The sequence below is a fragment of the Vigna unguiculata genome, chromosome 10 (genome assembly GCF_004118075.2).
Source record: "Vigna unguiculata cultivar IT97K-499-35 chromosome 10, ASM411807v1, whole genome shotgun sequence".
Lineage (NCBI taxonomy): Eukaryota > Viridiplantae > Streptophyta > Magnoliopsida > Fabales > Fabaceae > Vigna > Vigna unguiculata.
In genome coordinates, this window is record NC_040288.1 from 31,696,591 (window position 1) to 31,811,531 (window position 114,941).

The following is a 114,941-nucleotide window of genomic DNA, read 5'->3' on the forward strand; positions in this document are numbered from 1 at the left end:
TTGTTTTTATATACATATAAATTATTATTAAAGTCATATTTAATGAAATAAAATATTATTTTAACTTTTAATTGATTAGTTAATGTTTTTAATTAGATAAGTTAAAATAATTATTAAATTTACATATTAAATTATTCAATTATAACTAATAATTCAAACTTAATTTGTAGGTGTTAATAATTTAAATTATAATACTATTATATATTTATACATTTAAAATATATAATCTAAAAAATTAATCTTTTTAATTATTTTTATTTTATTTTATTTTTTTAAAACAGGCCAACGGGCCAGGACGGGTTGGCCCGTACTTTGGCCCGTCAAGTTGACAGGCTGGACGGGACGGACCAGAACGGGCTGACGGGTTGAAATCTTCAACCCATCCTGTTTCTTTTAGCACGGCCTGACGAGCTGGCCCGTTGAGCCCAGTCCGTTTTGCCACCCCTAGTACAAGCCATAAGAGAAGGCTGATAATTTTTCCAATACACATTTTTTATTTGACTCAATTTGAGTGATATAAAGATATTCAATATCTCTTTCATTATTTGTCTCAATATGATATCCATTTAGACGAATATCCTTGAAACTTAATAAGTTTCTATTGGATTTGAGAGAATAAAATGCATTTATAATATGCAATCTTGTATCTCTTTGTAGAAGTATAATAGCTCTTCCAGAGCCTTCAATTATATTTGTAGTATCAGAAATAGTACTAACATTGACTTCTTGCATTACCAAACAAGAGAAAAATTTATTACTCTTGAGAATTGTATGAGTTGTTGCACTATCAATAAGGCACAGATCCTCATCATTGGTGTTAACACCAATATTCATTCTTCATCTAAACATAAATATCAATATTAGATATTACTTTGTAAGAGGAGAAGAAAAATAAAATAAATAAAAATAGATGATTTTATTCATTAATAGTTTTAAACTTTAAGCTACTAAAATTGGGATTTACAACTTTAGTAACTAATAATTTTTAAATTTTTAAATTGGTATTTAAATTGGTCATTATAGTAACTAACTATTTTTTGTTTCTAAAATTAGTTTCTAGTCGAAGATTTTCTTGTAGTAATTTGTCTTGTATATAACAATGTTTACAGTGTATTTAATAAGGTTAGCAAACTAGTTTCTAATTTATTTGATTAACTTATAAACTAATTTAATTAAAATTTAGGTTATCTATTGAGTTTTTGTGTGTTATTCTTTTACTGTATTTTTAAAATACATCGATGAATATTAATTTTGATGTTTTAAAATATATTAGAAATATTTATATACTATCAACGACATAGGACAACACAGTAAAAAACAGTAAAAAAATATGGGCTCGATAAATTAACACCAAAAATATTTGATAAGAACCTTAAAATAACTATTTTAAGAATTTTAGTTTATAAGTTATACATTGCTTCAACTAACTTATAGTTTATAATTTCTTTGATAATTTCATTACCATCCCTTATTTTTTAGTAAATTTTTGTATTATCTTTAATTCTATTTTACAGATTATTATTTCAATTTTATAAACATATTTTTTTATGCAGTTTAGTTAAAAATAATTTAAAATTATAAATTGAAGTAACAAATATTTCCTGCATAATATTATGTAAAAATTACACATGATAAAAATTGTAAGAAACAAATTCAACCTAAAGTTAGTTTAAACTAAGAAGTGAAAAAAAGAGTTAAAAAGTAAATAAAAGTAAATTTGACTAATACTCATTGGATCAATTCGATAAAATAATATGACCTTTTTAAATAATATATATATATATATATTAAAAAAACTAAAAGTAATATAAATTTTATTAAGAATTTTATTATTTTAAAAAATCTAAAATTATAATTATATATTAATATCTTTTTTATTTAAAAACACAAATTTCATTTATATATATGATAAAATATATGTAGTTACATTTTTTATGTAATTTTATATTTACTAAGTACTTTATGATCTAAATTACTTATTACTATGATCTAATAAATTAATTTATTTACTCGTAATATGTAAATTATATTATTTGTTTCAAATAAAATTATATTAAGTATCACTCTGAATTTTGAGATCTTAATTATGTTGACACTAGGGCGACTCAACAATTTGGGAGGCCTAAAATAAATATAAAAAATGTGGCCTTTTATTTAAAATTTATTTGTTGAGCTTTTTTTGATGTAAAATTATTTATTAAATTATCATAATTAATTTAATTTAACATTTGTTTCTCGATAGATGATATGGCTAATCCGTTTAATCTTTCCTGAAACAATGTTGATCTTAAATAAGTTTTTATTATCTTTAGTTTTGAGAAATTCCTAAAGCAACTAATAATGGAATTGTTAACATTATTCTATAAGTTATATATATATTTGGAAAATAATTTATTTATTTTTATATAATTAATAATAACAATTGGTTTATCATTTTTCAAACCTATAATTTCCCTTAAGATATTTAATCCTGAAAACAAATCAAATTCATCAATATTCAACAAATTATCATGTTCTAAAGATTTTTTAAGGTTTAAGCATTTTTCTTTCAAAAATGTATAATCTAGTGACTTTACTTTTTTAACAATAAATTAAAAACCAAAAATATCTTCATATATTTTAAATTGTCCAAATCTACCTTGAAGTGTGGTAATTGCTTTATCTAAAATATGAAAAAAGTGATCAATTTTAAATGATTCTTGAAGAAATTTTATAATTTCATTATGAACATTTTCATCAATTGTTTTTATTTTTCTTATTTTTTTAATTCATTTTTCCTATCTTTTTTTATAAACTTATTCATTGCTCCTTCTTGTGATGCGATTAAAGCATCAATTCTTCTCTTCTTTCGAATTTTATAATAGCCTGATCCAAATTTTCTAGTAGACATATCTATATATTTTTATATGCAATAAAAAATTATAATATATAAAACACTACTAAAGATAAATATATAAAATGAATGAATCAAAACAATAAAACATGGTTATGGCTGCAGTATCTTGAAGTCTCAAGTCTCTTCTTCGTTCTCAACTCTCAACTTTTTCACAAACATACAAAATTGTTTATTTTAAGATTAATCATTAATAAAAATAATTAAAAAAATATTGTTCTTCTCAACTCGATAGTAAGTCTTATTTTTTCCTAAACTTCAATTATCTTTCTACATAAAACCCAATTTTAAATTATGCTACAATTAATCTATTATCCAACAGAAAACTAAACCATAATCTAATTAATAGTTTTGTAGAAAATTTTCGTTTCTCGTCAAAATATATGCAAAAATAAATAAATAAATAACTTTCGAAAATCGTAAATTGAAAAGTACCGAAAAATAAAACTGGGCAAAATAAACGCATTTCTAGTATAATACAAATCCAAAACAGAATAAAAATAACAACAACACAAATAGAAAAAAAAAACATACTAACTAAAAATGAAAATGAAAAAACGTGTACACATGAAGTAAGTAGAGGCAAGAGAAGTCACATAGAGATAAAAGAAGAAAATAAAATTCAAATTGATCATAAGAAAATAAAGATAACTAATCATTCTCCTTTTTGTAAACAAAATTATAATTTACTAAAAAAAAGTTTTAACTCATTAATATTTATTTTTACTACCAATAAAAATTAAAATACACTAATAATAATTTAATTAAAATTTATTCCCAAACATAAACCTATAATTAATTTAATAGAGCTATATTAGTAATAAAATATTTTTTGAGGCATTTTTTTATCTTAAACATAATTTTATAATTAGTTTAATAGAGATATATTAATTAGTAATAAAAAAAATTGAGGCATTTTTTTCTTAAACATAATTTTATAGTTAAATTAATAGAGAAATATTAGTAGTAATTTTTTTAGGCCTTCTTTTTTGAAAACCTAAAATGAGTGTTTTACTTACTTTACCCTTATGTCAATCCAATTTATCCTTTATTAATCTAACAATAGATATAAATGCTAAAAGTTGACTTATCATACAAAAACGGACTTATCACCTAAAAACTAACTTATTAACTACAAGCTAATTTTATTAAACATATACTAACTATTAATAGAGTTGTTTGTCTTATATGTGAGTAGAGGTTACAAAACAAGGCAGTCTGTTCAATTTTGGTCTGGGACAATCCAGCCCATTTACATAGTATGGGCCAAAAAATGAAACCCGTCCCGTCCTGTGACAGGTTGACGAATTAACGAGCCAGCTCATTTAGCCCGTCCTTTTGTTTAAAGAATTTTTTTTTAACTTGATTACTTACTAAATTGTTGATTAGAAGTGAAAAGATAAAGAGGATAACACTATAATAATGTATGGAGATAAAAATCACATATTTATTCAATTAAATAAACTCTTAAGAACTTGTATTTCATTATTCATGTTAACTATTAATAAAAGTGAAGAAGAAAAAACAAAAATATTGATATGGGCCACAAGCCAACCCGTTTTACTTGATATTGACGGGTCATGGATCAGCTAGTGACCAATCTTTCCTGTAATCTAACGAATTGACGGACGAAACAAATTAAATTAATACGAGCTAATAGACCAAGATCCAACCCATTTTTTTTCTATGGACTCATGACCTAGTCATTTGGGTCGACGACCTGACCATTTGGGCCCAACCCATTTTGCCAACATTATATGTGATGTGAGTGTATTCGGTACGCATACACATTTCAATGCATCTCCTATGAATAATTTTCAGTATCTGTAATTATGATAAAACATATGTTAGAAAAAAGTTATTATTTCATTTTATAAAATATTTTATAATTTTTATACAATTTTATATTTTTGTGTTTTTACACTTATTAGATAGTGTAAATATTCCTGGTTTTTTTATTATTAATAAGTCTTATTTAGAAAACATTACAGATAAACATTAATTATATATATATATATATATATATATATATAATATTTTTTCAAAATTCAACTGAAACAATTGTTTTTATTGATATTTGTGGTTATATTAATAATATCTTACGTGAAATATAATATGAAGAATAATTATAAATTTGATTAAAGAATTATAAATGAGTAGACATTCTAAAAGAACTATTTATCATATGTTTATTGTTTATACAATGACGGTAAAAGTTATAGAAAAATCAATAAATAACTCATAAAAATCAAATTGGCGAAGTTATTACAAACACAAATTAGAGTGTAAAATGAGGTCTACTTATCTATGTGTGTAAATACAGAGAAAATCATTGTTAATTAATGAATTAGTTTAGTTTTATTATACATAATTTAAAGTTGAGGTAATTTGATTCTCGGAAATTAAATAATTTAACCAATAAACAAGGAAGCTTAAACCATAAAACATGGAAGCTTAAACAAAAACATATAGGAATATTTGGAAGATTAAATTAATAATTAATGAAGAAACCTTTTACTATACAAAACTAAACTTGAAAAAAATCTATACATTAATCATGGGTTTTCTTCTAAAGCTTTAGATAGTTGATTCACTTCTTAGAGGAACCTTTCAAGGTTTTCATTAGGAAACTACGGCGTTAAATATCTATTAATGCACTCTCTCTTTCCACATTTTTTTTCCTCTCTCCTTTTTTTTCACTTTTTAAGTCCCACATCATATAAAACTATAAAAGTTTACCAGGTTATAAAGTAAAAGTTCAAATCATGTTATTGTCTCAAGACAATTTCTTGGAGAGAACAATAACTCTTCAGTGACATTGGCTTGAGCTTTTAGTGTGTGATATTAGTTTATGGTCTTGTAGAGGATACTTACCTTTGAACGAACTAAGAACTCTTTAGGTTGTTTGGAAGAAATTGAAAAAGAAAAAGTGTTCATTATACATTTTATTTACTTCAACGCTAAGTATTTTTCATCACCTAACCCTAATAACATTATTCCTCTCATCTTCTTTCTGTTTTTGGTAAGTGAATGTTTATTTGTTTATCTTCGTCTACATGTACAGCTGTTTCATAGAGTATTTTGCAGAGCGATCAATCACCTTTTATAATTATTTCGATGAATTTTTTTAAAAAACTTAATAGATAGGTGATAGAATTTCAATCTATCACCTATTTACCAAAATTTAATGGATGAATTGAATAGGAACACAAGTTTCAATAAATTGTGTTAAGCATTTATACAACAACATTATTTCTAATCACCTATTTACCAAAATTTAATGGATGAATTAAATAGGAACACAAGTTTCAATAAATTGTGTGTTAAGCATTTATACAAATAATATTACTAAATTGTGGGTACAATTTTCAAAATATTATACATTGAACATTTATATATGAATTGTCTTGTATTAGGAGGATTAAATATAAACACATTTTAATGTGTTCCTACACTAATCAAGAAGACTCACTCTCCAACTCCTCGTAACATGTTGATTCCTGCATTCCTTGATGTGAAAAAAAATTCTCCAACACTAACATATGTATTTATTTGCCATAGCAGGACAAAAAAAAACGGACATAAGAAAGATTTAATTCAATCCAGGATCATGTGCTTAGAACAATAAGTGATGCCTTGGTCACCTATATATCGGTAACCTCTATTGATTATGCGTGTTAAAGGATAATGGATTAAGTATTGAAAACGCTGCTAGATCAGAATAGTTACTATGCGTCTAAACGCTTAACCAGGATAGTAACTAAACTAAATGTTGGGTTATTGATATTTGCTTGTATTTATTAAATATATATGTTATTTGGTGTCAAACTCCCTTTGTTTTATTGGTATAATGCTGTAGTTTGAGTTCTATTTTCAAAATTTATGTACATATTTTTGTATAAGGTTTGGAGCACCGCTTTACTCTTTAATCATACACATCCTCACTAGAAAATACTCCATACTTGTCAAAATTGCAAATAAAACTCCTAATTTGTTATAGTTTTAACAAATACAAACACATACTTGTCTGATATTATAATTGGTCCATAGACAATATATCTATTTCTAAACTTTGTGCACCCATATATATGATACAAGACACATACTATTTCTCTTATAATTGTATTATTTCTCTTATAATTGTATTTAGACCAATAAAAAGTCCACCGCAAGCTTATTGAAATCAAGGTAAAACCGTCTAAGCCTAGCAAGAAGAAAATGGGTTCCTTGGACTATTTTGCTATTAAATATTTAATAATGTTATGTTTCTTTTTTATAATTTTTTATTAATTTATAAAAATTAATTAATTGATATTAAAATGGTAAGAAAACAGGTACAAATATGAGTATATACCCGTTACGGAACGGAGAAGATGAGACACAAATTTAATATTTGTAAGTTTGGGTATGGAATCATAATTGTGGGCACCCTTCTTGATATGTATTTGAATCTTGATTTGTCACATTTCAAAGACTAGCCCTCCTCTGCCATTGAAATTAGGAAAACAATCTTTTGACAATGAAAAAAGTGACAAAATTAACAAAGTGACGTGACATCCATTAATATTTAATTTTTTTTATGGAAAATACCAAGCAGAGTTGAGTTCCTAAAATTTTGAAGCTCGGGAGTTTCTTACTTTTTCACTCCACTCATCTTCTTTTCTTCGAAAGCAAGAGTAGCGAAGGAGGTTTGTAACATCCCGATCAAATATTACTAATTTAAATAATTAAAATAGGAAAAAAAATTTAATCACATTTATGATAATTCCTTTTCCCAAAACGCGAGAAAAGTTATAACATTTATTATAATGCAACAATAAGAAATTCACAAATTATACTTGTCGATTACAAATTCTGAGACTGTTAAGGTAAATGTATACAAAATGTTAAAATCCATAAAACAAGAAAACATCATAAAGGCTCTTCCCCAAGCTAGCCCCTCTCCGGATCTATGTTTCACCAGCACCACCTACAACATCATCTGCTCTCGTGTAACGAGTTACACAATCATCACCAAATACAAGCAAATAAGGTGAGCTAACAATATAAATCTATATATACAAGACACATATATGCACACACTCACCAAAGAACACTATCCTCTAATTCCATACCACATGGCCACATCATGTTATCCCTGTTCTACATCTTTAGATGATAACCTTAAGATACACTTTGCTACCTCCACCTACAAGCCACAACTTGTACAACACGTGCGGTAAACCTGCTACGGACCACACTCTGTAACGCCAGGTGGAGTTCCTAATATGAACCATAGTTCATAATGTCCCAAGAGTATCAAACTCGTCGACCAACGTCGAAGATGGCAATCTTTCTGGACCCTTCCGTACTAGCCACAACTCGCACACTCACATCGACAACACTCGTCAATTCGAGCCACAACTCACATAATGCTCATGTCCATCTATTATCTCGAGCCACAACTCAAGGGATACCATTCTGAGCCACAACTTAAGGAATGCCACAACAAAGTCTATCCTTAAGATATCACCCAAAGCCTCGTAGACCACGCACATCCAAAGAAACAAGCCACGAGTCATGTGAAACTCTAAGTCTCATTATGCACCTGGAACTACTATTCCAAGCACACCATACCAATACTTGACCATGGACCCAAGATATACATGCTCCTACGAACCTGCCCGCTCGTGGTCCTGCCTCTACGTACTTTCTCGCCCGTAGTTTAACTCTACGTATCTCTCCGCCCGTAGTTCAACACACGTGATCCAACATCTACGAATCTCCTGGCTCAAAGCAGCCCTCAAGTGAGAGCTCAGAATATACAAACCTCCCCGCTCGTATCCTCACATCAGAGCATCATAATATGAACCTCCCAGCACATATTATCATGTGTTCACCACTAGCCATGAACCCACCCGCTCATGACATATTCAAGCGTCTCCTGGTCCAAGCCCAACATCACAAACATGCGAAACACAGGCCAACAGAACCCACTACTCTCTGTGCTATTGCTTGGAGCTTCCTCGCATCGCTAGGCGAAATCTGGTCCCAGACCACTTGGCGATCACCTCACGCCGCCAGGCGCCACACGCCTCCAAATTTCTCTGCATAACCATTTTTTTCATGGTGGAACCATCCCTACCGCCAGGCTCTTTGTGATTCTAGTGACATTTGCCATTGTTTTGGGTCCATATCGCCTGGCGGCTAGTCTCGCATCGCTAAGCGCCCTACTAGTGTTTTGGCATTTTTGGGCAGGTTCTAATGAACATCAAGCACTCATCACCTAATTAATAGCATAATTACGATTATCCAGTCATAATCATATGACTGGATCACAATTCAACATATTCATGGTTTCACAATTGAGGTCATGCCTCTATTCAATTATGAAACAATCCACTATACACTCATTTTACCAAATAAACATACCACATTTAACTTAAACCAATATCATAATTTGCACATAATGATAGTCTCCAAACATGCACCAAACAATATCACAATCAAGGTAAAACCTTACTCTTACACGCATTTAATCCCAACCATCACATAATTATTCAATTATCTTACCTATTTTACTTTACCAAATAAGCATGCCAATTTGCATTCATATCAATCAACATGACTCAAAATTGTATCACCACATATCATATGCATTAATCCCTACATATTCATACATATACTCCACCATTTAAATCCATACTAGCATTCAGTTCCAACTTATGAATAATGTATGCTCAAATCAAATATAAAGCAACAACACTATAACTTAAGCACATGATTTTATGCACCAATGCGAATTAATATAGCACTTCACACTCTTATGCAACAATTTCCTTTATCTTGATACACATGCATTCACCAATAAACTCATTTTCAACATGTGACTAACCCAAAGGAACATTGAAATTGATAGAGACTCACAACAGGACCTAACCATGCTTCCAACTCATGCATTCTAAATACCTTTAAACCAGCAATCATGCTTATCATATATCTCTAGCTACAAACATTAATTCAAATCTCCACCGTCTAAAGTAAATAGCATGTTAGGGATCACTTGTCAAAATTTCACCTAAATTGGACGGTTAAGGAACTGGGAAACGCAATTTTACGAAAACTGCACAGACAAAAAAAATTGGTGGCGCTCAAAGCCCATAAATCAGGGACCTGGCGCTTGGCGAAACAAAACCAGCGCCCAACGGTTCCTACTGCTCGAAAATACAAAAAATAATGTTTTTCATGGAAAGAATAGTAGCACACATCGCCTGACGGCAGCTCTTCACCGCCAGGCGGTTCTTAACAAAAACCTAGAAACTGGGTTGTTTTAACATGTTGTTTGGCGGCTTTGAAGGCCCGTCAGGCAATTTCTGGAAAATTTCTAGAAACGCAATATAAGCCAAAAAATAACTCCCCTAACCTGAAACTCCTTGCTCCAATTAGAATTACTTGATTTAGCTTTTTGATCCCCAACCTTCCTTTGCTCACCCACCAGTACAGCTCTCACTCTCTCTATGGTGAAAACAAGAATTATGAGTGATGGTGAAAACGAAAATTTAATAAAACAAGAATTGATTATATTATCACTCATCATGATCAGGTATATTAAAATATTAGCGATTAAAATAAACAACACAAAAGGCATACATAGGACTCGAACTCAAGTCCTTCCAACACAAGCAAGTACTCTCAACCATATGAGCTAATACATTTCCATGTCATGTAAACTAGCATTAATTGTCACAAAGTCTCCCACTACCCACATTTATTAATTAATTAATTAATTAAATTTCTCGGGTCTTACAGGGTTCGCCTGTGCTTTGTGACAACCACAAAAAGGGGTTCCTCATCTCTGTTTGGAAGTTTGGTGTTTTGACCTTCTTCTTCCCTTCCATTCTGATTGTCGTGTCCCTAAACGTCGTTAATGGTGTTCGATACTCGTCCATGGTGCTTGTCCACAATTCTTCACAAGAAAACAATAAATCTCTATCTCTTTTGTGAAATTTTTCCATATTAAGGGTTCGTCTCTATTTTAATTTTGAATGTATTCCTGGACAACTTTTGCCCCAAATTTATGAAACAGTTTTGTGATTGTTTTTGTTCTTTGCTCAAAGGCTGATTATGCTTCACTTGTCATGGTTTTTGTTTTCGATTTTGTTCTCTTTGGTTTAAAGTTGTCATTCCCTTCGTGGACCACGATCGTGTTTTGTTTATTGGGTGAGTATCGTTCTTAGAGCATTGGATTCTTTTGATTGTGGAGGTAAAGTCTCGTCCTTTCACAAATTTTGATTTTGAGTGATATATTTTCAATTATGTTTAGTTTTTTTTTAGGAATACCTTTTTTTAAAATGCTTTGTTGTGGTGTGATTGGTGTTGATCAAAGTATCATTTAATGGGTTTATTATTAGTAGGGTGTATGACTTTGTTATGGAAGGTTCACGTATTACACTGTAGAATGAAATTGAAGGATTTAGGGAACTCTTTTATGCCTGTGTTTTGTATGACCAAAATATGCAGCATAATTTGTGGTTCATCTATTTGATATTCATATTCTTAGACATTGATGGACTTCTATATTTACACCTTTTTGCAATGGTTACAAATGTTAAATATATGTATACAGGTTTTTCCATATGGATTGTGTGATTAGATATGTAGAGGGACTTGTTGGATAAATCTTGGTTTTGAATTGTATTTGTAGGAAGTTATATATTATTGGGTTAAATATGTTTTTGGTCCCTCAAGTTTTAGTGAATTTTGGAATTAGTCCCTCATCAAAACTTTATACCAATTTAGTCCTTCATTTTTCAAAATGCGTTAATTTAGTCGTTTTAACCAAATTTTGTTAAGTTTATCTGACGTTTCAAGCACATTTCATGATAGTATTTAAGTTAACATTAAAGCAAAAATGTGTCAAACAGTGTAAATAATTTAAATACTATCATGAAATGCGCTTGAAACGTCAGATAAACTTAACAAAATTTGGTTAAAAGGACTAGATTCATGCATTTTGAAAGATGAAGAACTAAATTGGTCAAAAGTTTTGATGAGGGACTAATTCCAAATTTCGCTGAAACTTGAGGGACCAAAAACATATTTAACCCTATATTATTTATATGAAAAAAATTGTCATACGTTTGTCACATAAATAGTCTTTATTTGTTGTTTAATACTTTGTCACTGTTTTAACAGTAGGTTCAACCCCTAGTTTGATTTATTTTTATGATTCTGTCGTGTTGTGTCATTTATGCCTTGTTCTTGTATATTATTCTTTTCGGTGATATTTTTGTATGTGATTAAGTGGCAAATGTAGTTGAAGTGTTTGCGCAGAACTAGAATCAATAAATTTTCCACTACGTGTTTAACTTTTAACTTGCCTTGGGTGAGAAGTGCATGTGCATTTGTACTAAGGGTGTGTCATATTCCACTTGACTGATGAAAAAAGGGTTACACCATATTTTAATTTATGATAATAAAAAGCACAGAACAAAACTGTAATGAGTCTAACCTTTGTCAAAGCTTATGAGATACTAACATTTGAATTGAAATGGGACAACAAAAGAACTGGTAACTAAACTAACAAATAGATAAGATTAATTACCACATTCAAGCTCAATTGCAAGAAGCAATGAGCAGCCAAAATTACCAACCGTTTTCGTGCATTCAATCCAACAGTCACATAAAAATATCATATACTATCATACTCAATTGATGTCACACTTAAATGTATAAGTTTAAGTCCCACATTGTATAAAAATAAAAAAATTAAACATCATATAAAGTAAAAGTCCCAAAAATGTTATTGTCTTGATCTAATGTCTTAAAGGAACAATAATCATCAAATATTTACCACCTGAAAAAGTAAACATATAGCTAAAAATCAATATATTTTATTATAATAATTTATAAAATATTATTCTAAGAATCACATGGTATTCATTCAACTACTAATTAATAAAGGAGTAATTTATGTATCATATCTAATCACAAATTTTATAAAAATTTTTTACTTTATTTGATGTTAGTTCTTGTAACTTTTTCCTTACTTTTTGTTCTTATAATTTTTTAATTTAATATATATAATCTGAATTAATTTTATACATCACATTACTATAGAAAATTTAAAAATATAAAAAAAAATTAGGGACTACATGTTCAAGTCTAACTTTTATAATAAATATACTTGTTATAATTTTTCAAAACTTAGATGTCTAAAATAAATATTTAATTGTGGCAAGTAATTGAATATGAGATATTTTTATTAATACTATAAAAATTATAATAATAAAAATATTTTTCATTGGTGTTTCAACAATCTTGCAAAAAGAAGAAAAAATAAATGCCATGGACTATTTTACATTATAACCTTTTATAAAAATAATCAATTAAGATCAAATAGAAAGTCGATTGACTAAAAATTTTTGAGCGAGAAGATATTAGTTTAATTAAAATTTAAAATTATAATGGAAAGTAAGGTGTAAGCATAATAGAAAATAATAATAAATGTTTTAAAAAATAAAAAATTAAGCATGAACATTAAAAGTATTGAAGGAAGAATATTTAAAATAAAACCATAATAATGTTATAAGAGGAAACAAATATTACAATCAATTATAAAAAATAATGGAAGAATTTGTCACTTACAATTTGTTCCATGGTAAAGGAAACTAATAAAAACAAGAACTCAAATATTGAAATTATTTTGTAACAAAACTTTTAAAAATGTACAACATAATATTAATATATAAAGATGTGTGTTATATATACACAAAAAAAATCTTAGTTTGGAAGTTTGGTGTTTTGACCTTCTTCTTCCTTTCCTTTCAGATTGGCATGTTCCCAAGTGTCATTGATGGTGTCGCGGTGCTCATCCACGGTGCTTGTCCATAGTTCTTCACAGGAAAATAATAAATCTTTGTCTCTTCCATGAAATTGTTCCATATTAAGGGTTGGTCTCTCTATTTTAATTTTGAATGTATTCCTGGACAATTTTTGCCCCAAATTTACGAACCCTATTTGTGATTGTTTTTGTTCTTCGCTTAAAGACTGATTATGCTTCACTTGTCATGGTTTCTGTTTTCGATTTTGTTCTCTTTGGTTCGAAGTTGTCATTTCCCTCGTGAACCACTGTGGTATTTGGTTTATTGGGTGGGTTTCGTTCGTGGAACGTTGGATTCTTTTGACCATGGAGGTAAAGTCTCGTCCTTTCACAAATTTTGATTTTGAGTTATTTATTTTCAGTTGTGTTTAGGGTTTTTTATTTTTAAGAATCCTTTTTTTTCAAAATGCTTTGTTGTGGTGTCGTTGGTGTTGATCAAAGTATCATTTAATGGATTTATTATTAGTAGGGTGTATGACTTTGTTATGGAAGGTTCACGTATTACCACTGTAGAATGAAATTGAAGCATTTTAGGGAAGTCTTTTACGCTTGTGTTTTGTATGGCCAAAATATGCAACAAAATTTGTGGTCCATCTAATTGATATTCATATTCTTAGACATTGATGGACTTCTATATTTACACCTTTTGCAATGGTCACAAATGTTAAATGTATGTCTACAAGTTTTTCCAGATGGATTGTGTGATTAAATATGTAGAGGGACTTGTTGGATAAATGTTGGTTTTGAATTGTATTTGTAGGAAGTTATATATTATTTGTATGAAAAAAGTTGTACTACGTTTGCCATATAAATAGTCTTTGTTTGGTGTTTAATACTTTGTCACTGTTTTAGCAATAGGTCTAGCCCCTAATTTGATTTGTTTTTATGATTATGTTGTGTTGTGTCATTTATGCCTTGTTCTTGTATATTATTCGTTTCGGTGATATTTTTGTATGTCATGTATGATTGGTTTTTGGTGTGGTTAGTTATTGTTTTGATGAACTTAGTTACTGTTTCAGGATATCTATAATGAGTAAGGATATCGAAGATGGTAATGGCTCCATTGAAAATAAGGTATGAAGATGGTTTTTGTAAAGTTACTATTTTGATGAAGATATGAAAACTGAAGATGTTAAGGAAGGTGAAAAGGAGCTAAGGTTGAAAATAAAGACGTAAAGGATTTTGAAGAAAGCAATATGTATGCTCGAATGAAGTATCAACAACAGTTATGTTTTAAGGGGGTGTCAATTCATACTCCACTTGCAACATATTACAGAAAAAAGTATCATAAATAGATGTTTGTACTTCTTTATTTGAAATTTGTCAAGACAATTTATGCTCTTTTTTCATTAGTAAGAGATGGAAGACCTTGTTAGGAAACTTCAGTTTATTTTGTTAATGGATTATTATGTTGAAGAAGTCAGTTTGTATAACACATTCAGTTATGTATTTACAAAATCAGTCAGCTTGTGCAAAATCGTGTACTACATTTGGTACTTAATTAGTCACTATTTGGTAGCTAAACATTGAATATATTTTTGCACATCATGTGCAGGCCATAGCTTGGTGATTCCCAATACCCACTGATTTTTGAAAAAGAAAGGTTGGAGATCTGACCTTGTTGAAATGTAGTTCTAAATCAATTGGGCACCTACATTTGGGAATCGGTTTGTGCAAAATCTTGTACTGCATTTGCCACTTAAACAGTCATTGTTTGGTAGTTAAACGTTGAATATATTTTTCAACAATTACTTTTACACATCATGTGCAGGCCACAACTTGGTGATTCCCAATACCTACTGATTTTTTAAAAAGAAAGGTGGAGATGTCACCCTACTAAAATGGAGTACAAATGAACTGGGTACTTGTAACTGAGAAACCTTTTATGCAAAATCTTGTATTGTGTTTTCCACTTAAACAATGATTATTTAGTAGTTAAACGTTGAATATATTTTTGCACATCATGTGCATGCCATAACCTGGTGATTCCCAATACCCACTGATTCCAAATACCTAATATCCAATTCTCAATGTCCATGAGTGTTAATGAAGATGGTCTCTAAAAGATAAGACGTAAAAATTGTTTTGAAAACGTAGTTGAAGTTTTTGCACATAACTGAAATTAGTAAACTTTTCACTACGTGTTTGACTCTTAACTTGGTTTGGGTGAGAAGTGCATGTGCATTTTGTACCAAGGGTGTATTGTGTGGGTTTCCCTATGACTTTAAATGGAGATGGTCTACCAAATATAAAAAAATTATTTTCAAAAACTATGTTTCGCGGTTGAAGTTTTTGCATAGAACTATGCTACAACAAAGGTTGTGGAAGACACCGATGGCGTTGCAAAAAGGAAGGGAAAAATAAGGTCAAAACACCAAACTTCCGAATTAAGATGAGAAACCCTTTTTGTGGCTGTCATGGAACGCAGACGAACCCCCTCTGCCACTCTTGCTTTTGAAGAAGAAAAAGATGAATGGAGTAAAAAAAATAAGAAAACTACAAAATTTTAAGAACTCAAAACTCTGTTTGGAAATTTTCCATAAAAAAAATTAAAAAATAGAATATAAATGGGTGTCACGTGACTTTCTCACTTTTTTTCTCTGTCACAAGATCGTTTTCCTTGAAATTAATATATTGGTCTTTTCTGATTTGCTATTAATACATGGTATATAATTTGACTTTTGTTGTATATAAATCTAAAACAACAAAAGGAAAATGAACAATATTTTCTTATACAATGAGAGTGCTAAGACATCACTACATTGTTTGCCTTCCAACTACGTTGCCATCACAATCATCATCAAGGATAACTTAATGACTGTTATATCTTTATTAATATATATATAAACAATAATGGGTTAGATATGTTTTTAGTCCCTCAAGTTCTAATGAATTTTGGAATTAGTCCTTCTTCGAAACTTGATACCAATTTAGTCCTTCATCTTTAGAAATGTGTAAATTTAGTCCTTCTTACCAAATTTTGTTAAGTTTATTTGACATTTTAAATGCATTTTATGATAATTTTTAAGTTAACATTGAAGTGAAAGTGTGTCAAACAGTGTAAACAATTCAACTACTATCATAAAATGCGCTTGAAACGTTAGATAAATTTGATAAAATTGGTAATAAGGACTAAATCCACACATTTCTAAAGATAAAGGACTAAATTGGTATCAAGTTTCGAAGATGGACTAATTCCAGAATTCATTAAAACTTGAGGGACCAAAAATATATTTAACCCAACAATAATTGTTACAAGCCAAAAGTATTAGTCGAAAAAAGGTTACACCATATTTTGATTGACGAAACAAAACTGTAATGAGTCTAACATCAGTCAAAGCTTGTGAGATACTAATATCTGAGCTGAAATGGGACAGCAAAAGAACACTGCTAAAACTAGTAACCTAACAATATGTTTGTGAAGACATGCAACGATAACACTAACAAATATATAAGATTAATTACCACTTATGATCCAAATTACCTATTACTTGTAATCTAATAAATTAATTTATTTACTCATAATCTGTAAATTATATTATTTTTTTTTCAAATAAAATTATATTAAGTATTCCTCTGAACTTTGACATTTTAATTATGCTGACAATAGAGGCGGCTCAACAGTTTGAGAAGCATAAAAGAAACATAAAAAATGATATCTTTTATTTAAAATTTATTTTTCGAGTTTTTTTTATGTAAAATTATTTATTAAATTGTCATAATTAATTTCATTTATTTTTTAGACATTGTTGATCAAATAACTTTTTATTATCTTTGGCTTTGAAAATCCTTTCTATTGAAGCAACTGATACTAGAATTGTTAACATTATTCTATAAGCTATATATGCATTTAGAAAAGAATTTATTATTTTTATATAATTAAGAATAATAATTATTTTATCATTTTTCAAACCTATAATTTCTCTTAAGATATTTAATTATGAAAACAAATCAAATCCATCAATATCTAATAAATTATCGTGTTTTAAAGATTTTTCAAGGTTTAAGCATTTTTCTTTCAAAATTGTATAATGTAGTGACTTTAATTTTTTAACACCAAATCAAAAATTAAAAATATCTTCATATATTTTAAATTGTCCAAATTTACCTTGAACTGTGGTAATTGCTTTATCTACACTATACACAAAGTAATCAATTTTAAATGATTCTTGAAGAAATTTTACAATTTTATTCTTAACATTTTCATCAAATGTTTTTATTTTTCTTATTTTTTTAATTCATTTTTTCTTATCGATTTTTATAAGTTTATTCATTGCTTACTCTTGTGATGCAATTAAAACCTCAATTCTTTTCTTCTTTTGGATTTTTGAATAGCTTGATCCAAATTTTCTAGTTGACATATCTATATATTTTTATATTGAATAAAAAATTATAATATATAAAACACTACTAAAAATAAATATATAAAACGAATGAATTAAAACAATAAAACATGGTTATAGTTGTAGTATCTTGAAGTCTCAGTTATCTTTTCGTTTTCAAGTCTCAAGTTTTTTACAAATTTGCAAAATTATTTATTTTAATATTAATTATTAATAAAAATAATTAAAAAAATATTGTTTTTCTCAACTCGATAATAAGTCTTATTTTTTCCTAAACTTAAATTATCTCTCTACAAAAAACCCTTTGAATTATACTCCGATTAATTTATTATCCACCAGAAGACTAAACCATAATCTAATTAATAGTTTTTGTATAAAACTTTAGTTCATCGTCAAGATATCTGCAAAAAAAAAAAACTCTCAAAACTTGTAAATAAAAAGTATCGAAAAATAAAACTGCGCAAAAGAAACACATTTTTAATTTTAATACAAATCCAAAACAAAATAAAAATAACAGCAAAACAAATAGAAAGAAAAAACATACTAACCAGAAATGAAGATGAAAAAATTGGTACACACGAGCAATATGAGATTCAAACGATTTAATAAATTTAATCTACCAAAACCCTAAAAAAATACTCTTAGGAAAGAAGAAAGGAAGGAGAGCCTAGAGTAGTCACATAGAGATAAAAGAAGAAAATAAAATTCAAATTCATTATAAGAGAATAAAATCATTCTCTTTCTTATAAACAAAATTATAATTTACTAAAAAAATGTTTTAACTCATTAATTATTATTTTTACTGCCAATAAAGAGTAACGTACACTAATAGTAATTTAATTAAATTTTATTTTCAAACATAAACTTATAATTAATTTAATAGAGCTATATTAGTAATAAAATGTTTTTTTGAGGTTTTTTTATTTATTTTAAATATAATTTTATAATTAGTTTAACAAAAATATATTAATTAATAATAAAAAAATTTTGAGACTTTTTTTTCTAAAGGTTTAAAACGGGTACTTTACTTAGTCTTTGCGTCCCCTAGTTGACACTCAAAACTCATCAAATTATCCTTTTATTAAGCTAACAATAGATGTAAATGCTAAAAGCTGACATATCATAAAAAAACCGACTTATCACCTAAAAACTAACTTATTAACTACAAACTAATTTTATTAAACATATCTAAATAGCTCAACAGGCAGACGGGTCAAAACAGACCAAAATTCTTGACTCAATCCACTTTTTTTCTACAGTTTGATTGGCTAGCTATTTGCACCCAACCCATTTTGCGAGTCTTATATGTGAGTGTATTCAATACGAATACACATTTCAATTCATTTCTTATGAATAATTTTTAGTACCTGTATTTATTATGAAACATATGTTAGAAAAAAGTATTATTTTATTTTGTAATTTTTATACAATTTTATATTTTTGTGTTTTTACTCTTATTAGATAGTGCAAATATTCCTGTTTTTTTATTAATAAGTATTATTTAAAAAACATTACAGATAATTATTAATTTGATATATATATATATATATATATATATATAATATTTTTTTAAAATTCATCTAAAGCAATTGATTTTATTGATATTTGTGGTTATATTAATAATATCTTACGTGAAATATAATATGAAGAATAATTATAAATTTGATTAATGAATTATAAATGAGTAGACATTCTAAACGAACTATTTTTTAATGTTTATTGTTTATACAATGACCGTAAAAGTTATAGAAAAATCAATAAATAACTCATAAAAAATCAAATTAGCGAAGTTATTACAAACACAAATTGGTTTGTTAAAAACAGAAATTAGAGTGTAAAATGAGGTCTACTTATCTATGTGTGTAAATACAGAGAAAACCATTATTAATTAATGAATTAGTTTAGTTTTATTATACATAATTTGAAGTTGAGGTAATTTGATTCTCGGAAATTAAACAATTTAACCAATAAACAAGGAAGCTTAAACCATAAATAAACCAAAAGCATATAGGAATATTTGGAAAATTAAATTAATAATTAGGAAGAAACTTTTTACTATACAAAACTAAACTTGAAAAAAATCTATACATTAAATTATGGGTTTTCTTTTAGAGCTTTAGATAGTTGATTCATTTCTTAGAGCAACCTTTCAAGGTTTTCATTAGGAAACTATGGCGTTAACAATCTAATGCACTTTCTCTTTCCACATTTTTTTTCTCTCTCTCCTTCTCTCTCTCTTTTTCCCTTGTTTTGTTCACTACCTCTCCCCACCTCTCTTTTTTGAATTTTTGTCTATATTTTATCTTTTTTCAAAATTTGATTGTACGTATTTTTATCCAATCAAGTTTTTAAATGTAATAAGTTTCTATTTATTTTAAAGATTATTTATTTATTTATTTTCTGATTTTGTCATCCATCTGAGATGATCAACTGAGAAAAATATCCTTTTAATAACTTTTTTTATAATATATTGAAATTATGTTATATTTGAATACTTCGTTATAAGTTTCTAACTTTTTAGTATCATTATGATAACATTATTTTCTATTTTTTAAGTTTTGTGAATAAAATGAACTATTTTCTAATTTCTCATCTTATATATTTAATCTTCAAGTTTGTATTATATACGTAATTTGCTATGTTTTAGTTATTTTGTGTTTGAGAGTGTTTGAAATGAGTGAAAAAGAAGTAATCAAAGGGAAGGATAACAAGTTAAACTTTAAAGAAGCATGATTGGACATCCAAAAAGGAACTTTATGGCAAATACGTGCGTCCAGTGTCTCCTCTTTCATCCATAGTGGTTCATACTAAGTTTCATATCCTCCAAGTATATAAACCCAATTAATGCCCCGATCCACGATGCTATCAACAATCTTTTGGTGTTAAATGAATTGTATTTCGAGAATAAAAATTTGGATATCCTCCCCACATGTAACCAAATACAAGATTTACACTTTAATCATACACATTCACACTAGAAACTACTCAATACTTGTCAAAATTGCAATTAAAGCTCCTAATCTTTTACGGTTTTAACAAATATAGACACATACTTGAGTGATATTATAATTGGTCCATAAACAATATCTCTATTCCCAAACTATCTGCACCCCATACTCTGTCCATTAACCACTCTTATATTTTTATTAATATAAACAAAAATATACATGACAGGTTGTTACAAGGGAGAAAGTATTAGTCGAAAACAGGTTACCATATTTTCATTGACCACAATAAAAAAGCAGAGAACAACACTGTGATGACTCTAACCTCAGTCAAAGCTTGTGAGATACTAATATTTGAGCTCAAAAGGGACAGTAAAACACTGCTAAAACTAGTAACCTAACCACTATACGGTAACTGGTCAGAGTTGGTCGTTAAATATGTTACAATATGTCTCTGAAGACATTCAATTATAACACTAACAAGTTGGAGTATTATAACTCCATTCTATTTTCCTAATAGTTATTACATAGAAAAGATCATGTAATCCTCATTTGTATGCCGGAAAAGCATATCATTTTATGAGATGCTTAAGCCCATCACCTTCCCAACCAAGCTTGAGCATTTGATCGACCACCTTCAAGCTCAACTGCAAGAAGCAATAAAACTATCAAACCGAACAGGTGTAAATTGTAAACTCCAAATAATGTGCAAATCTGATTAAACTAGAATGCAGGTGAAATCAATGTTCATGGTTTATCCAATTTACAAGGATCATAAAAAAAAATCATTGCTTGGAATCATGGAATATTTAGAAACAGTATTCGCTGGTAAATCATAAGCAATGATTGATATTTGACAATGATCCTTATCAAGAGTGATCTAACTTACAGTCGGATCAGTGAAGACAATCAACTGTTTGTCCCATGTTGAAACCAAAAGATTTGTGTTATCCTTATTTAGAGCAAGAGCTGTGATATCCTGTCCTTCTCTCAGCTTCAACACATGAAACACCTACACAAGATAGTATGGTAGAGTGGTTAGCAATGAAAAACAGTTCCAAGGATATGCATAGTAGGAAAGAAACAGGGCTCATGATGTTTGAGAGAATCAGAATGCTGTTCTTACTGAGTGTTTTCTTATAGTATGCGAATATTGAGGAAGTATGAAGGCACATAAAGAAACAGTTTGATGAGAAATAAAAGATATGATTTTCTTTAGACAGCTCAATTTAAACATCTTAATATTGTACCTCCAAAGTGTGCAAATCCAGGAAGCAAATTGAAGGTGATGGAGCATTTATTCTGTTGGTATCGTGAGTTTCTTCTGAGTCTGAATAAAAATCTTCATTACCCGACTTACTCGATTGCGAATTCCAACTGCTATTGTAGGCTCTACCATTTTCTTGAGAATTAATTCCAATCAAAGCACTCCATCCATCAAGAGAAATTTCCATGCAACTAATGCTGCTAGAGAAAGGTAATTCTGATTTTGCAATCAGAAGACCATTAAGAGTAAAGGTACTGAGAATATGCTTCGATTCATTCCACACCACGACAACCCCTTCAGAGGAAAGGGAGACAGTGTGAGCCACCACACCATCCAGCCTTCTGACTAAACGTCCCTTTCTTATAGAGTGTAGAAGAACATCTGATGAGTGAGAGCATGAAACAACCATTCGAAGATCTGAGTTAACACAACAGCTGAGTATTTCACTTTGGTGCCCCCTAAGTACCTGTATAGGGCCCTCAATACGGCGTCTACGATTCTTTTCCATCAACAAATGTGATGAAGAACTACTGCTGGTTGAAGGCCGCGTGCCAGTGCCAGTGCCATTCGCAGTCGAAGATTCTGTTGTGACACTTGAATGTGATGCAAGTGCCTTATGTATTCTCCAGAGTAATACTGTTGTATCTCGGGATCCTGTCACCAGGTAGTCACTATTCGGTGAAAGACCAAGGCAAGTCACAGGAGCACAGTGAGCATAGGCTGTTTCCAAGGTTTTAGCTCCATCTGAGGATATTAACCTGATACTATTATCAGCATGCCCACCTAATCAGAAGTCCAATTGTCAAGTTAGATGTGAAAGATTCAGGCAGTTTAAAAAGTTGGTACTACAAATGTAGGTCAAGTTTCTTAGATGAAGTTTAAGATCTGAGAGGGAGGGGGAAGAGAGTATTTTGAAAAAAGAAAAAGAACTACATTTTTCACATACTACTAGTGGCAGCATATTTTAATAATCGTAGCTCGTCTACATTTACCAGTAATAATTTCTTTGTCACATGTTATAGAGACAATAGCTTGGCTTCTAATTCCAGAAACAGGAAAAGCCAATGCTTGGGGATATTGCCACTCTTCAGCAGTCCCAGCAGGACCTTTTAACATTCGTATAATCCCACCAGCAGAACCTGCTGTAGCCTTTCCATGGTGAAAGAGGAATGGTGTACCCTGCCCATCAGGTGTATTGGGTTGCCATTTGTGCTGTGCAACATGAGCTGCTGGTGCATTTAAACCAACAACCACAACCATATCTGAAGACGCATGGATAGCAGCTGCTGGTAGATTGCAGTGTTCAGGGGATGGAATGGGATATGACTTGATTGCTTTTGGGTTGCGGAATATTGTCTGATAGACAAAAATGTATGCATTATCAGTTTATCATTATAATCACATGCATTGATCATTCGCAGTTGAGCAAGCATGAAACAATAGGAGAGCATTTCGAAGCAACATAACATACTAATGACAAAAATAGTCAGAGGTAATCGAAACAGATAAGTTAGGCTTTCTTTCTGACTAGGTGTAGGTGGTGTCTAATCCGGGATCAATTTATTTTTTCTCTCTTTCTACTTCTAGGAAGGAGAGAAGAAGGGTTCATAATTCTTAAGTTTAGAAGAAAATAATTTCTTTCTCATTATTTCACATTACATACATTCGATATATATACACAAATTTATTGGACAATTTTAGAAAAAGCACAGCCTATTCTAGGAAATAAATTCCAGAGATTGTGGGATTATTATGCTAGTAATAAAACTGAGATACAACAAATATACAGAATTAAAGTCAATAGGAATAAAATCTAAATCTTTCTTGACCATAGTGTTCTGCACAAATATGAGAAACTGATCTCAGGTTCAAGTTTTTTTTAATTTGTTTTTTATACATGGAGCATATGGCTGGAGTATATTAGAATACTTTAGTCTGTTAATTGGATACAATTTTTACTAAAATATGTTTAATAAAACTTAAAGCTATGCACGTAATACATGATTTATAGTAGCTACCTTAAATCATTTAATCATAGTAATTTACGTAGTAAAAAAATTTCTTAAGATGTATGCATTATGTTAAAGAGACAAATAATGAAACAGATGGAATATTTAACAAATAAAAATAAAACCCTTTTTGTCTGGAAATGCTTAAGGGAATCAAAGTCAATGGTAACTCAAATATAAGAAATGGCGCCGAGTATGGATTTTGGTCATGTTTGGGATTTTTTCCTGTAAGAGTTTAGAATTAGTGAGTTATTTAGTAAAAAGAAATATACATTTTCTCTTCATATACGAACCAAAATAAAGAAAAACAGCCATTATCCTTGCATGGCTAATGGCTAATGGCTAACCATGAATTATCAGTTTGCTAGATGACTTTTGTATGTAATCAAGACACATTACAGAAAGCCAAAATAAAACATGGGAAACAAGACAGGGAGGCATACATAGATGCTTACTCAGAAAGAAGTAATCAATATCGAAATTACCTGCAAATGAAGAACTTCTGATAGTGGCTTTTTCTTCAAGTGTGGAATAGTCAAAAGTTGAGATGGTGTTTGTCCAAAATAAGCAATCTGATCTTGTGTGGCATGCTGTTGCACCTTTACATGTCATGCACAGTAGAAAGTACCGAGTGTTAGTAGAAACAAGTCAGTTTGGATAGTTTGTAGATGTATTACTTGTAAGTTTTCTTTGTATAGCTGTAGGTTTATTTGTAAATTACTTTGCACAGATGTCAGTTCTTATTCAGTTGTTAGTATGTAGGCTATTTCTTCCCGTACCCTAGCAATCTTCTTCCTGCACCCCATCATAGCTTCTAGAAAAATTTGTCCGGAGTTAGTGAGTGTATTCCGGAAAAATGGGTAAGTGCCTTCTTGAAAAATGTTTCCAGAATTGATTTAGTGTGTTCCGGAAAATAAAATCTAGAATGATGAAGTGCAGGAAGAAATTTGATGGGAGTGCAAGAAGAAACAGCCTAGTAACTAATGTCTATAAATACACATGTATTCATATACTTTCAGATGTGATATACATAATAAAAATTCAGTTAATGTTCAATTCTCTTTCTCTCTTTTCACTCTCAGTTCAATCCATCTAAGATGGTATCCAGAGCATTTCTTTTACGATCCAGCTTTTCCTCTGACTTTTTCATGATTCAGCTCGCTGTTGCTTCTGTTCAGTCAATTTAATACTATCAATCGGTGAATTGTTCTAGGTTCCTGATTTTGATATTATCTCGGTCTCTTTGATGCCGTTCGTAATTTTCTTCATTCAGTTGCATTTTGATGCTGGTTCATTATCTGTTCATAAATTTTTGTTTTATGTAATTGAACTCTGAAAGTTAATTAGAAGTTGCAATCAGTGAATTGTTCTCATAGCTACGTTTTCTTTTGGTGATAGTGAATTGAACTTTTGAGCGGTGACTTGTTCTCAGACCCACTTTTCTTCTTTTTGGCGATAGTGAGTTTTGCTCTGCACAAGGTAAATTACACTTGGCAATTATTTTCAACAACTATTGCTGAGATAATCAAATCGCCAAGTTACAACGATTTGTTGCGAATCCAATGGTTCCACCTTGATATCTAACTGAACATGATTGTGTTGCTAAAGATATTCATTCATCTTGAGCATGAAGCTTGGGAAGTTTGGAATCAAACGTTATTGGTTTGGCTTCATACTCTCTTTCTCTCGTATTCTTGTTTGTACTCATAAAGTTTGGGAGAAAATTCATGAGTATTTCAGTCTTCAAACCAAGTCTCATACACGACAACTGCACACTACAATGCATGCTATCAAACTTGGTTCCAAATCAAGGGAAGAGTATTTGCTCAAGATTAAAAATTATGTTGTGAGCTTGCTGGTGTTGGTATTCCTGTGCGCCATGAAGAATATGTTGATGCTATTTGGAAGGTCTTCCATTCCATTTGACTATGCTCCAGTTGTATTTGTTATTGAGAGTAAGAAATGCACACCTTCAATTACTGAAATTGAAGCTCTTTTGTATGGACATGAAACACGCCATTTCTATGTTCAAGAGACACAAACTTTAGTCTAACCATCACTGCATTACATTCAAGCTCCTTACACTCATTTGGCAGTCAATGTGGAGGCTTTCTCGCTGGAGTATCCTCTCATGGTGGTAGTTCTAGCAGAGGAAGTGGTGGTAAATTTGCCAATTTTCAGTGCCAAATATGTCTCGAATTTGGACATACAACCAATGTTTGTTATTTCATATCTGATGCATCCTATCAGCCTCATTAATCATTGTTTTTCATTTGTCCTGCTACACAACAGTCCATTCCTTATTTGGGTGGTTCATATAAAACATCAAATACTTGGGTGAATACTAATACTAAGCCTAATGGCAATGCTCAACCGAGTGCAATGATGATGAAGTCTACTTCTCAAGGTAATGCCAATATTTTGGTGCAAGCTTCCATGTTACTGGTGAACCACAAAACATGAAATATCTTCAACAGTTTAATGGTCCAGATCAAATTTTCATTGGAAACGGTGCAGGTTTGAGTATTTATGGTGTTGGTTCCTCTCTTTTGTGTCACCTTATGAGTCACTTTTCAACCAAATAATTTTTTGCATGTTCCTTCCACTACAAAAAATATGTTAAGTGTTAGTTAATTTGAAAGAGATAATTTGTTTTCTTATCAATAGGTTGCCTACAACATCTCTAGACTTTGCCATTCCGTATTCTGCTTTGTTTAATAAACATCCCAATTTTCATTTCCTCAAAAGTTTTGGTTGTGCTTGCTTTCCTCTTTTACGACCTTATCATTATCACAAACTTGATTTCATGTCTGAGGAGTGTATTTCCCTCGGTTACTCATAGTTACACAAAGGCTACAAATGTCTCTCATCTAGTGTTCGTATATATATTTCCAAGGATGTTTTGTTTAAAATGAACAAATATTTCCTTATTATGTTTTTTCTCCCAAGTACACCAAACTCTATCCAAGATCTTAGTCAGTATTTTAGTTTAAACCCAAATCTATCGCCACCTCAACAATTTGAAAATCCAGTGTTTAGTACTTCCATGACATCAGATTCTGGTGCAACATTATCTATATCTTCTACTATTAATTCATCTTCTTTTGAATCTGACTGCACCTTTACATAATACTTCTTATGAAAACTTGATCTAAATTTGGTATTTTTCAAAACAGATTTCATTCATCTTTGTTGTTATCTCATTTTGAACCTACCAGTGTCAAACAAGCTCTTAAAGATGAAAATTGGCTGGCTGCAATGTAGCAGGAATATGATGTTCTAATGAATTAAAAAAACTTGGGATCTGCCACACTTACCCTCTAATAGAAGGGTTGTTGGTTGTAAATGGGTTTTTTGAGTAAGGAAAAAGCAGATGGCTCAATAAATAAGTATAAAGCTCATCTTGTAGCAAAAGGTTTTCATCAAGTCCATGGTTTTTATTTTTCATGAAACCTTTCCTCCCGTAGGTAAACCTTTTACAATAAAAAATATTCTTACTATTGCTCTCTCTCATGGGTGGAAATTGTTTCAAATTGATCTCAATAATGCCTTTTTGAATGATTATCTTGATGAAACAATTTATATGCAACAACCACCTAGTTTTGAAGCAAGTGATAAGGCTCTTGTTTGTATGTTAAAAACAGAACTCTTATGGATTAAAACAAGCCCTGAGGCAGTGGTTCAATCAATCATTTACAAACTACTCTTCATAAGTTTGGTTTTGTTAACCACACTTGTGACGCCTCTCTCTTCATCTACATAAAAGGAATTAGAAGTTGTCCACTTTTTGGTTTATATTGATGATATAATCATAACTGGTAGCTCTACTACTCTCATTTAAAATATTACAACCTGACTTCATGTGACTTTTTCCTTGAAACAACTTGGTCAACTAGACTACTTTCTTGGCTTTGAGATAAAATGTTTGTGTGATCAGTCTATTCTCATGACTCAGACAAATAATGTAAGAGACTTGCTTCATAAAACACATGGTACCGATCTTTTTTCAGAACCTATTTTATTTCGCTCAGTAGTTGGTGCTTTCCAATATGCCACTCTTACTTGGCCAAAAATTAGCTTTGTTGTAAATAAAGTTTATTAGTTTATGGCTAACCCATTGGATTCTCATTGGGCTGTAGTTAAACGCATTTAGGGTTTAGGTCAAACTCAATATGAAGATTTTTTCTTCTGAAAAATCTTGTCCTTGAGTTTGTGAGGGGATGTTAGTAGAACCAAGTCAGTTTGTATAGTTTGTAGATGTATTACTTGTAAGTTTTCTTTGTACAGCGGTAGGTTTACTTGTAATCTAATTTGTACAGCTGTCAGTTATTATATAGCTGTTAGTAAGCAATGCCAATAAATGCATCTTGTACTCATACTTTCTGATGTAATATGCATAATAAAGATTCCCTTCATATTCAGTTCTCTTTCTCTCTTTTCACTCTCAGTTCAGTTCATCTAAGAACAAGTTACAAACCATGGATAAGTTATTTGTTGAGGTCTGATGCTTTTATAATATTCAGAGGTGTTGCATATGATTGATGTTGTTTGTGATGCAAACATAGTTGGGATGACAAACGACGAAATGAGTCCTTGGCACTCTTTTTTAAAGTTATGCAATAGCATTTGTTGCTTTTGATTAAAAAAAGAGATAGTAATGGCAAAAGGGATTCTTTTTCTAGCTCTAATTTTAACAAGAACAGGATTGCAATGTTTATCAAGCTTAAGCAGTTAATTTCCTTTATAATAAAATTATGGAAACAAACACATATATAAGTGACAAAAATAACTATAGCTAACATGTACTTTAGTCGTTTAACCAAAGAAGGTAGTTCTCATACGACAATTAATGTGGATATTTTCATATTTTGCTTCAGGGAGTTGGATTTGCATGTTATATAGACGACAAAATTAATTGAAAATATGAAGATGCAACAGAGACATACTGGGTCAGATATTTTATCAATATCCACTGTCCCTTCATAAGTAATGTAAAAGAAAACATTATTTGCTGCAATAGCCTCCTTTCCCCGTTGCTTATACCTGCATGGTTAAATCCATTTAATGTAAACAAATGCAAGTTTTCAAGGGACTAAAATAAAGTGAAAATTTAAAAAGGAATGCCAGAGATGTCTACATAAAAAATGCTAGAAAAATAAAACTCATGAATAAACAAAAGGGAGATTTTGTTAGGAACCCAAGTATGATTTGAATGTCTCGCCTTGAATACAAATGAGAAAGTTGAGTGACATATAAGAAAAGAAAGACCTACAAACAACCCTTAAGGTTTTGTGTTAAAGGTGGTATCAGGTCTCTTATTATGTAACTTATAGCTCTGAGGTGGTAAATATTCTTAGTTTATCCCAGTAAAAAAAATCCCAAAAATGGTATCAGAGTCAAGTTTATCTTGGTGCCAAACTGAAATGGAGACAAGTATGTCCCGTTGTGGTAAAACGCCACTATAGTAAGGGTAAGGGGAAGTGTGTTGAGATAAATGGCTGGTACAACCATGTCTTGTTGTGGAAGAAACTCGTGGTAAAACCCAACTGAAATTTTAGGGGAAAACAGTTAAAAATCCAAGTATGAGTTGAAAGTTCCAAAGAAAGTAGATATGAGAAAGTTGATGTCATATAAGAAAAGAAAGATCCACAAACATTGAACCTTAAGGTTTTGTATTAAAGGTGGTGGTGTCAAATCTCTTATATGGGCAACTCATACTTCAAAGGTGGTGAATATCCTCGGTCTATCCTAGTAAAAAAATATGGAGAAAATAAAAAGCAAGAAGAAAACCTACCCAAAAATGAGATCAATCCACTCATGCAAATGAGAAGATACATATTCACTCTCTAGAGCCATCCTATGCTTGTGCACAAAATCAACTGGATTCTCAGCCCAAGCAGGAAGTTTTATAGTATCTGGTATGACAAAAAGTAATTCTCATGTGGGGTAATAACTTTAATATGCATATATATGTAATCACATTTTCTTCATAAAAAGGAAATGAAGAAAATCTCAATGAGTATACCAAGCTTTCCTCCCGATTGTGTTGTGCCAAAATCAATTGAATTTTCATTTGTGAGGACCTCGGGGAGGTAAAATAGCTCAGGAACCTAAGTTGAGATTAAAATGGGGAAAAAAGAAAGAAAGAATGAAATATAAGTTTCAAGAAAACCATGGTAAGCATTTAACAATATAAGTACTAAAAACATTGAAGTCCTCCAAGGAACCCTAGAAGTCTTTGATATTGAAGTACTAAAATTTAATTAAAAGCATTTACGAAAACCAATCGTTCTGTTGTATGTTAGTAAACATATACCAATTCCTTCACATCACTCATGTCCTCAAGAACTCCATTCCAAGTAGCAGAAATATCAGAAAACATTCGATCTGCATGATCAAATTTTCCACCTTGAAGTTTGATTGCAAGAGTAGTGAATGGTTCAACCCTAACAAGATAATACAAAACCTGTAAAAGATAATAACCATTAACTAATGCAAAATCAGCAACTAAAATGCAACCATATTAAATGCTGTCATTTGCATACTGGGTGATTGCTTCTGTTGCTACTTCAGAAGAACTGGAAAAAATCATGGTGATTTTGATTTATTCTATGACTTAGCAAGGAGATGGGAGATTTAATGCAGAAGCCAAAAATAAACACAGATGCTAAAAGGACCCTTCAGAAACAGCCTCTTTACATGTGTGTGTGTGTATGTATATATATATATATATATATATATATATATATATATATATATATATATATATATATATATATATATATCTGTGTGTGTGTGTGTAGGGGTAGGGCTACACAGTGACCCTTTCCTGTACTTTTGCATGCAAGAAGCCTTTTAACACTGGGGTATGTTAGTAGTATGCCAACAAACAGGAAATAAGAATAAACAAAATAGCATAACATTAAAGTGCCCAAGTTTACACTAATCACATTTTGTGAGATGTCTTTCTGTATCAGGACTTTGTTGACAATACTTGAATGTAAACCAACCTTATTTTAATATCCTAAGCATTTATTATTTGATTGGTATCACATGGAAGCCATTTTGTTTGATCTTAACATGATTGACCATTTAAAGCATCCTGGCAAAAAATCTACATCTTTCCCTTTAAAAATCATCTAGCCCAAAATCAATAAATATTCTCTATCTCCCTTTTTTCTGAGCGCCAAGGTTCAGATGATTGTACATTTGATGCTTCCAACATACTGACATAGTGCAGCCAAAAATGATTCAAATTTTATTGATTGTGATTCGGGATACGTGAAACTTCCTATTTTGAAATTGGGAGTTCATGCATAAAAATAAACTTGACATCAACTCAAAGTTAATCACTTAAGCTCCATCTGAATCAACCATGAATCACAAGTAAGAGAATAAACCAAAAACTAGCATCCACAGCCTACGTACTAAATTGCCTACGTACTAAATTACCAGAGGAAAATTCAAAGAAGGAGGTGGGGGGTGGGACCTACTGTTCCTGCACTTGAGTAGTGTGATCCATAGTGGAATTTAGGTATTACGGGGTCATCAAAGCTGGAGTATCTCTCTTGAAATTTTTTAAGACGATCTGGGTTCAGTGCTCCAATAGGCTGCATGATATAAAAAAATTACAAATTTAAAATATGAGGTAATTTCCCTTGATTTCACCAAAGCAACATTCATGATAACCTTTGAAAGGTCCCGGTAAGAAGAAGGATTAGAAAGATCCAAGCTCTTTGAACTGTAATCAGAAAGAATCCAGGGGAAAACTGGATACTGCAAAAAATTCATAATGATAAAATAAATAACATGAAGATAGAGTTAAAGAGTTAATTATAGAGTGCAATAGCGAAGATCACCTGGGTTATATCATTATAACTACGGCCAGCCAATGTATTGAGTTGCATTAGATACTCAAAATTACTGATCTGCATAAGGGCACCGTAAAGTTAGTAAGCAAATTACATTAGAAACTTATTGTTTGTCTGGATAGCTGTTACTAAAAAGTATGTAAAAGTTTTCAACAAAATGAATTATGACAAATTTCATATGTTTGTGTTAGAGATACCAGAGCACCTCTGCTGCTGCTACCCAATACAGTGGCATAGACAGTACTGCTATCTTAGTTCAGTTAGATTTTGTTAGACAGTTATACCAATTACAATTAGGTTTATTCTCAGTATCTGTATGAGTTATGTACAGTATATATACAATGTATCCAATTCTATTTAAATCAATGAAAAACATGTTTGGCATTCCAAAAGAAAAATCAATGAAAAATATCACACTTTCAGAAATTTAGCATTTCTCTTATTGTGTGTTTCTCAACCTTTCGTCAAGAGCTTGAAAATCCATAGCTGAAGAAAATCCCTACCTTTTGGTTCCATCTCCTACTTACTACAGCCAATTCTCGTCTCTCCTATTTAGTTCATAATTGAAAATTGATTTGATCATAAGAAAGTGTTTTTGACTGTAAAAAATATCACTTTATTGTAATGGCTGGAATGAAAAATGGTAACAAACCTCACAATGTAGGAGAATTCAAGGGTGTTCATTCAGCCTATCCATTGAATGGAAAAAATTATCCAAAATGGTTTCCACTCATTAGGACCATCTTCAACGGAAAAGGAAAGGCTAGCCATTTAACTTTATGATTATCTTGCTAAAGATGATCCTACATTCAGTTCATGGGACGAAGAAAACTACATGATTATGGCTTGGTTATGGAACTCAATGGTTCCAGAAATCAGTGACACATGTATGTTTCTCAATTCAGCAAAAGCCATATGGATTGCAATAGAGAAAACCTATTCCAACTTTATAGAGTTGCCTGAAGTACAACCAACTTGTGGTTCTGTCCACTGTTGCACCCCATTTGTCGTGCACCAAAGCCACTGCCAAACTTTTGCTGGAGCTGTTGCTAGACCTTCCTAGAGATTTTGTTGGACCCTTGCCATAGCTGTTGTTGTACCCTAGCCGGAGCTGTCGTTGGACCTCTGTCGGACCTTTCACCAGAGCTTTCGCCATTGTCATCGTTGGAATTGTTGTTGTCATCACCACTGCCACCACTGAGGCTTTTGGTGCCCTATTGTCTTTATTTATTTTTAATTAAGAGGGGTCAAGAATCCCTATTATTTACTTAAACATACAGCTCCACTAAGCAATGTTGATCTGTTAACCTTAGAGGTGCATGCACTACATACTGAAATTGAACGTTTGAAATCTCTCATGTAGTCTATCAATAAGTCACCTTCAAGTACGTGCTTTGTAGTCATGACTGGTAAGAACTCCAATTCTTCTTTTGATGTTTCTAAAACTTTATGTAAGTAATCTTGGGTTTCGGACTCTGGTGCGACAAGCCATATGACCCCTAAAGTATTCATTCCAATATATTTTATTTCCTTTTTTTTAAGAGATGTGATTATTACAAAAGAGTAGTTGAAAATGTAATTATCACGCCAGTAATTAGTAAAATATTTCTTTTCTACCTCTTATTATTGAAGTATACGTTACGTGCGATGTAATCCAATTGGACACGTGACAAAAGTGTTACACATGCTATATCTAGTAAGGAATAAATGGTTGGTACAAAAACAAATCATCAACTTTTATGCCTGAATTTAAACATGATTTCTTTTGAATAAAGCAGCTTAATATGAGAAAAAAGATTGCTTTATAACGTAACCAAGCAAATCCAAACACACTAACGTCTTTAGAGTTAAGAAACTTCTCACCTCCCACCTTGCCCAACGTTCCATAAGCTGGGTTCTTTTCAAAAGTAGTCCAGGCCTCTGAAAAATAAATTACTTTTATCCTAATCTCACATGCAAAGAAATTTATGAAGACGAAAGTTCACTAACAAAAATAATACCTGGGTAGCTAAATATATATTGTTTAAATACAGAGGTCGAGTATGAACAATTGCTTGATATGCATTTCTTCGCCCATCTCTACTCTGCAGAGGAAATTTTGGTAGGGAGAATCAGTTCAAGGATTGTAAGTTTGCATCAATTACCAATCATCCGCTCATCATTAAGATGTTAAAAAATATATTAAGATTAATTGTGGTTAAAAATCCGAGATGATTACATTGCTGAACTACGAAAGGAAACAAAGCAGCATATTCTAGAATCAGTACCCCAAAGTCAAAGAAGAAGTTGGAACGGTCCACCATAAATATCTCTAGTGCACTTCTTCTAAGAAGATATCTGTAAAAGGAATCAATTAATGATATGCATACAACATCAAGTTCAAAATGTTAACTCCAACAAGTTTGCACTATAAACTGTCAAAAAGAAAACACAAAGTAGCTAAGCAAAATGGAAGAAGGTGCAATTAGATAGGGAGATATTTACTAAACGGACTGCTATTGTTTTCTGGCGCCTACTTCATTAGATTATTTATAATTGCACTATACCTTCCCTCAATTTAAGCAACCAATTTAGAAATATCCAAATGCATCTTGGGTGGGCTCATATACTTGATTTTTGAAAGAATCTTTATTGTTCAACACTTCAATAGAAACATGATTGACAAAATTAAGAAATTGAGTTTTAATAGTAATATGCAGTTTTTTAGTAGTCCTTTTGATGCAGACTGCAATAACAAAAGCAAAAAAGGACAGAAAAGGAATGCAAAAAATGGAACAGAAACAGGGGAATATATTAGGTATCCTTAAGAGGAAAACAAAACATGCACTAGAAATTATAGACCTTTCTAATACCCCAAAGCAATCACTCCTTACACAGAAGCATAAAGCATGCCTTTTGACTTTGCTATGTTCCACCCAAAATTTAAGGTAAAAACAACAATGACATTCAACATACAAAGAGTTTTTCTCATATTCTTAAATATTTAAGATATATATGTATGTATTAAGAATCAAAATGATTGCAGGTGCATACAATAGAACAATAAAATAATAAATAGTCAACAAAATGAATTCACCTCCGACTATAAATTTGATGAAGAGTAGATATTAACCAGCTGCGGTTCTTTTCTTGTTCTTGTGTCTCACAACCAAATTTCAAACCATCCATTACGGTGCTCGTCTCATTATGGTCAACTATAAAATTTATCCTCTTACTAGTAACCTACAACAAGACAATAAGCATTTCACACTAGTGCAGTTTAACTATATTTAAGGCAAGAGAATAATTTCTATACTCTTCATCCATTTTTCTGACAATAAAAATAGCAGCCCAAATCTTAACTAACTCATCTATAATTTTCCATGTATTTGATGGTAGAAAGCAACAAAAAGCTACAATACCCAGAGTAATGATGATAATAAGAGTAACTGAGATAAGTATCATGGGCCAGATATATTCATCGTGATCTTATCATGTGTGCCAAACTCCCCATGCATTGCTGAAAACCATCAATTCTACAATATCCTTACACTGTTCTGATACTGCTTTTCTACAACCCTTTTGGTGTTGAGTGTGTCCTCAGCCCATGGGCCAAATCTTTAAGAGCTTTCATTTCTTCGGAAGAAGTAGAAAAGGAAAAATGTGGCGTGAATCTTATATTACACTTTGGTACATTTGGTTTGGGTGCAATTCTCATGTATCAACGTATATCACAGCACTTGTTTACAGATAAGGGTAGGATTAGGTATTTGAGGTGTACTTAGTGTATAAGATGATTTTTCAATTGGTTTCTGTTGAAAGTCCCACATTGACTAGAGATAACGCTAATTCACAATATATAAGTGGGTGCAATCCTCACCTTACAAGCTGGTTTTGTGAGGTTGAGTTAGGCTTAAAGCCCACTTCTAACCTGGTATTAGAGTCAGGTTAGAACCTATCCTAACAAGATTTCTTGGACATTCTGTTTCACTCACTATCGGGCCGCTAATGGACCACAGTCCCACGCACGAGATGAATATACCTCGGTCTGGTGCAATCCTCACCTTACAAACTGGTTTTGTGAGGTTGAATTAGGCTTAAAACCCACTTCTAACAGTTTCCTCAACAGAATTGTTGAAGGATTTTGGAACCCTACTCCATCTATGCATTCTTTGATATTTTGTTTTTTGTGAATACTTTAAAGAGGATTCCCAACTCTCCCAAATCTTTGTAATGTTTTATCATTCTAAATAAATTTCAATTGAAAGCAATCTGAAAAATTTTCTGAATCAATCATCCATACAAAAGGTATTCACAATTTATACAACAATTACTTGCTTAGAAAAGAGATTAATTGTAGAAGTAAATCTCAGTTATAGGAACCAACTTATAAATTGAGGATAGTCTAAGATTTTCAAGCTCTATTTAAAACCACATCTCTTGTCCATGGAAGACTAAACATAATGCTTCAAGGTTGAAAGTATGTAACCCAAAAAGACTGCAATTAAGATGGGAAAATGATAATTGGAATTACGGTGACTTTCCAATAATAAGTTTTCCACATCATCACTATATATATTATACAAATTTAGTGGAGACTGTTTCCAAGGACTAGAATCAGCAATGTAACTTCATCCCATGATCATTAAATTCATTTTAGGATGTAATACATGAACCACATACTTCAAAAGAATCGGAATGTGAAAAAATGTGTGGGCAATAAGCAATAATTGTGGAATCAGAATATAGATTTGTCCAGTAAATGTGAAATATTTACACCCATATTTCAACACACCCTCTAAAGCCCAGGAATAAATGTCCTCCACTGCCAGGTTGGTTATTAGATTATGGAAGTCTGAGGCATCAAGTCCTTTTATTAGAACATCAGACACCAGCTGCTTTGGCGGAAGGTGTGACATGCAAACCAAACCTTCTTCTAATGTTGCATATTCATTGTAAAGTTTTAATTACATAATTAAGAGATTTAAATACATTTCATGATCAGGAGAATAATTAAGTGGATTGACAGGCCGACAATATATTTTATATTTATTGCACAATATCATTGATCCTAAATTGTAGGGATGGATTATATTCACCATAAATTAGGATTTTTAATTATTATATCCATGTACTCTATTTAAGAGAATTGCTCCTCTATGAATAATATCATAAATAGTTTTTTTTTATTTTAAGTTTTTAACATGGTATGCGAGGTCTAAAATCCTTGGGAGCCTGTGTATTCTCTTGCACAGCCTGTATTGCTGCAAAACTACATCCCTTTCTTTCTTCCACTGTAGCCACCTGCACAGCCTGCATTGCTGCAACACCACAACCTTTTCTTTACTCCACAACACAGAGTTCAGCACAAAGGAGATTCTAAAATTAAGGGTTTGTTGGACAAATTAACAAAACTTGTAGACTCAAGTAATTGCTCCTTCGCATTTGCAGGTAATATACGTTACTCCTGTGCACTTAATTAGTTAAATTCCTCTAAAGAAGGTGTCTGGGTAGTTGATTTTGGAGCCACAAACCTTATGACTAAGTAATCTACTGGGTTTATATCTTATTGACCGTGTCGAAGCAACAAAAAAAGTACACTTGTAGATGGAACTTGCATTAGAGTTGCCGGAAAAGGAGATATTATGATAAACCAGAAACTAATTCTAATGGAAATTCTACCTGCTCCCAAATTTTGTTCACAAGCTTACAATGGATTACACTGTCTTGTGTTTTTTAATCTTACAACTTGCTAATTTCAGGATCAAGGAACGGAGAAGGTGATTGGACTTGCTAGGGAAGACAATGGGCTCTACCTTCTAGAGGACGCAAACAGGATGGATAGCAGTAAGAGTCAAATTCCTTTGTCTTTGATGTTAGAAACAACTCTTTCCAATATAGAAAAATCTGGTTATACCACCTTCATTTAGGTCATTTATACTGAATTTTTCGAGAAAGAATCAAATAAGTAACAAGAAAAACCAGCAGAGAATCCAAATTCCTGATAGGCATAAAGACACTGATAGGAAATAGAATGTATAAGTTAGGAGAAAAGTTATCAATAAAAGGTAGTTATAGGGGCTTTTTGTGTCAGGGAGTGTCACTTTTTGAGAAAGCTTTATATAGGGCGGAAGGGTTGTTGTGTGGGGTACTTGTTGAGTTGTGTGTAATAAGGATAGTAAAACAGGTCAGTCCAACCCGTTTTGGTCAGTTCTCCAAAAACGGGTTAGATTGAGCTGGTCCACCACAAAAAGAAAGGGCCAGAAATTGGAATTAGGCCCGTCATAGGACATGCCAGTGGGCGGCTGGACTCACTTGCCACTTTTTCTTTTCTTTTTTTAAATTTGTTTGTAAATTTTTTAAATTGGAATTAGGCCCGTCATAGGATATATATTTATAAATAAATATTAAAACATATTTAATCATATAAATATTTTTAAAGTTTGTAATTGATTAATTAATATTTGTAATTTGGTAAATTAAAATAATTATTACATTTATATGTTAAATTATTCTATTATAACTAATAATTAAAACTTAATTTGTAAGTGTTATAACCATGAATTTGGATTCTCTGCTGATTTGTTTTGTGCTGTTCCTCTACTGTGCTTTTATAATACACTGATTACCACTAATTTTGATGTTTTAAAATATATTAAAAAGATATTTACAATACTAATATAGTGTATTTTTAATGCTCAGCAGAAGACAGCACTAAAAAACCAGTAGAGAATCTGGACTCGCCTATCAGTCACATTTGTTGAAAATAAATAATATTTTCAACCTTATCTTTGGGGGAAAGCTCATGTATCAAAGATAAGGATAATTCATTCTAGCTAAAAAATCTTATTTTTGCAAAATTAAGCCCCATTAATACTCCACCATCTATTGAGTGTAATAGTTCATCATCTACTAAATCTAGTTCTGTTCCTTCTTCTAATCATTCACCTCTTGTGCCAAACCCAAAGACTACTGGAGAACAAACTCAGTGTTATCTATCTGGACGATTACTCACGAAGGAGGTTTATTATTCAATCACCACAAGTCTATGAATTTAACCCATACTTGAAATACCTAACATTAATGAAGAACAAAATATGGCAGCCATTTAAGTTCAGGTTCTTCCAATTGTAGTAAGCATGTACTCAAAGGCCAAGGTACCCATTGTCACATTTTGTCTTTTGACAAACATTTGAGCAGCATCATTTGCCTTTGAATACATGCTGTTGATGAAATCCCATATATTCTTCATTGTAATCAGAAACATACACGTGTCAGTAATGTTGAACTCCATGGAACCCCGCAACCAGGACATTATCATGGAGTATTTTTCATCCCGGGGTGAAGGAAGTTGGATTCTCCTTACTTGGACACTTTTTAAGGATATGAGAAAGGCACCCCTTTACCTTGAGATAGGTCCGTACAAGTTGGGACCTTTTGAGAAAGTTTTTCCACTTAATCTGTATGAAGCTCTAATGCCTTGGAGATCACCAGTCCTTTGTGAAAAACAAGAATATTGTCTTGTTGAGATTTTGGATCAGACATCATGGAGATGCAAATCAGCAATAATGGGTGATTTAACAAGGAAGAGAAAAACAATAATAAACCCCTATGATGCACAACTACTGTACGTGTATTTGATAAGACACATACTTCATATGCCAAGATACATTGAAAGTAAATAGGATATTATACGCGATATATGCATATTAAAAATATACAAAAATTCTTAAAAACATGATAAACATATGATTGATATTGTGTAGATTCAAATTAAAATCAAATGTACTAAACAGTGTCAAAATAAAAAAATTATAAATTAATGTCATCATAAAAATATTATTGTATTATAAATTTGATAAATATCAATAAAATATCTTAAAATATTAAATACGGATACGTATCAGAGACACGGATACGTATCAAAGACACGGATAAGCAGGGATACGGATATGTATCGGACACAGATACATAACACAAATTGAAATATTAGTCCATTGTCCTCTTCAAGATAAAATGAATGAAGTCTGTAAAGTAAACAAAGAGAGACCACGGCTCCATGAAAATCCTAAACCTCTAGATACCATGTGAAAAACTGTGTAGCAAGTAAGCAATAATTGTTGAATTACTTTGCAGATTTCAGAAAAAAACAATATATTGGAATTTAAAGGAAAAACAAATCCTAATAAAAGAAAATAAGTCTCCTGACATAAAGACTTTAAATCAGGAACAAATCTTCCAAATAAACTCTGAATTTGAATCCCTTCATTTTAAGGATTTCTTATGGTCAAATCTATATTTATTGTATAGTAAACTTGCAATATTTACTCCCATATTAGTAACTACTATCAAAACAAAATACGCTGAGCAGACACCAAGCTAGTTTAAAACTCATATGAACCCACTTTGTAGGATCTTGATTTTATTTTTTCGCATCAATTAAGTGGAACTTTATCTAAACTACAGATGTCGACCAAAACCAAAATGTAAATAAATGTCAACAGCCATTTTAAAAAATATATATTTTTTCAAGAATTTTATTACTTAATTAAGAAAAAAAACTTATTTTATACTAATCTTATTTTTCCCGACTACATTTTTTTTCTAGATTTTACTATGCTCTTCTTCTCTACCGATACCGCTCTTCATTCCACAAGTAATCTTAAAATGGCTACAAAATGTAATAGGCACAGTTCTCACAAAATTATCTTTTTCGTATCTGCTATATCATCAGGATCGTTTTAAAATTACTTTAAAATTAGATCATGAAACTTACTTGGAAGGTTCCCTGTACAACCCGAAGTGGCTGGACCATTGTTGACGGTAACTCGATAACAATTCTTTCATCAAGCTCACTTGGAACATAACCAGGTGCAAAGGCTGAAGAACTCTGAACAACACCCTCATCACTTTCAGGTTGAATTGCATTGGAATCTGAAGATTTTTGCACAGTTTTCTCAGCTCCTTTCGAAAATTTAGGCTGATTCTCTACATCATCTCCTATATCGTCACCTGTAAGATCCAAATTTTCAGTTTCTATATGTTCTTCGTCTTCATTTATACCTTCTATTGTAATTGCTTCCGCAGATAAAACTCGAGTGCTCGGATCATTATTCTCCCTTGAATAATCCTCATAATTGGCGGCAGAACCTAAATGATCAGACCCTCGATAGTTTCTTCTCATACATCTTCTCATCCTAGAAGAACTTTCCATATAATCTAGTGTCCAGAAAACCTACAGAAAAATACAAAATAATCACCATGGTGACTGAACCATTAAAATAATCATACAGAAAAATAAGAGCATTAGCTGAAAATAGCTATCGAGCTCTTTTTTAAAGTCCAATGCAGCCACACTAGTTCTTTTCGAATTCTAGGATTTTACTTTTCAGGCATGTACACCTGAGAACAGCAAGCAATATGCATCTTCCTAAAGGTTTTTCATATACTCTGCAAAAGATAATATATGGCCAGAAAAAACTGAGCAGCAACCAAGACTGCCAGTTGGTAGCAACAACGTGGAACATTGTATCATAACATACTCGAATTGGGTTGTACAAATAATCTGCAAAAGGCCCAAAAAGACTTTTCATCTCGATTAATTGTCGAATAAGTTTGCGCCATGCATGAATTCCACTGCTGATACGATGCCGAGATATTATACATGCACGGACATGCCTGTCCATCTGGAAACAAAGAAATCTTTAAAATATAGTATGTCAATATAATCTGAAAACCATAGTAACAATTAGCAGACAGACCTCAGATCGTTGCATATTCCTTGCTAAGGCAAAACTGGCAACAAGAACAGCTATAAATTTATACGACAGAGCATTGAAATCTTTCTCGTATATCGACTTTGTATCAACTGGCTGCAGACATTCCATCCAAGCAACTCCCATTGCTTCAGTAATATTCCACCTCTGAACCCGCTCCATATCACCAGCAGACCTTCGCTGGGCAGATGTAGCCATCGCAACGGCACTCAGACCTCTTCCAGAACCAATTCTTGAAAAGCGTTGAACATCACGAGCAGCTGCCAAAGCAGCATCTTTTGCTGCTGCTTTGTTCTTTGGTATGGGTGGTGTTTTGCTGGGAATTGTTGAAGGTTTTTGAAAGCTTGAAAATGTTTGAAGCCTAGCTTGTTTCCTTTCCAGTAATGAGGTTTCACGCCTAAGCTGGGCATTTGTTGAAGGAGCGTGATTTTCGCTATCTGAAGTACCAGCTGCAATCATAGACAATGCCAATGCAGCAGGTGGAGATGCAAAAGCAGCAGCCCAGGCCGGAGATATCATATCGAGAGAAGCCTGAAAGAAATTCAGATGCATAATTAAGTTAATGCACGATGAATATAATATTAGAGCCCATGCAGGAGTTCTTGATTAATACATCTCTTGAAATTTGTACTGGTTTTACTGGAGTGACAACAAAGAAATACAATGAAACTCAGACCAACCATATGGATGTTTTACATATATATGAAAGATCTCTGGTCAGACAATGAATAATAGCAAATCTAAGTTCTATGTTGGAAATATAATAATAACAATGAAATCTAAATCCTTTAGGTAGTAATTTAAGCAATCTGAGTTCATAATTTTAGCAATCCCCAAAGAGTCTGCTACTTAGGTGGGCTATGGGTGGCCGTAGTAAAGGTGGCTGCCCAAAGTTCTCCCTTCCGGCCAAAGCATGGCAAAGCCATTTCTTTCTGCACGGCCACACTTTTCATGTGTATTCCCATGGGGGTGGTAAAAAGACCAAACATGGATGGACTTAAGGAAGAAAGTGTTTCAGGGTGTGCAATTCAAAAGTAATTTTTTTCATAAAAAAAGAAAGCTTTAGGATTGTGTAATCTAAAGTAATGACTTACAAATTGTGCAATCTGAAAAAAAAAATCATTTAAAAATTGACTTCTACATTGTACAATCCAAAAATAGAAAATAATCTCGGATTACACAATTTAAAATTCAAAATGACTTTCAGAGTGTGCAATCCGAAAGCATTTATTCAGGCAAAAATTAAATTCTAGATTGTGCAATCTAGAAATTAAAAATGATTTCTAGGTTGGAGAATCTGGAAGTCACAATCCGAAAAGGGTAGGATAAATGTTGGTTTCGTGTGTTAATGGTTGCTGAAAGTGTTTCTGGATTCACCTTTCCAGAATAGAAATTTCCACAACACACACTCCGGAAGTTATTTATGTAAAAAAAAACGTGTTTTAAACTGTAGTTCTCAGAATGTGTTTTTCAATTCATGGATAGTACATTCCAGAATATTGAAAGTAGTTTTCTGGATTTACTTTTCCAGAAAACCTCCAGAACAAGTGGGGCGAACAACATTCAAGAACCTTAAAAATGAGTTCTGGATTGGTTGCACTCAGTCATTTTTGAATGGATATTTGGAAAAAGTGTTCCAGAATGACCAATCCGGAACGCTGCACTTCTTTCACACTTCGTTTAAATCTGATTTTTTCTTATTCTTCTTATCTTTGTATTTATTTTGTAATCCAGGTGGTTGGAATCTTTTTAGCAATTTCTGTGTAAACAAACTCTTACAAAATTTTGATGAATGAAGAAAAAAAATTATTCTCCTAAAATTGTATGGTACTAGTGCTTGGCTTTGATACTATATTAATAAGTTATCTATTGTACATCATCGTTCTCTTGTAGCCCAAAAAAGTATTTCTGCTTCTACTGGTCTTTTGTACCAAATAAATTTCCATAGCTCATGTACCAATGATTCTAAAGCTACTAACCACAATAAGTATATGATTAGGTTTACATATTCAAAAATAATTTCAGAAACGTAGTTTACATGTAAAATTGTGTATGCGTAATGCATTCACACATATAAACTAAGTAAATTGAATTACCTCAACTGACTGCCCATAAGCAGCTAGTTCATGATCATCCACCATAAGAGGGTTAAAACCATCAGCAGCCGCAAGTTCATGAATTCCAGCCAAAAGAGGGCGCCATCTCCTTAGGACAGCAATAAATGGTGGTATGACAGCCTCAACGTACTTTTTACGAAGAAGCTTTCGGTCTATGCCAACAGCATGGTATACCTACCCAAATATTGTATATTATGGTGACTACAACGATTGTAGGCAAAAGAAAGACAAATGATAAATATTCTGGATAACATAGTAACCAAGAATATAAATGTTAAACGAAGTCAATTCTAACCTCTGAATAAATCACACAACATGCTACCAAGACTCTTTGTTTCTTAGCATCAGAAATCGGCATGTTAAGAATAGGTGAGAGAACACTGTCATATAAGAATAAGTAATTAAATAAATAAGACGGCATTAACAGGTTGAAATTGTAGATTTTAGGTAAGCAAGCAGCAGAGAATAGTATAGACTCAAAATAGAAGGATATTACATTATTATGTCACACTGTGTGATGATATAATGGACAATTCACTAATATTTATTTTTACACTACAAATAAAGCTAAATACTAGACTCCAAAGTCAATCAAGCAAGGAAACAATTAACTTACGATAGATAAGACAAAATCCATTAGAATAAGATAATTCTTACTGTAGAGAATAATTAGAATTTCTTGGAGAGATTACTTCCTTATTTCATTAAGGATTTGAAAGTAGAGAGAGCATTTATTAATCCAAATGACATAATTAAATACTCTTACAGCTCTTCACGAGTTCCAAACATCGTTGTTTATTGAAAAATTTTCTTAATTGCAGTGACACCTAGCTTGAGTTAGTGATGGCCTCTTTGGGGTCCCTTAATTGTAGTCTCGAGGGTGTGCTTTAGGGTCTAGAAGAGAGAATTAAAAAGTTAAAACTAGCTTGTGCACAAATTAAAAAAAAAAATAAAAGTATGAAAAAGTTATGAGAGAGAGTTTTTATAAATTAGCATATGCATAAGCTAACTTTAATTTATGAAGAAGTTCATTTCATATTTTTTTCTTCATATTTTTCCTTTTTAGAAGTTCGTATGGAGTTTGTCCAAACAAACCCTTAGTCTCACATTAACTAGCTATATGACTTGAATAAAGCTTATAAAGTTTGGTTAATCATCAATATACAAGTTAGTTTTGTAAGAATGAGTTTGGTCCTAAGCCTGAATTCCAAAATGGTCTTATTCTCTATTCTTGAACTATTGTTGCGTCATCTACATTTCCACGCTCCAAATTAGTAGCCTAAGGTGTGAAGGAGAGAGTTGAAAAGCCACCTCACTTATGAAACCGGCCATTTCCATTTGCTGTGACCTTTTCAAATCTTGCCTCAATTGTAATCACAAGGTTATTTTTTAGTCTCCCATCAACTATAGATATAACTTATAGAGAGTTCATAAACTTTTGGCAATTCTCACCTTACAAGTCAATTAGTGGAGATTCATGTGTAGGGTCCCTCAAATATACCAAATGTATTTGCTGCTCATTGGTTCATTACCTTAATAGATGATAGTACTGGGGTTACATGGGTATTCCTTCTAAAACAAAGATTGGAAGTCGGCTCTGTTGTTCAAAGTTTTTTCAGTGGTAAAAATCAGTTTGGTGTTAGCACTAAAAGGATTAAATTTGATAATGTTAAAGATTGTTTCAATCATGAATTTAATTCCTTTTGTAGTAAAGAGGGTATCATTCATGAATCATCTTGTGTCAAAACACCCCAAGAAAATGGGATAGCTCAAAGGAAAAATGGACACTGTTCTGGCACGTCTATCTCATACACTTGTCTCCCTTTGCATCTTGCTCACTATTCCGGCACGACCCATTTGCCGGCTCACCCTCTATCTCCTTCCTCACGCCCAGGCCCCCCTTTTTAGCACATTTTCAGGTACTTGTCGCATGGCTTCCAAACGCTCACACTCAAGTCGTTGTGGATATCATGATAAACGCCCTCATTGCAATTTTTGTCTACGTTATGGCCATACTGAGGCAGAATGTCATACAAAGGCACGACAACAACATAAGAGAATTAATATTCCTCAGGTCAATCCTCCAAAACAATCAGATGATGTTTCAATTTCAATTGATGCCTATAATGAGTTTCTTCAATACAAGGCAGCCATGCAGCCTACACAACTGTCGCCGTTGTTGCTCAGTCTGGTAATTATGTAGACTGTATTTCTAAGTCCTCCTCCCTTGGACCTTGGATTCTTGACTCTGGTACCTCTGATCATATGTCTGGTAACAAGTCCTTTTTCTCTCAACTCATTTATTTGGATTCTTTACCCTCCGTTACCATGGCAAATGGCTCTCAAATAAAAGTTCATGGCATTGGTCAAACACGCCCTTCTTCTAATCTTACCCTAGACTTTGTGCTTTATATTCTCGGTTGTCCTTTTAATTTAATAATTTCTGTTCTTTTTAATCGTATCTCTCTCTACTATAAATAGATTACCCGATGTGTGGTTTATACACAAGGGAGATTAATCTCAAACCCTATTTTCTTTATTCTCAACATGGTATCTAGAGCTTAAGATATTTTTTTTGTCGCCCCTGTCGCAGCAACCGCTGCCTCCACCGTTTCTTCCGTCACCGTTGTCGTCGCTGCCGCCATTGCCGGCGCAAGCGCCAAATTGTTAGTTCTGACTGGCGACCACACGATTCTGATCGTCCCGGCCAAGCGACCTCAACGCCGCTAGAATCGTCGCATCGGAGCAGCGACGCTCCTCATGCACCGTTCGAAGTCGCGCCTCCTCACGTTTCGCCGATCTTTCACACAGTTCGTCTTTTCAATGTGAGTCTTGTTAGTTAGGAAAACACACTTGTCATACCTATGGTACCCCGAGTTCATAAAAGTGCTTTGTCACCTTTTGCTTTAGTTCACTCTGATATTTGGGGTCATAGTCGTGTTTGTTCTACTTTGAGTTTTTATTACTTCGTTACTTTCATTGACGATTTCTCCCGATGTATTTGGGTATTTTTGATGAAAAATCGTTCTGATGTTTTTTCTATATTCCAAGGTTTCTCGACCGAAATTCAAAATCAATTTAGCACATCTAATAAAATTTTACGCACTGACAATGCTCGTGAATATATTTCTTCCCAATTTCAATCTTTTCTGTGTTCACAGGGTATTCTCCATCAAACATCTTGCTCTCACACACCACAATAGAATGGTGTCACCGAAAGAAAAAATTGACACTTGGTTGAAACTGCCCGTACTCTTCTTCACCACAATATGCCTCTTCGATTTTGGGGAGATGCCATTCTGACAGCATGCTATTTGATCAACTGCATGCCTTCCTTTGTCCTCTTTGGGCTACTGCTATTAAGTCTGAACAAGAGGCTATTATTGATGAACACACATGGGTTTTTCACATGAAGCAAAACCCTGATAGCAGTATCAACAAGTACAAGGCTCGTTTGGTTGCCAAAGGCTTTACTGAGGTTCCCGGTTTTGATTTTAAAGAAACCTATTCTCCAATTATCAAATTTGTCGCCATTAGAATTTTTCTCGCTGTGGCCTTAACATACGGTTGGGATCAAGGTTATCAAACTCGAGTTTACGTAAACTTGTGAGCGCCTAGTAAACTCGAATCGTAAACTCGTAAGAGTTTACTTTGACGTAAAAATAAATAATTTATATAATAGCATCCTAATTTCAATTAGTTCACAAAATTATATAACTTAAAAGTAGTTTAAACAAATAATATGAGGATATCCTTGTATTAGTATCCACTTAATTTCATCCATTTCTAGATATAATGGTCTAATTTTAGTTTTTCACTACAAAATTAAAAAGTAAACCCATAATAATCATAACTTGCATCGTGGGGAGTGTTTATTGATAGGCATGCCACTTCCTCCAGCCCGTTTATTTCTTCTGCACCTCCCTAATTTTTTTTAATACCCACTCTACCCCAAAGTAAAAAGATAGTCCTATTGTTTTTTAACACCCATTCTACCCAAAGTAAAAAAAACCCTAATTTTCATCCCCATTTCCTGCGGCGCCCCACACCTCTTCCGCTGGGGTGGAGAGTGTTTATTGATAGGCATGCCATTTCCTCCAACCCGTTTATTTCTTCTGCACCTCCCTAATTTTTTTTAATACCCATTCTACCCCAAAGTAAAAAGATAGTCCTATTTTTTTTTAACACCCATTCTACCCCAAAGTGAAAAAAACCCTAATTTTCATCCCCATTTCCTGCGTTAACAAGTTAACAATGGCTGGGATCTCTCTCATTTGGATGTCAACAATGCCTTCTTCAATGGGTCCCTCGATGAAACTGTTTTTTACGAGTCAACCCCTTGTTTTGAGGGTTATGATAAATCGTTGGTTAGTTGCCTGAACAAAACAATTTATGGCCTAAAACATGTTCCTTGACAGCTGTTTGACATGCTCCAGTCCACCCTTATCTCTCTTGGTTACCACTCCACAAATTTGATCCCTCTGTATTTTTTGCACTCAACATGGTCACTCACTCCCTGGCCTCTCACTGGATTGCTATCAAACGAATTCTCCTCTATATCAAAGGCACCATCTCCTATGGTCTTCATGTACGTGTTGCCGCTTCCTCAACTCCTTTCACCCTTGATGTCATATGTGATGTAGATCGGGTTACTGACGTTGGTGACCGTAAGTCTACTTCTGGTGATACCATTTTTTTGGGCCTAATTTGATCTCCTAGTGATCACGCAATCAACATGTCATTGCACGTTTCAATATTAAAGTTGGCCTCTACTGAACTTCTTCTAGTTTTTAATTCCTCCGTTCCAAACTGAAAGTGATGGATTTCATTTGTTCCAATCTCTGACCTTGATTATTGTTATGTGATTATTGTTTGTTGTCTGTTTTTTCTTGTTTTGTAATTCAATTTATCTCTTTTTCTATTTTTTTGTTTTCTCTTTATTTTGTAATTTTCGGAGGTTACACTAGTTTGTAACCACCCATAACTCCTCATAACTTATCTCTTTTTCTCTATAAGTTTTGTCTTGCAACACTTCATTTCATTCTATTCTTTCCGAAACTTAATGTTAAGTATTGGAAGTCCTACATCGACTAGAGATAAGGTCAATTTAGAGTATATAAGTGGGTGCAAACCTCACATTACAAACCGGTTTTGTAGGGTTGAGTTAGGCTTAAAGTCCACTTTTTAACATTAAGTATTGATTTTACACAGTCACACTATTTCTTTTGTATATTCAAAATCTATTAGTAAATATTGCAAATTTTCTATACAATAAATATAGATTGATTGAGTAATAAATACATATTTATTTGAAAGAAATCCCTGAAATTAAAGGACCAGGATTAAGAGTTTATTTGGTAAATTAGCTCCTGATTTATAGTTTTTATGCGTAGAGATTTATTTCCTTTCATTAGGATTTCATTTTTTCTTTAAATACCAATGCATTGTTTGTTTCTGAAATGAAGAAAAGTAATTTTATAATTAATTCTTACTGCCAACACATTTTTCATAAAAAATTACAAATTAGAAATGAAAAAAGCACATCTTAAGCACTATGAAGGTAATAAATGTGGTGATCTTATGGCTAACATAGGGGATAATAAATTGAACTTCTTTTGGTTTGATTGTTCATCCGTGGTAAACACTGGAATTTTTAGGAATTGTTCTAAGCTTCCAAAATTTAGTTTTTGTTAGCCTTCTAGGTCGGTTTCTTTTTTGAGCATAGATTCGATATAGCTTCCTTTTGCTAGTTTGTATCTTTTTTCTTTATTCTTTTATGGATGTTCGTGTGATGACAAGTGATGTTTGAAGTTTTAGGGTGCCAACCTAGTTGGAATGCTAAAGCTTACTACTGATGTCTAACATGATTTTTTTTATATAAAAAATGTATTGGGTGACCAAGTAGAAAATAAAGCTAATGTCAATGAACCAACCTTAATGGAACTTTTCCGGTTAATGATAACTTGTCATTTAAAAATGGATAAGTGAGCTAGAAGTAATATGATTACATAGGTTATTTTACCTCCACAAAAGTGCTGACTGCAGATTACTTCCTTCACCCATCTCATTGTCAATCCCGTCATCATCTTCCCTCATCGATAGAAGAACCATCCGAAGCATGCACAAGAATGGTTGGTCACTGTCTAAAAGCTGGTATAACCCAGTCATTGCTCCCATCCCAGTACCTGACCCTCCACCTATACCAAGACCACCACCTTGCCCAGACTCATCTAGCAACAATGCTTGCAGCATTGCTACAGACTTCTTTATCAATGGAAGTTCAACCCAGTTGCCATTGTCATCTTTTTCCAGTAAGGACTTCCAAAATTCCCATCCACTCGCTCCACCACCAAATGAAGTTGTATTTGATGGAAGGCCAACACCGTACCACAAACGGCTTCTATATTTCCACCCAATTGCTAAATCCTTGGCACAAGAACCATATGATACAAAAGCACTAGAAACAGACTCATATGGATCAGCTGCAGCTGCTGCGGCAAGCTTTTCAATAACTGCAGTAGATATCTGACCATTTGCATCAGCCATTGCCGAAAGTACCTAAAATTTTGACAATACAAGTCACACCATTAGAGAAGCAAACACATGCACAATTGCAAATTGAATTAACAAGACTGCAAATAAAATGGAAGTAGGGAAGGGAATGGAATGGAACACAAACCAAAACATATCTTAATTCTAAGGGCCTTGCCAAATGTTAGTGTACATATCATAGTCAACTTGTATAAATAGTCAAACTTGTGCAGTTGTAGGTTTCTTTCACTATATGTGTTCTTTTACCTTGTACAACGGTCAGTTTATAATAGCGAATGACAAGCAATCGATCTCTATAAATACTTCTTGTGCATAGAATTCATTGTGAAAAACAGTTAGTAAAAATATTTTGTTCTTGTTCATTTTTACCCTCTCTTTTCTCTATTCAAATTTTCTACGATGATATCAAAGCTTTTACTTCACCGGTCCATTTTGCTCAGATTTCTCAGTAATTTCTGCATTGTTCAAGTTTCCAATTACTTCCGCTTCATTTTGTTTAAGTTTCAATTGGTGAATTGTTCATTTCATTCCCTGCTGAGTTCGTGAATGTTTGTAAGTTGGTGCTGACTTTTGTGTTTTGATTAATTTTGGCTCCGAATTTTTGATTTGAAGAATTTAACCAGTGATTTTGTCGAAATTCAAGTTCGAGATTGGTTACACTTGTTAATTCAAGTTGGGATTGATGAATTGATTCACATCTTGCTCACACCTCTTTCCTCTCACGGTTTTTCAATTTTCAACGAATTGTTCATTTTAAGACTTTAATCGGGATTTTGTTCAAAGTCCAATTCAAGATTGATTACATCTGTTAATTCAAATTAAGATTGATGAATTGATTGAGACCTGACTTGCACTTCTTTCCTGTTTTGGTTTTTGAATTTTCACTGTATTTCGTGACTTCTTTCTGGTAATTAATCAAGAGATCGGTTCTGTTCAAAATGATTATTTGTTAAGGTTTCCTCTGTTTCTTTTTCATTAAGCGTTTCTCAGCTTAGCTTGCGTTTTTCAAAATCTGTTGCTGCTGAAGTTATGACTTCTACCTCTGCTCCATTATCTTGTCCAACATCATTTGCTGAGAAATTGGATGATACAAAATTGTAACGTTTGTTATAAATCCAGTTATTCCTGCTCAGTTTCTTACTGAACAAGACAAGAACACTGAATATTATTAGTCCTGAATATGAAGTTTGGGGGGATTTAGGATTAGACATTATAGGTTTGGCTTCGGTCTACACTCTCGAAGTCTCTCCTTTACCATGTGCTTGGTCAGTCATTCCTTTATCATGTTCAACTAGATGCTTTAGTCTAACCAAAGCACCATTGTTCACATTGTTGACATGTAATCTTTGTTAATATCTTCTTTATCCCCATCCTTGGTTGTCATAAGAAGCAAACCATCAAAACCTTGATCCACAACATCCAAAAAAATGTTATCATGTACCATATCAATAATTTCAAAGCTAGTAACATCAATAATAACCTTTGTGAATGCCTTCACAAGAAACCTTTCTTGGTAGCCTCCAAGACATTCCTTATTTTTAGTTTTTAGTTCTAAAACATCACAAGTTTCCTCCAGACCAAGTAACGACTCAGATCTTTCTGCAATTCAGCTTCATTTGAATCATGTGGTTCAACCACCGTGTCAATTTCTGTCACAGAAACCAATTTTACTTTTGCTCCAGAATTATGTGATTGGCATTCATATTCATTGTTTTTCTCTTCAAACTCCATAGTACTTTCAGAAACCACTATCACATCTATTTGGAAACTAGATCCTTTTTTCAGTATCATGCGAGACTTCTGCTAGGAGCAACACATTACTTGTTTCTCGAAAAACATCATCATCAGTAATCCTGACAAATCCCTTACTGTCAATGGCATCTTTTTATCTTTTCTTTTCAAGATTGATTGAATTTTCCCCTCCATGTGAAAGTTTCTTTCCTTTCTTGATGTCTTGAAGAAGTTCTTTCATTTCCTTCATGTCTTGCAAACTACCTTTCACAATATCCAAAACCATCTTTACTTCTTTCCTTTCTTGATATCTTGAAGAAGTTCTCTAATCTTCTTTATGTCCCGTAGGATACCTTTGCTAATAGAGAATTTTGTCTTCATCTCCACCATAACTCTTCCTTACTCGCTGGCCAAACTATCCCAAAGAACTCACTATACTTTCTAAAATTCCCTTTTTCTTCGGATCCGGCATATCGGACCAAATTGTTAGGAACCTAGAAACTACGATGAAAGAACAAGACAAAAACAAAGTAAAAGACAAAGTCTTGCACTGTATGATTCCCTTTACATGGTAAAAACCAAAGCTTCCAAAGGAAAACTACTTTCCTTTTTCACAGGGTTCTCCCTGTCAATAACATCAATTCTCAAAAATGTCCCTCAAGATCCCATAAGATCATTCAGTCCTTTATCATCACTCGAGTGTTGGATGTATGTACTTGATAGTATATGTTGATAACATCGTTCTTACAGGCAGTGACAAGTTTTAGACCAAAGATCTTGGAACACTTAGATACTTCTTGGGTATTGAGGTTGCACAATCCAAAGATGGTATTGCTATATCTCAAAGGAAATATGTATTGGATATTTTGGAGGAAATTGGGTTGATGAATTCAAAATCTGTTGACACAACCATGAATCCTAATACTAAACTTCTACCATATCAAGGGGAGCTTGTGTTATATCTTGAGCAATATAGAAGGTTAGTTTGGAAATTGAATTATCTTACAGTTACTCATCATGGCATTTCCTTTGGATTCAGTGTGATAAGCCAATTTCTTAATTCTTAATATGAAGATCATTGGAATGCAGTCATTCGGATATTAAAGTACCTAAAAGGATCTGTTGGAAAAGGGTTGTTATATGGTTCCAATAACCATACAAGAGTGGTTTGTTATTTAGATGCTGATTGTGCAGGGTCTTTTCTGATAGAAAGTCTACATCTGGATATTGTGTCTCCATTGGTGGTAACTTGATCTCTTGGAAAAGAAAGAAACAAAGTGTTGTGGCAATATCTAGTACAGAACCGGAATATAGAACTATGGCCTCATCCACTTGTTAGCTTGTTTGGCTTAAGCAATTACTTAAAGAGTTACAATTTGGAGATGTGACTCAAATGACACTTGTATGTGACAACCAAGTTGTTCTTCATATTAGTTCTAATGCAGTCTTCATGACAAAACCAAATACATTGAGATTAACTGTCATTTCATTTGAGAGAAGATTGTATCTGGAGACATCAAGACTGAGTTTGTTAACTCAAGTGATCAGTTACCATATATTTTAAGTAAGTCTTTTTATGGGGACCGAGAATTGATTATATTTGTAACAAGCTTGGTACATATGATTTGTATGCACTAACTTGAAGGGGAGTGTTAGATATATTAGATGTCTTATCTTTATCTTTTATCTTTAGTTTCTTATTATTTTTATCTTTTATATTGGGCTTAGCCCATGTCTCCTTTATTATAAATACATTACCCTATGTGTAGTTTTGCACGAGAGGGAGATTAATCTAAAAAAACTCATTTTCACTATATTCAATAGTATACAAAAAACAGTTGCAGTTGTTTGTTTTCTGGTTTATGTGGATGATATTATAATAAATGGTAGCTCTGCTGAACTGATTCAAGACATTAGGTCCAAACTTCATGCTACTTTACCTTGGAAACAACCGAGACAACTTACCTGACAAGTCTATTCTAATGAATCAAATCAAGTACATCCAATATTTGCTTCATAAGATACACACGACAGAAGCTCATTCTGTTTCTTCCCCTGTGGTTAATAATTCCTAGATATCTAAACATGGAGCTAATTTGTTCTCTAATCCTACTTTGTATTGTTCAGTTGTGGGTGCTCTTCATGCTACTCTTACTAGACCAAAGATTAGTTATGCAGTGAACATAGTCTGTCAATTCATGACTAAACCTCTTGAGTCTCACTGGATCATTATGAAGCACATACTGAGATATCTTAAGGGTATAATAATTCCTGGTTTGCATTTTCAACCTGCATCGCTTAACTGCTCTTTAAGCCTAAAAGCCTATGGTGATGTTGACTGGGCAACAAATATAGATGATCGAAGATCTACTTTAGGGGCAGCCATTTTTTGGTCCTAATCTAATATCTTCGTGGTCCAAAAAACAAGTTGTTGTACACTCCAGTAAGCCCAATAAAAGTTGTTGCAACGTGGCTATCACTCATAATCCAATTTTTCACAATTGAACTAAACATATGGAGATTGATGTCTTCCTTGCACAAGAAAAGATTTTGGCAAAGCAACTCCTAGTTTATCCTATTCCTACTCTTGATTAGTGGACTGATGTTTTAATTATGCCATTGTCTACAACTTGATTGGTGTTTCTTCACAGCAAACTAAATATGAAGACATTTGCTTTTGAAAAATCTTATCCTTGAGTTTGAGGGGGCCTCATAGTGTACATATTATGGTCAACTTGCATAAATAGTCAAACATGTACAGCTGCAGGTTTCTTTCTTTGTATGTCTTCCTTTTCATTGTACAGCTGTCAGTTTATAACAGCAAGAAGCAATGTACGTCTATAAATACTACTTGTACATAACATTCTATTGTGAAAAACAGTTAATAAAAATATTCTGTTCTTCTTCAGTCTTTCCTTTTCTTTTCTCTGTTCAAATTCTCTATAAGACCAAAAGATGGATATTTATGGAGAAACAGATAAAGCATTGCAAAAATAAAAAAATAAAAAACAGAAATTGAAACTTTAAAAAGTGATGTATAAAATTATTGATTTTAGAAAAGGCTTATAAAAAACAGGATGCTATGCAACCATTGCAAGAATTTTGAAGGAATGATAAAAACAACAATGGAGAGAAAATGCAAACTAATGCATTTATGACACATAGCATGCATGCACTTCTACTTTTAAATTACTGTATGCATACATCAAGAGAGACTCCCCCAGAGTTGCTAGATGCTGATGTGCGATCACCCCTAACATCTGTTAATTCTGAGCTTGTGAGTGATGATGTTAAGTTATAATGCACTGGATAAAAGAGAGACAGGGGAGATGGAGAGCCATCTGCAGCACGTAAAGAAGATGACTGCTTGCTTTGTGACCGTATATGATCCTCGACAAGCATTAGTATCACAATGACATTCTCTACTAAAGCCACAGAGAGCTGAGTAGCGTTCTCAGCCTCTGCCTTGGCAGCATCCGGAGACAAACCCTCGGAAGCAACACCAGCAGCAGCCATAGCAATAATTTGAGTCTGCAGTAAGGAAAGCCTGAATGTAGACGTTATTTCTGTTTTCCTTCCACTCTTTTCAACAAAAACAATATATATATAATTGCATTTGTGCGTGTTTTTATACATTCACACATTTCTGTAAGTAGTTGAGAAATTGTTTTCTAGATGAGCATACACATTAATAACCAAAATTAACTAGTAGGGAAAAAACGTCAGAAGATGAAAAGGACAAAATATCTTGTAATGGGAAAAATGAAACTGTTCATTAAGAAAAATCAACAAAGGTTGGAAGAATATGTACCTGGATCTGCAACTCACTAGAAGCGAAGTCCAGCAAGCCACCAAAGAGTCTTCTCTTAAATGTAGGTAATGACTCTTCACGCCTTCAATACATGAACCAAGGAAGAATGGTCACATAAACCAGTATACCAAGGTAAAAAGAGCATCTCTTCAGTGTAAACTTTTCATCAAGACAAGGGAAATATAAGATAGTATAGAAAGATCCTGTGAAAGATATGCCTAAAATTCTTCATAATATTTTTCCACAAAGCTAGACTAGGATTATGGCATTGAATTCAGAGAAGGAAATGTCAGAAAAGAACGAGAAAATAGAGTACATATCAGCAGAATAATAGCATAGATCAGTGTTATCAAAGAACTGCTCATCCATTATCAAGAATGCCACTAATCTATTATTCATGCCTGTCTTTCAGACATCATTTGTTGCTCATTTAGTTCCCTGTCAATCAATGTGGAGCAGATCTGGGAGTGACTGCGTATTTTATTAAATATTTAAACTTCAGTGAAACTTACAATTTTCAAAAGATCGAGAATATCTTTAATTCAGTTAACCTTGGGACTGGCTTCACAACCTGGCACATATATAACAATGATATGTTGTATTTCAATTCCAAATCGAGGACCTTTAAGAAAATATAATTTTTATTTTACTGGAAACAATGAAATAGGATAATTTAATAGCAATGAAAATTTTCCCCTGAAAATTTATAGAAAAGCAGTCACTCCCAAGGCTTGTGATCCCTCTGTATATCACGATATTTTAGAATTCTATTTCAAGACATTTTAACTATCACAGTCAACATAACGGAAAATAGGGCATCCACTTAAGTGTATGCTAATTGATTTTATTTTAAATTTGGTTGGAAAAATATGAAGAAATAATATAAAATTAATAGTAAAATTCATAATATGTCAAAAAAAAATGGTAATTGAAACTAAATAAATAATTGAAATAATCTCTCTACAAATAAAAACCTTACAAGAGTTTAAAATTAATCAAAAACTAAAATTATAATTATCTCAAAATATATTTTGTCAATAAAATAAAAATAAAATTTATATAAAAATATCATATAAACATGTTCATATTTATCATTTGTGTCAACAGATAATTTTATCAAATCCAATGAGCTAATTAGCTTTTTGGATACTTCTACAAAATATTGCCAATGTCAAACAACATCAAGTAAAGGAACAGACTATCATGATGGAGCTGAATAAAGTAATAGAAGAAAGAAACTTAACGAGCTCCTGATGGATACAAACTTACCTAATTCGCTGTTCTCCTGTGCTAGATCCACCAATAATTGAAAGCCATTCTGCACAATGAATTGTTGCTTCAATATCCTACAAAAATTAAGCAACAGGAAGTAGAATGAATGAACCTGATAAAAATAGAAATCAAGATGGGCAAAGAAGACAGTCCTGTTTTATTTTACTTGACACTTTGGCTACAAACTCTTATTGGTTTCAGAGTTCAAAACATCATGGCACCAAGAACCCCTTCTTTTGCTGCCGAACTAAATTTACTTCAAATATATATATATATATATATATATATATATATATATATATATATAAACGCAAAATAGAAAAATAAGAAGAAAGGACATCTTTTGTATGTGATACGTAACTCAATATAACCAAACCTTAGATCACCAAGTGATCAAATAACACATTAGGCGCTATGAACAAACCAATGAAATTCGAGTAAACCAAAAATTATTTGCACTATACGTCAAGTCTCATCTAAAATTACAACATTCATTAATTAGAACTCCAACCAAAGAAACAAAGAATTAATATAAAAATATTAAAAAATAAACTATGGCATGATCAGGCAGTAGCCGAATATAATGCAAATAAACCTTCCATCCGTCCTTTTGGCGCATTGAACGTTCTAGCATTATAACAAGGAATTTATATATTATGTCCTCTATGTCCCCAAGGCTTGTCGAATCAGATGATTTGCCGGGACCCAACTGTTCAATCAAAAAAAAAAAAAAACATGCAGCATAAATAATAACATTACACAAGTTGACATGTATACAAATCAATTTATTTTCAAACCACGCTAATTTGAAAACATAGCCCTCTTGCACCCTTGTTGTATTAGAGTAGTATAAACCTAGTGCAGTTCATTATGCTGTGTTTTCAGTAGCTGTAGCATTTTTAGTTGTTATATTATTTCTGCTTTAACTAACAGACGAATGTCAAATGGGCATGCTCTTTAGGGTTCAAGCTCTATAGAGTTCCATGATCTTGTATTCTCTATCTAAAATCAGATTTTTCCCTCTCTTCCTCTCTCTCTCAGATGTTCCTCTTCCGTTCCTCTTTCTCTCTCTGGACTCTGGACCATCCTGAAAAGTACAACCTCCACCACATTCCAAGGTAGATAAGTTTCAATGAAAACAATCCAAAAGGTAAAATCTCAATCCCGGCTTAGGATCATATATAAGGTTTCTAATACAACCCGATAATATTTTTCAAAATTTATAAATTAAATCAGGTTTTTTCTACTCAAAGAAAAAACATTTTTAAATGAATTTTGAGACTTAAACCATTTAAAATCAAATTTATTAACACCACAATCGATTCATAAAGACCCTTGTGAATTATTTGCTTCAAACATTGTTTTCGAGCCACAATGTTATGATAATGACACATGACCTCGCAATAATCCATATGTTAACTTTTTTCTCGAGATTTTGAACGGGAGACATAAGTGTCTGTTAAATTTTATTGAAGAAAAATGAAGTGATAGTAAAGAAAGGCAAAGTTAAGAGCTTCATAAATTATTACCTCATAGTTTGAGATTAGGACCTCAAGAATCCATTCAGGCCATTCCTCCATATTTGTCAGAATCCCTTTATTTTCTGGATGACTGCAAGCCAAAAATTGAAGATCCTGAAATCATACATAAACAGGGAGCTTAAAACTAGAGGGTCAGAAACAAGTTCTCAATTAGGAAGTACATGCACTGCTGGAACTCTTCATCGGACTCAATTCCATAAACAGACTTTCTGTATGTATGGCAGTGGCAAGTGCATGCACTGCAATACTTAACTATGTACTTAAAGCCAATACATGCCAAAAGGCAATACTTTGCTCATAAGACCAGAAGAAATGGAGAGACTATAGACTTAAATGTGAGATATAACCAACATAGCTTAAATCTTTTTATCTATGTTTTCAATGAACTATGGATTGAAAACTAAGGAAGTCTACTAAAGCATGATTTCTCGCTCTATGAATTGAAACAATCACCTAGTGACCATATACTATTTATTGAGCATTTGGCTTCAAGGGGATATACTGTCTATTTCAGATCATATAATTGTCATTGGAAATTATCAGGCAGGAATGGAAGCCCTAAAAACAATGTTTGGTAACTTTCAAAATCATGCTACTCATTATGTATGTTAGGAAGTTCTGTATTTTATCCTTGCTATATTTTTAATATTTATTATATGTGTATCTTGCTATTAAAACTAGGATTATGTATTTAAAAACAATCCCATAATTACAGCGGTTTGTTTCCTTAGAATTTGTTGCTAGTAAGATATTAATGCATTACCGGAAGTTGTTGGTAGAATATTAAGTGTGCAACTGGAAGCTAATAGTTGTTAGAAGATTCTAGAGATCTCTTTATAATTGTTACTTTAGGGTTAGAGTTCTCTGTACATAAAGGTTGATATACAATTTCACATGAATCAATTTGAATAAATGCTAACTACATTGATCTTCTTTCTTTTATATTAATCTTTTGAAGTTAGATTTAGAGCTCTTGATCTTGGGAGCCATACTTTCATATTTACTCTTTACCGTCTTAGTTATGATTTCTTTTAGGATTGCTTGAAGTGTACCCATTTCCTTCAAATATTAGGATTTCCTAAAGTGCACCTAACACATGGTTTTGTCACCGCTGACTCACCCCGTTTGTCATCCACCAAAGATGTCACCAAACCCTTGTCGGACATGTTGTTGGACCATCGCCGAAGCTTTAACCAGAGCTTAGTCAAAGATTTTGCTAGAGTTGTTGTCAGACCTTTTGCCTGAGTTGTTGCTGGATCTTCCACCATTGCCATTGTCAGAATTGTTACTATCGTCACTGCTACCACTGTCAGAGCTTTTTTTTTTTTCTTATTGCTCTGTTTTAATTAAGAAGAGGCTAAGTGATAACTCAATTTCTATATTCTCATATTAAGGCTTATTACATCCAATTAGGATTTATATTTCTTTTATCTTTCATTTTTTTAGCTTGGTTTATCAATTTTTAGGAAGTTTAGGAGTTGTAGCACTGCCTAGCACCATTTATTCGCGCCCGACACGTTTTTAAAACATGCTATTTGTAATGGTACTGCTCAGCACCATTTTATTATCACCAAGAACAGCTGTGAAGGGGTACTCCCTGTTTCGTTGGCGCTCAACGCAGCAGAAAAATGCAGGATTTTCACCCCTAACCTTTGTTATTTGTTTTGCTTATAACTTTCTCTACAAGAGTCCAATTGAGTTGATTCTTTTCTGCATTGGATTCTAGACTCAAAGGGCTCTAATTTGAAGATCACAGCAGATTACAAGCGCAGAAATAGCTTAAGCTTTTCTTTCAAAATCTGTGCATTTAGCAAAGCTTTGGAGCAAATCCCCTCTACATCTAATGTGCACATGGAATGGCCCAAATGAGGTTGAGCAAGGGAAATGTAACCATCCACATGCTATATCAGCAGATAACACAGAAACCAATTCTGAATTGGCAGCAGCACACACTCACAAAAAGAAGCTTTTTGGCAGATGTGGAGCAACTTTTTAGCACCTTCCATATTTTTGTTAGGGATGTTTTCTGTTTAGCTTTTAATGAAAATATACCTGGGAGGAGGAATGTAATAGCGAGAGAGAGAGAGAGAGAGAGTTGCTTCAATTTTCTGAGTGGGGAGAGGAGAAAACACAATGTTGTAGTCTTGATTTCTTGTTAGTTTTTGATTCTCCATATGTTTTAAGCTCTTCTTTTCACTGTTCCATTTCCTATGACTTTTTTGCTCTTCCACCTAATTTTAGTGATTAAGATGATATTAGTTTTCCTGGGGCGTTTGTCCATTTTTAATGCTAGATTCTGGTTTTGCGTGTGTTTTATCTACTAGTGCTGAGATCAATGGTTGACTTTGCACAATGAACTCCAATCCAGTGTTAATCTCTGATTTTCTGAACTACTATTTCAGCCACTGGTTCTGCACTGTTTTACTATGCTATGTGTTGCCTTTTTCATCTTTTTCAGCACTAGGTTGGAGCACTTGCTATTCTGTTGAATTTTTTCTTTTGATATCTATTTTTACTCTATAGTTTGATCATGCATTTCATGTCCTTCACTTTACATTCCAATCTTGCATTTTCATTTTCTCAGTTTTAGTGAAAGTTGTACCTATTTTATCCTCTATTACACATTTCTCTTTTTGGTTAAATTCTTTTTTGATATTGCAATTATGCTTTCATTCAATTGACTCCATAGTACTTGTTTTTATCTCTTAGCTGTTTTATTTTCAAATTTCCATTGCATCTTCCTTTTGGTATTACACACCTCATCTCACAGTTCTGGTTTAGCTGCATTTTTGTTTTCTAGTTTCATAGCCTGTATGTCATGATCTTAACTGCTTTTTAATTATTCTAGCCTTTAGTTACTACTTTATGTTCTTACTTCTGAAAACCCCCCAAAAATCTGTCTTTCAACAAGTCCATGAACTCACTGCAATAGCTCTCCTTGGACTGACCTAAGTTGATCCTTATACTACATTAGTAAAGGGGGTTAGTACAGTTTGTTTGGGATAATTTAGGTGAAAAAGTTCTCAGCACTAAGGAATCCCTATTATTTACTTAAGCATGTCATGTTACGTAGATTTTTCTCATGAAAGAAAAATCTAAAGTTTCTACTTAATTTGACAAATTTTTTCATACAATAAAAACACAATTTGGAAAGTAAATTAAAACTTTATGTGCTAATGATAAGAAAGAATATGTCTATCATGATGTAAGACCCGGGAAAAACTTAGAGTAATCGAGTGAAGATATAAAGAAAAGTTGTTGATATTTAGTAAGTGATTTAAGCTGTTATTTTATTTTATTTTATTTAATTATTTAATTTAATTATCACACATGGAAAAATTAATTTATTGATTTAAGCCATTATTTTATTTATTTTAATTATCATCTTAATTATCACATACATTTTGTCATCATTCTTTACATTTTGGGCAACTTTTGCATGTGTTCTTGGTTTTGCATGTTTACGGTTAGGTGGATTGGGGGTTCTTTCCTTTACATATTACAATGCATGCAGTTTTGTGCTCTTTAAAATTACTATCACATGTTTAATTGATGGGTGGAAGAACATGGGCACACGTGCAAAGTTTTATCTTTCCCTTTAAGCTTTTAGGAGCAGTACCCTTTTCTTCCATCTTTCGTTATCCCTTAATACATGTTTAGGTGCTTAAAGACCATGGACCCCACGTATATTTATGCTTGCTTTCTTTATGATTTTTGGGTGTAGCTTTACACACTTCCTTTGGTCTTTTCTTTGCCATCACGTCAGGTCCTTCATTGCTAGTTTAGAAATAGCTTTGTCTCTTTCATAGCACATGCTAGTTGATTGGTAGAAGACATGGGCCCACACATAAATTCATTTTCTCTTTCCTTAGCTTTTGGGTGCATGCACATGTAAAGGATAGCCAATTTTAGCTTAGTGTTTATTACACCTCTAACTTTTGATAGAACAACCATGCAAGGCCTTTTTAGTGCAACTTAGAACATGATGCCGTGCCCATGCATACGGTTTTTGCTCCAGTAATTCATGCAACCATCATCTGATTGGGTGGTAGTTACGTTCTCCACTTTATTTTCCGAAGTTTCGTTAGTGGGGTTCCTTCTATGTGTTCATGAATTTCGTTGGTTGCTTTAAGCCAATGCATAGGTGCTACCAAGAGGTTTTATTTCTTGCTTTACCTAAGATTGTAGGATATTAGAGGGGAGTAGAGTTGATTTCTTTTGCTAGACAAACGCGGGTCGGTATTCTTGTTGGACACGTGTGTGGTTTGGTTTTCACTCCTGCCAGCGAGAGTGATCTCAAAGGGTATTTAGACTTGGCCGTAGTTTTGTTGGAAATCTTTAGCTCTCATGTGTTGCATGTTGTGATTGTTTTTCATTGCTTGAAAAATCTTGGTGGAGTTAATTTTTGTGAGGTTTTCCATTGTACCTAGAGACTCAATGATGACTCTTTCGCCTGTGTGGAGCAGTGGAAAGAGATTCTCTTCGCCTGTGTGATACAATGGAAGATGATTAGTCTGAATGTTGTACTTTATCGCCTGTGCGAGGCAGTGGGGAAAGCAAAGATGTTTTGTCTTAGTTCCGGCTCGTTGCTAAGTATAGTGTTCGGTGTGCGATGCATCAAAGTTGTTACTCGTAAGTTCTTGAGGAATAAGGGAGATAGGTCAGGTGCTGCGATGGCAGGACGACTCGAACCGTTTGGTTCTAAAAACTAGATGATGTGGTGGTTAAAAGGTGGCTGAAAACCAAAGCTTGGTTGTGATTACTATGTTTAAGTATTTTAGCTGGATGTGATGTTGAGTATTATTTGAAATGTCTTATTTTGCTAAATTTCGTTTATATATTGTTATTTGTGGTTAGCTTAGCCCTATTTGTTTGTTTGTGTATTTGTTGTGTGTGTGATGATCGTATCACGTGTGTATTAGACGGGAGCAGGTGATATTCTGATGCTTCTGGTGTGGAGTAGATTGACGAGAGGATGGATGAAAATTTTTAGACAATTAAAGTTTTAAACTACAAAATCTTATAACTAAATTTGAAATTTTTGCTTAAGTACGGTTTCAACGATAATCATTTTCCGCTAAACGTGTTCATTTTATAACTTTCCGTGACATTCCAAATTGAGGTGTTACACATGACATGTCTAAATTTCTTTCCAAAAATAGTATTGCTCATGAATTTACTTGTGTTAATATACCACAACAAAATAGCATTGCTGAAAGAAAAAATAGGCATCTTCTTGAGGTGGCACATACACTTCTTTGGAAAAGAGAGAGATAGGTCACGTTACAGAATTAGTTACTAAACAATATAAACAGGGGGTAAATTGTTCGTGTTTTTTTGTAGGAGAGAAAAGGTGCTTTGAAATCTAGGTTAACACACTCAATAATAAACTCCAAGAGGTAGATTGTCTTTTGTTTTTCTGGATTCAATTCCTCTTGTTGTTTAAATAGAACCTAGTTGAGCCTATCACTTTCTTTTTATTAGTTTTAATCTTATTATCAGACTTAGCTAGTCTCTTATGGAAGTAAAGAAATTATTTTTGTTGCACCACAATCTTGTTGATCTTAAAATATTGGTGACATTCCCTTAGAACATCCAAAAAAAAAAAAATAAGCGTCTAACAAGAAACTAAAATTCCTAAATTAAGCAAGTATTTCAATAAGTAAATTGCTATAAGAAAATCAAATGCATAAATCAAGAACATTAGAAAAGAAGACACTAACATTAGAAAAGAACATTGTGAAAAAAAGTGTTAAGCCATTACCTGTAGTGCTATGCTCTGCAAAGGCCTGGGTGCAAATGGAAGGGAATGCAAAAGCGCTATTAGCAGTTGTGAATGCTCAAAGCGATGACTAGAATCATTGAAATCCAGCCCATTCTCTGTCGAAGAGGCATTTATCTGAAATAAAAAAGAGCAGAAAAAACGTGGCAAATGAAAACGTGAGTATCTTAAATAGATATCCAATGTGGCTTCAAGGCTTTGGTGTATTAATGTTTTAACAATATAAGACGGAAATTTTCATTTATAATTGAGTATTACCTTCTTATTCCAATTAATATGCTTCCTCTATAATGAGAAAAGACAAAACTTAGCCTATTCCTAAAAAGTGAATTTTAAGTCTTGTTGAAATATGGATATAAATACAACACATTTACTGTATAATAAATATAGATTTGTTTATAAGAAACCCCTAAATATAAGGGTTTGGGATTTCTTTACTGCACCGTGAGGCTTGTGAATTTGATAAACACGAAAGAGTGTATCTATTCGCATTAGCAACAATAGAAGTACACAACCTTTCCAATTAATCTGTAGTGGTATATGGGCACAATCTATACTATAACTAGTATCTCTTGGTTCCGTTGGTTCGTAGTCTTTATTTGCACAAGAGTTGTTTTGCTCCATTTACTTACACAAAAATATGACGTGGCTATTGTTATTTCCATCTTTCATTCAACGACTCAACATTAATTTGAGGCCAACACAAAAAGATTTAGGTCCAACAATGCTAGGGATTATTTCAACAAAACTGCGTATACTTATTTTCAATACAAAGGATCAATCATGATTCTTCATGTGTCTATACTCCCAGCAAAATGGAGTGATATAGAGGAAAAATAGGCACTTTCTTAAGCACTTCTCTTTCAGAAGAAAGTTCCAAAATATTAATAGGGAGAAGTTGTCCTCACTGCTGCATATATGATAAATAGGTTTTCCTCACACATCCTAGAATACAAAAGTCCACTTGAAACCCTAAACAATATTTCTCTCACTCAAAGATCTCTGATGGCCTTATTTCTAGAATATTTGGTTGCACAGCTCTTGTACACATCCACAACCAAAATAGGGACAAACTTTATCCGCAGGCTATTAGATGCGTCTATCTTGGTTATTCAGTAACTCCAAAAGGTTACAAGTGTTATAACCCTTCATCTAAATAATTGTATATCTGCAATGATATCACCTTCATTGACTTTTTTTTTTCTCCAATGTTGGCTGCGAAGAATTTCTTTCAAAAGATTTTGATGACCACCTTCAACCCTTTGCTCTGTCATATGCTCTAATTGAAACCTCCAAAAATGAACCTACGGCTCAGCAAATTAACTCTAGGGCAGAATTAGAAGCTAAAACTAATAATATCACTAATGCCACTGAACTGCAACTAGAAAATACTGGATCAACAATTTTCCAAGATTCAACAATGTCTACACAAGAATGAAAGGCATTCCATACATGTGACATGTTCATGAATTCAATCCAAGTTTTGAACCTAAAACTATAGATAGACTTGAACCAGATGATGGGAACACTTTAAACTCTCTAAATGACATTGATCTTCTCATAGCCATCAGAAAGGTACTAGAAACTACACAACAAACTTTCTATCCTCTACACAAATTATCAGTTAACCATAAAAGATGCACTGTTAGTTTGAATTCTATTGTTGTCCCTAACATGATACTGAGACTTTGACAAAGAAAGAATGGAAAGATGTCATGAAAGTGGAGATTGATGGATTGGAAAAATATAATACTTGGGAAATTGTTGGCAAACCCAAACAAAAGAATATTTCTGGCAGCAAATGCATAATCACAGTAAAATATAAGGCTGGTGGGTATATTGAAAGGTACAAAATGAGATAGTTTGCCAAGGGATAACTCGAGCTTATGGAATAGACTACCAAGACACTCTTGCACCAATTGCTAAAATGAATACAGTAAGGATTTTTTTTGTTTTACCATACCTTCCCACATTGATTGGAACCTTCTATAATATGATGTTTAAAATACATTTCTCCATGGAAACCTCAAAGCAAAATTCTACATGAATAGTTGACCTAGGTTTGAAGGAGACAAAAAATAAGGTGTGCAGACTCAAAAGGCTCTTTATGGACTGGAACAATCCCTTAGAGCTTGATTCGGAAGATTCACAAAAGCTATGAGGGGATTGCGCTACAAAGTCAAGGAGATCACACTTTCTTTACTAAACATTGAGGAAAACAGGAGGTAACAATCCTTGTAGTTTATGTTGATTATATTATAGCAACGGGAAATGATTAAAAAGAGAATGAATTGAAACAGAGACAAGTCCAAGAGTTTGAACAAAAAGAGCTAGAAAGATTGATATATTTTCTAAGGGTTGAAGTAGCCTACTCTAACCAAGGAATTTTCATATATAGCAAAAATATATAACTGCTTTGTTGGTAGAAACTTGAAAAAGTGGGTGCAAACCAATAGATCTTAATCATAAGTTATGTAAGGCTGAAGACAAACCAATAGTGGACAAAAAGATGTATTAGAGACCGATTGGAAGATTCATATATCTGACTCACGGCCAAACATTGTTCATTCAGTGAGTTTCATCAACCAATTTATGCATGGACTGAAGGAATCTCATCTTCAAGCTGCTTAAATAATTCTATATTACTTCAAGAGCATCGTGGGAAAACAAATATTGTTCAAAAAAATGGAAGACTAATTCTTGAAGCCTACCCTAATGCAGATTATGCAAGTTCAGGTCCATTGCACAAGGGCTATGTGAGTTATTATGACTAAAAATTATCTTAGATGACTTGAAGGTTAATTTGGAGGGACCCGTGAAGCTCTAATATTATAATGAGTTAGCAATAGACATTGCACATATCCCATTCAGAATAATAGGACAAAACATGCTGAAATAGATAAACACATCATTAAGGGAAAATTAGAAGAAAGTTTCGAATGCATGTCAGACATTCCGTCCAACCAACATGTGATGTGCTGACAAAAGGATGCAATCCTTATACTTCAATAATCTCATAACCAAGCTGAAAATGGAGGATATTTATTCCTCAACTTGAGACGGCATGTTGAAATATGACTGTAAATATTGCACATTTACTATACAATAAATACAAATTGGCTAAATAATAAATATATATTTGTTTGCAAGAAATTCCTAAACTTAAGGGATTGGGATTTGGAGTTTATTTGGTAGATTTGTTTAGTCTTTAGTTATGGAGATTTGTTTCCTTTATTTCAGGAGACTTATTTCCTTTTATTTGGATCTTATTTTTCATTAAATAGCAATTATTGTTTCTTTTTTGTATCAAGAAAAATAATTTCTTAATTATTGCTTACAGCCTACAAAATTTTTCACGAGTCTAACTCAGTTTCACAAAACTGGCTAGCAAGTTGAAGTTTACACCTATTTATAAATTATAATTTGATCATATCTCTAATCAATCTACTCTCACCAAGGACTGGATATAAATATTTATGGGTAGTCTTATAGCGATCCAAAAGCAAGTGAATAAATAGACCCAACAAAACTTTCTAGGATAAGCTCTCATACTATCTTAGAAAGTGGATTTTAAGCTTAACCTAACCTCACAAAACTGGCTTTAAGGTAGGGTCTCTTGATGCCAACTTGAATTAAGATGTGATAATAAAAGCAGTGGTTTATTGTGCTCAGTTGATGTATATTATATATACACACATACATTTATGTAGGAAAAGTACTGTCCTATAACACTCAACCCTTAAGCTAGGGGTACATACACCCAAAAATGCAGTTTTACGAAAGTTGTACAATAAAATAAGAGTCACAGTTTTGACATCATTATAGGCATATCTAATTAGAATCAATTTATTAGAATCTGATTAAAACATATCACATCATGTATACTCATAAAATTCCCTATAATTATCTGTAGTAATCGCAATTACTATGTATTTCTTGCAATCATGTAACGTGTACACAGTTTCAACATCTCTTGCATCTATCTCTCTTTCAACAAAATCTTAAATAGATTTTGCACATTTTATCTCAAAGTGTCATACAATGCAAATAACATGGATAGTACACATACAAAGCAAAGAATGTAAGAGCTATATCATACAGAATTGAGTTGGAAGAATTATAATTTTTTCTCATATTGAAAGAAATAACATACATTTACACACCTAGAAAGAAAGAAAATCTATAAGATTATAATGGCCAAAGAAAATAAGCTTATACTAAATAAAACATGTCAATTTCAATAAACACAATATTTTCCCTTTTTATACTGGTATATAATTAACTGTCACTAATAGTATCCTACATTTGGCATCGACTAGGGACTAGGGATAAGGTAGAGAGAGTATGTCATACCGAGGCAGTCAATAAAGCTATATAGACATTGTTTGTCATCAGCCTACCCGGTGCTGCCTGGAATGCCTTTTGTAAGGCGTAAAAAAGAAAAGAAACCTTATCTTCAAACATCGTACTTCCACCATCTTGCAGTCCAACACCCAATAGGTTGCTTGCTGTATCAAGACCAGAGCGGGAACCATGCCCCAGATGCCCAGAAACCATTAAAGCACCCAAGATACCAACAATCCCAACAACAATGCCATCACTTTTATCAGCATTATAAACATTTTTCCTAGCACTGTCAGCACTGATGGATAGACTTATGCCTCCCAAATTCTTGACAGATGGAGTTTCTGAGGTACGTGACATCTCTTCAATATACACATCAGGAGAACTAGGACCAATATTACTGCAACTATCAGCAGATTGAGAACCTTCATCATCCTGATATGTTTCTGCGATTTCACTGCTACCATCATTGTCATTTTTTTTAAATTCAGGATTCTTTGCCACCGATTCGAGAGCATCACTTTCTCCAGCTTTAACTTCCCTTTGGAGCAGAACAAGAAGAGTTTCTATCCCACCACATGCTAGGAATGCTTTTGCAAATGAGTGAGCTCTAGCTGTGTTAGGCTGCACAACCAACCTGTAGAAGAGATGTAACACCCTAGCAATCTGGAAAATAAAGTAAATAAAAAGTAAAATTTCTTTTAATTTTGATAACGGATATTTTATAAATTAAACCAAAGCATAACAAATTTGGTTTAGATTGTTCAGATTTCCAAATAAGCCACTAAGCTTGAGATTAGTAATAACCACAAAGAGAAGATGTGGATTACTTGTGTTCAGACAAAGCAGAATATAAAATATCAATAACCCTGAGTTTCTGCTAATTTAGTTATGCAACAATGTAAGGTATTTTACTAGTTAATGTCTCATAAAGTACATTCAGAGAATACAATGTTATACAGAAAATAGGGTTTAGTCTTCGGGCAATTACAGTAGAAGTGTCAAATATCCCAAACACAACTGTTGGAGTCAATCCTCCCATATAAATTGTAAAAGCGTGGAGCAAGTTAGAAGCTCTAGTTGAAGGGGAGATGCCATAGCACTACTTTCTCATCTCCTTTATAATCATTGTAATTAATTCTCAAGTTTAAAAGGAGATGATTTCTTTCTTCTTATTATTTCTCATTGGATACATCCGATATATATATATATATATATATATATATATATATATATATATATATATGTATGTATATATATATATGTATGTATATACATATATACATATATACATATATATATACATACATATATATATGTATATATGTATATATATATATATATGTATATATGTATACATCTATATATATATATATATATGTATGTATATATATATATGTATGTATATACATATATATATATACATATATACATATATATATGTATACATATATACATATATGTATATAAATACATACATATATATATATATATGTATGTATATACATATATGTATGTATACATATATATGTATATACATATACATATATATATATATACATATATACATACATATATACATATATACATATATGTATATATATATATATATGTATATATATATATATATACATCCATTTGTTGGATAATTTTGGAAACAAGAACAAAGTATTCTAGGGAGATGCTAGTAATAAAAACAAGATACAATAACTAAACAAAATTAAAAACTATAAGAATATTATCTGTGTATGATTGCAATTGCCTTCCCAAGCCAAGCAAAGGACGTCATAAGTATGAACATTGTCACAAGCTTGGTCACAAATTGACAGGTGTTATGTCTTACATGGTCGTCCTTTTCGATCTGCTGCAATTGCCCAAGTTGCTTCCTCGCAACCACCTGATTTAGTGTTAAGTTTTACAGAGGGGGTTTCACCGGGGAGAACAACACCAATGAGACCTGAGCCCAACCACATAAGACATTGATACCACTCTCAACCCAAAACCTTAAGGCAATGGGTTTATGGGTCTTTATCCTTATATGGTGCTCTACTTTCTCAATTCTGGTCAATGTGGGACTTCCCAACCACGAGTACTCCTATTCTGCCCTTTTCTGTACCGCCGTTTTTTCTTAACGGGACACGCTTACCTGGAACCCTTACCTGGGACTCTTGCCAGGAAGACTTTCGATACTAGGACCATACTGGTACTGCACTCGTCTGAGCCGGTATTAACCATCGGCTCTGATACCACTTGTTAGGTTTTACAGAGGGGGTTTCACCGGGGAGAACAACACCAAAGAGACCTGAGCCCAACCACATAAGATACTGACACCACTCTCAACCCAAAGCTTGAGAGTGGTGTCAATGTCTTATGTGGTTGGGCTCAGGTCTCATTGGTGTTGTTCTCCCCGGTGAAACCCCCTCTGTAAAACCGAACAAGTGGTATCAGAGCCAATGGTTGAAACCGGCTCAGACGAGTACAGTATGGTCCCTGTATCGAAAGTCTTCCTGGCAAGGGTTCCAGGTAAGCGTGTCCCGTTAAGATGAACGGCGGTACGAGAAGGGGTACGAGAAGGGGTACTCGTGTGGTTGGGAATGCTTCCGCTGGAAGGGGAGTGTACCAATGTGGTTGAAGGGACTCACCCTTGAGGGGGAGAATGTTAGGAATCCAAGTGTGAGTCTAAGTCCCACATTGACCAGAATTGAGAAAGTAGAGCACCATATAAGGATCAAGGCCCATAAACCCATTGCCTTAAGGTTTTGGGTTGAGAGTGGTGTCAGTATCTTATGTGGTTGGGCTCAGGTCTCATTGGTGTTGTTCTCCCCGGTGAAACCCCCTCTGTAAAACCTAACATTTAGGACCCACTTCATCTCATACTTTAGGACAACTTGCTAACAAATGTAACATGGTATCAGAACCATGTTAGAGCCTATCCTAGCAAAGTTTGTTGTTTGTTGGATCTATTGTTTCACCCACTAGCGGACCACCCATTAATGTCTTGACGTGAGGGAGTGTGTTGGAAGCCCACATTGACTAGAGATAAGGTCAATTTACAATATATAATGGGTACAAACCTCACCTTAAAAGCCAGTTTTGTAAGGTTGAGTTAGACTTAAAGTCTAGTCCATAATAATAGTAATTGCTAACAACTATAACACACTACATGCAAAATATAACTAAGTATTCACTCTAACGGTGTGGATTGAAAGTGATAGTACCACTCTCAGTCTCGTTCATGCATTTACAACATTTATTGTTGTTCCTTAGAGACTTTTGAATGGATGGTTAAATTGTATGGCTCTTGAGGAAAGTTTCACATATATGTAAAGAGGGTAAAAGATGTTTTGACTTACTTGGAGCACAAGGTATTAAATATCATTTTAATAGTTGGTGGGATGTTATGCCTTCTTTTATTAGTATTGGTCTCTTCAAGGACAATATCATTTACCTTTTAATAGGTTTGTTTAGATTTTGTTAATGGGTTTGGTTCAAATCCCTCATCTTATATATGTTTTTCTCTCTTTTAATAATATCTAAGTATGCTGCAAATGGTTAATGTTGTAATGTTGTGTGAACCTAGTTGGGATTGTTTTCATAGCATAGTGATGCTAATGAACACTTTCTTTTAGCTATAACAAAAATTCACGGTTTGAGTCCACCAGAAAATCATACATCGGCCTTGCACATTATAGTCCTTGAGTATGTCTATAAATCTTTTGAACATTTAGTTTTTATGTCCAAGTAATGTTCGGCTCCACCCACATTAATTAATGAGCACCTGGCCCCTACCAAAGATAGAGGAAAGTGCTTAGGGAAAATAAGCATGATTAGGAGGGAGGTTTCTTCACCTTTCTTCAAGTTTGTTTAGTTTTTGTCTTGAATAAAGAGACCCATGTTTGTTTCTTGTGTTTTCTAGGGTTGCTAGTGGCACTTCCCTTTTTGAGGTTGTCACCTTCTAGAGAAATGGAGGCCAAGGAGGAATTTAGCCCAAGGGAGTGTACTCACCACACCCCTAATTTTGCTTCGAAGTGGAAAAGCAGAGCATTTTGGATTTGAGTGGGAACCACTTCACACTTGAAGGGGAAAGAATGCAGATTTTTGATGATTTTGTAATGATAGGAGAATATTCTCCCTCTTCCTCATCATTAGGCTTCTAGAAAGATATTGTGTGATTTCTTTATTAACTGAACATGGACTAATAAGAAATAAATACAAGATTTCCAAGCTATGGTACATGACCAATCCCACACAAATACATAACACTTTATTAAAGAAAAATCGTTCAGAAAATAATATAGTTTATGAGCTACATTAGGATATTAAATGTACTGTTAAAAGCTTAGAAGCTGTAAAAGATTCTAGAAATTTCTTTCTAATATTTACTTTCGAGATTGGTCTTCCTGTATATACATGGTGATATTCTCTTTTATGCTATTGAATTAAATAAAAATCTTCTCTTGTTGATATTGATCCTCTTCAAGTTTTACCATCAAGTAAATGGTAGATGGCTCTATTGACAGAACGACTAAAGACTTCTCTCATACTTATGACAGAACAACTAATCAAGGTTTGGTAAGATTTCTGCACCCAATTTCTGCCAAGTCCAGTGTAATTTTGATCAATCAATAATAACAAAGATCGTTTTCTTTTCATAAAGTCACAAACTATCTTTGAAATAAATAAATATTTAAAAAATAATCTATAAGTTGCTTTTTCTGCATAAAGTTTTAAAAATAGAAAGCAAAAATGAAAACAGAGTATAAAAAAAGTTACTAAAATATCTTAAAACATAAAACCAAAGGTAAAAACTATAAGAAGAACCCATCGGAAGCATGAAATAAACTAGGAAAGCCTTTCGGAATACGGATAACCTCAACAAGAATGGCCTAAAAGGATGTTATTTTATAGTACAGTATTTCTGTATTATATGACACGAACTGCAGAATCGTGACATCAGAATATTTTATTATAAGAAACATGAATTATAAGATGTTGCGAGCTTCATATTAACATATTTCTTACCTGACCAGGTTGTCGACAGTCAATTATGAACCCAAGTAAACATCGAACATCATCTGATGCCAATGTAGGAGATGCTGCCACTATTAGAAGCTCAATTACCACTAAGAGCTCGTCAACCAAAGCATTGACCTCACCAATCGGTCTTGTTGATCCAGTTAGATAAAAGTTATTTACTGAATCCTTTTCTGGAACAGTCCAATAGCTTCTTCTACAGCCATCAAGAAGCATTTGAATGGCATTGGCCTCTCGCATCGCTACCGACTCAGTGAAAACCATGTCGGCAAGTGATGATAGAAGCTTCTTTTGTATGCCATAACTACATAAACTCCAAATTTTTAAATCCAGCAACAGTGTGGTGAAGAGACGCACTTTGAGAGTATGGTTGATATTTTGAGATAGACAAAGTGAGACAACTGCAACAACAAGTTCCTCATCACCTACACCATCATATGTTCCTTCACAAAGTGAGGCCAGGGTTTCGAGAAGGTGGTTTAAAATCTTCGAAAGAATCTCAGGTCCTTTGCAACGAGCCAACTCCTCATTGTTCCTCGGATATTGGATGGCCATTGATATAATTCGAAATATTGGACCAGCAAGACATGAAGTGGCTTCAGACACAGAAATATTCCCCTTCCGTGGTTCTAGAGTATCCTCGTGTACATTGCTAATTGCTAAGGGAAGCAAAGATAATGGACCACCGTAAGCCAATGCCCACAAAGCATCCACAGGTCGAATTCGTGTAGCAACATGGACTTGCCCTAGAACCTCTGCTGGGCGTCGAAGCACTCCTGAATCACAATAAAGGAACCAACCATAACAAGTACAGCAGTGCATATTTTACATACCTTGATAAAAGAAATTTTATCATGGTCTGAAATACATGTAATTATTTCACTAAACTTAATGATCTGTATTTTAAATGCTAAAATATTGTACACAAAGTTGTTTTCTTAGAAGGATTTAAATACCGATACTTTGTCTATAGACATGATTTATGACATGATATTGGGACGTCATTTAATCCATGTAACTGTTCAAAAAGACTTGGCTGTTGTTGTTGTTGGACTTCCTAAGAACAAGCCATGGAATATCCTACAAATAATCAGTGATGTCAAAATTAAGAACTGACGAGAGATGGAAAGAACCGGCGACCTCATGGGGATTCGTCTACACTAAAACTAAAAATAATGAGAAAGGGAAGAGAATAGAAAGAAAGAGACTAAATTGTAACACCTACTAATCTGTAGTTAATTCGTAAATCAGACCACATAACGGATAAAGAAACTGAATTCAGCTAATCAAGCACAAGAAACAGTTATATCATGCCTGGCCAGCTAAGCATAAGTTACACAAAAGAAATCTACAATGTTACTTACTCGATGACTCAAATAATATTGCATGGTAGAATATTCTGTATTTTCATGGGCATGGTTCTCTAAATAAATATGAAATTACATTATCTTCCAATAAAATGGTTTTCTTAGAAGTGTTAATGTTCACTTTTTATACTAAAAACAACTATATATAGACCCTGGATAATCTACATCAGGATACACTTCCATTCTTATTTTTTCACTCCTCTTGAACAATAATCCCCTTCCTAAACTTTTCTTCAAATATTGAAGGATTTTCTTTACAACTTGTAAATGTGTCTTCCTAGGATCATGCATGAACCGACTAACTACACTCACAACATAGGCTATGTCAAGTTTGGTGTGAGCTAAGTAAATGAGCTTCTCAACAAGTCTTTGATATTAGCCTTTATTCACAGTAGAACTACCTTTATCACTCTCAATTCCATGATTTTGTCCTATAGGAACTTCATTGGTCTTATAGTCAATCTTAACTCTTTCTATGAGAAGATTAAGAACATACTTTCTTTGGGAGATAAAGATTTCTTTCTTTGAGTAAGATACTTCTATCCCTAGGAAGTACTTCATTTTCCTATATCCTTCATTTCAAATTGAGCAGCAACCTTTTCTTTCAAGATTTGTTTCTCATGTTCATCATCTTCTGCAATAATCATATCATCAACATAGACCAAGAGTAGAGTAAGTTCTCCTTTTAAGGAATGTTTGATGAATAGGGTACCCTCTCCTTGACTTTTGTTGATACTCCATGGAGATCATAACTTGAGTGAGTCTACCAAACCAAGCACGAGGTGATTGCATGAGTCTGTACAAGGCTTTTTTCTACCTACATACTTTATTCCCTTCTTCAATAGGCCTAAAATCTAGAGGAATGTTCATGTAGACTTCTTCCTCTAATTGTCCATGAAAGAAAGCATTTTTCACATCAAGTTGTTGGAATTCTCAAACCAAATAAGTTGCTAATGAGAGAATAATTCTAAAGGTGTTCATTTTTGCCACTGGATCAAATGTCCCCTCATAATCGACACTATAAGTTTCAGTAAATCCTTAAGCAAAAAACCTTGCTTTGTAACGTTCCAATGTGCCATCATATTTATATTTTACATTATAAAACCATTTGCTTCCTATTGTCCTTTTATCTTGTGGTCTATTAAGAATTTCCCATGTTGATTCTTCTCTAACGCAATCATCTCTTCATTCATGGCATCAACCCAATTCTCATCCTTCGATACTTCTTGAACTGAAGTAGGGACTCTAATTACGTAAATGGCAGAAAGGAAACTCTAGGGCAACATAGATGGGTTTTTACTAGTCATAAAATGAGAAATAGGATACTTGGTACACGACTGAGTTGCTTTTCTCAAACCAATGGGAAAGTCCTCTTGGTCAAGTCAACAATTAAAATTCAAGGAATTTTTTAAAGGTTCAAGGGTGTTAGAAGAAGGAGCACTTACACCCAAGTTAGATGATTGGTGGTGTTCTTGGATCGGGTTAGGATGCTTTTGTCTCCTCTTGCATTGTATACAGAAGATATTCTCTGGATGATTAATTTTTGGAACTGCCCGTGACTCGGGAACAAAGATGCCCTTATTAGGAGCAACTTTAGAAACATGACTAATTTCTGAAGTTGACCTTAAATCGGAAACAAAGACGCCTTTGTTAGGAGCAACTTCAGAGATATCCATACGAGATGTGCCGGGAGAAGTATCAAGGGTACCAAAAGTAGTATGAGATGGTTCTTGTAAGAAAGGGACAAAAGATGTCTCAAGACATTTAGAAGACCTAGCTTCAAAACAACTCTCGCCCTGAAACTGAGGACGTTTGTAAAAAGATTTAGTTTCATTAAAAGAGTGATATCCATGGAGATAAAAAAAAACTTTTGACTTGGAGGATGGTAACAACGATATCCCTTTTTATTAGATGCATAAACAAAGGGTATGCATTTAATAGCTCTAGGATCTAACCTTCCACAGAACTGATTATGAATATGGACAAACACAACACATCCAAACACCTGACTATGAAGACAAGAAAGAAAACGAATAGATGGAAAGAAGGAAGACATGAACCCAATGTGGCTTAGACCATCTAGGACTCGAAGGGGAACGCTTGATAAGATAGACAGTAGTAACGACAGTCTCTCCCAATAATATTTAGGGACATACATTTGGAAAAGAAGTGTCTGTATCACCTCAAAAAGATGCCTATTTTTTCTTTTAGTAATGTCATTTTGTTGTAGTGTATCCACACAAGTAAATTCATGAAAACACCATTTTTGGAAAGGAATTTAGACATGTCATTATTTATATATTCCCTCTCATTATCAGAACGTAAATGTTTGGTTAACTTTTCAACTTGTATTTTTACCATATGGAAGAATTCGACATATAAAGTAAAAACTTCAGATTTTTCTTTCATGAGGAAAATCCATGTAACACAAGTACAATCAACAATAAACATGACAAATCATTTAGCACCAGATATACATTGTTTGGTGTAGGCCCCCAAATGTCAAAGTCAATTAAATCAAAAGAATGGACACTCTTTATATTATTGGAATGATATGTGGTATGATGGTATTTTGCAAGTTGAAACACCTCGCATTTAAATTACTAAACAGACTCTTTGCAATAAGGAAGGGAACATGGACTTTAAAACAGAAAAGGAAGGATGCCTTAGATGCCGGTAGAGAAGCCAAATTTGAGAGATCTCAAAAGTAGTGCAAGATTGGAGACTAGAGGTCCTATTTGTGTACTCATACTATCTTTAATTCCCAAGTTCTTAAAACAATACAACCCTTCTAGTTTGATAACCTTCTTTCCCATTTCCCATTCATGACCTAAATTGTTATATATCCTTCTTTCCCACTCACTTGTTAGACAGTTATATCATCTCCAGTTAGGTTTATTATCGGTATCATGTATCTGAGCTATGTATCATATAATACAATGCATCCAATTCATTTAAATCAATGAAAAATATGTTTGGCCTTCCAAAAGAAAAATCAATGAAAAATATCACACTTCCATAAATTTAGCATTTCAGAAATATCACACCTTTCATCATGAGCTTGAAAATCCATAGCTGTAGAAAATCCCTATTTTTTGGTTCCATCTCCTACTTACAACAACCAATTCTCACCTCTCCTATTTAGTCCCTAGAAATTTTGTTAATAGTCTTAATTCTTCAATTATGTTCGTCAATGTTTCTAGTCCTTCCCTCTCGAGATATTTTAGGAAGTTTAAGATTTTAGTCTCTCGGAATATTTTAGGAACTTTTAGATTTTATTTCTATCGGATTTAATTCTATACTTTGGTTATATCACTAGCGTATCAATCCCGCAATCTCAAGCATTTGTTTCATAGAATAGGATGTGTTTGCTTCCTAAATTATCCAATTAATACATGTATATAATGTGGCTGAATAGAGAGAAATTATTTTCTTCTAACTTTGAGATGGTATAAGTACACTTTAGGTCAGGGGTGGAAAATAAGGTTAGAGAACACTTTAGATCACAAGTAAGTTTTTGAACGGAAATAAGATTATTAGAAAGGTTTGAAACATAAAGGACATCTTTAAGATTGAGAGATGGCAAAAGAGAAACATTACCACGTCTGGAACCTTTTAATAACTTATAGTTGAGCATTTAATATCCTATTAATAACAATTAGATTATTTATCAAGCGTTTTTTTCATAAAAAATAACATACTTAAGCAGTAGCAGAAAATTTTATATATTACCGTAAAATCAACACCCAGAAATTATCTGACCTGCAGCACCAGAAGGTGAAGCATCTGGACAGAAACGCCCACTGAGCAAACTAGGATGATAGAGTAGGTGAATGAAATCTCCAATTTCTGCATCCAAAAGAACACTTTCGTCTGCCTTGCTCTGCACATGGGCATTTGTTGCAAGCCATGGTAGTCCTGCTCCATTGCCAAAAGAAGGTACTACATCCCCTCCTCTAGTAGCCAAGCGTGCCATCCTTTCAGGGCCAATTGGTTCCTTGAAGATGTACACAGGCCCCATCTCCGCAAACAACGGGCACTGACGGCGTCGCCGTTGCAAACCAGCCATAGTAGGAGGAGGGTTAGTTCCTATGCAGCAAAATGCAAGGGGTTTGGAAATCCTGGGGAACTCAAAAGGACGAACTTCGTGTAAAGACCCATCTACATACAATCTAATTTCATTTTCTGCATTCCCAAGGATACCAGTTTTGCTTGTATGTTCAAGACCAATGAAGTACCAGCATTGTGGTCTAAATGCATAAGTAAAATGTAAAGCAGATTTCTTTGCCTTTCCACAACCAATTTCAACAACCAAAAACTGAGCATGAAAGTAAGCCTCTATACCCTGATTATCAGCAGATAAAAAACTGAATAAACGTGGCATGTGTGCCGTACCTTCACCAGCAAGAGCACTAGCTGCTGCAGCAGCTGACATAGCTGATGACTTACCTGATTTAGCAAATGCAGCCGCAGCAATTGCAGCGGCAACTGTTGCTGTATTTAGTGCGTCAGCAAATGATTCAATGTAGATCCATGTTGCAAATGCATACCCGTGGATAAATGGCCAGCGACCCTCACCTGGACCCAGCAAACCAGAACTTTCCCCATCAAACTCAAAAGTGCAAGCTGGTCCACTAGATTCCTTTTCACTGATTGCTTTTTCCAATGCAAGCATCAAGCGTGAAGCCCAAATTGTGGTGAGTGTTCTTGGAATGACTTGAAACCATCTACGAAGATCACTAACAGTAAGAGAATGCCCAGCCAAGTATTGTATGCAGCGGCACAACGGAGTTCCATCCCACCTTATTTGCCCATTTAAGCCAACGTCTACAGTGAAAATTTTTTCTGCTGTTCTCAACAGTACTCCTAAAAGACCAGCCATTGAGCACATTGCTCTGTTTCTGGTGCACGCCCTTAATATAGCAAGAAGTCCCCTTACCATTCGTGTCCTAGGTGACATGACAACATCAGAATCACCAACGTAAGGAAGCCAGGGAATCAGTTCACCTGACACAATAGCTGCCCGAGAGTTCAGCATTACACTAGGAGGATTATCACCGTCCTCTTCAAAACTTTCGACACCGCCCATTGTTGCAAGAAGTGAATCTACTATTAAGAAAGACACGCTGTCCATTTCTTCACCATTCCCAAAACTCTCTACTCCGCTTGCAATATTCTTCAGTTTCTCCATACCTTCAGGTTTCCCCATTATAGCAGAATCAATTAAATGCAATAATTCTGCAGACGAATTTTGCCCTGCATTTTTTTCCCAAGACTTTTGTGGAGAACTAACAGAAGAATATGTAGGCGAACCAAAATTAACTGATGGAGGATACTCCTTGTCGGTGTGACCAAAATGCCCCTCTGACCCAGGGCTAGAAATAAGACGATCATGCGACATGTCAGGAACTGGGTAAAGATTACCCTCTGTTGAGTACACCCCAGACGAATATTTTAAACTATTCACTCTATGACCATGCAATCCATTATCAGATATTTTTGTCTCTTTTGGTTCTTCCTCTTCCTCCATTATACTATCACCAAAGAAGCTAATAAATACTCATTCAAATAACTAAACCAGCAATCCACCTGAAAATAACACAACTAAAAAATTATCCAATCAAAAAGTTTAAATTAGACAAGGAAACCAATAACCGATATCAAGAGATTAGAAAAATATATAGTATAATACTTGCAATCGATAAACATTAAATTACAAAACTAAAAACAAACACCACCACAAAATTTCGTCAAAATAAAACCGTTAAAAAGTGCCGGCTTAACTTAGTAACTAAGAAATGCGTTCTCAATCACCTACACTACTTGAAACTCGCTAGCTGGTTATGATTATTCACTCACATTATCTGAAATCAGCTCGAATCCCTCACACATTGCGAGAGCAAATCAACACAGCAGAGATAGTTTCATCGCATCAAAAACGGAAACACTCTCATGCATACATTACACGAAGGCAAAAAAAAATGATCGCGGTGAAGAAATCGGAATTGTTTCGGTGACGTGAGATTCAAGAAAAAAAGAATGGTAAGAAATGGATACCTCGGCGCCGATGAACGCAGCGTGAAGTGACGTTGAGACTTGATCGAAGCTCGGGAATGAAAAAAAAAAAATGAGAGGGAGAAAGAAAGAGAAGGCGAATTGGGCGCGAGAGTGAGGGTGGAATTGGGATTTGGCAAAGCGACTATAACTAACGGAGAGGCTATAAGTATTTTCCGTTTCTGTCTGTGTGGTTTTGCCCAGTCAAACATGGAATTTTGAGAAACCAACGGTTAGCTCGATGGCGCCTTTATTATGTATCCTATTTTACCCTTTTGCTTTTCACTATTTTTTTTTTTCAGGAAAAAATTCTTCTTATACATTTCTTTTAATACACAACAAATGTGTGTTATTTATATTATAATTAATCATAATTTTTTCTCAAATTTTCTTAAAAAAATGTTTTGTTTCCTTGCACATTAAAATAAAATATGATTGAAAGATAAGATCCGCAGATTTACATTAATATAAGATTAAATGTGCATTAATTTATGTAATTAAGATATTCGAGCTAGCTTTTGATATAAGATATGAATGGATAAATATACTAAGACATTAATATAATATATATTAGAATTATGAAATTCACATTTCATTGAAATTAGAATTAAATTAAATTTGTCACCTTAACTATTAATGTTTAATGTTCAATTGAGTATGTCAGTTATGACTTAAAATACTTCCTTAGTTTTGGTGAGAATCTCAAGTTTTGATGGGTCTCTATTTTTTAGACATTTCTTTTTATACTTCCATAATTTCTTCTTGCACCTTCATATATTTTTAAAATTCCTATTTTATCCCATCATTTTCGAAATCTGAATAATATAATTCAAAAATATTTCGGAAAGCATAATTCAGAATGTAAAAAATTATATTTCGAATTTTCACAATTTGAAATAAAAAAAAGTTATTTCTAAATTACACAATTCAAAATATAATTTTTATTTTATATTTTAGATTGTACAATTTAAAATATTTTTTTTTTATTTTACGTTCTAGAATGTATAATTCAGAATCTTTGATGACATAGAGTATGTTTGAATTACTCTTGAAAAAATTAAATTTGGTTGAATTAAATTGAAACATCATCCAACAAAAAAAAATATCAAGAGTGTTTATCTGAATGAAACCAAACTTTGAATCTATTTAATAAACAATGAAACTTCAAAAAAAAAATTGTCAAACAAGTGAACGTGACTTTCAATGTTCTTTAAGTGACTTTTGAGTGTTCAAACAATAATCTAAATACACTGATAGTATCATACCTTCTAGAATGAATCTTATTGCCTAAACTCAATGAAGATAAGTTATCAATACTTAAACTCCATTTGATTACATGTCTCCAAACAATTTTTCCATCTTCCTCTATATGATGGGATGTCAAAGTGATTTAACCTGTCTCACTTTTTGATGAGTTAGAAATTACAATCGATCCAATCTACCACGGGTTAGTGGGTTAATTCACTTACAAATATTTTTTTTTTGCAATTTATTTCATATATTTATTGCATTATAATAAGAATAAATTGACTTAAGTTATTGTTTTATAACAGTGAAATCAAAGTATTCACCAAATTCTCAAAATATTCTTATAAAGATAATAGTTAAAGATTAAAATATAAATATATATAACTTGACAAACAAATTAATTAAATATTCCAACTATTCAAATATTATTAAGCAATATTCTATTTCTCTCCCTAAAAATATATCTATTCCCATGTAGTCTTATTTGAAGTCTCTTAAAGCCATTATTCACAATAATATGTATAAATATAGATCGAGAAAAAAAAATTACATTATAAAAAACAGTAGTTTTCTAACTATTTACAAAAAAAAAAAAAATTATTAAAAAAAAGAAATAAGTATTCATAGGATAAACTTACCTAAGATTCAAAGTTATCACCAACTCTAAGCATGTATAAGCTCAATCAAAGCTTATTCAATTTTTTCCACCATACATCATTCAAAACAAAAGCCTTTAAAAATTTGGACTTTACTCAAATAGTCACGTGCATAAGAACGCCATTTAGTGTTAATATTCATGAATTGCAAAGAATTTTTCAAAAATTTAATTTATCTCATCGTCACTATAACGATGAAAAATGTTAAATGTGTATCCATAATAATAATAATCAACTTCCACAAGTGAGAAATCATTAAAAATGGTCAATATCACCAAGTAGTTCATGATAAGTTCCAAATAAATGAAATATCATCAACAATTTTAGTAATCCAACTACATTAACTATAAATGACATATTTTCTTCCGTATTTGTTTGAACATGTGTTATTAAAGGAAAGATTCGATGTGTGCACAACACATGGTATCCAAAAAATAATTCGAAATTGACATTTTTGAACCATTTATATGAGATATGAGAAAGATATCTAAATTGAAATAAAATACAGAATTGAAATTAAAAAAAATTGTATCTAAAATGCTCTCAATTGATATATTCTTTGTAAGTTATCAATACTAAAGAAATTTTAAAATGTATTCAAAGCTGTGACATTTTCTGTTTCTTGTATTCATTACCTATTTTTGAGTTTTTTAATTATTGATTATAGCAGGAATACATATTCAAAACACAAACCTATTTGTGTTATATACAACCTTGACACGAATACATTAGTTTCAACATTTTTTCAGTGCATCATTGCAATGAAATTATTAGGTTAATAATCGTTGTTTTGATAGTCGGATATATCCATAATAGTAGGATCATAGTTGTGGTCCTTAAAAGAAGAATAATAAGATGATGCCACCAATTATTATTGCTGAAATAAATAAAGAATTTAATATTATTGAAGCAACTACTACTTTGGTATAATACCTATGAATGGTCCTAATAAGGTTTGTAATAGTTCTAATGATGATATAATTGTTTAAGGGGCTACAAATTACAAATTATATGACACTTGATTTTGAATAGGTCACCAAATTAAACCACTTGTTGAAAAATAAACTCTACTACGCAATGTAAACCAACCCCAATAATTGGAGAGAGAATATTTAAATCAAACTCAATTAAACTTGTTTCGTCATCATCATCATTTGGCATCAACAACTTGTTAATAAAATTTATATTTTCATGTCAATTTGATGAAGTAGAATTTTTGTGGGAAAAAAAAAGAAGAAAACGTAAAAGAGAACAAATGCAAAAGAAAATGAAAAACAAAACATTTACTGTTTGCAGTAAGTTATATATATATATATATATATATATATATATATATATATATATATATATATATATATATATATGACCTAATTTAGCTTAAGTAAGTGTCTTAATTATAGTTTAATTCGAGTTTTTTTTTTTGTTTAACAATGTGTTTGTCCTATCAAGTGTCTTGTTGTGGAGTTGGTCTTTGCTATTTCTTTTTGATGTTATAATTTGTTTTAAACTTTTTCAGTGTCACTTTTGAAAGAATTTTTTTCTTATAAATTATTTTGATATTTATAATGATTTTTAGAAGAAACTTAAGGAAAAGAGTGGAAAGAAGGGAAAAAGACAAGAATGTTTCAGTAAAAAAAAAGTTAAATATAAACAAAAGTAAAACCATCCATAAAGTGTAAACATGATAGAAGAGTAGTAATGTTTGATTAGTTATCATTATAACTATCAAATAGATGTTAATGTAAAAAGGATAATATCTATAGACGATTCGATACAAGAACTTCGCTTAGAACAATATTTATTGTAGTTTGTAGAAAGGGTTAGAAATGTAAACAATAAAGAGAAAAAAGGGGTTTTAAAAAATATAAAAGAAAAACATATAAAAGTAAATAAAAATAAAAGGACAGTTTGATCTTCTACCTATTTTGTAATTGAATTTTTCATTGACTATTTTTATAATCTATAATCAGAGACTTTGAATTAACTAAAGAACAATAATATTATGACTTCCATTTTTTGACTTTCACCATTTAATCCCTGACGTATGACTTAATGTGAATTATTGATTATTATACTATTATCTTTTTTTTGAAAGAATTAATGGTCACACTAAACTATGTCAAGAAGTAAATGATAAGAGTAACAAAAATAGGAGTCAAAGTATAATTTTTGTTAACTAAATTAGCTTCAATTAACTCATTAAAACTTTCATTCATTCTAAGTGTATACGACTCAGCTTCTAATTATACTTTCCTCATTCCAAATGTAAATAATCTATTTTTCTATTTTTTTATTAACCAAACCGATACACAAATCACTACAAAAAAAATATTTTTTAGTGGAGTTTTTTTTTTTTTTTTCAATTTGCAGGGGTTTTCACCCTCTACAAATTAATTTGCAGAGATTTTTTGAACCTTCACAGTTAAACTTGTCACAAATTATTTGTGGAGGTTTTGAGCAACCCCTAGTATCTAAATTATATTTATATTGCGGAGGTTATTTTATGGAGGGTTTTAACCTCTTTTATTAGTGACTATTATTTTGTGAAAGTTTAAAACCTCCTTTATTTATTATTACCTACCCACATTTATAATTTATTAATTTAATGAAATTCTTTTTACAATAAAAAATAAACAAAATATATAAATTTGTAAAGTACACAAATATTAACCAAAATTAATTTTCTTAATGATTTGATAAAATATTAACTATTACAATGTAAATATAAATAAAGAAAATACATAATGTTGAAAAAAAATACATAATATTGGAAAAAATTACACAATGTTCTAAATATAAAAAATTGAATTTAGAATTTAAAACTATACTCATACAAAAATTAAACTATTGATCTCTTTGTTGTCGTTCTTCCTAATCCTCTGCCGATTCTTTTTCAAAGCGCTTGTACCCAATAGATACTCGAGCTCATTTGCATCACCAAATTGAAATGTTAAAAGAAAAATATTAAAGTGAAAGTTTAAAAATTTAGAAGTTAGAAAAAATGAAACAAAAAATATAAATCTTCTCGATAAAATTTAAAATAGTAATCCAAACTTAATTCAAATTAATTAAACAAGCATGAAGGCATAAGTGACACTTTCTGTACTGATTATAACCAAAATTGATGTAGATTATAGACTCTTATTGGTTCTCTAATCGATATAAAAAGTGAAAACTTTTTTATACCAACTCTATTTATATAGATTTTAAAATTGTTATAGAAAGTTTTTTAATCAGTATAAAAAATCTTCGTTACAATAATAAAAAGTCTAATAATCAATAAAATATTTTTTTTACTGTTGATAACTTCAAGAGGAAAAAAAAAATCTAGCTATGACATTGGCACTTGGCCATACCTCATTTGGGATTTAAAAAGGTATGTCGTGGTTTATTTAGAAAACATGATGTTTCTTTCATTATGATATTTGTGATTATGAAAAAAATGTCTAAAACTTAATTTCCATTAATTCTAAATACCATGCCTCAAGCTTTTATAGTGATACATTTTGATATGTGAAGTTCATATAAAATTCAAACTTTAGGTGGATTTCATTGATTTCTTTCTTTTGATGAAGATTAAACTTGAATTGTTTATTGTGCTTAATGAAAAAAAAAAAAAAACGAGGTAACCAAATTATGAGCTTCACTAATGTTTTGAAGCTAATGGAACTAGTAATCAAACTATTTGCAGGGATAATTTACTGGGATATAAATACTTATATAGCAAAATTGAAATACTTAGCACACACATGATCAAAACCTTACAATTATGTATATTTTGATTTATAGTCAACACCTTAAAAAGAATTATTATTTGCAAAAGAAAAATAATAGTGTTGGGACGTAGAATTTGTGAGATTTTATGAATAAGATTTATCTTGCAAAATATTGAATACACATTCACGCACTCTATTAGACTATATTGGGACAATATAGTTACTTGTAATGTTGTTTGTAATTTTATTAAACATGATTGAACAAAAGGTGGTAATCTTTTACCAAAAGAAAAGATTTACTTAATAATTAAAAATAATAATATTTTAATTATATATTTTATTTTTTAATTTTAAAATTCTAATATTATTAAAGTGAGCGACTATATATTTTTTGGGTTAAATATGTTTTTGGTCCCTTAGCTTTGAGTAAAAATTATAATTAGTCATTCTTTGAAATTTTTGACCATTTTAGTTTTTTACCTTTTACAATGTGTGAATTTTGATCCTTTTAACCAAATTTTATTAAACTTATTTGGTCTTTTAAACGTATTTCTCAACTAATATTAAAACGGAAATGTATGAAACAGAGTAAAACTCAAATGCTATCATGAAACTTGTTTGAAATGTTAAATAAATTTAACAAAATTTGGTTAAAATGACTAAATTTATGCATTTTTAAAATTAAGGGACTAAATTGAACTAAGATTTCGAAAAAGGGGTTAATTTTAATTTTTACTAAAAATTAAGGAAAAAAAATATATTTAACCCATATTTTTTTTAGATGCAAAAGTATTATTTTTCTTTGACAAAAACATGTTGAAATTGATAAATTCCTTTGTCATTGTAAGTCTTTTTCATTTTCTCACGTGACCTTTATTTTGTCTCTTTTACTTTCTAACTTTCACACCTTCAACGACTCTTATTTGACGTAAAAACTTTTAGTGACTCTCATCCCAAGTGACGTGATATTGCCATTACTTATACGCGCACCAATATAAATTTCGTGGTGGAAATGAATCAATAAGAATACTATTATAATTTTTTTATCCATAGAAGTTGAAAAAAAAATGACAATACGTAATATTAATTTACACTCTTTTTACCAATTACTTTAAGGTTTTGTGTGTTCATGAATCAAATCATATTACTGTTATTCTGTAACCATTATTTTGTACTTATAAAGAAATTATCTGTTTTGTGCCGACCAAAAAATAAATAAATATTTTTGATGACTTCTAAGGTAATGTATAATTAAAAAATGTAAAATATTAAGAGATCGGTTGATATAGTACATAGATTAACAAATACATCAATAGAAAACAAAGGAAAATATAACAAGTGAAAAAAAAATATTATGTAAAACAAATATTTGTAGTTAAATTAGGAGGAATTTTTTCCACGTGCAAAGCCTGAATTTTTTTTAACAATATTGTTAATGGAAAAGCACCTTAGTTTAACAACCCCAACTTCGAGAATGGTACAATTAACATTTAAATTAAGGAAAAGCACTTTATAACACCCCAACTTTTCATAATGGTATAGTTGTTTATATTATCATACAATTATATTAATGTAAAAGCAACTTAACAACCCTACTTTTAGTTGGCCCTATAACTTTGCTTGGCGTAAAATGCCAACCCTTTTGCCTTATAAGTCACTCACCACACCAACCTTTTGCCTTGTGCAAGGAGGTTTTAGGTCGTGTACCCTTCACAATAAGAGCTCTCTATAAAAGGATCATCTCATTATTGTGTTAGTGCTTCTTAATTATTTAGTTTTCATTTCTTAGAATATGAACTCACTACTTCTTTTCATTTTCCTTCAGTTACTTGCTGCAAGAACTTCAGCTAATTAAAACTCCTACCAAGTAAGTATGTTTATATTTTAGTGAAAACAAAGTTAAAAGTATAGTTTTACTCTCAAAGTAACATTAGTAAAATTAATAACAAGTTCTTGAAATCATACACCATTTTTCCTATATAAATTTTAGTTGCGGTAAATGTTTGAAAGGGGAGTACTTTCTTTTAAACTCATCAAACCAACTTTATATATTTCAAATATTATTGGACGGAGGAGCTGAATTCATAACCTCTTTTACCTTGTGTTCAAATTTTATTTTTTTCTAGAAAACTCATTAGATGTCATTAATTTTAATGAAATCAATCATATATTTTTAATTTTAAATAAGAAAAAAAAAACTAAATTTTTGTTATTGTTTTCAATGATGAATAATTCAATCATTGATAATAAAAAAAATCATTTTCCTTAGTAATTTCACCCAGATAATGTAACCTAAACTTTGTCTTTTGTGTTGACCTAAACAGTCACTATGTTGGAGGGACATCAAGTTTTTGGCTTTGGCTTTGTTGTAGTTGGTTTGTGGCATCTCTTCAACAACGTGAAGCTCCATGCACTTAGTTCCAAATCCTTCACATCAACCCTATGGTTTCCCACCACAAAATCAAGATATTTAGAACTCTACTTTGTGATGGCATGCAGCACAATCTTCATCTCCTTGGAGCTTTTCATTTCTCCAGTTCATCACCAACCATTTGACCCTGATGGAACCATTCCCACCAACCATCTCCACAACTTTGAACACTCCTCCATGGCCATGTCCTTCTTGGTCTATGCCTTCTTTGCCCTAGTTCTTGATGCAAAATGCTCTAAAGCTCAACACGAGTTAACTCATCTCTTAGGAGCCTTAGCTTTTTCCCAAGAATACCTCCTCATCCACTTTCACTCCTCAAATCACATTGGACCAGAAAACCAATACCACTACTTCTTGCAACTTCTGATTCTTGTTTCCATTATCACCACCCTCATGGGAATTGGCTACCCTAAGAGCTTCTTGCTCGGCTTTGTTCGTTCCGTGAACATAGTTTTCCTCGGTGTGTGGCTTATAGTTACAGGGTTTCTGCTTTATACGCCAGGGTTTCAATCCAAAGGGTGCGTCTCGCACGTTAAAGAATATAAGGTCACATGCAGTGACGATAAGGCTCGTCATCGTGCTGTTGCTTTGGTGAACATTCAGTTCAGTTGGCTATTGATTGGAATCACCATTTTCGCTATGTGTTTCTACTTGGTTTTGGTTAGAATATACGGTGAAAAGGTGGAGTATGTTTCGTTGAGCAAGGAGGAATGTTACCTTGAAGAAGATGAGTCAAACATTGACATTGAATGCCAGAAGAAAAGCATACAGGGGAAAGTTTAAAACATGGTTTTTCCCCAGAGCTAAAAAATTTCACATTTAGTTTCTTGTATTCGAAATTATTTTTATTTAAATGCTTTGGGGTTGCAGGTTCGATGTTATTTGATTTGATGTATACAAAAATCATTGTCCTCCATTCCTCCTGTAATAATGTATTTGGAGTAGGCTTGCTTTTGCTAATCAATTAGGATGAAACAATTGGCTTGGTTGCATAAACGGTTAAAATAACTATCTTATCTCCAACTACTATTCTTTAATATAAAAAAACTATCATTCTTATACTCACTTTACATCTTAGATGTCACTTTCCTTTTATCATAACATTCTTATCTTTAAATAAGGGAAAATTAAAGAAGATAATAAAAAATATTCAAACAAATTTGTTATAGGCGGACTTAGATCCATGTTTTTGTATTTTTTTATTTATAAATGCAAAATTTATCATGTTTAATATACATTTTAATATATACATTATTAATAAAAATTATAATTGATTTGTAAACTATAGATTCTAAAATATTAGCTATAAAGGTTAGTTAGTAACTTATTATTATTGATTCTAAATTAGTCTCTAATTATTGATGTCTTTCGAGAGAAGATGTTGGGAGATACAACACCAACAAGACATGAGTTTAACCCACACATTAGATTTGATACTACCTTTAACCCAAAACCTTAAAATAATGGATTTGTGGGTCTTTATCCTTATATGATGCTTCCCCCTCAAGTTAACCACGAGTACCCATTTTTGTATTGTTGTTCTCAATGAGACACATTTATTTCACCCTCTATAAGGAAGACTTTCCATACATGGACTCGTATGATTGCAACTTTTCCTAATTTATTAAAGGGTTAAATATGTTTTTGGTCCCTCAAGTTTCAGTGAATTTTGAAATTAGTCCCTCATCAAAACTTTATACCAATTTAGTCTTTCATCTTTCAAAATGCGTGAATTTAGTCCTTTTAACCAAATTTTGTTAAATTTATCTGACGTTTCAAGCACATTTCATGATAGTATTTAAGTTAACATTGAAACAAAAATGTGTCAAATAGTGTAAATAATTTAAATACTATTATGAAATGCGCTTGATACGTCAGATAAACTTAACAAAATTTGGTTATAAGGACTAAATTCATACATTTTGAAAGATGAATGACTAAATTGGTCAAAGGTTTTGATGAGGGACTAATTCCAAATTTCGCTGAAACTTGAGGGATCAAAAACATATTTAACCCTTTATTAAAGTGGGGTATGCATGCAAAATGTAGAATGTGGTGTTTTTCCACCAAAAGTAACAAAGAAGCAATTTCACTTGAAGTTACATTAAAAGTCACCATTCCTTTAGATCTAATACTAGTTACCCTTTCTCTACATATCTTTCATGAATCACGATAACCATATAAAAGAAAGAACCCCTTGTCGTGAAAGCATTGATGTCATGATTTCTTCGTACACATGTAGTTACTCATTTCTAAGTATGTAGTTACTTGTTTCTAAGTAATTACAATCATATGATGTTAAGATATATCAAATATTCTATTAGCAAATATTATGTAATCAAATATTGTGTTAGTTGTAATTTAGGCATTACTATCTCTGTGAGAAAATCTGTGTAGTTGTCATTCCTTCAATAGATGAGAAATTATAGCACCCTTATATATATATATATATATATATATATATATATATATATATATATATATGTTCCAGTCTAGGAATGATGACAAACCAGAACAATAATTATCTCTCTCTCTCACTCACTCTTGAGTTCACCCCCCTTTTTTCCTTAATCCCTTATGTATATATATAGTCCTTCAGTTTTTAAACTACTATTTTAATGCCAGATCTTTAGCTAACCAACCTACCCACTTCTCCACTATTCTCTCCTGAAATCTCGCATGTGGGTGGTTATTCCTAAAATCCAGTGATATTTGCTCGTCACCTCGGCCACCTCGGCCCAAGTGCTCATCACCTCGACCCAAATGCTCGTCACCTCGGCCTATGACTAAAACTCGTTGTTTTATGATAAATATTTATCAAGTCGGAATCTTGATGAGCATGTTGAGGTCGGCCATTCCCTGGACGGTACACAGTCCTCAACTTGTTGGGATGAAAGGTTGTCATAAACCGTCCACATATTCTAGTATAGGACAAGTAAAAATATAACATGATAAAGCTGAGGTCGGTCCGAAGGAGACCTCGACATAAAATAAGTAAAATGATCAAGTTGAGGTCGGCCTAAGGGAGACCTTGTAACATCCCTAGGGAATATTACTTAAAAATAAATAATAAAAGAAAATAGTTATATTCGTAGTCGTCTCGATAAAAAATCCCAACGCGGAAAAATTTCAATTTATTAAGATAGCGCGCCAAAACTCATAATTGAATCCATAAAAGGTTACAAGTTACCAAAATTTGTATTTAAAACATAAATTACAATTTAGCAAAACCCTAGCACTATTCCCATGCTAGCCCTCATTCCGCCATCTGAGCATCCTCAGCACCACCTGTATCAACATCTGCTCCCGTGTAACGAATTACATGATCATCGCCACACACAAACAGAAAGGGTGAGCTGAGAAAATAAAATAACAACATATAGAACACCAAATACATGATATACCCATCTTATTCATTATATATATAATTCTTGGCCAAGACCTTAACCCCAAGACTTATCAGTCTTCAAATCATACAATTTGTTAGCCTTGGACTCGGGAATTTGATGCTCACACGAACCTGCCCGCTCGTGGTCCTACCTCTACGAACCTCCCCGCTCGTAGTCGGGCTCTACGGACCTACCCGCCCGTAGTCCAACACATGTGATCCACCAGCCCCCGTACCTCCCCGCACGTGGCATCTCTCAACGTGAGCACGGAACATACGAACCTACCTCGCTCGTATCCCCACGTGAGAGTAACTCGATATGAACCTCCCCGCTCATATCATCACATGTCACACCATCCATGAACCTACCCGCTCATGGCACAGCATCTCCCGATCCAAGCAAAGCATCATTGTCAGTTAAAAACAACACACCAGAAAGCAAAGAACAACAGCGTTTCCGCCTGGCTCGGCCCACACACCGCCAGGCGAAACTGTTCCAGACCGCCTGGCGGTGTTCACTCATCGCCAGGCGCCAGCGTCCTCTCAGACCCACTGTTTTCTCGTCACCGCCTGGCGGACCTCACCGTGCCGCCAGGCGCCTCTCAGTGCAGGGTTCCCTCACGCTGCGTCTATCGCCTGGCGGGGATCAACAAGCCGCCAGGCGCCATATCAGAGGCATTCTGCAGCTGATATTTGGCACTCCATTTTGGTTAATTCTACAGCCTAAGTTACTCGAAGGGCAACTCACCTTCTGGACTCAATACTCCATTCTGATTTATTGCCAATTTTCATCCTATTTTAATGTCGTTATCGCCTAACCTCATCCTTCCCACATTCCAACTAGAGATTTATTTACTCTTAAGTTATGCCATCAGGCCTTAATTCACAAATTAACAGATCCTATTCCCATATCTCCCTTTTTCACAATCATACTCACTCATATACCTCGTATACTCAATTGACAGTTCATATATGACTTCATCCTTCACTCTATCTTCCCACTCCTCTTGCCCATCTCACACAAATACTTAGTTCCAACTCTTCTACCATTCTTCTCAATCAACTCCTCTTCACTATCATTGACCCTCAACATCCACTAATCATGTTCAGATTCTATTAGCATCAAGACATTCCAATTGCACTTTCCCCTCACTCATTACACTATATATAATCTTAATTCACTTCCTATCCCCTTTACTTTGCCTCCTTTCAAGCCATCTCTCCTTTCCAACTTCCCACTCACAATGCTCTCACTTCCACTATACCAACCTTTGCAATCCCCAAGACTCTCTCTCTCGCAGAACTCCCCCGTACAACACCCATTCAAGGCTGTCCCGCGTCATCGCCTGGCGGATAGAACAGCCCCGCCAGGCGGCACACCAGAATCAGACCCTCTGTATGCGTCTCTGCACTTCCCACAAACCTATTCTATTTCCCTCCTTCCCAGATGACCACCACACGTACAGTTCCAACCTTTTCAGCGTCTAAACTCAACAATATTATAATTATCACATTCCTCAATTCCAGTCAATTCCTAATTCACCCAACAATCCCACGTACAAAACCCCAATATAAATACAAACATTCCCACAAGAAGTATATGTCAATAATCCGTCACACAATCTTATACAATCATTTGACACTCAACAGTTAATTACATTATTCCAATTTAGCATCAACGCCATCAAACAGCACACAATCAAGGTCGCGCCGCCAGGCAGGAACTCATCGCCGCCAGGCGACTCAAACCAAAACAAGAACACAAGCTCATCCCTGATGAGCCGCCTGGCGGTAGGGATCAAACCGCCAGGCGGTTTCTGGGAAAAACCCAGAAACTCAATCGAACAATGCAGAAACAGATGGAAGCACACGATTTCAATGGGTTACGATACAATGCAGCGTACATGTAATTAAATATCAACAAAATAACTCCCCTTACCTGGATTCCTTGCTAAATTCGAGTTGGTGTGCTTATCCCTTCACCAAAACCTCTCTAGCTTTGACTTCCCACTCCAACCTTTTCAATTTCAGCCTCCCTGCCTTACTCTATCAGCCCCAATCCTAGGAAAAAGACTTCTCTTATGATAACCACGACCCTAAATGCTATTTTCCCCCTCTTTTAACCTTCTCTTCCACTATCACCCTTACTTAATTGTCCCTTTAGTGACTTGCACGAATTTTAAATAAAAATGATACAAAAGCTAACCAAAATGCTTAATTAACCCTCTGTTTTCCAGCCCTTAAGTTACATCCCTCTTGGCTGCTAAGTTTCTAACCCTTCCACCTTCATGCACAAGAAAATTTGGCAAAAAGGAATTATTTAGTTCTCACCAAGGTTTGAACCCACTCTCATGCACATACCAAGCCAAGGCCAAACCACTCAACCAACACATGTTTCATGATGACTCTCACAATTTTAAGGATTTATCATCATCCATACGAGTTCAATATATAAGCACACAAAAACGCATAATTTAAATAACATCCAAGTGACACACATAGGACTCGAACCCAAGTCCTCACACACAATAAAATACTCTCAACCACATGAGCTAGTATTCTTCCATGTCATAGCTCCTCGCATTTATTGCTCTAAATGTTCACGCTACCCATCCTAATTAAATAATTAATTAAATAACTATTTAATTTTCCCGGGTCTTACAGACCTCACCATATGAGGTCGGTCCGAGGGAGACCTCAATATAAGATAAGTAAAATGATTAAGTTGAGGTCAGCCTGAAGGAGACTGCAAAAGAACACAAGTAAGATGATTAACCTGAGGTCGGCCCAAGGGAGATCTCGAGATAGAAATGGTTAAACTGAGGTCGGCCTGAGGGAGACCTCAGCATAAGACAAGTAATATATAAAATGATCTAGCTGAGGTTGGCCTTAGGGAGACCTCAACATAACACAAATAAAATAAAATGATTAAGTTGAGTTCTCAGCGTACTGACATAAGTAAGATAAAATGATTAAGTTGAGTTCATGAGATATTCTCTCGCTCGTAGCGAGGTAAAATCAAGTTGAATCCTCAGCGTACTGAGGTATTCTCTCGCTCGTAGTGAGGTCGGATCCGAGTTGAGTCCTCAGCGTACTGAGGTATTCTCTCGCTCATAGCGAGGTCGGATCAAGTTGAGTCCTCATCGTACTGAGGTATTCTCTCGCTCGTAGCGAGGTCGGATCCGAGTTGAGTCCTTAACGTACTGAGGTATTCTCTCGCTCGTGGCGAGGTCGGTCAGGTCGGCCAGCTTTTAGCGTACTGAGGCTTCAACTCGCTCGTAGCGAGGTCAGACTGAGGAGAGCCCTCAGCGTACTGAGGCATCAACTCACTCGTGGCGAGGTCGGTCAGGTCGGCCAGCTCTCAGCGTACTAAGGCTTCAACTCGCTCGTAGCGAGGTCGGTCAGGTCGGCCAACTCTCAGCGTACTGAGGCTTCAACTCGCTCGTAGCGAGGTCGGAAAGAGGAGAGCCCTGAACGTGTTGAGGCATCAACTTGCTCGTGGCGAGGTCGGTCAGGTCGGCCAACTCTCAGCGTACTGAGGCTTCAACTTGCTCGTAGCAAGGTCGGTCAGGTCGGTCAGCTCTCAACGTACTAAGGCATCAACTCGCTCGTGGCAAGGTCGGTCAGGTCGACCTGCTCTCAGCGTATTGAGGCTTCAACTCGCTCGTAGCGAGGTCGGTTAGGTCGGCCAACTCTCAGCGTACTGAGGCTTCAACTCGCTCGTAGTGAGGTCGGACTGAGGAGAGCCCTCAGCGTACTGAGGCATCAACTCGCTCGTGGCGAGGTCGGTCAGGTCGGCCAGCCCTCAGCGTATAGAGGCTTCAACTCGCTCGGAGCGAGGTCGGTCAGGTCAGCCAGCTCTTAGCGTACTGAGGAATCAACTCGCTCGTGGCGAGGTCGGTCAAGTCAGCCTGCTCAGCGTACTGAGGCTTCAACTCGCTCGTAGCGAGGTCGGTCAGGTCGGCCTACGCTCAGCGTACTGAGGCTTCAACTCGCTCGTAGCGAGGTCGGACCGAGGAGAGCCCTCAACGTACTGAGGCATCAACTCGCTCGTGGCGAGGTCGGTCAGGTCGGCCAGCTCTCAGCGTACTGAGGCTTCAACTCGCTCGTAGCGAGGTCGGTCAGGTCGACCTGCTATCAGCGTACTGAGGCTTCAACTCGCTCGTAGCGAGGTCGGTCAGGTCGGCCAACTCTCAGTGTACTGAGGCTTCAACTCACTCATGGCGAGGTCGATCCAAAGCTTACCTCTCTGTCTAGCATCGTGCTTGTGGGGGAGATTTTAGGCTGACTGATGTCGAAGCCCTTCTTGCTCGAGGTCGGCCTAGAGCTCACCTCTCCATTTAATTTCGTCAAGACTGCCACCGCTGAAACCTCATCAGAGATCATCACGAGCCCTTGTCGTCGAGAATAAAAAGACCTTTGTCGTCTCTTCTAAGTTGCCAACTCCGTCGTAGATGCTTTTCGTGGAGTACTTTATCATCGTGATTTTTTTACGTTATTGTGGTTGGGACCTCGTTTTACCGGGCCCCACGGTGGGCGCTAATGTTCCGATCTAGGAATGATGGCAAACCAGAACAATAATTATCTCTCTCTCTCACTCACTCTTGAGTTCACCCCCCTTTTTTCCTTAATCCCTTATGTATATATAGAGTCCTTCAGTTTTTAAACTGTTATTTTAATGCCAGATCTTTAGCTAACCAACCTACCCACTTCTCCACTATTCTCTCCTAAAATCTCGCATGTGGGTGGTTATTCCTAAAATCTAGTGATATTTGCTCGTCACCTCGGCCCAAGTGCTTGTCACCTCGCTCACCTCGGCCCAAATGCTCGTCACCTCGGCCTATGACTAAAACTCGTTGTTTTATGATAAATATTTATCAAGTCAGAATCCTGATGAGCATGTTGAGGTCGGCCATTTCCTGGACAGTACAATATATATATATGGTACCCTATTCTTTGAAATAATATATCAAAATTATTCTTTAAATCCTTTTTATATGGTATCAAAGCCAAACACTGACATCCTCTACAGACTGTGCTTCTTTATTTGAATATTTCTGATGGCTTCTTCTAATAAAAATCAATTGAAAAAACATGATTTTGGGACTTCCGTTGCTACCCATATGCAAGAAGCTACTCCCAAGAGCCATAATTCTACTGTTGCCAGATTTGTGACTATGTCAGGTATATCTAACTCTGCTCTTAATCTTTCTATTGTTACTAGCGGTAGTGATTGAATAATTGATTCAGGTGTTACTAATTATACAACTTGTGATTCGCACAAATTTACTAATATGAAGGTGTAGGTACTATATCCCTCTCACCCTCCTTATCAATTTCTGATGTCTTATTTGTTCCTACATTTAACTGTAATCTTCTATATGTCAGCAAGTTAATCAAATCACATTCTTGTGTTGCCTTATTTTACCTAACCCATTATTTTTTCTAGAACATCCATTCCAAGGAGAAGATTGGAAATGGTAAGGAGAGCAAAAGACTGTATTATCTTGAAAATGTCTCATAAGAAACTCATAAAGGAGCGTTGGCTTATTTGCGAATGAACACATATAAGATAAAAACAAAAAGGAAATTTGGTTATGGCATAGAAGATTGGGACATCCCTCTTTTGGTTATCTAAAAAAGTTATTTCCATCACTATTTCATAAAGGCAATATTTCTGATTTTATTTGTGAAACTTGTGTAATGACAAAAAGTCATCGTGTTGTGTTTCCATTAAGCAATTAAAAAACAAATTTTCCTTTTTCATTAATCCACACAGATGTTTAGGGGTCTGTCCCACAATCTACACATAATGGAAAAAAAATGGTTTATCAGTTTTGTTGATGATTGTACTTGGGTAACTTGGGTGTATTTGCTTAAACATAAAAGTGATGTGTGTAATGTGTTTCGTTCCTTCCATCATATGATAGTTACTCAATTTAACACATATATTAAGGTCATTCGATTAGACAATGGAGGGGAATATTTTAAGATTGAGTTAATTGAGTTCATGAACTCCAAAGGCATCTTACATCAAACTACATGTCCTTATTGACAACAACAAAATGGGGTGGCTGAGAGAAAAAATAGATATATATTAGAGGTGACGAGATCACTTTTGATAGATGGTAATGTCCCATCTCATTTATGGGGTGAGGCTATGAGTTTTGCAGTTTATTTGATTAATCGAACACCTTTTAATGTGCTTAACTTTTGAAGGCCTTTAAATGTGTTGTTTAATCATTGTATCCTTCCTTCCATGGTTTCTTTACCACCTCATATTTTTGGATGTGTTATATATGTTCACTTACTCCCACATCAACATACAAAGCTTGAAGAACGAGCTTTAAAATGTTTTTTTGTTGGGTATGGATCAACTCAAAAAGCCTATCGTGTTTACCATCTACCATCAAAGAAATTTTATGTCTATGGATGTGACATTTAATGAGCATAGTTTTTTTTTATGTTGATTCTACACTTTAGGGCAACAATGAAAGTGAAGTGGATAATCATGATGTTAGTATGTTTGATATCCCAGATATAAAATTATACTGTAAAGATAAATTTATCGTGTGATGATCATTCTGCAGGAAGTGAGTCAATCCTAAATGTGGAGGCTTCTTCTTTGGATAATACAATGTCTTCTAATTCTAACCAATTGGCTTAATCTTCTTCATAGGTTCAGCTTGGCTCTTCAGAGGTACCTTCTGATTCTATCTCTGATAATACTAATGTAGTTGAAACTAATCATGAAATTGTTTCTCTTGATCCTACCATTGATAATACTAATTTAGACGAAACCGATCATAAAATTGATCCTTGTCTGCATGAGACCACCAACACACCAAACATTAAGTCTAATATTGTCCAATATAATCTTCCACCATGTTCTAACTATGGTCAACCTCCAGCTAAATATGAACTAGACCTCCTAGCCAAAGTTAAATATCCCATTAGTAAATATGTGTCATCTCACAAGTTATCCCAGTCATATGCATTATTTGTATCTTAATTATCTTCGATTTCTATTCCTAGTAATATATAAGAAGCTTTGCTAGATCCTAGATGGACCAAAGCAATTTTTTATGAGATGGCAGCTTTAGAAAAAAAAAAACACTTGGGATCTTGTGTCCTTACCAAGAGGGAAGAAAATTTTGGGTTGGAAATGGGTATTTACAATTAAGCATAGCGTTGATGGAACTATTGAGAGGTATAAAGCACGACTTGTGGCTAAAGGTTACACTTAGTCTTATGGTGTAGATTACCAAGAGGTTCGCATCGGTAGCTAAGCTCAATAATGTGAGAATACTTTTGTCACTAGCAGCAAACCAAGATTGGTCTCTTCTACAATTTGATGTGAAAAATGTTTTCCTACATGGAGAAATTTTAGGAGAAATTTATATGGATTCTCCACTAGGCATGACAGATTCAATTGGAATGAAGGTTTGCAAATTAAAGAAGGCTCTATATGGATTAAAACAATCCCCAAGAGCATGGTTTGGAAGCTTTGCCAAGTCTATGAAGGTTTTTGGCTATAGAGCTAGTAACTTTGATCATACCTTATTTTTTAAGAGAGGAAAAGGAAGAATTACAGCTTTGATTATATATGTAGATAACATGATTGTTACAGAAAATGACCAAGATGAGATTTCTAGTTTACAACAATACCTTGCATCTGAATTTGACATGAAACAACTTGGAAACCTTAAATATTTTTTGGATATTGAAGTAGCTAGATCAAAACATGATATTTTTCTATGCCAAAGAAAATATACTATTGACTTACTATCGAAAACTAGACTGCTTGGGAGTAAACCAGTTGATACACCAATTGAACAAAATCATAAACTCTTTCAATGCTCAAATTCAGCAAACAAACATAGACAGAAGGAGATACAAAAGGCTGGTAGAAAAATTAATTTATTTGTCTCATACACGTCCAAATATTACCTATGTAGTGAATGTTGTTAGTCAATTTATGCATAACCCACAAAAGCTTCATGGATGTTGTTTAGAGGATTTTGAAATATTTAAAGTCCACTCATGGAAAAGGAGTTTTGTTCTCAAATCATGGAAACTTAAAAGTAGAAGGGTACACTAATGAAGATCTACCTCTAGATACTTTACTTTTGTAGGAGGGAATCTTGTAACTTGGAGGAGTAAAAAATAGCTTGTAGTAGCAAGATCTAGTGCTGAAGCAAAATTCAGAGGCATGACACTAGGTGTATGTGAAATTTTGTAGATTAAAAATGTGCTATCAGATTTGGGCTTTAAACAAAATGAAATTATGAGTCTGTACTGTGATAATACGTTAGTTATAACAATTGCTCACAATCCGGTGCAACATATAGAACAAAGCATATGGAGATTGATAGACATTTCATCAAAGAGAAACTTAAAGCTGGAATAATTTCCTTTCGCTTTGTAAGATCAGAGTTGTAGTTGGTTGATATTCTCAGTAAAGAAGTGTCAAGTAGAGTTTTTATTGAATCTCTATTCAAGTTGGGAATTTGTGATATCTATGCACCAACTTGAGTGGGTGTGTTAAGATATGTCAAATATTCTACTAACAAATATTATGTAATTAAATATTGTGTTAGCTGTAATTTAGGCATTACTACCTCTGTGAGCAAATATGTGCAACTATCATTCCTTCAATAAATAAGGAATTATAGCACTCTTTTATATATATATATATATATATATATATATATATATATATATATAATTTTATTCTTTGAAATAATATATCAAAATTATTTTTTAAATTATTTTTATATATGACACATATTCTTTTCCATGTTTTGTTCATAATTTTTTTAAGGACCTACCATTTGACCTCAATAGTTTATAAAGCTGTAGAAGACAAAGGTTATGCAATTGAACTTCTCTAATTTGTACATTTGGCCAGAAAATTTGCATCATATAAACAATATATAATATGATTAAATTTAAAACATTAATAAATATAATACTATAATCGGATGATAGCTTCTAAATAGAATTTCAAATTACATTTGATTTAAACAATTGTATTCATGACTAATAACTTCAAAGTAAAATATTTCTTTTTTATATATTCAAAGTTTTTAATAAACATTATAAATAGATATTGATTTTAATCTTTATAATTAAAAATAAATTTAGTAAATGTTTAAAATATTTTTTTCAATAAATATAAGCATTTTTTTATATTTTTTAAATTTAATTTTTAAAAATTAATTTAGTAAATGTTTACACGTTAGCTCACCCATCTATTTTCATGGTTATGTTTCCAACCACTGTGATCGGATTTTCATACTAGAGTAAATAATCATATAGATGTTGAAAAAGATACACAAAAGTAAGGAAAAGAGTTGGGCACGACTAGTTAATGTTTAAGATAGACTTAGAGTTTTATTACATTGTTACTTTTTCTTTTTCAATAAAGTGTATGCAATAAAGTGTATGCTTGTAAAATAATGTTTTTCTTTTTTTTGTTTAATGAGATTTTTAATAAAACAAGAATGAAGTTTTGTTTTAAATTATGTAATTACCGTTAATTATAGATTTTACATAGAGAAAATTTGGGGTGTTACAATTAACACCTCCAACGTTCGCCTTAAGATGATATCTTTAATCAAATATACGAAAAAGATATGGTTTATTCTAAATGTTTATTTTCTCAAAAAATTAAAGATAAGCACAAAAGAAACAATATTTTTTTTGAAATTTTAGTTTGACAAGGATTAATCTTTACTCCTATGTATTTCCATTTAAAATGAAAAATCAAGGTTTACTAGTTCTAGTTTGAAAAATTATTTGAATTTTTTTTTAAAGTGGACTAGATAAAGGACTGGTCTCGATTTTGCGTATTTGTATTCACAATTAAAAACCAGGAATCAAATAGTTATTAATGTAAAACTATTTATTCGAAAATATCAATATTTTTAATTTTAAAATTTTTACTATTTATTTAGTGTTTTTGAAAAAATAAAATAAAAAAGTATTAAGTACTTGAATGACATAGACCATTACTTGAGTACTCATACATTTAAAAAATGTATTTTAATTGTTTGGGAAAAGAAAAATATTAAGTATTAAGATCACACGGACAATCACATGAGTACTAATATCTTAACAAAATGTATTTTGAATTATTTTAAGTTAAAATTGTTGACATGTGAAGCCAAGGTGGTATGACTCTTGAAGATTTGATGAAGCTTTTTGAACTACTTAGAAATCATTACCATTGGAATCAAACCTACATTGATGAAGATAAAGAGATTTGATGGTATTCATGTTGATCAAATCTGGAACGTGTGCTCTCCACATGGATAAATCATTAAGAAAGAGTATTTGGTGTTTGTAATTCATATTGTAGACCTTGTAGCATTAATTTGATATATTTTGTCTTTGTTGTGTTTTTTAATCTGTCGAATGGTTTTGCAACATGTTAAAATGTCTCTTTTAATGTGTTGAATGGTTTTTCAACAGGTTAAAAGGTTGGCTACAGTAGTCTTAAACTATGACTTATTCAATCAGTTTATTTATTTTTTAGTCGATTGATTTCACTTAAGTAAAGTGAAATCAACCGATTGATTTGGAAATCAACATGTTGAATTTCGTAACAGTTTGACTATAAGTGCTGTGATTTTTGAAAGAGAGGTAACTTGATCATTTTTTAGTGTGAAATTGTTCTGGAAACTTAGGAAAACTCTCTCTTTCGTGATCATTCAGACTGCAACTGTTGAAGATTGATCTTGGATCAATTCTTAGAGCTTTTGATTTGTGTTTGAAGGTTGGAGAAAGTGGTTTGTGGTAGGTTGGGTTGTGCTACCATTGAGATTTGATCTTTCTCAAGCTTTGTGTGTGTGCGTGGTGGTTTTCTGGATCTGCAAGAGGGTTCTTGTTGTGCTAGTGTGATTCAAGAGTCTTGTGTGTGGTTTTTGCTTATTTTGAAAGTGTAAGAGTGAATACTTTGTAAATCTTTTGAAATAGTGCAAAGTCAGGCTCAGATTGCCTTGACAAACTGGATGTAGCTTAGTTTTGAGTGATATAGTATAAAAATCTTGTGATCCAATCTTTTCTCTAACCCTTCTCTCTTGCATAATCATTTAAAGTTTAAAGAACTTGAGTTTAAATCATATTTTTCGTGTTCTTGTATGTTTTCATGACATCTGCAGCATTTAACATGTTTGCATAATCAATTAGAACTTGTCTTGATCATTCTTGCATTGTTCCTGGTTTAAAACTCGAATCTGCATTTCTGCATTTTTCCCAGTATTTCAGTCGACTGTTTTTTTGTTTCAATCGGTTGATTATACTAGAACAGAATCTGTTTAGTAAAATCAATCGATTAACTCTGTTTTTGACCGATTAAAAGTATACTGTCCAGTAGCTTTTGCATCCTAACTTGGTGATTGAATTGATTCAATTAAAAGTGGTATTTAGCTTAAGATAGTCTAAATTGTTAATTAGTCAATTCAATACTTCTTGACATTTCAATCATTTCAGAACTAACAAAAACAAAAAGATGTTAAATATTAAGACGACATGAACATGAAAAATCATTTTTCGTTTTTAATTTTATATTTTAAGATTATTTTTATTATTACTTTTAAAACATTTTTATTTTTATTAAAAGCTGGTGCATATGTGAAATTAGAGGTGCTAAATAATTAAAGGAGTAAGTATGAATAATGAAAAAGTTTTGCAAGTATGAATAATGAAAAAGTTTTGCGAAAGATGAATAATAATAGATATTATGCATACCGGTATCTTGATCTTTTTTTTTTTATTCCTTTATCATTCTAATTACTCTTAAATTATAATAGATAATCGAAGAGTGAAGTATTAAGAGTTCGTAAGAAAAAAAGTCAAAATATGTATAATATAGGTTGCGTTGCGAACAGACAAATTTATCCATTTTAACAACACAAAAGAAAACCAACAAGGGATGTGGGAATACTAAAAGGGTGGTGCAGTGAGCGACGGTGCACCCCCTCCGGCCAGTTATCATCGCCGGCAACGCCGGTCACCGTCGGAAGCTCAACCTGCGTCGCCGTGCTACTCCATTCTTCTTCCACTTGCAAGACATTTCAACACCTGCTGCACGCCGCCGCCTCACCAGGTCCATCGCCGGTCTTCCTTCTCCAGAGCGGGCTTGTTTGGAGCTTCGGCGCCATCTCCACCCTTCAAACCTCTTCCTCTTTCCCAATCGGTTTCTTGTTGTTTTTATTTCATTATTTTGGGGGTTTCTTCGCAGCACCATCCTTGCTCCTTGGTTCCAGAATAGGAACGTTGAAGTGTAGATGATGGTGGATGGTGCGGTGTTGATGGTCTCTCGATGCAGACCAGTGTTGGAGGAGAAGGAATGGAGATTGAGGTAGAACGTGAAGGTTATATGTAGAGAAAGAATGGAGTGGGAGGTAGAATGAAAAAATCTGTGTTGGTTCTGTTTATTGTGTACGAAGATGATGAAGGTGAACAACGTTAAGAATCAATGGATGAAAATTGATGAATTTGTTGTTTAAGATCTCGTTGTGCGTGTGTGAAGGAAATTGAAGATAGTGGAGATGAGGGGAGTGAGCCCCTGAAGCGTGGGAATGGAGGAATCTGTTTTTATGGTGAAGATGGTAGTGCAGGGAATGGAGGTTCTGAAGATGAAATAGGTGTGGAGGAGAAGATGAAAAACGTGAAGGTGAAAATGGATGATAAAACCAGTTTTCTGTTTAATGGAATGGAAGAATAAAAAAAAACTGGTGAAGCTTATGAGCGTTGGTGTTGACTCAGGTGCTAACGGGAGCTAAATGTGTTTTCCTCTCTCTGGTATTTTATCTCTACTACTATCTTCAGGTGCTAATACACTGTTTAGTGAGCATATATGGAGAGTTTATGTTTGGAAAATTATGCTTTGACAAAAACTTTTTTTTTTTTACAAAATTGACAAATTTTGTATAAATGGAATTAAAATAGATTATTTTTTATTTTTAATTAAAATAAAATAATAATATAATACTTTTTTACTTAAATAGGTAATTTGTTAAAGTTTGTTAAAAAAAAATTTGTTAAATTATTATTTTCCTGTCTGTTTTACATGTGTTTAGATCCTATGTGATCTTGATGGGTTTTGTGGGAGAGAAATTAACTAATATTGTTTTAATTGAGTATGTAGTCTGCAGTAATTTTTTTCCGGATATTGATGATTGCATAAGTATATTGTAAATTGTGAAAAGGGTTTTGTTAAAATGATGTTTAAAAGATGAATTTTACGATTGAATTTCTCTTTATTAACAATTTGAGGTAATTAAAATTTTAAGATTTTGATTTTTGACGTCTAAAAGAAAATTGGTGGTTAAAGGAAGGTATGAGAATAATGTATATGTGGATAAATAAGTTTTTTGAATGTGGAAAAGGATTATAAATCGTTGGGCACCACGTGCAATGTGAGCTCTCTAGTTTGCCAACGACTAAGACGGGCGACGACCGAGACATGTGATCCATAGTCGAGACGGGCATGGTCGAGTTCATGTTCGAGATGGCCCAGTTGACGACCAAGATGTGTTAGGTTGGTTCAACGTCTGAGGCAATTTGGGCCAGGTTAATAGCCTAGACGGGTCGAGGTGATATAAGCTAATGGCATAGACTAGACAGCCCACGCAAACGGCTAAGATGGATTGTCCCAGGTCGAAGGTTGAGACATGCCAGGCCAGAGTGAGGTTTGAGATGGACCGGCCCGAGTGAACGTCGAGATGGGCCAGGCTAGGCTATGTCTGAGACAGGTCATGCCTCCCTGGGCCGAGAACAAAGACGGATCAACTTGAACAAACGGTTGAGACATGCTAGGCCAACCATCGAGAGGGGTCATACTAGGACGACATCTGAGACTGGTCGGGCCTGCCTAGGCTGATGATATAGACCAGTCGACTCAAGCAGATGGTCGAGACAGACAACCATATGCCAACGGTCGAGATGTGCAAGGGTGGGCTGAGGACTAAGACAAACTAGCCCGGGCTAACCGTAAAGACGGGCCAGGCTAGGCTGACGTCTTAGATGTGCTAGTTCAGCTAGATGGCCGAAACGGACCACCCTAGGCTAACATTGGAGACGTGCCAGGCAAGGTCGACGGCCAAGGCTGACCGGCCTAAGCTAACCGTCGAGACGTGCCATTCCGGGTCGACATTCGAGACAGGCCTGACCAGGTTGATGGCCGAGACCAATCATGTCGACAGTCGAGCCTGGGTAGGCCTAGGATCGAGATGAGCTTGTTAAGTCTAACGGTCAAGACATGCTAGCTCGAGTTGTCTTGGGCCGACGGTTGAGACGAGTCGATGGTCAAGATAGGCTAGCTTGGGCCGATTGTAGAGTCGGGTCAGCCCGGTCTGACGACCAAGAAGGGCGAATGCTGGATTGTTGGGTTGAGTCAGGTCGACGACTGAAACAGGCTGACCTAAGCTAACATGGGTTGACGACAAAGACATGTTTGCACCGATCGACAGTCGAGGTGGGCTTGGTCGGCCCCACGACCGAGCTGGGTCGACCTATGCCCATGACCGAGACGGTCGAGCCAGCCCAACATATGCGTCAGGCCTGTTTGGTGGTCGAGACATGGCATGTACTGTTCATTGACGTTAACTATTTGGACACCATTAGCAACAAGGAGCAAATTCACCAAAATTAACGAAAATTAGGATCTAATTGAACATAAAACGAAAATGATGACCAAATTAAAACATAACGAAAATAGGGACCAAAAGAATTTATGCCTATAAATACTACACATTATTTTAAATTATATTTCTATTAAAATTATATATAATTTTCTAAAAGTAAAATTTAGTTTATTTTTAATAAATTGTAAAATTATTATAAATTTGTTTTAATCATACAATTATATCTTATTTCTATGACCATGCTTTTATATTATTATAATATTATATAAATAATACATTTTAAATTTATTTGGTTCGATAAGTATTATATAAATACATACAAAATAATATGTTAAATAGAAAATAATAATATAGATTATCATGAAATCTCATTATTAACAAAATTATACAAAATTCTATTTTATTCATATTTGTTTGTTTTTTTTAAGTTGTACTATTTTAAAATTAATATTATGATATATTTTGAAAATATACTTGAATGAGTTATATTTTAAATTTTAATTACTACTATAGTTCAAATTTTGTATGAATCTTATACGTAGATAAAAGAGGGATAAAAGGGTTTATGTAGAGTAATAATAAAATAAGTTAAACTTTTTAAAATGAATTATTTAACCTAATTATCTACAGGTCGGTCGGTCAATTAATAAGTTAATTCAATCCGTTAAATTTACCAATTAATTCTAAAAGAAAGTGAAAATTTTATCTAATTGATTATAAGTTTATGAGTTAAAATATTTAAGTAAGTTCATAATGATGACTTTATCTAACTCATTCATTTAATTTAAAAATGTGATATATTTTAGGTTAAATCATTTTACTAGTCCTATTTTCTTAGGAAGATCAGAAGTAGTTTTTTTTTTTATTAGGTCCTTAGTTTGAGAAATTTGTTGTAAGTAAGTTCTTTCTGTTAGTAATACATTAATCATATTAATTATGTGTTATGGGTCAGCTCATTTTTTTTTTAATTTCAATTTTCTTTAAATTAAAAGAAATTACCACATTTCAAGTTGACGTTGTGTCACGTGACAATGACAGTGTGATGTAGTAATGACAGTGCCACATGACACTATTAAATATGAAAATTCCCGATTTAATTCCTATATTTGTTATTTTGTTTTAATTGGGTCCTAATCTTTTTTAAAGTAAACGATTTGATTTCTATTCAAATTGAGACAAAATTTAACATTTATATAAATGTCACAATGATATTTCTAATATAATTAAGTCTATATTTTACATCATACTTTATTTAAATATTATTTCAAATATTTATACATCAATAATCTATAGACAAATGTTAGAGTTGGATTGAAAATAACAACTTTATAAATGAAAATGTAAAGTTTTAAATAAATATATTTATTTTAAATTGTTATAAAATTATTTTAAGATTTTATATTTGAATTTGTAAAGGTGTAATTTTTAAAGCAACTCTAATATTTATCTATAAATTATAAATATATAAATATTTAAAATAAAATTTAAATAAAGTTCAATGCAAAATATAGTTTTAAATAAATTTAATTTGGTTAAAAATAATTATAATAAAAATACCATTGTAAAATTTATATAAAAATTAAATTTGGTCTCAATTTAGATAGCGATGAAATGGTTACAGTTTTTAAAAAATTGGGATCCAATTAATTAAGACAAAATAAAAAATACATAGATTAAATCAAAAAAATTTATATTCAATAGTGACACGTGACACTGGCACTGTCACGCTGTCACATCACACTAGCATTGCCACGTGACACAACGTCAACTTGACATGTAGCAAACTTTTTTTTTTTATTTTAAAAAATTAAAATTAAAAAAATAAAAAAAAATCATGAATTGACACATGGAACATAGTTAATACTATTAGTGTATTACTAATTGCAACAAATTTCTCAAAATAGAAATCCATTTGAGATAAAAAAGAAGAAACCTACTTGAAATGGGAACCAATGAAATAATTAAACTTATATTTTATTCTTCTTAAATTTATATTTTCATAATTTGAAAACTGAAATCTGATATCAAATTATTCGAATAACCACAATAATATTATATATATATATATATATATTCCTCTAAAACTTTAAATTGTAAATAAATAATTAAATACAGTCTAAATTCACCTCAAGCTCAATATATAGCATAAAATAATTTTTAAAAAATATTTTAGATTTAATTTATAATTTATTTTGGTTTTTATACTTATTTTTCCTCAATTAAATCCTAACATTTTTTAATATAATCAATTTGGTTCCTTCAATAAAATTGGGCGCTTAAAAAATATCACGTTTCAAAATTTAAAAAATATTATATTAAGTGTGAAAGTGTTTGAAATCAACCATGAACTACATGTTGGTTCTCAAATCAACCATGTTGCAGTATAGATACTTTAAATTACTAGAATAAGTTTTGACATCTATTTAATTGTGACAATCCAATTCTAACACATTCAACTGTATACTAGCAACACTGCTATCATTTTAACACAATTCAATTGTAATAATTTCATTCAAACACATTCAATTGTACAATGAAACAAGAACAATAACATTCTACTAACACATTCAATAAAAGCAACCACAAAACAACTTGTGTGCGACAACAAATGATTGTAACGTATGAACCAAAATAGTACACGGATGATATCCTGTTTCATGGCAGATGAAGCAGATGAAGGGAAAAAGAAGACGTGTTGCTCGGAGGTTATTGGAAGCTCCTCGTCGTACCCGTCATATCCTAATCATACCTCGAAGAAAAAATCACGATTTTCAGAGAGAGAAAAATGGTGCATTGTTATATTTTTATAGAGTTGTCAAAAAAGGTAATTTGGTCCGTCCTGACTCGATCCATTATGAGTTGATTATTTAGTGAGTCAATCCAACTCGACTTACTTATTAGCGAGCTAAAAGAGTTTGAACTCGACCTGTTCCATCACGAATTGATAAGTTAAACGGGTTGACTCACTTAATTAAAAAACTACAATTTTTTTCTTCAATCTAAAAAAAACTAAATTATAATTCTGATTAAAATCAAAATAAACTTCATTAGAATCCAAATGCAATTCAAAGGGATGTTAAACTTCAACTACAAACCAAAATCACAAAAATATCAATGTGTTGACTAGAAAAAACAACTCTACCAACTAAGCTATATCCCCCGAGACAAGTGGAGCATGTATAAAGGAGTCAAGTCAGTTTTCATTCTATTCTTTTCCTTGACACAATTGGGTCATCCTGCACTTGAACCATAAACCTCGCCCGTGAAGTAAATCAGCGTACCTATAATCCAAGTATTTGGGAGAGGATCAATAGATTTCTTTTCGGGAGCGATTCATCTTTCCAAATGCAAAGTCCAACATAATAAAAAAATTTGTATGACCCTTTGTTTGCTCATTGGTGAACTAACCCGGATAAGATAAGTTCTAGGTGAATCAGATAAACAATTAACCCATATTAAAAGTTATAAAAAAAATTTAATCTAACCTAATTTGAATCTATGAAAAATTTGGATTGGATATTTTGACTGCTCTAATCTTTCAGAATAAAAGGTTGGTGAAGAAAAGCTAGGTGAAAGAAACATAGTTTAAAAATGAATGACAGTAAAATTTGCAGCCATTTAGATAATTGATAAAATATTTTTTAATGGTTTAGTATAAATGAAATATGTCGGTTGTTAAAATCTACAGAAAATCACGTATCAAACTATAGAATCTAATGTAAAATATAATTTATATTTTTATATGAGACATTATCATGACGTCAATTTAATAAAAATAAATTAACTTCATTAGAATTAATATCGATCATATTATTCAATATATTAAATTATTAATTAAACTTTTTTTTAAGAGTTGTGAAATAATTCGACGTAGTTATATTTAGTGACAAGACTTTTTATGGAATGATAAGATATTAGCGTCACACAATATCTTTTATCACAAAACATTTGGTTCTCGCCACAGTTTGATGGTCCATGCAAAATTTTTTCTATAGGCAAGGACCATGTTACGTTCTCATTAATACTATTCTGACTTTTTTGTTTTATTTGGCTAAGCAGATGAAAAAATGGGAAATATTGGAAAGAATAAAACCTGAAATTGTTTGAGTTAATTTATATAACTAAGCATAAAAATAGAAAATATATATCTAATATTAATAATATTTTTTAATTTTATTTATTTTGATAATATTATTATAATGAAAATATAAATATTAATAAAAACTTAATGATATAATAATTGAATTAAAAATATAATCGTGTGTTTATATCGATACATATATTAAAATTTATAACACAAATGATTATATTAAAAATGTAGTGGAATATTGGTTACATTTCTACAAGATTTTAGTCGGTGTCGGCATAATATTCTGAGTGTAAATTTCTTATCTCAAATGGAATATGAAATTTAAAGACTATTTAGTAACAGCGTAAAATAACTTTGTGTTGTCATTAATAAATTCTCATTTATTAAAAACTTTTAATTTAAAATTATAATAATAGATTTCTGTAATTGACTTAGTACTTTTTTTAGCGAAAGTTATCGCATTTATGTTTGCATTTTCTAATTTTCATAGAAATTAAATTAGAATTAATACTATATAGTATATACTTTCAGAATATATAATTAATTTTGAAATAGTTGTTAAACATAAAATTGTAAAATAAATATGTAAAAAAAATTAATTTTTAAAATAATAATTAAATATAAAATTTAAAAAAAGAAATGTAAACATAAAAAGAAATATATATATATATATATATATATATATATATATATATAATTATATTTGTTATGAATTAATGATTGTCCCTTGATTTGATACATCTACTCATATGATTGATACTCATATGATTCATTACTCTCTTTATGTAAATATTTTTATTAACTAAGTTGATTTGGATTACATGTTGTATCTATAAATATGACTCTTCATATCAATAATAATACATAGAAATTGCTCCTTATTGTCTCATTCCCTATTCTTCCTTCGATATTCTTCTCTCTTATCTTTATTATGCTTTATTTTATAACACGTTATCAGCACGATGCTTCAACTAACTGAGAGCTAGTGGAAGTTTTGTCTCTTTAAGGATAATGTTCTGCGTGTCTCAATCCAGACTCTTTCTAATCCTTTCTTCATCTACAATTTTATAATATATTCTTATTCTTGGGATAAAAATTGTTTGACTTTATCAATATTCTTCTTCATCTTATTATTATTATTATTATTATTATTATTATTTATTATTTATTATTATTATTACTAATTTTAAACAGGTAAAATCTTACAAATTTTGAATTTGTCATCTTGATATTACAAGGAAGAATTTCTTATATTGGATTTTAAATGTTGAAATACATTTACATGTAATAGATCTTGGGATACCATTAAAGAAAGAAATAAAGCATCTAAGCAACTAATTTGCTTATGCGAAAAAAATATTGTGAAAAGAGATTTCACAATATTATGAATTTATTTCATGCCTATGTATGGTTGGACAAAGCAATAAAGCTTTTGATGAAAAATCATGAGATCCGCCTAATCTGTTCCATTCCCATAAGTGAATGCAACAATAAATATTATGAATTTATTTCATTCCTTTGTATGGTTGAACGAACAACGAACAAAACAATGAGCTTTCGATAGAAAATCATGACACCTGTCCAATTGGTTCTGCTCCATTCCCAAAAGTGAATGCAGCAACATTTGATATATATTTTCATGATCGTGATATTGACTATGGACATGGTTATAAAGGAAATTTCAAAGACACATTTTGTCACCAGAAGTGGCACGATAATGTGAAAAAGGGAAAAGAAAAATGTGAAAATATTGGCAAATAAGATAAAAAAAACATATATTATCATTACGATGGTAAAGGTCATTTGAGTTGTACTTGTCGTACACCAAAGCATCTTACAAATAATAAGAAGAATATAGAAACACACATTGCTTATGAAGATGGTGATTTTGATTATGGCCATATAGATGCTACTCTTCTTGATATTAGTATTTTCTTTGTTAAACCAAATGGAAGCATTGATTACCTCATTGGTTGGGAGAGTGTTAAAAAAAATCTCATATTGATATTTACGTTTATATGAAGAACAAATGTTGACACTAGTACTAATGATGAGGATGTATGTCCTCTTGATAGTGCAACAACTTATACAATTCTCAAGAGTAATAAATTTTTCTCTTGTTTGATAATGCGAGACATCAATGTTAGTATTATTTACAGTACTGCAAATATATTTGAAGGCTCTGGAAGAGCTATTATATTTCTACCAAGAAGTTGAATAGAAACTTATTAAGTTTCAAGGATATTTGTCTAAATGGATATCATATTGAGACAAACAATTAAAAATATATGAAATATCTTTATATCTCCACGATTCAGTTAAAAAAAGGTGTATTGGAGAAATTATCTACGTTCTCTTATGGTTTGTACTACACATATATTAATATAATTGAAATGCATGTAATGCTAAACCAGAAGTTTACGAATCAAAATGAGTGTCTTGTTTGACATGATCAGTTGGATGATTTGTACTACACATATATTACTACAATTAAAATGCATGTCTTGGTAAACCAGAAGTTTACGAATCAAACCGAATTCTTTTTTTTTTGTATGATCAGTTGGGTCATCGTAGATCTATTGTGATGTGAAAGAAAAAAGAAGGTTGAAAAACTCATGTGGACACCCACTTAAGAGTCAACAAACTTCTTCGGACCAATGAGTTTTCTCGTACTATACGTTCATAGAAGTTGATAATAAGACCATCACCAGAAAAATTAGAAATGAGTCAATCTCATTTTCAGAACGAATTCAAGGTGATATTTGTGGTCCAATACATGTTCATAATCAAAATAGACTTGCGGAATCATTACTAGAACGTCTAAAATTGTTTGCAAGACCATTACTTATGAGAGATAATCTTCCAATGGCTACTTGGAAATATGCAATTTTTCATGTTGCATTATTGATTCGCATCAAGCCAATAAGTTATCACAAATACTCTATTATGCAATTGGTTTTTGGTCAGTGACCTAATATTCTCATGTAAGAATTTTGGAGTGTGGTGTATATGTTTCAATTTCTCCACCAAAAAGGACTATGATGGGTCCTTAGATATGATTGAAAATATATGTTGGGTATGATCCTCCCTCAACAATAAAATATCTTGAATTACCAACAAGAGACTTATTTACAGTTCGACTTATTTACAGTTTGACTTTTCGACTGTTACTTTGATGAATAAGTTTTTCCAACATTAGGGGGGGAAAG

At 32.8% G+C, this 114,941-nt stretch overlaps 1 protein-coding gene, 1 long non-coding RNA gene and 1 pseudogene across 2 annotated transcripts; 2 read left to right on the forward strand and 1 right to left on the reverse strand.

Annotated features, from left to right (window-relative positions):
* The first annotated feature begins 13,665 nt into the window (after positions 1–13,665).
* Positions 13,666–15,218, forward strand: LOC114165739. The gene is made up of 3 exons (XR_003599769.1): positions 13,666–13,823; positions 13,981–14,066; positions 14,774–15,218. It is a non-coding gene; the product is annotated as an uncharacterized LOC114165739 (long non-coding RNA).
* Positions 15,219–21,587: 6,369 nt separating this feature from the next.
* On the reverse strand, positions 21,588–81,036 carry LOC114166355 (annotated as a pseudogene).
* A 7,786-nt stretch (positions 81,037–88,822) lies between these two features.
* Positions 88,823–90,665, forward strand: LOC114166183. The gene is made up of 3 exons (XM_028050864.1): positions 88,823–88,921; positions 88,995–89,036; positions 89,494–90,665. The coding sequence occupies exon 3, from the start codon at positions 89,499–89,501 to the stop codon at positions 90,381–90,383; it is 885 nt and encodes a 294-aa protein (XP_027906665.1). The 5' UTR covers positions 88,823–88,921; positions 88,995–89,036; positions 89,494–89,498; the 3' UTR covers positions 90,384–90,665.
* Positions 90,666–114,941: the final 24,276 nt, after the last annotated feature.

Coding starts and splice junctions, on each gene's coding strand:
- LOC114166183 (XM_028050864.1), top strand. CDS start 89,499: ATGTTGGAGGGACATCAAGTTTTTGGCTTTGGCTTTGTTGTAGTTGGT.